General features: G+C 41.6%; 2 protein-coding genes and 2 long non-coding RNA genes across 4 annotated transcripts; 3 read left to right on the forward strand and 1 right to left on the reverse strand.

Annotated features, from left to right (window-relative positions):
* Window positions 1-799: 799 nt before the first annotated feature.
* On the forward strand, window positions 800-28,711 carry DDX21 (DExD-box helicase 21). Its single transcript, XM_045437632.1, has 15 exons — window positions 800-968; window positions 2,877-3,314; window positions 5,562-5,637; window positions 6,536-6,714; window positions 8,167-8,284; window positions 11,602-11,787; window positions 12,889-13,034; window positions 13,845-13,994; window positions 14,383-14,544; window positions 15,981-16,100; window positions 17,164-17,237; window positions 20,561-20,720; window positions 21,739-21,873; window positions 25,085-25,129; window positions 25,942-28,711. The coding sequence occupies exons 1-15, from the start codon at window positions 882-884 to the stop codon at window positions 26,209-26,211; spliced, it is 2,346 nt and encodes a 781-aa protein (XP_045293588.1). The 5' UTR covers window positions 800-881; the 3' UTR covers window positions 26,212-28,711.
* Window positions 14,564-34,062, reverse strand: LOC123576606. Its single transcript, XR_006701501.1, has 2 exons — window positions 33,968-34,062; window positions 14,564-14,889 (listed from the first exon to the last, which is right to left on the reverse strand). It is a non-coding gene; the product is annotated as an uncharacterized LOC123576606 (long non-coding RNA).
* On the forward strand, window positions 34,056-69,824 carry LOC123576604 (kinesin family binding protein). Its single transcript, XM_045437638.1, has 7 exons — window positions 34,056-34,691; window positions 45,130-45,228; window positions 52,938-53,017; window positions 53,339-53,522; window positions 56,172-56,253; window positions 63,423-63,538; window positions 68,399-69,824. Exons 1-7 carry the CDS (start codon window positions 34,266-34,268, stop codon window positions 69,272-69,274), a joined length of 1,863 nt encoding a protein of 620 aa, XP_045293594.1. The 5' UTR covers window positions 34,056-34,265; the 3' UTR covers window positions 69,275-69,824.
* LOC123576607 lies at window positions 37,869-39,942 on the forward strand. The gene is made up of 2 exons (XR_006701502.1): window positions 37,869-37,986; window positions 38,459-39,942. It is a non-coding gene; the product is annotated as an uncharacterized LOC123576607 (long non-coding RNA).
* Window positions 69,825-124,406: the final 54,582 nt, after the last annotated feature.

A 124,406-nucleotide genomic window follows, 5' to 3' on the forward strand; every position in this document is an offset into this window, starting at 1 on the left:
AGAGAGAGTGCAAACAGGGGCAGAGAGAGAAGGAGGTAGAGGATCCAAAGCAGGCTCTGCACTGACAGCAGTGAGCCCGACCTGGGGCTCGAACTCACCACCCCCCAGATCACCACCTGAGCCTAGGTCCCACGCTCAACTGCCTGGGCCAAGCAGGTGCCCATAGAGCCCTGTATTTTCTTATAGAGGTCCGTGTGGTTTGGGTGCTCTTCCTACTGGTCCCAAGGACGGTTGGGGTGCCTCTCTGTGTCTTCAGAATAACTGATACTCCTCTATCTTCCAGCAGTCTATAAAATTTCTTTATGACAAGTATTGTATATTCTGTTAACTGAATCCTAGCCTTGTTTCTCCTGACACCTGACACTGAATGCTTGGGGGATGTTTACGTGCATGCAATTAGGAATGACATATCCGACTGAATTCTAATTCTTATCCAGGCTTGCGAGTCTGGGCATCTCCTTTCAGTGTCGACGTTTCCACAAGGTGATCAAGAAGACACATTTACCGCGTCTGTGCGTGAAAGGATCTTGCAAACTCCAGCAATCTAATATATACACTGAAGAGACACCACGGAAAAACAAGTTATTTATCAGGTCGGGGGTTGGGGGAATCTGACTAGTGCTTACTAACTTTTGTGGTTCCTCCCAGTTGGTTGGACTCCTCAGGCGTTGTAAGCGGTCAATTCACTACTCGCAACCAGCGGGAGCACCACAAGCTCCAGCGCTACCGCGTGGGCCGTGGCGTCTCTGGGACTTTCTGCTTCCGCAGGAAATGCTTTGCTTCCGGAAGTGACGAAAGTGGGTGGGCTAAATGGGTAGTACTGTCTCTTCCTCTCCACGCGGTGGAACTGACTGGTCGGCCTCAGTTGCTTGTGCTGAAAGATGCCGGGGAAACTCCTTAGTGACGTGGATTTGGACTCAGACACGGCCATGGAAAAACTGGAGACACCGCGAAAGCAGAATGCGAAGGTGCCACCGGGGGCTGAGGGTCCTAGGGTGCTGAGAGGAGTGGGGTACAGGATGGGCGGGGGTCCGGCTAAGGAGCCCGTGGCGCACACGCGGACCCGGCGCGTCCAGAGACCGGCCGTGGGGCGCCGGGGAGCTGTGCCGGCGACGGGCGCAGGCGGACCGGAGCTGGGGTGAGCACCGCTCCCATGTGGTTCTGGAGTCTGGGCGCCCCGCACCTGGTGCGCAGTAAGATGTTCACGGTTGGGCCCCACGTTGCTGGCTCAGGCTCAGACCTGACCGGGTTTGAGCGTGCGCGGAGGGAATTGTCAGTCCTGGTAGAGACTGAAGCTTTAGCCTAGACTAGCCACACCTCAAACCCACCTGCACACGTGGGCGGCGTGAGCAGTGACATTTTACTGTAGTAGTTCGGGAAATACAGTTTTTTTTTCGGTAAGCAACCTTTAGAAGATGAAGTAATTCAGTTCGGCTTAAGGTCTATTGACCAGATTTCCCGTGGAAATGTAACGTGTTGTGGTGCTAACGGCACACCGTATTTTTGATAGAGGCCAGCAGTGTGTAGTGGTCTTAAGTTACCTTGATACCTGTCTGCCTCTTTACTGTTACTTCCTTAGTGATTTCACTTGTGACTGGGTGTCTGTTCTGAAATAAGGTCAGTCAGTGAGAACAAACATTGTCCCTGAATTTGTATCCTACATGATTTAGAATTTCCTTTCCTTGGCTGTTTATGGGCCTTTTTGATGGGGAGCTTTTACAACAGCAATATTTTGGCGTTGTAGGAAGCCGAGGGAGCACAGACCTGTCCCCGCAGGTGGGGAGGAAGTGGTCCTGGTTTGCCTGCTCAGCGTCAGTGAAGGTATTCAGTTGTGGGATGGTCAAGTGAAGAGGGACACGGCCAAACTCCATTACATTCCAAGAGAGGCCACTGAGTTAGGAAATCCTCTTACTTAGTGGAGCGAAGGAATGAAAGAACTGAGATCTCGTGGGGGAGACCAGATTATTTTTCAGATGTCTGAAAGATGATCATGTGGGAAAGATCACCCTCATCTGTGATTTGAGAGTGGAGGCGGGGCCTGAAGTTTCAGGGAGGCTGATTTCAGCTAAATGTTCTAGTCTTCATATTTCTGTGATTGGCCTTTCAGAAAGGTTTTAACAGAGGCTAAGCACCTGTCTATTTGATTTCAGTAATATTAAGTAATTAACTTTCAGGAATAGGAAAAGTTGGAAAAGGTCACACATTTCAGGTAGGAGCCGTAGTCTGATTTGGCTTTGAGGTTTCACCCATTCCATTTCCTAGTAACTTATGCTTTTTTTTCCTCTTTAAATTAGATCATCTTTTTTTTCTTATCGCGTGATGATTGTGGGGTGATAGATTGTGGGATTTTATAGCTTTTTGGTTCATAAAGTGTCTCTGTAAATTCATTTGCACTTGTCACATAGCCAAGACAGATATTATGAATTCTAGCAGAGAAAGAAATCTGCTTAATATTGTCCATCTGTGGACATATGTGGCCTTATTGCTCTATTAGAATTAAATTAAACTGTACTTGATCACTTTCTGTAGTTGTACCTCTTGACGACTCCTGGAGCATCCCATAAGAAACCCCAAATCTCTTATGAAAACTTGATTTTACAACTTGTTCAACCAACATGAATTAAATAGTTGCGAAGAGGCATTCTCTTCTGAGCTCATGAAGTCATTGATATACAATGTACTTATTTCCATATAACTAAGAAATGGTACTAAAAAGCATAGTGTTTTGTCTTATTGAAAGGAGAAGGTACAGACGTTGAAAAATGCCCCCAAATTGTGTTCTTCATAATTACATGATCTTGAAATAATCGAGAATTGATGCATCATACAAATGTATACATGCTTTGCTCAGTAGTTTGTATTTTTTAATTTCTTAGAAGGGTAAAAAAGAGAAGCCAAAGTCTAATAAGACTGAAGAGGCAACAGAAGTAAAGGAAGAAACTATTTCCCCCAAAGCCAAAAAAATTAAAAAGAAAGCCGAGTCTTCTGAGATTGACATGAATTCTCCTAAATCCAAAAAGGCAAAAAAGAAAGAGGAGCCATCTCAGGATGACATTATTTCTCCTAAAACCAAAAGTGTGAAGAAACCAAAGGAGTCCTTTGAAAAGAAAGTTGTTTCTCCTAAAACCAAAAAAGTAATGAAAAGTGAGGAGCCTTCTGAAGAAGAAATAGGTGCTCCTAAGCCGAAGAAGATGAAAAAAGAAAAGGAAATGAATGGAGACATTGGAGAGAAAAGCCCCAAACTGAAGAATGGATTCCCTCATTCTGGACCTGTCTCTAACTGCAGTGAAGAAAGTAACAGTGAATTAGAGCAGGTAAAGTTGCATTTTCATATGTAGAGCGTATCTTTCATTGTGGTTTCAGATAAATAAGGAGGTAATTGCTACCTAGAGGCAACAGAAGCAGGAGAAAATTTGATGTGTTGACACTTTATGGGGGGTCCCTTGAGCTGCATGCTGCCTGCATTCAGGGTAAGACTTCATCTTAAAAATAGCTTAAAGTTAGAATGTTTCCTTTGCAAAGAAACAGGCCTATTTAAGTTTAGGGAATGTCTTCTCTCCACGTCTGCTTATTTGCAAGTCAGAAATTAAAAGGATAGATTATAGTTATGCAGATAGGCCCTAGCTTCCCTCTGAGGGGTTTCACCAAAAAATCTTAATTAGTAGATTTACTGAAAAGGATTTTGTTTGATTTTGCATAAGTTTTTGTTTGGCCATTAACTCAAGTTGAACCCGATGATTGGATGTCCACTTGGAAGTAGTTCTGTTACCTTTCAGAAACTCAGTCATCAAAGAAATCCTAATTCTAATAATTTTCTGTTTGCCATAGGTCATAATCAACATTTAAATTTTTTTTCCTTGGTTCATATCCAGGTGCCCCTCAAAATAAATAGGTAAATAAATAAATTTTTTTTTTCTGATTATAAATAAGTGATTTACAGAATTAGGAAAATACAGAAATTTGGGGCACCTGGATGGCATCTGACTTAGGCTCAGGTTCTGATCTTAATGGTTCATAGGTTTGAGCCCCAGGTCAGACTCTGTGCTGATGGTTCAGAGCCTGGAGCCTGTTTCTGATTCTGTGTCTCCCTCTCTTGCTGCCCCTTCCCCACTTGCTGTCTCTCTCTCAAAATAATAAAAAACATAAAAACATTTTGTTTGCTAAAAACAAAAAGTTCCCTAGAATTTCCGCATTCATTAATTCGGTAAATATTAAATACTCATTAGGTATAGAGGTAACCTGTTGTTGAATGCTGTTTCTTTACAGTACTTTATATATATATATATATGTGTGTGTGTGTGTATATATATATATATATATATATATATATGACTTTTTTATCAGATTAGGATTGTACTCTATGCAATCTTGTCTCCTGCCTTTCCACTTTTATTTAAACATTATATTCTATTTTTTTAATGTTTACTTTTTGAGAAAAAGAAAAAGACAGAGCATGAGCGGGGGAGGGGCAGAGAGAGAGGGAGACACAGAATCCGAAGCAGGCTCGAGGCTCTGAGCTATCAGCACACAGCCTGATGGGGGCTTGAACCCATGAACCACGAGATCATGACCTTAGCCGAAGTCGGCGCTTAACCGACTGAGCCACCCAGGCACCCCTAAATAATAAATATTTTCATTGGTTCCATAATCCATTATATAAATGTTTAGAAAATCACTTAATTCCTGTATTGAGCATTTAAATTTTTTACTATCAAATAATGCCACAGTGACCACTTTGTCGTAAATGTTTGTTTCTTATTTTCTGTGAATATATGTGAAAGATGTGGCTATGCAAAAGGGTTAATGACCTGTTCAGCAGTATAGTAGTCCCCCCTCATCTGATGTTTTTCTTTCTGGGGTTTCAATTGCCCCCTGTCAACCACGTTCAAGAGTAAATGATTCTCCTCCTGACACATTGTCAGAAGGACAGTAGTAGCCTGATGCTGCATCACAATGCCTACGTCATTCACCTCACTTCATGTCATCACATAGGCATTTTATCAATCCTGTATCATCACAAGAAGTATGAGTACAGTACAGGAAGATATTTAGAGAGAGACCACATTTGCATAATTTTTATCATGATCTATTGTTATAATTGTTCCAGTTTATTATTAGTTATTGTCATTAGTTTGTTACTGTGCCTAATTTATAAGTTAAACTTTATCTTGGGTATGTGTGCATAGTAGAAAACAGTATATTTAAGGTTCTGTACTATTCAGGTATCCACTAGGGGTCTCCCCTGTGGATAATGGAGGACTCCTATATATTGGTATGGGATGGCAACAGAATAGTTTTTAGTTGAGACCGAATCTGCCTTTACTAGCCACACGTAGTATATCTACAGTATATATTTGCATGTTCCTTTTGTTAGGGTTTTATAGATGATTATGATTTCCTTTTTGGATCTTAATTTACCTACCAAAGTTTCTCTGTCTTTGTGGTTGATTTAGAAGAGATGTTTTCGAATAGGTTCTTTTGTTTCTTTCTCAGAAGGCGTCTCTGTGACTACCTGTGGGATTAAAGTTACTGATTTCTTTCTGTGGCCCTTTACTTGATAGGAAATACCTGTGGAACAAAAAGAAGGAGCTTTCTCTAATTTTCCCATATCTGAAGAGACCATTAAACTTCTCAAAGGTAATATTTTGGAACTATTGTATAATGTTACTATATATTATTTGGAAGCACTCCACTATTTTTGTTGAGATGAAGGACAATATGTGGAACCACATAATAACTTAGATCTGTATATATAGTATAGGACCATACTGGTGATGGCTTTGCTGTCTCTTAAATAGGTGATTAAATTTTATTCAAACCAATGTGTATATTCAGAAGTGTGAGGACTGATTGTTCTGGTACAAATAAATGGTTCATGCCATTTATTTGTGTGGTTCGTATTTTCTTTGTTATTCTCTCCCGCTTCGTGAGGCATCTCTTCATAATACCACCTTGACTCAGAACTCAGCCTAGCGGTGTGCCTCTGAACAAACTAGGTAGTCACATGTGTGGGTAGGTGTTTTCTGAATCAGGTGTGGCATAGTCTGGACTGCAAATCCAGATTTGGGGCTTCTGTTGACCTGTGGATGAGATTACACGACAAGTAACTAAATTGTAAAAAAAAATGTTTGCTATAATTTGGTACTTTAATTTTTTTTTATTTTTTAGAGAGTGCAAGAGTAGGGGAGGGAGGCAGAGGGGGAGAGAGAGAGAGAGAGAGAGAGACAGTCTCAAGCAGGCTCCATGCTAAGCACGGAGCCTGATGTGGGGCTCAATCCCAGGACACTGGGATCGTGACCTGAGCCAAAATCAAGTTGGACGCTCAACCAGCTGAGCCGCCCAGGCACCCCTAATTTGGTGCTTTAAAGTTTGTTGATATTTTTCAGTCAAGCAGATTCTTCACTACCAGAATACATTGGAGCCTGACTTTGTAGATATTGACAAGAAAGTAGAATTCTTTAATTCTCTAGGACCAGAAACATGGCTGGGATTTTAAGAACTGCAATGTCAGGTAACATGGTAAATTTGTTCACAGGCCGCGGGGTGACCTTTCTGTTTCCGATACAAGCAAAGACATTTCACCATGTCTATAGTGGAAAGGACTTAATTGCACAGGCACGGACAGGAACCGGGAAGACCTTCTCCTTTGCCATCCCTTTGATTGAGAAACTTCAGGGAGAACTACAAGACCGGAAAAGAGGCCGTGCCCCTCGGGTAACTATCTTTAACACAGACCTCAGGGGCTCCAAATCTGTAGTACAGTTTTTTACTGGGTTCTCCTTAAAGTGTTTTTTCCTTTTCCTTTCCTTTCCTTTTTTTTTTTTTTTTTTTTTTGGTATCTTGAGATCTTTATTTGAAGCTAAAGCAGGATTATTCTCTTAAGATTGTTGGCCACAAACCTGTGTATTTAAATATTGTAATCTGCCCCATGGTTGTGACTGCCTGTATTATTAATGCTCTTTGTGTTCCCTTCAAACTATTAGATGCTCCTGCAGCTCACAGGTTTGATCAAGTGTCTGACCATTTTTGCCCAGATGGAAAAAGCAGTTTTAAGTAGAGATGCATGAGTAGAAGGAGGGGTACTCAAAGAGGTGAAGAGGCCAAGCTTCCTTGTCAGGCTGGTGCTCATCAGGTTCATTTCTGGAGAAATTGGCATTTGACAAACCTTAACCTCACTGAAATGCCTATGTGGTCATCATGGTTATGGGTTCTTGTGCTTGACTTTCTGGCCCTGCCTCATTTGTTTACTGGCCTTCCAGTGTCCATACTCACCCCTCATTAATTCATTGTTTATTGCTGTAAACAAATGCAGCATTAAACAAATGAATTTTTCCAGCACTTGGAGTTATTCCAGCCTACACATAGTGGATGTTCAGTAAATATCTGTTGGGTGAATGTATCTGATGAATTAATGAACATTGTTCTTAAGTCACACTTGTTTCATGCTGTTACCCTACTTAAGGATCTGTAGTAGTTTCACGTTTTATGTCTTGTTGGGTCAAACTCCGACTGCTCTGGGATTCAAAGCCCCTCACCATGTTGGTCCTGCCTTAACTTGTCTTTGTTCTACTTTAAGTTTACTGTAATGTAGAGGTTCAGTCGACAGGTTTTGGAGCCCAGCTGTTTGAATTTAAATCCAGGCTTTGCTTCTTAGCCTTTTGGTTCAAAATCTTGTGTGTGTTTATTATAGGTACAGTTGTCAGGTAGGTCAGTAACTTGTGAGAATTACAGAAGAATGTGTAGTAAGTGTGTAGTAGAGCCTGAGACAGTAAAAGCTCAAAGATTAGCTAATGTTGTTATCCTCAGTGGTGTTACTCCTTGCTCGAGTTGTTGCTTTTCCTGGAATGGTTTTTTTAAGTAGTAACAGCTCCACGAAACTCCCCACTTCCTCCAGCCTACTCCGGGCAGCCCTCCTGGAGCACCACATGTTTGGGCATCTACTTCTCTTCTGATTGGTAGGATCACAAACTTTTCTTCTGAGTAGATTTGTCAGGGACTGTATTACATTTGTGATCCTTCCCCACACGAAACTATGTTGCAAAGCACATAATAGATGTTTTGAAAATACTTGGTAGGATGAGTTGAACCTTCTGATGAATTTCAAATTTGTTAAGAAACAAGTACTTCACGATACTTTGAATTCAATGATTAGTTTTTCCTTTTCAGGTACTGGTTCTTGCACCCACAAGGGAGTTGGCCAATCAAGTAAGCAGAGACTTCAGTGACATCACAAGAAAGCTGGCAGTGGCTTGTTTTTATGGTGGAACTCCCTATGGAGGTCAAAGTAAGTAAATCGAAAAGTGAGGGAAGGAGAATGCCAACCATTGTTGGGTGCTCTGGTAGGCTTTCTCTGACCTTGACATCTGTCTTTACCTGGTTTAGTCATTTATAGTAGTTTTCTTTTGTCATCATTGTTTTTAAAAAAGTTTTTTTTAATGTTTGTTTGTTTTTGAGACAGAGAGAGACAGAGTGTGAGTAGGGGAAGGGCAGAGAGAGAGGCAGATACAGCACCAGGCTCCAGGCTCTGAGCTGTCAGCATAGAGCCCAATGCGGGACTCGAACTCACCAGCCATGAGATCATGACCTGAGCTGAAGTCAGACGCTCAACCAACACGACCCAGGCGCCCCTCTTTCATCATTACTGTTTAAAGATGGTCAAGAACATCGTCCTGCGTAATGATGCGTAAAATCCTGTATATAGTTCTTTGGAGTTTTGTGTTATTTGCCTATGTTTATCTAAAGGAGGCTACAAAGGTATCTTACTGAACCCAAGAGGATAGAGTCCAGGGGGCTCTTAGAACTAGAAGGTCATGATTCAGAGTTACTCTTTTTATCTGTCAAAGAGGATGGATCTGGCTGTTTTGGGGTCTTTGTTTCTTTCTTGCTGTAGGTGGGCCTTCCTCTGAGCCCAGGGGCCAAATGTTGCAGGCCCCTATTGTAGGATTCCGTTACTTACCAGTTCAAGACCTGGAAGCTTTATTAGGTAGAGCAGATAATATAATTCAGGAAGGGATTTAAGGCATTAAAAATGTTAGTATTGGCATGCAATGCTTGTGACTATTTCTTTCCAGCTTTGATTGAGTGAACTAGGCTTTGGCATCAGAAAAGTGTACGTTTGAATTTAGACTCTGCTCACAGTGTGATTTGAAGTTCAGGGTGCTTGATTTTTCTTTTTGTTTGCTTGTGTGAAAAAATAAGTTTACTGAATTCACCCTGCCAGGGGTGTTATGAGGATTGAATTGGAGAATGTAGAGTGCCTGGTGAGACCCCTAGACTGCAAGGGCAGTTGAGTAAAAAATTGCATTATTAACCACCTCACCTCATTATACTGAATTCCATTTTCTTGAACATCTCTGTGCCTTCTGGGAATACTTACCCTTCTACCCTGTCTCATTCTTTCTATACCTGATTACCCTACTGTGTATACAGTTCGTTCTTTCTTCCTTTTTTTTTTTTTTTTTTTAATTATTTTAAAATTTACATCCAAGTTAGCATATAGTGCAACAATGATTTCAGGAGTAGATTCCTTAATGCCCCTTACCCATTTAGTCCTTCCCCCCTCCCACAACCCCTCCAGCAACCCTCTGTTTGTCCTCTATGTTTAAGAATCTCTTATGTTTTGTTTTTATATTATTTTTGCTTCCCTTCCCTTAGTTCGTCTATTTTGTATCTTAAATTCCTCATATGAGTAAAGTCATATGATGTTTGTCTTTCTCTGACTAATTTTGCTTAACATAGTACCCTCTAGTTCCATTGACATAGTTGCAAATGGCAAGATTTCATTCTTTCTGATTGCTGAGTAATACTTCATTATATATATATACCGCATCTTTATCCATTCATCCGTCGATGGACATTTGGGCTCTTTCCATACTTTGGCTATTGTTGATAGTGCTGCTATAAACATCGGGGTGCATGTGCCCCTTCGAAACAGCATACCTGTATCCCTTGGATAAATACATACTAGTGCAATTGCTGGGTCCTAGGGTAGTTCTATTTTTAATTTTTTGAGGAAGCTCCATACTGTTCCAGAGTGGCTGCACCAGCTTGTATTCCCACCAGCAATGCAAAAGAGATCCTCTTTCTCCGCATCCTCGCCAACATCTGTTGTTGCCTGAGTTGTTTATGTTAGTCATTCTGACAGGAGTGAGGTGATAATCTCATTGTGGTTTTGATTTATATGTCCCTGATGATGATGTTGAACATTTTTTTCATGTATCTCTTGGCCATCTGGATGTCTTCTTTGGAGAAGTGTCTATTCATGTCTTTTGCCAATTTCTTCACTGGATTATTTGTATTTTGGGTGTTGAGTTTGCTAAGTTCTTTATAGATTTTGGATACTAACCCTTTATCTGATATATCATTTGCAAATATATCTTCTCCAGTTCCATCGGTTGTATTTTAGTTTTGTTGATTGTTTCCTTTGCTGTGCAGAAGTTTTTTATTTTGATGAGGTCCCAAGAGTTCATTTTTGCTTTTGTTTTCCTTGCCTCTGGAGACGTGTTGAGTAAGAAGTTGCTGCGGTCGAGGTCAAAGAGGTTTTTGCCTGCTTTCTCCTCAAGAATTTTGATGGCTTCCTGTCTTACATTTAAGTTTTTCATCCATTTTGAGTTTATTTTCGTGTATGGTGTAAGAAAGTGGTCCAGGTTCATTTTTCTGCATATCACTGTTCAGTTTTCCCAGCACCATTTGCTGAAGAGACTGTCTTTACTCCATTGGATATTCTTTCCTGCTTTGTCAAAGATTAGTTGGCCATAAGTTTGTGGGTCCATTTCTGGGTTCTCTGTTCTGTTCCATTGATCTGAGTGTCTGCTCTTGTGCCCATACCGTACTGTCTTGATGATTACAGCTTTGTAATGCAGCTTGAAGTCTGCGATGGTGATGCCTCCAGCTTCAGTTTTCTCTTTCAGGATTGCTTTGGCTATGCGGGTCTTTTCTGGTTCCATACAAATTTTAGGATTGTTTATTCTAGCTCTGTGAAGAATGCTGGGTTATTTTGATAGAGATTGCTCGTATTTCTTTAAGATTCTCATTCTAGGGGCACTGGGGTGGTTCAGTCACTTGGGTGACCAACTGTTGATTTCAGCTCAGGTCATGATCTCATGGTTTGTGGGATTGAGCCCCATGTTGGGCTCTGCTCTGAGAGTGTGGAGCCTGCTTGAGATTCTCTCTGCTCCTCCCCCACTCGTGCTCGCTTGCTCTTTCTTTCTTTCTCTCTCTCTCTCTCTCTCCCTCCCTCCCTCCCTCTCCCTCTCCCTCCCTCCCTCCCTTTCACCCTCCCTGTCTCCTTCAAAATAAATAAACTTAGACAAAAAAAAGATTCTCATTCTCAGTTTGTCTGTGAAACCTTGACACTTTGTGTTACCAAAGAAGTCCTTCTTTCCTGGTGCTTCCATCTCCCACTGGTGCATTTTTCTGGACTGTCACTTCTTATCTGTTCTTCCCACTAGATTCAGGAGTGCCTTGAGTATCTTTATCTTTGATACTTAGCATATTACCTTGTATTGTAGTTAACATTTTAGAATAAAAATATATTTAATTGATACCTGAGACTAATAAAAGGATTTAAAACCTAGTATATCTTATTGATGTTTTTTATAGTTGAACGCATGCGGAATGGGATTGATATCCTGGTTGGGACTCCAGGTCGTATCAAAGACCACCTGCAGAATGGCAAGCTAGATCTCACCAAACTTAAGCATGTTGTCCTGGATGAAGTTGACCAGATGTTAGATATGGGGTTTGCTGATCAAGTGGAAGAGATTTTAAGTGTGGCATACAAGAAAGGTAAGCTCCAAATTCAAGGAAGTGATAAAAGGATTACAGGAAGGGTGGTGATTAAGTGGTCTTCTAAGAGTTAAATGAAGCCTTAAACTGGGGGATGATTTATTTTATTTAGGAAACTTAAATTAAAAAAAAAAAACAAACCATGATTTATCACATAATAATGGGGAAAGTAAAAGATAAAAGAAGAAAATTTGATACTCTGCCAGCTTGGCGTGTTTTGCTTTTGGTCTATTTCTTCCTGACTTTGTACTATTGTTGCATATGTGTGTGTGTTAATTATAATCTTATGCATATAAAAATTTGGCATTACACTCCATGAAGAGGTTTTGCCATGATTTAATTCCATCTGTGTATTTTGATTTTTAGATAATACAAATAATTCTGTCTATAGACATTTGTATGCAAATAGCTTCCTTCACGCCTCAGTATTTGGAATTTATTTTTTAGGGTAGATGTCCAGAAATGAAGTTACCAAGTTGAAAGTTATAAATAGTTCATGTTTCTCGATGTACATTGTCAAGTTGCTCTCCAAAAGGGCTCTACTTATTTACCCCACCATTTGAAATACTGTATGAAAATGCAGTGTTATTCAAAGAGCAAACTAAAAAAGGGGGGCTGGGGTGGGGCTAGGGAAGTTTTTTAGTACCTGACCTCAAAGAATGAATAGACTGGAATTCTAAACTCAAAATACTCAGGAAATGCTAGAGAGTAGAGACGAATATAGAATCTAATCTGTGTTGGTGTTTATTGTAGGTTATTTACTTAGTGATCTAAACGAGGTGGTTACTGGTCTTGATGAACAGGTGTTTTCCAGGTGACAGGTCTCATAATGGACAGATTTCCTTCGTGGTTCATTAAGGCCAGGGTCAGAAAGCAAAATAATTTTAAAGTACTTTTGGTATTTCAGGTCTCCTTTACATAAATTACATAGGAAGTATTTCTTTGCCCATTAGGAATCTTTGTGTCTTTCATTTCTGTGTCATCAGTGCCTGGCTTGGCCTCAGGCAGTTGCTGTTGCATGTTGATTGGGGAAGAACTGGGTGAGGTGGAGTACTGTAGGCTTATTTGGGTTATTCATACTGACTTTTTTTCCCCCCAAAGATTCGGAAGACAATCCCCAAACATTGCTTTTTTCTGCAACCTGCCCTCATTGGGTATATAATGTTGCTAAGAAATACATGAGATCTACATATGAACAGGTGGACCTCATTGGTAAAAAGACTCAGAAAACGGCAATAACTGTGGAGGTAAATGATTTATTCAGTTAGAATTTTGTGTATCATTTTTTCCCTGTCTGATAATATTAAGACTGGAAAATACAAACTGTTTTTCCAGATAAATACTAAATCCATGTGAGGATCCAGTAAAGATCTATTTCTGTTTGTGTTGTGTGTGGTTATCTGTGTTCTCTAAGTTTCATTATCTGGTACTCTGATTTCAAAACCTTTCGGAATCTATCTGTGTGAATTTTGTAAATAGAAAGAAATTACACTAGAATTGATTGACTTTTTTTTTTTTTTTTTAAGATTATGTTTTTAAGTTGTCTCTACACAAAATGTGGGGCTTAAACGCACAATCCCAAGAGTTGCATGCTCTACCAATTGAGCCAGCCAGGTGCCCCAACACCTAGAATTTAAACACTCAAGGGCAGCAGAGATATCTAGTACTTTGTTTTGAAGCTGTTTTCATTTTAGGGCCCAGCACCTAGAATTCCTTTCACCCAAGGAATAGACATGCACGCTAACTGACTAATCGCAGTTTTAAGTGGATGAAAGGACAAAAAAAATACTGAAATTTTTCTCTTGTCAATTCCTTGGTTTCCTGTATGAATCAAGGGAATGGCATTTCTTCTTTTGTTTTCCTGGTTAGTTCAGAAAACAGAGGAACCAGATGCTCTTTGGAGAAAGGGGAATGGCTCTCTGTGTTAATGAGTTTGGGTTTTTTCTCTACACAGTGGTGGCGGCAGTCTGCTCTAGTCCATAGCCGCTAGTGTTGAGCAGGTGATTTCAGGTTCCAGGTGGGCTTTACTAAATAGATCTTTTTTCCACTCCTATAAGCACCTGGCTATCAAGTGCCACTGGACTCAGAGGGCAGCAGTTATTGGGGATGTGATCCGAGTATATAGTGGTTTTCACGGGCGCACTATCATCTTCTGCGAGACCAAGAAAGAAGCCCAGGAGTTGTCACAGAATGTGTCCATAAAGCAGGTTGGTTCTTCCCCCTTTTTCCTGTAGGGAGGAAGCATCTTTCAACTGATAGACCCCATTAACATTTTAGAGTTCACCTGATCTGACAGTCTCCTCTCACAGATGAGGAAACAGTGTCTCAAACCCAAGGTTACACTGACAAAGTAGGTTTGATCAGTTTGTCTAGTGTTTTTTTACCTAGTAAATATAGCTGGACACAGTTGATCTAACGACCAAGGAGTAGAAAAAATTTGAGGTTTGTCCGTGTAAGGCATATGTTTTTCCCTTTACGTTATTTTCAGCAGAACTATCACCAAAATCCGAATGTCCTTACAGCCCTGATGTGTTGTGTTAAAAGTAGCTGGATTGTTGGATCTGGTGTTCTTATGCCAGTTTATTTCTTTGGCAGGATGCCCAGTCATTACATGGAGATATTCCTCAGAAGCAGAGAGAAATCACTCTGAAAGGTTTTAGAAATGGTGATTTTGGAGTTTTGGTTGCAACCAATGTTGCTGCTCGTGGGTTAGACATCCCTGAGGTTGATCTGGTTGTACAGAGTTCTCCACCAAAGGTAAGTGTTCTGTACTACAGTTTTGTTTTGTTTTGTTTTGTTTTGGTTTTTGGGGGGAGAGGATACTAAAACAAATTGGAAGTTGTATGGTCTAGTTTCATGTGGTTAGTAATAGCTGTCTCTTTTGAGTGCTAGGAAGCTGTGGTGATTTTTAAAACAAACCTCTTCTGAGGTCCTTCTCTCAGAACTGATAGTTGAGTGGAAATGTGGTCAGTGGCCAGAGGCTGGAAAGATTGTTTCTTGTTGAAGGGAATTTTGGTTGGCTCATGCAGGTAGTGCAGTTGTGAACTGGGCTTTGAAGATGGGTAGGACTCCGGCAGGGTGAGGGTAGCATAAACCCATGAACTACAGGATAAAGAAGGGAAAAAAGACCTGTGATTAATAGCCTCTGTGGGTGATGAGAACCTCTTAGGGAGGGGGCCGAAGCATCAGGTTATGTGGTATGAACAGTGCTTCCTGTAAGTAAAAGTTGGTCTGAAGGAGCCTGCTCTGCTCCCATCACTTCAAACGTGAGGACCCCCACAAATTGGCAGATTCCTCAGGATTAAAGGATGTTTTACAATGATAGAAAAAATACCTGATTACTGTGAAGTCACCAGTTCTTACAAAGGAAGTCTGATTAGTGTGTGACATACATGTTGTTTAAGGGAGCCTGTTAGAACTGTGCTGTCTGATTTGATGGCCACAGCTATGTGTAGCTGTTCAGCACTGGAAACAGTCTGAATTGACATGTGTGTTCTAAATGTAATATACACATTGGGGTTTTGTTTATATTTTAAACTTTCTATTATGTACTCTGGATTTTGAAGACATACAAAAAAAGAATGTAAAATATCTCAGTGATCTGTTTTTTTATGTGGATAGTATATTGAAGTGATATAACTTAGATATATTGAGTTAAAGAAGATATATCATTAAGTTTTTTTTTTTTTTTTTTTCAACGTTTATTTATTTTTGGGACAGAGAGAGACAGAGCATGAATGGGGGAGGGGCAGAGAGAGAGGGAGACACAGAATCGGAAACAGGCTCCAGGCTCTGAGCCATCAGCCCAGAGCCTGACGCGGGGCTCGAACTCACGGACCGCGAGATCGTGACCTGGCTGAAGTCGGACGCTTAACCGACTGCGCCACCCAGGCGCCCCAAGTTTTTTTTTTTTTATAGCGTTTTAGTGGGTTACTACAAAGTTGAAGATTGAAATTACTTATGTGGTTCTGTAGTACAGTACTATTTAGATGATGCTTTTTTCAGATTTGCCCATAGGATAGGAAGTGCTATTCTAGAGGTTTTTTAAAAAATGGTCACAGTTCTTTAAATTGAAGTGCTAAAGAACCGCACACTCTGGGTGTAGATTAAAACCACCACACTTGCCTCTGCATAGACCACTCAGGTCTTTGTCTCTTTTTGTTCAGTGTCACTCATGTCTCTTACTTCAATAGGATGTGGAATCCTACATTCATCGTTCTGGAAGGACGGGCAGAGCTGGAAGGACGGGGATTTGCATCTGCTTTTATCAGCACAAGGAAGAATATCAGTTAGCACAAGTGGAGCAAAAAGCGGTAAAACTATGTTCTTAGCTTTTCATTCAGCAAATGTTGAATTCTAAAGTCAGTCTTTGTTTTTTGTTATTCGATTTTTATTAATTTTAAGTTTTTATTTCTAGCATGTTGCCATAACTGAAAGCTTGTTAGGTACATGTTGTTTTATACGTTGTACTATAACATAAAGCCCCTTTTGAATGAAATAAGTTTGCATTTGAAAGCAGTGGTTTTGTTTTTATATTTACAATTACATGGGTTATTTTTATGTTTGAAAGGCAGTTTTCAGACAATGATAACATGAACACACCCCAAATATTTAAGCATAGATTAGGGGGTTATAGGAATTACTTTAAAACCAAAAGGATAAATTTAAAATGGAGAGAGGAGACTGATTTTTCTGACAGATTAATCCCTCCCCATATCCAGACTTATGGAGGAGAGGAGCACTTTACAGTGCAGAAAGCAAGCACTCCCTGGCCAGGGTGATTGTCATTAACAGCAGTGATTAGCATATGCCTTGAGAATGATGTGATGAGATAGCATTCATCTCTGGTTTTCTTCCCCCAAATCCATAATCTCAGTCTTGAGCACGCAAAGAACCCGAGGCAGCCTCACAGTGAGGGACAGAATTCTATAAAATACTTTGTCAGCACTCCTTAAAACTATCAAGGTCATGAAAAATCAGGAAAGGCAGAAACTGCCAGAGATCAGAGGAGACTAAGAACATATGATCACTGAATGTAATGTGTCACTGGAACAGAATAAGGGTATTTGGAGAAAAACTAGTGACATTCGAATAAACTCTGGAATTCAGTTAATGGTAATGCTGCAGTGTTGGTTTCTTGCCTGTGGCAAATGTACCATAGTACTAATAATAGGGAAATTCAGTGCATAGTGTACAGGAACTCTGGGTACTATATTTGCAACTTTTCTGTAAGCCTAAAACCATTCTAAAATTAAAAGTTTATCTTTTAAATGTGCAATAAGTATGTTTGGTAATATAAAAAATTAGAGAATTTAATCTCAGTGAAAACAATTGATGGCCATATTGTATATTAAACTATGGTTCTTTTTCTTGTAGGGAATTAAATTTAAACGAATAGGTGTTCCTTCTGCAACGGAGATAATAAAAGCTTCCAGCAAAGATGCCATCAGGTATGTTTCCTACCCACTGCTACGTCTGTTGTAGTGCTTGTTCCATTTACTGCCTAGCTTTGTGCAGAAATGAGATTTGGCTATCGGATTTATGTATTGACAACTTACAACCTATTTGTTATAAAAATAGACTGTGCTTAAGTAAAATTTTACAAAACAAAAGTCCTAATTTGTATTTATCCCTACCCAATCCTCTTCACCAGAAGAAACCATTATTAATAGTTTGGTTTGTCTTGGGTGTTTTAAGGAACCGTATCTTAGATACAGTATGGGCACTTACCGTGTGGAGATTGATTAGATTGGGTCACAAGATTATACTTCACATCATCATCAATCTAGTTCCTCAACTGGTGGGAATGAATTGATTATTTCTTTAAGTTACTCCGAGATGGTGAGGATTAGATTAACTAACAGTGTTTGTCACTGGAGGTGCTACTGGCATTGGGGGCAAGAGAATTATTTCGTGGGATTGTGCTACAAATTGATGGATAGTTAGTTGTTTAGCATCTCTGGCTAGGCAGTGTATGCTGGGGGGCGAGTGGGGTTGACATTATGAAAACCAGAAGGTCCTGACTATTTTCCAAACGTTTCCAAATGGTGGCCTACATTCTCTGCTTAAGAGAACCACTGAATCGGGGGCGCCTGGGTGACTCGGTTGGGTGTCTGACTTCAGCTCAGGTCATTAGAGCCCTGTGTTGTGCTCTGTGCTGACAGCTCAGAGCCTGGAGCCTGCTTCAGATTCTGTGTGTGTCTCTCTCTCTCTCTCTCTCTCTCTCTCTCTCTCTCTCTCTCCCCACCTCCCCCACTCACACTCTCTCTCTTCTTCAAAAATAAATAAACTTAAAAAATAAAAAAAAAAAACCACTGAGTCTGAGGGGCACCTGGGTGTCTTAGTCAGTTGAGCATCTGACTTCGGCTCAGATCATGATCTCATGGTTCGTGGGTTCAAGCCCTACATCAGGTTCTATGCCAACAGTGCAGAGCCTGCTTGAGATTCTTGCTCTTTCCTCTCTCTCTCCTGCTCCTGCTTTCTTTCTCTCCTTTGACCTTCCCCTGCTCCTGTTTTTTTTTTTCTCTCTCAGAATACATAAAACTTAAAACAAATTTTTTTCAGAGTTTATTTAGAGCATGTGCACTCTTGTCTTTCAAATAAGTAAACATTTTTTATAAATAGAAGTCTGTGATCAAAGGAAATGCTTTGTGTTACCATATTAATTAATGGCTCAGGAAAGTTCTCCAAATGAAAATAATTTAACTCGGTAATTTTCAAATTTTTTTTTAGCATGGCATACTTTCAGTATTCTGTAGACTGGGTTCCCTATGACACTACTTAAGGAAATTTGGGATTAGATGGCCAGGAAGGAGAAAAGAGGACAAGCTGGTGGTGTATGTAAGATGTCCTGTAAAGGGGCAGTCTTGCTGAAAGAGGCTGCCTCGGGTGGCCTTGTTCATTTGTGTCCTTTTGAAGATGTGACATTTATTATCACCAAGATAATAGTGATTCTCTAACAAGTGTGTAGTCTCATAAAAAGTCCTTATCATTTTTAACCTGATTTAGAAGCCTTTTTTCCTTTTTATTGCAGAATGGAGGGGCCTCTGGGTGGCTCAATTGGTTGAGCATCTAACTCATGATTTCTGCTCAGGTCATGATCCCAGGGTCCTGGGATTGAGCCCCACATCGGGCTCCATGCTGAGTGTGGAGCTTGTTTAAGATTCTCTCTCTCCCTCTGTTCCTCTACCCTGCTTGGGTGCGTGCACGCTCTTTCTCCCTCTCTCTAAAACTAAAAAAAAAAGTTAAAAAGGGGGCACCTGGGTGGCTCAGTCGGTTGAGCGTCCGACTTTGGCTCAGGTCACGAACTCGTGGTTTGTGAGTTCGAGCCTCACGTCGGGCTCTGTGCTGATAGCTCAGAGCCTGGAGCCTGCTTCTGATTCTGTGTCTCCCTCTCTCTCTGCCCCTCCCCTGCTCATGCTCTGTCTCTCTGTCTCTCTGTCTCTGTCTCTGTCTCTCTCTGTCATAAATATTAAAAAAATAATAATTAAAAAAAAGTTAAAAAAAGAATGGAGATAGCTATAGTATTTTTTGATCGGTAAAGTAGCATATGCTTATTATTGTAAGAAATGTTCAGGGGCACCTGGGTGGCTCAGTCAGTTAAGCATTGGACTTTGGCTCAGGTCACGATCTCACAGTTCATGGGTTTGAGCCCCGTATTGGGCTCTGCACTGACAGTGAGGAGCCGGCTTGGAATTTTCTCTCCCCCTCTTTCTCTGCCCCTCCCCCACTCATGCTTTCTCTGCAAATAAATAAATAAATTTAAAAAAGAAATGTTCAACATCTTTAATATCACTTTCAGTAGCAGCATGGAGTTCCATTATATCTGTCTCATGGTTTATTTAACCAGTCCCATTTTCTTACATGTTTTTTACCCTTTAAAAAAATTTTTTTTTTAATGTTTAGTTTTGTGAAAGAGAGAGTCCACGTGCCCAAGCAGGGGAGGGGCATAGAGATAGAGGGAGACCCAGAATCCAAAGCAGTCTCCAGGCTCAGAGCTGTCAGCATAATGCCGGATGTGGGGCTGAACTCACACCATGAGATCAACACCTAGGCCAAAGTCTGTATACTCTTTCTATATCATAAGTAACACTGTGGTGAACATCTTGATATTTGTTCTGTTATTTCCTTGGGATAAAACTTTGTTTAATTAATTTTAGAGAGCATACGAGCAGGGGAGAGGGGCAGAGAGAGAGGGAGAGAGAATCTTAAGCAGGCTCCATGCTCAGCGCAGAGCCTGACACAGGGCTTGAAATCATGACCTAAGCAGAAATCAAGACTCGGATGCTTAACCAAGTGAGCCACCCAGGTGCCCCAGAATGAAACTTTTTTTAATTTGAAAGTAAAATCAAATTAGATGTAATCAAAGGGATGGCTTTCTTTCTTTTATCTTTTAATTAATTTATCTCTTTTGAGAGAGGGAGAGGGAATATAAGCAGGGGAGGGGCAAGGAGAGAGAGAATCCCAAGCAGGCTCCACAATGTCAGTGCAGAGCCCGACATGGGGCTTGATCTCACAAACTGAGATTATTATCTGACCCGAAATCAAGAGTTGGATGCTTAACTGACTGAGCCACCCAGGCACCCTAAGGAATGGATTTATTTTTACAGAAATGTGGTGATTATACATATACATTGCATCAAAGTGATGTGTGTTAGATATATAAAAGATTTGGTTTGGAAGTTACTGATTTATCTTGAGATGCTGTTGTCTTGAAAATGAAATATGTCCGCTCTTTCCTTTCTCTTAACAAATATACTCAATCACACCATAGGCTTTTGGATTCTGTGCCTCCCACTGCCATTGGTCACTTCAAGCAGTCAGCTGAGAAACTGATAGAGGAGAAGGGAGCCGTGGAAGCCTTAGCAGCAGCACTGGCCCATATTTCAGGTGCCACGTCAGTAGACCAGCGCTCTTTGATCAACTCAGATGCGGTAAGGCTTCCTGTCGAACTCTGACACTTGGGGTAATTTTGAGTTTGAGCAGGATTTAAAAGGGTTCAGTTAGACTTCCCAATTGTTTTAACTTTTGTATGAAGGTAGGTATATATATATATAAACAAATCCCATGGAGAAAGAAAGTAGATTACTCATTTCCACTGTCTCAGTTGGGGGCAATGACATTGACTGCTAATGGGCATGTGGTTTATTTTTTGCGTAATAAAACATTTTGGAATTTTAGTTAGTGGTGATGGTTGAAACCTTGTGAATATACTGAAAACCCGTGAATTGTATACTTTAAAATGGTGTACGATATGGTATGTGAATTGTATGTCAGTTTTTTTAATTTTTTCCAACGTTTATTTATTTTTGGGATAGAGAGAGACAGAGCATGAACGGGGGAGGGGCAGAGAGAGAGGGAGACACAGAATTGGAAACAGGCTCCAGGCTCTGAGCCATCAGCCCAGAGCCCGACGCGGGGCTCGAACTCACGGACCGCGAGATCATGACCTGGCTGAAGTCGGACGCTTAACCGACTGCGCCACCCAGGCGCCCCTGTATGTCAGTTTTTTTAATCCTCCAAAGAAAACCTCAGCCACTTAAAGACATAAAAGCATATGATACATTTGGTCAGTATACCTAGAAACTTAAGGTATATGCATTTTTTCCTTTTTTTTTTTTTTAATTGAAATTTTTGAGACAATTGTAGGTTTACATGTAGTTTTAAGAGGTAACACGGAGAGATTCCTTTGTACACTTTGTCCAGTTTCCCTCAGTGGTATCATTTTGCAAAACTATAATGTCACAACTGGGGTACTAACATTGGCACAAACCGTCAGTCTTGTTCAGAGTTCCCAGTCTTACTTGTACTAATTTATGTGATTGTGTTGGGAGAGTGGTGTATGCTTTTAGGAGGAACTTTTCCAGAAATAGTTTAGAGACATGAGGGCAATTTTTTTTATCAGTTAGGTTTGTTTTTGAGACTAATTTTGTTCCCCTTTTTTCTCTTAAGGGCTTTGTGACCATGATCTTACGATGCTCGATTGAAATGCCAAACATTAGTTATGCTTGGAAAGAACTTAAAGAGCAGCTGGGCGAAGAAATTGATTCCAAAGTGAAGGGAATGGTTTTTCTCAAAGGAAAGCAGGTAAGTAATGTTGTGACCCTGCTTTGGTTCAGTAGCTTAATGTGGACAATGAAACACCAAATGTAGGCTTCTCCCTGTTGTGTGGGGATGGTGCATCTTTTTGCTCTGTATATAGTCTTCGCTAGGCGATGTCATCCCTGACCCTCAGTTGCCATTTAGTGATGGACAACTACCTCATCTGGTATCTTTAGCCTGAACTATTTGCGTGCAGTGCTGGACATGAAGTCCCAGCTGCTTCCCTGACATTTCTACTCAGATGGGGTTATTAAACAACATAAAATTATTCAAAATTGAATTCAGAATCTTTAATTCAAACCCAAAATTTTAATTAAAAAAAATTTTTTTAATGTTTATTTATTTTTTTTTTTTAATTTTTTTTTCAACGTTTATTTATTTTTGGGACAGAGAGAAACAGAGCATGAACGGGGGAGGGGCAGAGAGAGAGGGAGACACAGAATCGGAAACAGGCTCCAGGCTCTGAGCCATCAGCCCAGAGCCTGATGCGGGGCTCGAACTCACGGACCGCGAGATCGTGACCTGGCTGAAGTCGGACGCTTAACCGACTGCGCCACCCAGGCGCCCCTTTAATGTTTATTTTTGAGAGATAGAGACACAGAGTGTGAGTGGGTGAGGGGCAGAGAGAGAGGGAGACACAGAATCTGAAGCAGGCTCCCGGCCCCAAGCTGTCAGCACAGAGCCCCACGCGGGGCTCGAACTCACAAACTGTGAGATCATGACCTGAGTGAAGTTGGACGCTTAACCAACTGAGCCACCCAGGCGCCCCGAAAACTAAAATTTTAAATCTTGCCTTCCAAACCTGGTGTTCTTTCTTCTGAGTCTTGCTGTCAGTTAATGGTAGACCAGCACAGCAGTTCTCAAACGGTTTGGTTTCATGACCCTTTTACATTCTTTTTTTTTTTTTTTTTTTTTTTTTTTAATTTTTTTTTTTTCAACATTTTTATTTATTTTTGGGACAGAGAGAGACAGAGCATGAACGGGGGAGGGGCAGAGAGAGAGGGAGACACAGAATCGGAAACAGGCTCCAGGCTCTGAGCCATCAGCCCAGAGCCTGACGCGGGGCTCGAACTCACGGACCGCGAGATCGTGACCTGGCTGAAGTCGGACGCTTAACCGACTGCGCCACCCAGGCGCCCCGACCCTTTTACATTCTTAATGAATGGTGAGAGTACCAAAAAGCTTTTGTTTGTGTGGGTTGTATCTATTAGTGTTTACTGTGTTAGAAATGAAAACTGGAATTCGAAAACCAAAGAATACCGTTCCATTTGCCATCAGAGCTGTGGTAGCATCACGGGTAAATGGTGTCCGGGAAACTCTGCTGTGTGCTTATGAGAGCGTGAGAGTGGAAAGGACACATATTTTAGTATTAGGAAAATTGTTTTGACTTTGTGGAACCTCCGCAAAAGATCTCAGGTTTCCCGGGGGGCGTAGACTGTACTTTGTAAACCACTTGCTTAGAGAACCAGATCTGGTTTATCATCACCTCGCTGCATGTCTGTGTTTACCTCCTTAAGGAACTTAAGTATGGGTTACAGTCTCAGCTTTCACATGGCGGATGAGTCTTCACGAGCAGGCTCCTGCTCCCCTTACTGCCTCCTCACTGCTAGTACCTCCACTCTAGCAGTGCCAAGTACACCTTGCTTTCTGTCATTCTAAGTGGCTCAACCCGGTGTTCATAGTATTTTTTTTTCTCCATGTTATTTATGGTGTGGCTTAACCTTGAGTCTCCCTGTGAAGCTTTCCCTGGCCATACAGTAGAGTCGGGGGCACCATATCCATACTTCAGGGTTTTTAGGGCATGCCTTTATTTAGGCAAATTTTATCTTGCTGGGCTTGCTTATTGACTGAGAGCCTTGAAGCCTATGATGTACTCAAGGGCAAAAACGATTTTTTAGTTATCTTTATACTTCAGTGAGTGGCTGGTGTTAAATACGTAATAATTTTGTGAATGATGATCCCCACAAGTGGCAAAATCCATCAGTACCTGATGCGACCTGTGGTTATGGTTGGGTGAGTTGTTGGGTGGAAGTGGGGTGTTCCTCATAAAATGTTGCAGTTAAAGATAGCTAGGGAAGAGGAGTGCCTGTGTCCATTGCAGGGGTGGTTCTAACTACATTTGTGGAAACCAAGAAATAGGATCTCCTTAACTGCAGGTGATGGCACTGCTATGGTCCTATAAAGTATTTATTTTTGTATTTTTAATATATATTTTTAAGTTTACTTATTTTTAGAGACAGAAGGAGAGAGCAGGGGAGGGCCAGAGAGAGAGGGAGAGAGAAAATCCCAAGCAGACTCCTTGCTGTCAGCCCAGAGTCCAATGCGGGGGTCGATCCCATGAACTGTGAGGTCGTGACCTGAGCTGGAATCAAAAGGTGGACGCTCAACCAACTGAGGCACCCAGGAGCCTGTATTTTTTTGTTTAAAAAGAAATGTTTATTTTGTGAGAGAGAGCATGCGTGCGTGCAGGGCTGGGGGGGAAGGGAGGGAGAGGGGGAGAGAGGGAGAGAGAGAGAGAGAATGAATGAATGAATCCTAAGCAAGCATCATGCTGTCATCACAGAGGCCGGAACTCAGAAACCTGTGACATTGTGACCTCAGCTGAAATCCAGAGTCAGGCACTTAACCAACTGAGCCACCCAGGTGCCCCAAAAATGCTATAAAAACCTTTTTATTAGAGCAAGGTGAATTGTGAAAACCTAGAAAATTAACAATGGAAAATCATTTAGTTTTCTACTTTTAGTTAGGTCATCCTGAATAGTAGACACTTTTTCTTACAGAAAGCAGTGTATTTTAATGTAGACCATTGGTTTGGGGGCCATACTGAACAGATGTTTAAAACCTGCTCTATTGCCCAGCTGGGGGCCTTTGACTTAGCCTCTCCAAACCTCTGTTTCTTCAGCTCTAAAATGTAGCTAATAGCTACTTGAGGAATTAGCAGTATGATAGCCAAGAATGATCTCTAACCAGTTCTAAATCATTTTGACTCCCTTTTTAAAGTATCCTTGGGTTTTTGCTGTTGTGCTTTTGGGAGGTATGATATGTGTTGGCATTAGTTGAAAGTCCCATCTAAAATTCATACCTGGAGGGTTTTTTTGGTTTTGTTTTTGAATATAATTTTGAATATTGTCTTTTGGAGCACACTGACAATTGTGGTGAAAGGCTGAATTAACTTGGCATTTGTTTTGATTTCCAGGGGGTTTGCTTTGATGTCCCTACTGCAGCAGTAACAGAGATACAGGTATTCTTTCTCTTGGATTTTGAAGTTAACATTTAAGTTATAAAATGTTCATTATTGAAAACACAGAATAATGGAAAAGGAATCAACAGCTCTAGTCCCTTTACTAAAAGACAATTAAGAGTTAATGAAGTTTAGTATTTTTTTTCTCCTAGCCTTTTTATTCATATATTTTTCTTATTCAGCCTGTTTTCCTTCTTTCCTTTATCTATAGAGTTATGAACAGTATCTAGCTTTTTCCTCCTGTGTATGTTGTATGGGGTTTACATAGACATCTTCAATTGCTCTATCTTCATTTAGTACTGCTGTGAGATACGGGTTTGTGGTATATTTGCATGTTTTACTACCTGACAGCTGGGGATACAGACACTTAACTGACTCAGCCACCCAGGCGCCCTGAAGGTTGTATTATTTTTAACCAGTGACCTTTTATTTATTCTTATTTTTATTTTATTAAAGAAAGCTTTTTTTTGATGCTTATTTATTTTTGAGAGCGAGAAAGAGAGCAGGGAAGGGGCAGAGAGGGAGGGAGACCGAGAATTCCAAGCAGGCTTCGCGCTTGTCAGCTCACAGCCTGATACGGGACTCGAATTCCCAAACCGCAAGAGCATGACCTGAGCCAAAATCAAGAATTGGATGCTTAACTGATTGAGCTACCCAGGTGCCCCTAACCAGTGACCTTTTAAATTTTAAACACTTAGGTTATCAATCTGGTTTTTCTTTAGAGAAAGGGCAAAAATACTGTCTTTCTCATGCTTTTTAAAATCAAGTTCAATAAGAATCAGAGCAGGTAAAATAATACCATCTCTCCACAGGAGAAATGGCATGATTCACGTCGCTGGCAGCTATCTGTGGCCACGGAGCAACCAGAGCTAGAAGGACCACGGGAAGGATATCGAGGCTTCAGGAGACAGCGGGAAGGCAGTCGAGGCTTCAGGGGACAGCGAGAAGGAAACAGAAGCTTCAGGGGACAACGGGAAGGAAATCGAAGCTTCAGGGGACAGCGATCAGGAGGTGGCAACAAAAGTAACAGATTCCAAAACAAAGGCCAGAAGCGGAGTTTCAGTAAAGCATTTGGGCAGTAATTTCAAATAGAGGATTCATACGGCAACATGGAACTGAACACTGATTTTCCTATGAAGTTAAAAGCACATGTGTTTCCTTCTTGACCACTTGCCTTGTCCCCATCTCTTCCAGAGAGACAAGCTTCATGGAAATTATTTCCATCTGATGATTATCACTTGTAACTATTGCTGTTTCTGTATTAGGTTTCTCTTTTGAAAAGATGTATGAATTTGTAATATTTTTATTCTGATGCATTGTCTGTAGGTTATAAGACCAAGTCAAGCATGTATTTGCCCATACTTTTTAAGTTGAGGTGTCTCTGTATTTAAATAGTGTCCTTCCCTGAATACCTATGGGGAATGCAGCAGTCTCTGGAGAGGCACTCTGAGCAGTCGAGGCTTACCTGTAATTGGCATTCTTCAGCCACCTATCTAACAGTGACTCACGTGGTCCTGTAACATGTCCTCTGAGAAATAGTACTGAGCAATGTTTTGAAGCAATATTTCAAAATTGCTGGGATGCAATACATTTTATGCCAGCATGTGCTCTAGATTTGAAGAACAGTGATAAATTTGATGGGAGACATTATGTAGATTAGCCATCATTATGTACATTTTGATACATTTTTAACTCTTCAATGTAAGCTGAATTCATGCTTCAGGAATTCTTCACAGATTTTATCTATTTATGTATATATAAAGAAGTATTTTAATAAAAACAAATGTCTTTAAGGAATTCCAAATGTATAAGGTGGCCCTGTAACTTTCTTTGTAAGTAAGGAGGCTGAATAATAGGTGCTTGATGATAATGTACTCCACTTCCTGTTGGAAGATTAACGTTATTTACCAAGAAGGAATTAAGGGAGTGGGGGCAGAGATTTGCATTGATGACAAGAGTCAGGAAATCCACTGAAAATATTTTTTACATGTGAGAAAGAAACATTCATCTCAAGAGCAAAGAAAGGAGCAAGTGAAAATACATGAAAAGCATTCTTTTCATGGTAAACAACAGGTCATTAATGTTTCTAGAAATTGACTTCTAATGGGTAAACTGGAGTTTTAGGTAGAATGATCTAATGGTTTCTCAGAGGCCTAGTTCCTATAGTCACAGTATAGGATCTATTTCTGTTAGACTGCTATTCCATTGAAAGGTTTTAGCTGCTTAGAGACTTCCTTTTAAGATAATCTGTGTATGGTTATTTTTGGTTGTAGCTTTGAGGGAACTGACAAATTTTATATAGCCCCTGGTCAGGTAACTCTGTGAGTTCTCAAATATTACTTCTCTGGGAAACTTTCTGCATGGTGCAGGAGCTTAAGAGTGGCATTGTTTTCTTGCCTTAATTCCTAGAAATTCTGGACTGGGACTCTCAGGGAATAAACTCTGATAGGAGAAGTTAAAATACATGGCCTGTCTTGTTTTCATTTGATTATTTTTGAACAATTGAAGTCTTTCTAAGCCCTGGTTTCTTTTGCTCCATCAGCTCTCTTTATCTAACTGCATTTTACTCTATCATCTTGCAGTAAGGGGTTCAGATAGCCAGCTCAACTCTTTAAATGAAGTTAAAAAAAAAAAGTTTTAACATTTATTTATTTTTGAGAGACAGCATGAGCAGGGAGGGGGCAGAGAGGGAGACACAGAATAGCAGGCTCCAGGCTCTGAGCTGTCAGCACAGAGCCTGGCACAGGGCTCGAACTCAGGGACCACAAGATCATGACCTGAGTCAAAGTCGGATGTTTAACCGACTGAGCCACCCAGGTACCCCGCCAGCTCAACTCTTTGATGCTTGAGGCAATGTGTCCTTTCTCTGTTTGGACTTCAGTTCTGTCCTTCAGTCCTAACTGGAAGTCTCTGTGTTCTCAGCAATTATCTTGGCTTTTATTTCTTGATACTTGTCCATTTTACCATTTTCCTCCCATTCCTCATGGCTTCCATCAAGCCACAGGAGAAGGTGTTTGATAACAGACGACTCATGTGTCTTGTAGATTATAATTTATTAGATTTCAATTTTGCTCAAAATACTGAGCATATTTTAATAACAACCAAAGTATTTAATCAAGCAGATTCAAAGGACACAGTACCTGTCCTTTAGGGAAGAGCAGTTAAAACCTTGATGTGGATTAGCCCACAGAAAAATAATCAGGCATAAATCAAGAGTAAGGGGGAAGTTTAGTGGGAATTGTACTTGACACAACTTAATTTTATGGAAAACATGGCTGTTTTCAACAAATGAAGCTAAAGTTTCTCCTGGATCTCAGAATTCAAACCGTATTTGTAAATATATAATTCAGCTGTTTGATTTAAATGGGCTTGTTAGGCTGGGAAATGTTACAGTTTTTACTATTTTCTACAGAGAAAATATTTTCCAATGTATCAGACTCAATGAACTTTTAAAATACAACCCATTTTTACATTGGAGTTATCTGTGCAGCAGTTTCTTTACAATTGTACATAAAATGCTGTAAGTTAATGTATAAAATACTGCTTTATGCCAGAATAAAAATACTAGTATTTACTATTTAAGTTTTTGGTGGCTTTTTTCCTAAAAATGAGAATAGCATGAAATTTTTATTTTAAAAGTAATAAATTATGGGTGAAAAAATCCAAACATAGAAAAAATAATAGTCACTCCATAACCTTTTTGTGAGCATCTCTTGCAACAATTTATTTACGAGATTTGAATAATTCAGCTTTGTGAATTGCTTTTTTCCCTCAACGTGTGCATGCTTCTCTGTAAGTACAGATTTTACAATATTGTTTTTAACGTTTATTTATTTTGAAAGAGAGCGCACCCGTGCATGCAAGCATAATAGGAACAAGAGAGGGAGAGAGAGAGAATCCCAAACAGGCTCTGAACTACCAGTGCAGAGCCCAATGTGGGATTTGATCTCACAAACTATGAGATTGTGACCTGAGCTGAAATTAAGAGTCAGTCGCTTAACAGACTGAGCCATCCAATCTTTCTTTTTTTTAATGTTTATTTTTGATGGAGCACGAGGAGAGGAGGGGCAGAGAGAGAGAGGGAGAGACACAGAATCTGAAGCAGGCTCCAGGCTCCGAGCTGTCCGCACAGAGCCTGATGTGGGGCTTGAACTCAAGATCATGACCTGATGAGCCAAAGTCAGACACTTAACCAACTGAGCCACCCAGGTACCTCTCAGTCTTGCATTTTTGATGACTACATGGCATGTAGTATAGAATGGATATGTCAATATATATTTATTTAACCAGGACTCTAGATGGCCATGTTATTTATAATTTTTCAATATTCTAAATTTTTTTTTAACGTTTTATTTATTTTTGAGACAGAGCATGAACAGGGGAGGGTCAGCGAGAGGGAGACAGAGAATCTGAAACAGGCTCCAGGCTCTGAGCTGTCAGCACAGAGCCCGACGCAGGGCTCGAACTCACGGACCTTGAGATCATGACCTGAGCCGAAGTCGGCCGCTTAACCGACTGAGCCACCCAGGCGCCCCAATTTTTCAATATTCTAAATAAAATTAATGTCCTTGTATAAATCTTTGCCTATTTGTCTATTACCTGGAAATGCAGAAGATCTCTCGGAACAAAGCTTAGGAAGCAATCCTAAGGAATATTAACATTTAAAGGACAGATTGGGGGCGCCTGGGTGGCTCAGTCCGTTAAGTGTCTGACTTTGGCTCAGGTCATGATCTCATGGTTTGTGAGATCAAGCCCTGCATTGGGCTCTGTGCTGATGGCTCAGAGCCTGGAGCCTGCTTTGGATTCTGTGCCTTCCTCTCTTTCTGCCCCTCCACTGCTCGCACTCTGTGTCTTTCTGTCTCTCTGAAAAATAAACATTAAAAAAAATTATTAAAAAAAATAAAGGACAGATTATTTCATTTATCCCTTAAAATAATTGTTTCCCCCAATGTTAACATTTTACATAACCATAGTACAAAGATCAAAACCAGGGTATCAATAGGAAGGGTATTCTATAGATACTTTTTGGCACTTTGCTTTTTTTTTCTTAATGGCATATCCTGGAAATCACTACATCAGTTCATAGAAATCAACTTTTTTGTTTCATAACTGCATTGTACTCCATTGTGTGGAGTATCATAGTTTATTCGACCATTTTCTTACTCTTAATGTATGGGCACATAGATTATTTGCAGTATTTTGTAGTTAACAATGCTGCAGTGAGGAACCTGGTGTATAGTATTTTCATACTGTTGGAGTTCTGTCTTCAGGGTATATTCCCGGAAATGGGATGGCTGGGCCAAAAGGTAAGTACATATATAGTTTTGAAATTGTATTTTGTATGTAGTTTTATTATACATTGGCAAATTCCTGCCCTGCAACTTATTTTTTGAAGAAACCAGGCCATTTGTTCTGTAGATTCCGCCACACTGAATTTTGCTGACGCATCTGTCATTTAACAAGTTCCTTTCCCCCCTGTATTTAATGTAAGTTGATAATTAGATATAAAAAGAAGGCCAAGAAAGGAAATATGCTCCCCAAATGGCAGCCAGAATTCTTCTATTGCAAGTTTCCTAGTCTCACGTTTGTGTTTTTTACTGCAGCTGTGTAAGGATTTTCCAAAAATCTCCATTTTAGTTTTCATCTGGGTGTTGTTCCAGTTAGATGTTTTAGAGGTCAGCACCATGTGTTGGAGGGTTATTTACTGAGCTCCTACTAGGGCAGTATAGCATACTAATTGAAGAATGTGGGCTCTGGAGGGGTGCCTGGGTAGGTCAGTTGGTCAAGTGTCCCATGCTTCACCTCAGTTCTTGATCTCAGAGTTAGAATTAGGAGTTCTAGCCCCTGTTGGGCTCTGCGCTAGGTGTGGTACCTACTTAAAGAAATATTGGAGGGAGCATGGCCTTCCCAACCCCTTGATTTTAAGGGGCACCTGGGTGGCTTGGTGGGTTAAGCATCCGACTTTTGATTTCAGCTCAGGTCATGACCTCAGGGTTGTGAGGTCAAGCCCCACCCTGGGTGTGGAACCTGTTTACAATTCTATGTACCCACCCCTCTCCCACTGGTTCCTGTGTGCTTGCTATCTCTCTCTCTTAAAAAAAAAAAAAAAAAGTGTGGGCTCTGGAGCAAAACTGCCTACTTATATATATGGTAAGTTATTGCCTATCTATATATATATTTGGTAAATTATTAATCTCTTGGACCTCGATTCTTACTTTGCAGGATGGGAATAATAATAGTATCTCACAGAGTTGTTCTGAGGATTAGATGATTTGTTTTCCAGTTTTTATTTAAATTCCAGCTAGTTAACATACAGTGCAATATTAGTTTTGAGGATTAGATGATTTTAATATATAGAATGCTATTTGGCTCATAGGGAGTGATTAGCTACTATTATTAACCATGCCAATTGCTTTCCTTTTTTTTGTTTTAATGTTGATTTTTGAGAGAGGAAGTGTGCGAGTGCAAGTGGGGAAGGGACAGAAAGGGAAGGAGACAGAGGATCCAAGCATGCTCCAAGCTGTCAGCGCAGAGCCTGATGTGGGGCTCGAACTCATGATCCGTGAGGTCATGACCTGAGCTGAAGTCCAATGCTTAACTGATTGAACTACCCAGGTGCCCCCCCCAATCACTTTCCTATTCATGAACAGATAGGTACTGAGCACCTACTATGATTATTACAGTAGTTTCTTCACCAGTCTCCCTGCTTTTTCTCTGTTCCCCCTTCAGTTGTCTTGAGAATAATCCTCTAGGGTGCTGGGTGGCTCAGTTGTTGAGCATTGGACTCTTAATTTTGGCTCAGGTCATGATCTCACAGTTTGTGAAATCAAGCTCTAAGGTGGGCTCAACGCTGACAGTTTGGAGCCTTAGGATTCTCTCTCTCTCTGTCCCTCTCCCACTCATGCTCGCACTCTCTCTCAAAATAAATAAACATTTAAAAAGAATAATCCCATAAATCAGATTTTGTCTGTCACTCCTTCAAAAGCATCCAATGGCTCCCGCCTCACTCAAAATATCCAAAGTCCCTATAAATGGCCTTATGAACCCTAAATAATAGGGCCCACATTACTTCTCTGATTTCCTCTCCTACTGCCCTCTCCATTCTCTCTGTTCCAGGCAAGAGGTCTCCTTGTTCCTTGAACACACTAGGCACACTCCTGTGTCAAAGCTTTCATATTTGCTATTCCTCTGTCTGGGATATACTTCCCCTAATGTCTTCATGGCTCACTCTCTTACCTTCAGATCTTTACTCAAATATTTGACAGTCCTCAAAAAGGGCATTTCCTGTTTAAAAATAGCAACCTTGCTTCACCCGCTAACACTCCTTATCTCCTCTTTTGTTTTATTTCCATCCCATACTTCCTCTGACATTACTGTATAGTTTTTTTTGACATATTTAATGTCTTTCCCTATACTAGGGCAGAGATTTTTGTCTGTTTTTAACTGCTGAATTCTCAGGGCCTAGAACAGTGCCAATTAACTGGCAAATTAACAGACAACTTTAAATATTTATTGAATGAGTGAATGAGTCATTTGAAGTGTTGTGGAAAATGCACTGGTAGGAAACCAGACTGGCAGCAAGGTTACCTATTAAAAGTAATTCAGATGGTGGTTGGTCTAAACTACTGGAGATGAGAAGTAAACAGATGTAAGCTATTTAGGAGGTGGATTGGCCAGTACTTGGTTTTGCATTTAAGGATGAGAGAAGAGAGTGAATGCAAGGAATCAGCAGCTCCTATAGTGGTGTCATTCACTGAGATGTAGAACATAACAGCTAATGTGTTGTGGGAGGGAGGGGGCATGTGAAGAGGAAAAGAATGGTTTCCAATTTCAACATACAGTGGAACAGTCACTATTTTTTAAAATATTTATTGAGTTTTAAGAGAGACCTTGAGCAGGGCAGGGGCAGAGAGAGAGACAGAAAGAGGGAGACAGAATCTGAAGCAGACTTGGAGCTATCCGGGCAGAGCAAAATGAGGGGCTCCAACTCCGGAACCATCAGATCATGACCTGAGCTGAAAGTCCAATGCTTAACAGAATGAGCCACCCAGGCGTCCCTAGTGGAACATTTAGGTGTGGTGGTTCCAGTTGGGAGATGGATATTACAGTCTGGAGCTCCAGAGAGTCATCTGGCCTGGAGACCAAGTTTTGGAAGTAAACAGGACATGTGATAGAAACGGTGGAAATGCATAAGGTCTCCCTGGGACAACGTTTAGGAAGGAGTCCCGGGGGAACACTAACATTCTTCCTTAGGATAATTCTGTAGAGCTAAGTAATATTATTATCACTTATGTTTTACTGTGAGAAACCTGAAGCTTAGAAAAGTTAACTTATCAATTAGAAGATCTGAGAATCAAATTATGTCTATGAGCTTCTAAAATCGGTCCTCCTTTATATATCTCAAAGCGCACATAGCTATCAAGCGCCTAATAGTTAAAACCTGTGCCCCGCCCTTTCCACCCACCCTTCGCATTTGACTTCATAATTTACGAAGGTGTGTAATGGAAAAAGCCACGCCTCAGGTGGTTTGTCACAGCTCTGGGACTTCTGTGTTACTTTGGGAAGTTGCACACATACCTCCAGCCTGTACTTCAGGGCTGAAGGGAAAATATTGGTCGATCATTGAGTTCTTTTTACATAGTGAAAGCTATCTTTCACTCAAGAAACTATACGTTAATAATAAACGAATCCTTGTTACATTTTCGTCCAGTCATGGGTTGGGTTATACACTAATATCAAAAGGTTTCTGTCATTCAGTGTATATCAACTAACGAGAGTAGTTAGCTATGTTTCTAAACACTATTTCCATGTGTCATGTTAAAGTCAGCCGATACTTACATGTAGGTAGAATTTCACGGGGTCACGCGAGAGAATCCACCACCGCAGAGGGTAGGGCTGGAGGTGTGGCTGCCCTCATTGACAGCTTCGTTTCTACGACAACGGTTGCTGTGGTGCCTACTACGCCTTTCCGTTGGTCACTGCAGAGCATATTGCGGTTCCTCTGGAGGACCTCATTGGTTACGGTTCTGCTGTGTCGGATCTGCTGGGGGCCGTAAGTGAAGTGTCGCAAAGCAGAAAGAAGGCGGGAGTCCGATTGCAAACATCCATCGAGGACGCCCGGGCCGTAGAGGCCGCTATGGCGAGTGCTCCGTGGGCCGAGATTCGTGAGAAATTCCAGGCCGCGCTGGCTTTGTCGCGGGTGGAATTGCATAAAAACCCCGAGAAGGAACCGTACAAGTCCAAATACGGCGCCCGAGCACTGCTGGAAGAAGTCAAGGCGCTGTTGGGCCCCGCGCCTGAGGACGAGGATGAGCGGCCTCAGACCGATGACGGCGTGGGCGCAGGGGACCACGCCCTGGGGCTGCCGGCTGAAGCGGTGGAGGCCGAGGGCCCCATAGCCCAGGGGGCAGTGAGGCTGGCGGTGATTGAGTTCCATCTCGGGGTGAACCACATCGACACCGAGGAGCTGTCGGCGGGGGAGGAGCATCTGGTGAAATGCCTGAGGCTGCTGCGCAAGTACCGGCTGTCGCACGACTGCGTCTCCCTCTACATACAGGCTCAGGTGAGAGCGAGCCGGGCCCGCTGTTGTCGGCCAGAGGCGAGGGATGGAGAGGGCCCCACTCTCGCCAAGGCCAAAGGCAACTGTTATGAGGCACGGTTTGGCCCCGTGTTTTGAAGCTTTGGAATAAACAGCTTGCAAACTCCGACATCACTTGCTGCTTCGCTTAGTCGTGGTCAACGCATTGGTTTCCTGAGACCCTACTACATCATAAATGCCCTTTCCAACTCTTCTCCACCAGTCCAAATCTTGTTCATTCTATTAAGAAGAAATGCAGAGTAATTTAAAATCTTAATTTAAGGTCTCAAGGAAATGACAACGAATGACCCGAGTGCATGCTTAATTTAAAACAAATTGTTTAAAAATCTTAGCAAAAAAATATATATTGCAAATATATATACTTGCAATATATATAGCAAAAATATATATTACAAATATATATTTGCAATGTATATATTGCAAATATACATATATTGCAAATATGTATTTGCAAATATACATATTGAAAATACATATATTTGCAATAATATATTTGCAATGTATATGTATATTGCAAAAATAGAAACTGAAGATTTTTAAACAATTTGTTTTAAATTAAGCATGCACTTGGGTCATTCTTTGTCGTTTCCTTGAGACCTTAAATTAAGATTTTAAATTACTTTGGTCTCTCTCTCTCTCTCTCTCTATATATATATACATTCCTTTGCTTCCCAGGGAATTCCTGCCCATTCTTCCAAACCCATCTCAAAACAAATCTCATACTTTAGTAACTTTCTTTGAGCATTTTGTTCGAACTTGTATCTTTGAGTTCTTATAATACTCACTGTTTCCCATTTATATGGCACTCAGTTTATTAAGAAATAAATCTGACATTCTCTTCAGGAACATAACACCACAAAATACAAATATGTATGAACTCTTTGTATGTGCCAGGAACTTGGGGTAAGCTCACAAACCAGTTCTTAATACATGTGATCCAGGAACATTTACCAAAAATGATGATGTGACAAGTGGGCCACAAAGAAAAACCTCAGAATTAAAAAGGAAATTGTATATGTCATTTTCTTTTATCATGGCCCAATAAATTTAAAAGCTACATAATCACAGGAACTATATATCTTTTTGCACACTATTTAGAACTTAGTACCTCCCTCCTAGTAGGCCATTCTAAATATTTGTCCATTGGATTAATGATCTAATGAAATTCATAAGAGATTAAACTCAAACAAAACCTCAATTATTTGAAATTTTCTTTAACCAGATGGCTGCCTGAGATCTTCATAAATATTAAACAATTTCAACATAGCAAGAAGAGAATTAGAAACCTTCCTAAATGTAATATAGAGTGCCCAGTATTTACTGTATTTTTATTCTTTTTTTTTTAAGTGTTTATTTATTTTGAGAGAGAGAGAGAGTACGAGCAGGGGAGAGGCAGAGAGAGAGAATCCCAAGCAGGCTCTGTGCTACAAGCACAGAGCCAAAAATGGAGCTTAATCTCATGAACCATGAGATCATGACCTGAGCTGAAATCAAGAGTCTGTTGCTTAACTAATTGAGCCACCCAGGTGTTCCAGCTGTATTTTGACTTTAATATGCACACTGCTTCATATCTTAGTATGTCTAAAATCAGGATGCATCTTATAGCTGTGTCATAATTTACCTGGCAGTGTTTTCTTGTTGATAGATAAAATAATTGTGTCTTATAGATGTGACATCTTACATTCAATAAAATACAGTATTTCAAACAGCCAACCTTTTCTGAAGAGTGAATTATTTTAGGAATTCTTACTAAAATCAGGAACAAAACTTTGGTTAGAACTTCTGGCCGTTGCAGTAATATAGAAAGCCATAAGAGTTATTAATTTTGGAAACAGTAATTTATCAAAGTAACCATTTGCATATAGGATCCTTGTATACCTAAAAACTAAAGTCATCAACTGAAAAACTATTAGAATGATCAGTTAAATAAAGTGGGGGGATATAAAGTAAATATATAATATCAATAGTGTTCCTGTATATAAGAAACAGTGGTTAAAAGATATTTTTAGAAATTGCTATTATCGGGTAGTAGAACTGATAATTCTAAAAGGAGAGATATACCAAGTCATTGGCTTGGTATGAACATAATGGCTAAACACAATAGTCATTCTGATACTCATTTGTAGGTTTGTTAGTTTCTGCCAAAATCACAATAATTTTTGTCTTAGAGCTTGACAAAATGAATATGTTTATCTGAAAGAACAAAGAAGAGTGAACATAAAAATATAAGAAGAAAAATAATGCACTAAAACTACCCTACCTGGTACTAAAACTATACAGCAGTAGTAATTTACTTAGATTCTGTTTGTGCTAATATGTTTCTGAACTCTACTGTTCAGTTGATCTGTTTATTCCAATAGCATTACCACACTTGAATTTTATTACATCTAGTATTTGCTACACATGATGAGAGATTTGATGTCACTAATAATAAAGCAAACTAAAAGAATGAAATAGAGAAAATTGTATCAGATTGCAGAGTTTATTAAAGATACAAACTAAAAGAATGAAATAGAAAAATTGTATCAGATTGCAGAGTCTATTAAAGATACCGCTTATACTTGTCATTGGAGAGACTATGAGGAAACAGATACTATCCATTAGCATTATTATTAGTGGAAATACAAATTCACAGAACTTTTCTGGAGATCAGTAGGTATTGAAATTCTGGAGTCAAGACTTTAACTTAAAAATTGCATATCAGTATCCTAAAATAATATTGGATCAGGCATGCAAACGTGTGTCAAAGTGGATGTTCATCACAGCCTTGTCAATTAAAAAAAACAACAGCATTGTCAATTTTTAAAAAATGAATGAAATAAATATCAATCAATAGATACATGGTTAAATAAATATGGATACATTCATCCAGAAGAACAGTGTACAGCCATTAAAAATAATGATTTATAGGGGCGCCTGGGTGGCTCAGTTGGTTAAGTGTCAGATCTTGATCTCAGCTCAGGTCATGGTCTTATGGTTCGTGGGATCAAGCCCCACTTGGGATTCTCTCTTTCCCTCTTCTCCCCCTCACCCCCCCACCACTTGCGCATGAGCTCTTTATCTTTCTCAGAATAAATAAACCTTAAAAAAAAATAATGATTTATCTTTGTTAACCAAAAATATCAATATTAAGAGGGAGAGGGAAGAGCATAGGCATGTTTGGAATTAGGTAGAATGATTCCATTTTGTAAAAGACTACATGTGTGTGTAGGAAAAATTTTGAAAGTAACACTTCATGGGAATTTATGATATTCTGACTGTTTTGTCTTTTTTTTTTTTTTTAATTTTTTTTTTCAACGTTTTTTATTTATTTTTGGGACAGAGAGAGACAGAGCATGAACGGGGGAGGGGCAGAGAGAGAGGGAGACACAGAATCGGAAACAGGCTCCAGGCTCTGAGCCATCAGCCCAGAGCCCGACGCGGGGCTCGAACTCACGGACCGCGAGATCGTGACCTGGCTGAAGTCGGACGCTTAACCGACTGCGCCACCCAGGCGCCCCTTATTTTTATTTATTTTTATTTTTTATTTTTCAACGTTTATTTATTTTTGGGACAGAGAGACAGAGCATGAACGGGGGAGGGGCAGAGAGAGAGGGAGACACAGAATCGGAAACAGGCTCCAGGCTCTGAGCCATCAGCCCAGAGCCCGACGCGGGGCTCGAACTCACGGACCACGAGATCGTGATCGTGACCTGGCTGAAGTCGGACGCTTAACCGACTGCGCCACCCAGGCGCCCCTGACTGTTTTGTCTTAACCTGATATTTACTTCCTGGAAAACTACAAAAGTACAAAACCTGGATCCACATTAGATTATTAAAAGAGACTATCCCTTTCTATCTTTGCTGAGTTCTGATGCCTTTAAGAATGATTTTTCTCCAGGTTTTCTTCTAGTTTAAAAAAAAATTAAGTTTATTTAATTTGGGAGAGAGAGAGCATGAACAGGGGAGGGGCAGAGAGGGAGAGACAGAATCCCAAGCAGGCTCTGTGCTCAAATCCACAAACCATGAGACCTGTGCCAAAACCAAGAGTCCGACACTCAAGTGACTGAGCCACCCAGGCGTCCCTGCAATTCTTGCTATCAGCAATATATACTTGCATTATCATGTTTTTTTTTTTTTTTTAAATTAAAAAAAATTTTTTTAAGTAGCCTCCACACCCAACGTGGGGCTTGAATTCATGACCCTTAGATGGAGAGTTGCGTACTCTTCCCACTGAGCCAGCCAGGTACTCCTCATCTTGAGTGAAATTTAACTACTTCACTTTGGTAAATTCCCTAACAAATTGGTAGATTATTCTCCCCCACTCCCAGGATATATATGTATAAAGAACATGCTGTGTGTGTGTGTGTGTGTGTGTGTAGCTTTATTGAGGTATAACTGACCTGCAATAAACTGTACATATCTAAAGTGTACAATTCGATGAATTTTGACATAGGTATATACCGATGAAACACTTGGTGCAATCAGTGTATTGACCACATCCACTATCACTACAGGTTTCCTGTGCTCCTGTGTGATCCCTCCCTCCCTCCTTTATTCTCTCTTTCCCTTCTCGTTGGCCCCTTCCCTACATTTTCTAGAATTTCATAATGGAATCATGGAGTGTATACTCTTCTTTTGGTCTGATTTCTTTCACTCTGCAGCATTATTTCATCCCTGTGTCTGAGACATTCATTTTTTTTTTTCTTTCTTTTTTAGTCTGTTAATATGGTGAATAACCTTGATTGATTTTCTGGTGTTAAAACCAACCTTTCCTTCCTGTGATAAACTCCACTTGGAGTTTGTACCAAGTAAAACTTGGGTGAAGTATTACCCTTTTTATGTATTGTTGGACTCAATTTGCTAAAATTTCAATAATTTTTTGTATCAGTGTTCATGAAGGATATCAGGCTATGGTTTTCTTGTTATGTCTTTGGCTTAATATGAGATGGAAAGCGTTCTTTCCTCTAGTCTTCTGGAAGAAGTTGTGTAGAGTTAGTATTATTTCTTCCTTACATGCTTGGTAGAATTTACCGGTAATACCTCTTTAGCTGTTTTTATTTTATATCTAACTTTTTTCCTACCTAGTCTGGTATCCTGAGGCAAGAACATGATGATGCTCTAAATGATATAATAGTTTCTTGTGTATTTTAGGATTTATATTATATTTAAACATAATTTATGTAGAATGTCAATAGTAATTATCTTTGTGGAATAAACATTAAAAAAAAACCCACTAACATGTGTCAGTTATATCTCAATAAAAAGAATTGCAAAACACTAACACTATTAATTTTGAAAAATCAGATCAATTCCAGATCTGTTGCATGGTCCTTCAAGTGATCTCAAGCAGGTTATAGTTGAAAAGAAAAACCTTAAAAAAGAAAAAAAAGAAAAGAAAAACCTTAGTCATTTCTAGACACACTCTAGGGTTCTCTTTATCACACACCAGAGTCACTGCTTTCTGTGGCACAGCCTACTATGCATCTAGCAGGTTAAATGCATGACCATTCATCAAAATAGATGTGGCCAACTAGTTCTTGGTACTAGTAAATCTCTAGGCGAGATTTGATGTCTAGGCGAGATATAGTATGCTGGGGTTAGGCTTAGTGGTGTCATGGCTAAATGGAGTTTCTCGATGACTGTTGTCAGGAAAAATAAGTTGAACTAGAGAATTAGACAAGGTGACTTGTGGATCCATTTCTAAGATGAGAGAATGAACATTAAGGGAGATTATATTCTCTGAGCCTGGGTGAGCAGAATAATCAGTAAAGGAAATAATCAGTGTGCCAGAGCCCTTCAGATTTCTCCAGTGTCCTGCAAAGGACTTTATAAGTAATAAAGAAGAGAGTACTGTCTAATCTCAGTACGTTATCCCTGTGACCTACAGTGTCAGATACTGAGGACTGATCACTTCACCTAAAAAAAATTATAGAATACATACATTATATGAAGCCAGAAGACCAGAGGTCTGCTGTATTCCAGAGTAACGATCAAGTCACCTTTAAGCTGTAGGGTTTTTAAACACTTTTTTGTGCCATGTGCCCCTTTTGCAGTCTAGTGAAATCTGTGTTTCATAAAACAGAATAATGATTTTTTTTTTTAAATTTTTTAACGTTTATTTATTTTTGAGACAGAGAGAGACAGAGCATGAATGGGGGAGGGGCAGAGAGAGAGGGAGACACAGAATCGGAAGCAGGCTCCAGGCTCTGAGCGGTCAGCCCAGAGCCCGACGCGGGGCTCGAACTCACGGACCGCGAGATCGTGACCTGAGCTGAAGTCGGACGTTTAACCGACTGAGCCACCCAGGCGCCCCCAGAATAATGATTTTAAATGCATAGCATAAACTGTAAAGAGTATAAAAGAAACTGATAATATAGGAGTTTATTGAAATATTTTTTAAGAATGCATTATATATGTTTCTTTATTCCCACATTAAATATCTAATGAGTTATTTGATAACTCCCATAATTTTAATGTAGTAGAGAAGGTAGATGGTGTGTTTGAACTATCTGCACATGAAAAATTTTCAATTCTGTAGGTCACAAAATCTCAGGTATTATAATACTGTTGCATTTTGTTTCCTGCATTTATAATGAAAAGAAATGCCAAATTTTAGAACATAGTGAAATACATTTGTTGTGTTTTGCCATCCATGTTCATAGACTCTGAATTTTTCTTTCTTTTCTTTTTCTTTTTTTCACAGAAGGAGTTATTCTAGATTCTGAACTTTTCTTCATGGATGGGCCCATGGGCCCCAGGTTAAGAATCTGCATTAAAATTTTATTAAAAAAAAACAAAAAAAACCACCCCTGCTTCTTTATACTTTTCTTATACATACTTTCCTATATATCCCTTTCCTAGGGTAGTAGCCAAAGGTGGTAGAAGTATCAGAAGTATTCCTTGTGTCTGAAGCCCCAAGGGATGAGAGACAGTATAACTCTTGTCTAAAGGGAAGCTAGGCATCCAGTCTTGAGTTCTGACTAAACAGGCCTAATTGCCCTGTAGAAAGCCTGATAGTATAGTCATGTAGCAGGGGACACACTGGCTTTGTTTTCACAGTGTTATTTAACATATAACCTGTGTCAGGGCGTCTGGGTGGCTCAGTCGGTTAAGCATACAACTCTAGATCTAAGCTTAAGGGCTTGATCTTAGGGTTGTGAGTTCAAGCCCCACATTGGGCTCTGTATTGGGTGTGAAGCCTACTTAAAAAAAAAAAAAAATATATATATAACCTTGTATCTAATCAGTTTCTCCTTAGCACCTTCATGATTCCAGAAAGAAGTTGGTGCTATGGAAATCAAAAGGAAGTGATCAACTCAAAAGGAAGTGATCAGTACAAGAAAAGACCCTATAAATGAGGCATCTTTGATTGAGTGGATATAATTATAAAGCTATATAATTAAAAAAATTTTTTTCTTTCCTTTTTATTTATTTTTATTTTTTAATTTACATTCCAGTTAGCATATGGTGCTCAGGAGTAGATTCCTTAATGCCCCTTACCCATTTAGCCCTTCCCTCCCTCCCACAACCCCTCCAGTAACCCTCTGTTTGTTCTCTATCTTTAAGAGTCTCTTATGTTTTGTCCCCTTCCCTGTGTTTATATTATTTTTGCTTCCCTTCCCTTATGTTCATCTGTTTTGTGTCTTAAATTCCTCATATGCATGAAGTCATATGATATTTGTCTTTCTCCGACTAATTTTGCTTAGCATAATACCCTCTAGTTCTATCCATGTAGTTGCAAAGGGCAAGATTTCATTCTTTTTGATTGCCAGGTAATACTCCATTGTATATATATACCACATCTTCTTTGTCCATTCATCCATCAGTAGGCATTTGGGCTCTTTCCATACTTAGGGTATTGTTGATAGTGCTGCTATAAACACTGGGGTGCCTCTTCAAAACAGCACACCTGTATCCCTTGGATAAATACCTAGTAGTGCAATTGCTCAGTCTTAGGGTAGTTCTATTTTTAATTTTTTGAGGTACCTCCATACTCTTTTCCAAAGTGGCTGCACCAGTTTGCATTCCCACCAGCAGTGCAAAAGAGATCCTCTTTCTCCGCATCCTTGCCAACATCTGTTGTTGCCTGAGTTGTTAATGTTAGCCATTTCCATTCTGACAGGTGTGAGGTGGTATCTCATTGTGGTTTTGATTTGTATTTTCCCCTGATGATGAGTGATGTTGAGCATTTTTTCATGTGTCGCTTGGCCATCTGGATGTCTTCTTTGGAGAAGTGTCTATTAAAAAAATTAAAGCAAGTGTCTTTTGCCCATTTCTTCACTGGATTATTTGTATTTTGGGTGTTGAGTTTGCGAAGTTCTTTATAGATTTTGGATACTAACCCTTTATCTGACATGTCATTTGCAAATATCTTCTCCAATTCCATTGGTTGCCTTTTAGTTTTGCTGATTGTCTCCTTCACTGTGCAGAAGCTTTTTATTTTGATAAGGTCCCAAGAGTTCATTTTTGCTTTTGTTTCCCTTGCCTCCAGAGACGTGTTGAGTAAGAAGTTGCTGCGGCCAAGATCAAAGATGTTTTTGCCTGCTTTCCCCTCTAGGATTTTGATGGCTTCCTGTTTTACGTTTAGGTCTTTCATCCATTTTGAGTTTATTTTTGTGTATGGTGTAAGAAAGTGGTCCAGGTTCATTTTTCTGCATGTCGCTGTCCAGTTTTCCCATTTGCTGAAGAGACTGTCTTTATTCCATTGGATATTCTTTCCTGCTTTGTCAAAGATTAGTTGGCTGTATGTTTGTGGGTCCATTCTGGGTTCTCTATTCTGTTCCATTAATCTGAGTATCTGTTTTTGTGCCAGTACCATACTGTCTTGATGATTACAGCTTTGTAATACAGTTTGAAGTCTGGAATTGTGATGCCTCCTGCTTTGTTTCTCTTTTTCAACACTGCTTTGGCTATTTGGGGTCTTTTCTGGTTCCATACAAATTTTAGGATTGTTTGTTCTAGCTCTGTGAAGAATGCTGGTGTTATTTTGATAGGGATTGCTTTAATTTTTTAAATGTTTATTTATTTTTGAGAGAGAGAGAGAGAGAGTGAGTGAGCACAAGCAGAGGAGGGGCAGAGAGAGAATGGGAGACACAGAATCTGAAGCAGGCTCCAGGCTCTGAGCTGTCAGCCCAGAGTCCAATGCGGGGCTCGAACCCACAAACTGCGAGGTCATGACCTGAGCTGAAGTCGGACGCTTAACTGATTGAGCCACTCAGGTGCCCCTATAAAGCTATGTAATTTTAAGAACTTTGGAAAATATAAACAAACATTTTGTTGTTTGAAATGGTAAACATTAGGAATGTTGACTTAACTGATAATGAAAGGTATAATAGCATCTTCAGATTTTCATACCATATAATTTTAATTGTTGGAATTTAAGAGCTCATCACTCTTGCTTCAGGCTTCGACCAACCAGTAATTGTTGGGATACTCCTTTTTAGAGAGGTCCGTGGAAGAGATTGTAGATATTTTGAAAGCATTTTATGTGTCTGACTCATCTTTGTCTCTATGTATATTATTACCTAGGTAACATTTTACCCCCAAATTTAGCAGCTTGAAACAACAAACTTATACCAGGAATCTAGGCATGGCTTTGCTGGTTTCCTCTGTGTAAGGTCTCTCATCAGACTATTTGCCTGCTGAAGCTGCACTTGAAGGCTCAGCTTGGGGAGATCCACTTGTAAGCTCATTCACATGGTTGTTGGTGTGATTCAGTTTCAGTTCCTTACAGATTGTTGGTCCGAAGACCTCAGTTCCTTGCTGGCTGTTGACCTCCCTCAGTTCTTGCCACGTGCATCTGTCCATAGGGTGGCTCACAACATGTGGTCGGCTTCCCTCAGAGAGAACAAGCAAGAGGGATAGAAGATAGAACTGTGATGCTTTGTAACCTAATCTTGGAATGGACTTCCATTTACTTTTGTCAGAAAAAAGCCACTAAATTCAGCCCATACCTAAGAGAAAGAGATTATACGAGGGCATGAATGTTAGGAGAATCATTGGGGATTCATCTTAGTGGCTGTCTACCACACTACATAGGACAGTATTATTATGAGTAATTAATTCATTGTTAATCTGACTCTAGTATTATTTGATAGGTAAATACTGACTTTGAAACTATGAAAGTTTGGGGCGCCTGGGTGGCTCAGTCGGTTAAGCATCTGACTTCAGCTCACGTCACGATCTCGTGGTCCGTGAGTTCGAGCCCCGCGTCGGGCTCTGGGCTGATGGCTCAGAGCCTGGAGCCTGTTTCCGATTCTGTGTCTCCCTCTCTCTCTGCCCCTCCCCCGTTCATGCTCTGTCTCTGTCTCAAAAGTAAATAAATGTTAAAAAAAAAAAAAATTAAAAAAAAAAAAACTATGAAAGTTACTCTAATTGGAAGATTTATGTTGTCATTATTTCTCTTTTCTTTATTTTCCAGAATAACCTAGGTATCTTGTGGTCTGAAAGAGAAGAAATCGAAACTGCACAGGCTTACCTAGAATCATCAGAAGCACTGTATAACCAGTATATGAAAGAGGTATGTTGTATATCATAATTTTAAAAAATGTTTATTTTTATATATTTTTTAATGACATGTCTTCTTTTTAATGTTTATTTATTTTAAGAGAGAGAGAGAGATAGTGAGCAGGGGAGAGGCAAAGAGAGGGAGAGAGAGGGGCGCCTGGGTGGCGCAGTCGGTTAAGCGTCCGACTTCAGCCAGGTCACGATCTCGCGGCCCGTGAGTTCGAGCCCCGCGTCGGGCTCTGGGCTGATGGCTCAGAGCCTGGAGCCTGTTTCCGATTCTGTGTCTCCCTCTCTCTCTGCCCCTCCCCCATTCATGCTCTGTCTCTCTCTGTCCCAAAAATAAATAAACGTTGAAAAAAAAAAAAAATTAAAAAAAAAAAAAAAAAAAAAAAAGAGGGAGAGAGAGAATCCTAAGCTGGCAGCACAGAGCCTGATGCAGGGCTCAAACCCATGAACCGTGAGATCATGACCTGAGCCAAAACCGAGAGTGGGATGCTTAATTGACTGAGCCACCCAGATGCCCCTGTCACGTACATTTTAGATTTTTACAGGAACTAGTCAAGAATTGAAGGCTTTTATTCCTCACTTACATTATTAGTACATGATTGCAGTATACTCGAGGACCTCTGTATAGAGCTGTCTAGGTGGTCACCTAATAGCTGAAGTTATTTTATATTAAAGACTTCAGGGTTCTTAAAAATAATCTTTAGTTAGGATCTAATGGCAGTCTTTTTTAAAAAAATTTTTTTTTTTTTTAATGTTTATTTATTTTTGAGACAGAGAGAGACAGAGCATGAATGGGGGAGGGGCAGAGAGAGGGAGACACAGAATCGGAAGCAGGCTCCAGGCTCTGAGCCATCAGCCCAGAGCCTGATGCGGGGCTCGAACTCACAAACCGTGAGATCGTGACCTGAGCTGAAGTCGGACGCTCAACCGACTGAGCCACCCAGGCGCCCCCTAATGGCAGTCTTAATCCAAATATAATTGTACAGGAAATATTCTGATTTATCCTAAAATACTGATGTTGGCATATTTTTATTTATAATCTAAAAATTCTATTTTGATTTCCACTGAGAATAGGAGTGTTTAAAGGAAAGCAAACAACTGCTTAAGTAAAGTATCTGAAATCTTTGTGGCACTGGTTTTCAGATTTCAGCATGCATCAGTGTGGAGGGCTCTGGAGGGCTGTTAAAAACAGAATACTCACTTCCAGACTTTTCAGTAGGTCTTGGTTGGGGCCTGAGAATTTGCATTTTTAACAAGGCCAGGTGATGTTGATGCCGCTGGTCAGGTACTGCACTTTGAGAACCACTGCTTCAGAGAAAGGTTTTCAGTGATTTTTTTCCCTACCTGTGAAACCCTTTTGAAATGCAATTTGTAAAAAAACTCTTCAGCTACTGTGGTAAGCAGGTCAGCAGTACCGTCAGCTCAGTCCATTACAGATACCTCCCTATCTCCCTACTGCAGTAGTACAAAAGAACTTCTAGGGCTCCAGGGAGCAGAGACGGAAAACTTTTACTGTAGAGGGTCACAGCCCTCAAGAGGGGGCAAATCATTGTGTTACCTTCCATTCCTTACCAAATTTTATCTACTAAAAATTGGCATGTGTGCAGGCAAGGGAGTATATGGGGAATCTGTATCATCAGCTTAATTTTTCTGTGAACCTAAAACTGCTCTAAAAAATAAAGCCTAAGTTTTTAAAATGTTGGCAGTCTTCCTTTTTAGAGAGAGAGAAAGAGCACGCGAGCGTGAGCTTAGGGGCAGAGGGAAAGAGAGAGAGTCGTAAGCAAGCTCCATGCTCAGTGTGGAGCCCATCTCAGGGCTCCATCCACAACCCTGGGATCATCACCTGAGCTGATCCCAAGAGTTGGACACTCAACTGACTGAGCCACCCAGGCACCCCTGAATGTTGGCAGTCTTCTAAAATTAAAATGGATTTTAGTTAATTTTGTTTTGAGAGTATGTGTAGCAGTGCTTTAAATAACCAGATATTTTGAGGTTTCTCACATTCAGAGTTAAGAGTTAATGTCTTTTTGGGGCATCTGGCTCAGTCAGTAGAGCATGTGACTCTTGATCTTTGGGCTGTGTGTTCGAGCCCAACATTAGGTGTAGAGATTACTTAAAAATAAAATCTTAACACTCGTGTGTGAGGTGAGCAGAGCCAGTGTCGAGACCAGAGGCCAAACTTGCAATCTGACAAGATGGTCGGGCTGCCCCACAGGATTATCAAGGAAACCCAGCGTTTGCTGGCGGAAACAGTCCCTGGCATTAGAGCAGAACGAGATGACAGCAGTGCCCGTTATTTTCATGTGGTCATTGCTGGCCCCCAGGGTTTTCCTTTTGAGGGAGGGACTTTTAAACTTGAACTATTCAGGGGCGCCTGGGTGGCACAGTCGGTTAAGCGTCCGACTTCAGCCAGGTCACGATCTCGCGGTCCGTGAGTTTGAGCCCCGCGTCAGGCTCTGGACTGATGGCTCAGAGCCTGGAGCCTGTTTCCGATTCTGTGTCTCCCTCTCTCTCTGCCCCTCCCCCATTCATGCTCTGTCTCTCTCTGTCCCAAAAATAAATAAACGTTGAAAAAAAAAGAAAAACGTTAAACTTGAACTATTCCTTCCAGAAGAATACCCATTGGCAGCCCCTAAAGTGTGTTTCGTGACCAAAATTTATCATCCTAATGTAGACAAATTGGAAGAATATGTTTAGATATTTTGAAAGATAAGTGGTCCCCTGTACTGCAGATCTGCACGGTTCTGCTGTTGATCTCGGCCTTGTTAAGTGCTCCCAATCCAAATGATGCATTAGCAAGGATGTAGCAGAGCAGTGGAAGACCAATGAAGCCCAAGCCATAGAAACAGCTAGAGCATGGACTAGGCTGTGTGCCATGAATAATATTTAAAATTGATCTGATCATCAAGTGTGCATCACTTCTCCTCTTCTGTCAAGACTTCTTCCTTTTTTGTTTGCATTTAATGTACACAGTCTTAGGAACATTACAGAATAAAAGCCCAGACATCTTTAGTCCTTTGGTGATTAAATGCACTTTAGTAAATCTGTGTTTTGTCCTGATTCACTGTTGTAAAACATGAACACAAGCTAGAAGTATGATCTCAATTATTGTGAAACAATAACATTGGCCCCTTTCTGCTTTTGTTCATTTCCCCTGTCGTGGTTTAAGTATAAAGCAGTATGACTGAAGGTAGTTGTCTTGGTTAGCTGCAGGGGTGTGGGTGTTTTTATTATTATTATTTCATTATTTTTTTTTGAGGGGAAGAAGTAGTTTTACTTCAATTTTATGGGCTCCTTTCCCCCTTTTATAGTGATCTACTTGCATTGGTTAAAAGCAGCTAACCAGTTCTTTAGAATATGCTCTCTAGCCAAGTAGATGGACAAACTTGATGGTTTGAAACAAAATGGGGACATTAAACAAACATCACAGCTCTCACTAATAACACTGACTTTGCTGTCAAGTGTAGAATCCTTCCTTCAAGAAAAAGCTTGTGACCATTTTGTATGGCTTATCTGGAAACTTCTGTAAATCTTACGTTTTAGTAAAATATTTTTTGTTATTCTACTTTGCCTTTGTATAGTTTATTTTACTGTGTTTATTTCATTTTCCCAATGTGACAGTCATACTTAAAAATTACAACTGTTGGGGGCACCTGGGTGGTTCAGTCCGTTAGACATCCAACTCTTAGTTTCGGCTCAGGCCATGGTTTGTGGGTTTGAGGCCTGTGTCAGGCTCTGCCTTGCTGGTGCAGAGCCTGCTTGGGGTTCTCTCTCTCCCTCTCTCTCTGTCCCTGCCCTGCTCATGCTCTCTCTCTCTCAAAATAAATAAATAAACTTTAAAAAATCATTAAAAAAATAAAAATTACCATGTGACAAGTTGAATGGCAAGAAGTGGATTTTGCCAGTTTCTTTTCACAAATGCACATTTGTGCTAAGATTTCATTGAGTGGAGTATTTATAAGCTGGCCCTGAGCATGCATAAAGCATTGGTATCTGCTATTTTTTCAAAATTTCCTAGAAATTTGAAATGTGTTTGTGTTGTCTGAAAAAAAGAAAAAAGAAAAGAAAAAAAAAAAAAGAATCAAAGTCTTACCAAGTTCACCAGTGCTTTATATGTTTCTAAAATTAGTGGTAAATTTTTAGTCCTCATCTTATTTCACCTATCAGTAGCATTTGATGTAGTTGATCAGTCTAGCATTTGGCACAGTTAATTAGTCTCTCTTCCTTGAAACACTTTTTTTACCTACCTTTCACCTCTTTTTCTTCTCAGTCTTTGAGGCTTCCCCTCTATTTCCCCAGCCTCTACACTGGAGTACCCAGAGTGTAGTCTTTGAACATCTCCTCTTTCCATCTTCATCCATTTCCCCCCTCCTTTTTTTTTTTTTTTTTTTAGTTTATTTATTTAATTAGAAAGAGTGAGAGCGCATAGCGACGAGTACAGAGAGAGAGGGAGAGAGAGAATCCCAAGCAGGATCCGTGCTGTCAGCACACAGCCCGATGCAGGGCTCGATCTCACAAACTGTGAGATAGTGACCTGAGCCAAAATCCAGAGTCGGATGCTTAACCAACTAAGCCACCCAGGTGCCCTTGCATTCATTCCTCTGTTCTAAATATCATCTCTTCTCTGATGACTCCCAATAATATTCTAGTCTGTACCTCTTTAATTCCAGACTTGTCTGTCCCACTGCTGATTTGACATTTCCACTTTTTAAGGAGCAGTTGTCTCTAAAACTACTAACATAGAGCTTCTGATAACCTTCCTCTTTCCTCCTCCCTTGCTGTAAATACCAACTTCTTTCTTCCAATTACTGAGGCCTAAACCTTGGAGATCCCTCTTCTCACACACTGTGTAATCTACAGCAAGTCCTGTTGGCTTCACTTTTTTTTTTAAGTTTATTTATTTATTTTTGAGAGAGGGGGAGAGAGAGAGAATCCAAGTAGGCTCCTCACTGTCAGTACAGAGCCCGTACTGTGAGATCATAACCTGAGCCGAAACCAAGAGTGGGACGCTTAACCAACTGAGCCACCCAGGAGTCCCAGCGTCACTTTTAAATTATATCTAGAATCAGATCCCCTGCTATTACCTGATCCAAACAACCACCCTCTCTTGCTAAGATTATTGCTGTAGTATCATAACTGGCCTCCTTCAGTCTGCAACCTGTTCAAAGGGAGATTACATCACATCATATCACATCACTGCTTCCCTCAGAGTCTGCTAATGGCTTTCCCATCTTATTCAGAGTAGACCCCAAAGACCTTATGAAGACTTCAAGTACATTATCTGATTTGGCTACCATTACTTCTCTAATTTTATCTTTTTCTGTTGTCTCCTGTCTTGTTGTGCTCTAGCTACACTGGCCTTCTGGCTGTTCCTGAAACACACTAGACAAGCTTCTGGTTCAGGGTCTTTGCACTGAACTGTTTCCTCTGCTGAGACTGCTCTTCCCTCTGGGATCTACCTGGCTCACTCGCTTATTCCCTTCAGCTCGTGACTCATGTCTTCCATCCAGTGAGGACTCATTGGCCACTCCGTTAATGCTACAGACCACCCCTCCAACACTTCCTGTCCTCCTTTTCTACTTTATTTTCTGCTTCACACTTAACATTATCTAACATAAGGGTCATTTTAGTGATTTATCTTGTTTATCACCCATCTTCAGTACTAGAATGTAAGCTCCCTGGGGTGCCTGAGTGGCTCAGTTGGTTAAGTGTCCAACTTGATTTCGGCTCAGGTCACGATCTCACGGTTTGTGAGATTGAGCCCCATGTCAGGCTCTATGCTGACAGGTTGGAGCCTGCTTGGGATTCTCTCTCTCTCCCTCCCCTCTTCAAAATAAAAACAGACATTAAAATAAATAACTAAATAGAATGTGAAGATACCAAACACCTATAATATTTCATTAAAAATTAGTATTAGTATGGAACATAAAACATATATCAAACTCTTTGTACTCAATTATACCTGTGTTTTAATTCAGAGAAGAGAGTGCTTTGACTTAGGGTTATATATGACATGTGGTAGTCCTAACAGTGAAATAGGTACAGAAAACAATACATTCATTCCTTTCATCAAAAAAGAGTAAGCATATTAAACAGTCCTCAAAGTTATTGAGGAGATCTTAGAAGAATTACTTATCTATTGTGTGTGCCTTGGGCCTTACTTCCTGTTTTAGCCATTTTTACTTTCTGTGAATTCTAGGAACCCTAGTTGTGATACTTTTAGCATTTACATTCAGAATGTAAAATCACATTTTTAAAAATGGAAGACATTTTTGCTATTTGGAGTTTAGTGAATTCACTTTAAAGCAAGGCTGGTCTTGCGGATGGCACTATCCTCATAGAAGAAGAATGAGGCAGAGGTTAAGTAGGTCTGCTTTTTGGAAGGCTTAAGATGGCATCATAAGTGATTTACACATAATAACTCATTGAATCCTCATAACGAAATTATGAGGTAATTTTATAAATGAGGAAACAGAAGCACAAGAGATTGGGTGACTTGGCCAAGGCAGTAAACAATAGAATCACTGGTTTTAATGTCTCTGTATTGAAAGTGGGTAATCGGTATATGTTTCTTATTCTCTCAAAAAAATTAATGGAGCAAATATTTAAAACTTTGATTTGATTTTCATCATTGAGCAGTTTATTGTATTCATTAAAACAATTTTTTTTTAACGTTTATTTTTGAGAGAGTCAGAGAGAGCGAGCGAGCATGAGTTGGGGAGGGGCAGAGAGAGAGGGAGACACAGAATCAGAAGAAGGCTGAAGGCCCTGAGCTGTCAGCACAGCTACTTATGGAGTTGTTTTTTTTTTTTTAAGATTTTATTTATTTATTTATTTATTTATTTATTTATTTATTTTTAATGTTTATTTATTTTGTAAAGAGAGACAGAGTGTGAGTGGGGGAGGAGCAGAGAGAGAGGGAGACACAGAATCTGAAGCAGGCTCCAGGCTCCACGCTATCAGCACAGAGCCCGACAGGGGGCTCAAACTCATGAACTGCGAGATCATGACCTGAGCTGAAGTCGGATGCTTACCGACTGAGCCACCCAGGCGCCCCTTAAGATTTTATTTTTAAGCAATCTCTATACCCAACATGGGGCTTGGACTCACAACCCCAAGATCAAGAGTTGGGTGCTCTACTGACTGAGCCAGCTAGACATCCCACTTACGTAGGTTTTTATTTGTTGGGTTTTTAAAAAAGTTTTATTTACTTATTTTTGAGAGAGAGAGAGAGAAAGAGAGAATCCCAAGTGACAACATGGAGCCTGATTTGGGGCTCAAACTCACAGACTGTGAGATCATAGCCTGAGCCGAAATCGAGAGTTGGATGCTTAACTGACTGAGCCACCGATGCACCCTTGTAGGTTTTTAAGAGATCTTTTTTTTACCAAACAAAATTAAGACTTAAAATAGTTAAAGAATTATGAATCTCTAAAGGCAAATTGGTAGAATTTTTTTTTTAGTGTATTTGAGGTTTACCTCCAACAGCAGTTAAAATTTTGTCAAGTGTGAGCTTGTAGAAATCTCCTTTTATTTGTTTGACTCTCTAAAATTTTATGGTTAAGAAAATTACTTCTTGGGTAAGGTGAAAATGAACTAGTAAAAAAAAATGAAGTATACTGGTTTTTAAAATTTTGATTTCTCCAGTTTCCCCAGAAGAGGGCGCTTGGTGTTCACAGTTTAAAATTTCAGAGTTTTGTTTTTCTTTAATTGTAGATTGGGAGTCCTCCTCTTGATCCTACTGAGCATTTTCTTCCTGAAGAAGAGAAACTTGCTGAACAAGAGAGATCAAAAAGGTGAGTAGATACAGAAATTAGCCCTCACAGGTAATTCTACATAGTATAGATAAGGTGATTATTTCAAAAAGCACAGTATTTTCTTTTGAGACCCTCTGAAGGTAATAGAATGTGGTTTCTGAGATGGATTTAAAAACCTCCATTTACTACTTACTAGATATGTGATCCTGTTCAAATCAGAGGCTCTGTTTTCCTTATCTGTCAAATAGATACAATAGCCATACCCAACTCAAAGGGTTGGTAAGAAGATCAAGGTAAATATATATGAAAGTTCCTTATAAAATGTAAACCATTACGCAAATATTCACTTTTTCTTCATAGATTTGAGAAGGTTTATACTCATAACCTCTATTACTTGGCTCAAGTCTACCAGCATATGGAAATGTTTGAGAAGGCTGCTCATTATTGTCACAGTACCCTAAAACGCCAACTTGAACACAATGCCTACCATCCTATAGAGTGGGCTATTAATGCTGCTACCTTGTCACAATTTTACATCAATAAGGTAAGCTTCTCAAATAGTTATCTAACAAAGTTATTGATAGTGTGTATAAAAATACTACGAGAGAGAGAGAGAGAGAGTAGTACCTTGAAAATGTCATCTTTTAAAAACAGGTAGCTTTTATTTTATGGTATAAACTGGACAGAAAAAGGCAACCCAGTTTGCCAGTATAGTAAACTTTTGTAGCTTTCTATTGCATTAATCCTTTTGAATTGTAAAATACTGAGTTTTATCATTGTCTTACATGCTGCTAGCCCTAAAAATTACATGTTACCTAAGACCAATTCTTTTTTGATATAGCACACTATCAGCTCATTCTAGTGAGATGTTACCTTAAATTGCAGATTTTATCTGATAGATAAAACTTTATTTTTATGCAGCGGTAATCTGGTAACCATGAGGATTTGTCTGAGGAAGTTGACTGTTAAATGTGGGCTTCGATAAAAGCATGTGATGCATTTCAGTTATTCTTTAGAATTAACTCCTCTGTAGTAATTTTTCCATGTTGGAAATATCTCTACTCAGTTCCAGAGTTGTAGCTCTTTATGATACATTTCTTCTGGAGTATCCCACAGGAACAAACTTGAGCTTCATGGTTGTTTACCAGAATTATTCAGAATCATGTTGGTATACTTTTAATTGGTCTGTTTATTCCTTTAGTCCCTAAGAGTTTTAATGCTAAAACACTTTTAAGCCACCTTTCCCAGCCGGATTTTCTGTTAATCCTCAATAATATATTCAGCAATAGAAATTACTTTTATTTGTATTTCTAATTCACTCTGAACTTTTGGTAAATCTTTGCTTATCAGAGTTCCTTCTTAAATCTCTCTGGTTACCTGCTGCCGTATCCTTACTGGGCCTTTATCCTTTCTAAGCTTTTTGTTAGTGCTGGTTCTGTAAATGCGCCCTATGTTTAAAGTATTGTCCCACAGAATTTCATTCAGAAAAGCTATTAGCAGGCGAGAAAGGGCTATGGTGACTGCAGCATCGCTTCTAGGACTTTGGTCTAAGATCAAGCGTGTAAGTAACGCTATTGCATATATTGGAGCATTCGGTTAAATCTAACTCTCATGAATCCATTTCATTGTGGTCATCATCAAAAGTGTTACCCGGTGCCTCTGCTTGTGGCACCTTTTTTAATAGCTTCCAGAGGCCCCTTCTTTGTTTTGTTTAGCAACTTTAAAGCTACATACTCACTGTGATTTTAATTAAGAAAACTCCATCAATATTAATAGTCCTAAGATATCTAGATATTAATTTAAAGCGTAATAAAAAATTTAAAGTTGTTAAGCATTGCTTATGTGGAGCATGCAGTAATTTTCATGAGTACCTCCCCCACCCTGTGCTTTTTTTTTTAAGCCAAAATGTTTTATAAGTTTTTGTTACAACTAGCTGATTTATATTGCAGAGATTTGAACCATTTTTACCAAAAAAAATGCAGTTGTCATTTATATCATTCTCATCTTCATCTGGTTCCAGTGATGAGGTTTTGCTACTTGATGTGTCCATACCTGGCAGGTGCTAAAGTCCCACATTTACCAGCCACCTAGAGGGCACAAAGCACTCACTGTTCTAGCAGTGGTTGCTTGCAGGAAGGCAATCTGGACAAAGCTGAAGTGATGGGTAAAGGATTGCAGAGGGACAGTTAAAGCTTCTTTATGTAAACTGTAACTTTCTTTGGGTTTTCAAGGTTTAACACCTTCATTTTGGTCTATAGATGTTGCTGGGCTAATACTGTACGTGGTACCCAGCTATTCGCAAGGTGGCTTCTGATTTGCTATAATAGAGAGATGCCTTTTGTGCTGAGATTTTAAAGTCCTAGCCAACCATTAAAAATCTTCTTAGCAAAATCAGGTATTATTAATATGAACTAGACATTTAATTAATGAGGGTGGCTTCCAACTAAAGGTTGGACTTTAACTTGGTATTTCTGCTGGGTTGGTCCTGTGACTTACATGATAAATGCAAAGTGTTTATATTAACAAGGAGATCTTCTGTAAGTGTTTGAGAACTTTACCATGCCCAGATTTGAATTAGGAAGCCTTCAAGTGTGTTGGTAAAGCAGTTCTATAAAGTTCATCTGTGGAAATCTGTTAACTTCAAAACTTGGTGGGAACCCTCATTCATCACATGTAAATTCCAAAAATTCTAGAAGACAGGAATCTCTTCCTATCAAAACTTACCCGTTTTGCCTTTGAATGGCGGGATGTATGAAGATATCTCTAAGGAAATTAAATCTTCAAGTCCTCTGACAGGGTGTGAATGGTCTCCAGTTTATCATGCATGGCATTTTGGCTATGTGGACTGAACCTGAAGGACTGTCTGGAACATTCTAAGTCTAGGATTGTAGCCGCTCCTGTGTTGTACCTACTGGTAACCTGAAAGAGCTAACTTTCCATCAGGAGTTGTTTTGCAGCCAGTTTGGATTATTATTAAGAGCTTGGGGGCATTGTTACTTAAATCTTTTAGGTAGCTTTTTAACCAGAGAAAACATGTCATCTACTGTCTTAATGTTCAGCAACCACACAGGGTCTCCTTAGTGGTTTTTACCTGTTTTTATAGCTTTTCCCATACTAGACGACTTTATATAAGTATTAATTGCAGATACGGCTGGGTGATAATTGCATTTACTCTTGTTTATTTCCTCAACAGCTATGTTTTATGGAAGCCAGGCACTGTTTGTCTGCTGCTAATGTTATTTTTGGTCAAACTGGAAAGATCTCAACAGAAGACAGTAAGTTCATAATGTGCATGTTTTATTATACAACTTTTAAAGAACAGTTTGAAATCATTTTAAATTTTAGAAAATTTAAGAACAGAATAAAGAACTGCCATATACCCTTCTAAATTCACCAATTTTTAGGGGCGCCTGGGTGGCTCAGTCGATTAAGTGTCCGACTTCGGCTCAGGTTGTGATCTCGCGGTCTATGAGTTTGAGCCCCGCGTCGGGCTCTGTGCTGACAGCTCAGAACCTGGATCCCATTTCGGATTCTGTGTCTCCCTCTCTCTCTGCCCCTCACCCACTCGTGGTCTGTCTCTCTTGCTCTCAAAAATAAATAGAACATACGGGGCGCCTGGGTGGCGCAGTCGGTTAAGCGTCCGACTTCAGCCAGGTCACGATCTTGCGGTTCGTGAGTTCGAGCCCCGCATCAGGCTCTGGGCTGATGGCTCAGAGCCTGGAGCCTGTTTCCGATTCTGTGTCTCCCTCTCTCTCTGCCCCTCCCCCGTTCATGCTCTGTCTCTTTCTGTCCCAAAAATAAATAAACGTTGAAAAAAAAAAAAATTAAAAAAAAAAAAAAATAGAACATAAAAAAATTTTTAATTCGCCAGTTTTTAATAGTTGCCTCATTTGCAATCACATTTTATTTTTCATTCAGAACCATTTGAGAGAAGATTGCAAATATTAGGCTCCTTTACTCCTTTAATATTTTAGTGTATATTTCCTAGGAATATTTTCCTACATAATCATAGAACAGGAAATGTAACATTGATACAGTTCTTTTCTCTATAATGCATATTTCTATTTTATTAATTATCCCTGTCATGACTTTCACAGTAATTTTTCTAGTACTAGAGTATCCAGTTCATGATTTCATATTGCATTTAATTGTCACATCTCTTTATTGTCCTTTAAAAAAATTTTTTTTTTAATTTTATTTATTTTGAGGGGCACCTGGGTGGCTCAGTTGGTTAAGCGTCCGACTTCAGGTCAGGTCATGATCTCGCAGCTTGTGAGTTCGAGCCCTGCATTGGGCTCTGTGCTGACAGCTCACAGCCTTCAGCCTGCTTCAGATTCTGTGTCTCCCTCTCTGCTCCTCCCCTGCTTGCACTCTATCTCTCTCTCTCAAAAATAAGTAATAAACATTAAAAAAATTTAATAATAAATTTTATTTATTTTGATAGAGTGTGCATACATGCACATGCATGTGGGGGAGGAACAGAGAGAGAGGAGAGAGAAAATCCCTAGCAGTCTTCGTGCTATCAGTGCAGAGCCCGACACTGGGCTCAGTCTCACAAACCGTGACATCATGACCTGAGCTGAAATCAAGAGTTAGCCACTTAATCCACTGAGCTCCCAGGCGCCCCTCTTTACTGTCCTTTAATCTGGAACAGTTCCTCAGCCTTTCTTTCTCTTTCATCACACAGATATTTTTGAAAAATATAAGCCAGTTATTACACTGAATTTCCATCAGTTGGTGTTTGATGTTTCCTTAGGCTAAGAATCAGAGTACAGGGTCACCTGAATGGCACAATTGGTTAAGTGTCCGACCTCGGCTCAGGTCATGATCTCTCAGTTCATGAGTTCGAACCCCACATCAGGCTCTCTGCTGTCAGCACCAAGTCTGCATCGGATCCTCTGTCTTCCTCTCTCTCTGCTCCTCTCCCACTCGTGCGTGTGTGCGTGTGTGCGTGTGTGCGTGTGTGCTCTCTCTCTTGAAAATGAACATTAAAAAAAAGAATCAGATTATACATTTTTGGTTGGAATACTACATAAGTGATATATCCAAATGTCTAGTTTTTTAAGTATAGTGTTTTATTTAGTCTTAAAAATCACAGTTAACATGTGTATTTGAGCACATCAAAACCACAGTGTGATACTATCTCATAATTGGGAGAATGGCTTTTATGAAAAAGACAAGAAATAACAGGTGTTGGCAAGGATATGGATAAAAGGGAACCCTGTGCACTGTTGATGGGAATGTAAATTGGTGTAGCCACTGTGGAAAATAGTATGGAGGTTCCTCAAAAAATTAAAAATAGAAATAACATATAGTTCAGTAATTCCACTTCTGGGTATTTACCCAAAGAAAAAGAAAACACTAATTTGAAAAGATATATGCACCTCCATGTTTATTACAGTATTATTTACAATCACCAAGACATGAAAACAACTTAAGTGTCCATCGATGGATGAGTGGATAAAGAAAATGTGGTGTAGCAATCCCTATCAAAATAACACCAGCATTCTTCACAGAGCTATAACAAACAATCCTAAAATTTATGTGGAACCAGAAAAGACCCAAATAACCAAAGCGATCCTGAAAAAGAAAACCAAAGCTGAAGGCATCATAGTTCTGGACTTCAAGCTGTAGCACAGAGCTGTAATCATCAAGACACTATGGTAGGCACAGAAACAGACACTCAGATCAATGGAACAGTATAGAGAACCCAGGGGCACCTGGGTGACTCAGTTGGTTAAGCGTCCAACTTTGGCTCAGGTTGTGATCTCATGGTTTGTGGGTTCGAGCCCTGCGTTGGGCTCTGTGCTAACAGCTCGGAGCCTGGAGCCTGCTTCAGATTCTGTGTCTCCCTTTCTCTCTGCCCCTTCCCCGCTCACACTCTGTCTCTCTCTCTCTCTCTCAAAAATAAATAAACATTAAAAAAAATTTTTTTTAAGAATAGAGAACCCAGAAATGGACCCACAAACATATTTGACAAAGCTGGAAAGAATATCCACTGGAAAAAAGACAGTCTCTTCAGCAAATGGTGTTGGGAAAACTGGACAGAGACATGCAGAAGAATGAACCTGGACGACTTTCTTACACCATACCCAAAAATAAACTCAAAATGGACGAAGACCTGAACGTAAGACAAGAAGCTGTCAACATCCTAGAGGAGAAAACAGGCAAAAACCTCTTTGACCTTGGCTGCAGCAACTTCTTAGTTGACATGTCTCCAGAAGCAAGGGAAACAAAAGCAAAAATGAACTGTTGGGACCTCAGCAAGATAAAAAGCTTCTGCACAGTGAAGGAAACAATCAGCAAAACTAAAAGGCAGCCGACGGAATGGGAGATCGTTGCAAATGACATATCAGATAAAGGGTTAGTATCTAAAATCTATAAAGAACTTACCAAATGCAACACCCAAAAAACAAATAATCCAGTGAAGAAATGGGCAGGAGCTCCTGGGTACCTCAGTCAGTTAAGCATTTCATTTCAGCTCAGGCCATGACTTCATAGTTTGTGAGTTCAAGCCCCACATCGGGCTCTGTGCTGACAGCCTAGAGCATGGAGCCTTCTTCAGATTCTGTGTCTCCCTCCTTCTGCCCCTCCCCTGCTCACTTTCTGTCTGTCTCAAAAATAAATAAACATTAAAAAAAAAAAAGAGGGGTGCCTGGGTGGCTCAGTCAGTTGAGCATCCAACTTCGGCTCAGGTCATGATCTCGATGTGAGTTCGAGCCCCACGTTGGGCTCTGTGCTGACAGCTCAGAGCCTGGAGCCTGCTTCGGATTCTGTCTCCCTCTCTCTCTGCCCCTCCCCCGCTCATGCTCTGTCTCTCTCTTTCTCTCTCTCTCTCTGTCAAAAATAAATAAACATTAAAAAAAAATTAAAAAAGAAATGGGCAAAAGACATGAATAGACATTTTTCCAAAGAAGACATCCAGATGGCTAACAGACACATGAAAGAATGCTCAACATAGCTCATCATCAGAGAAATACAAATCAAAACCACAATGAGATACCACCTCACACCCGTCAGAATGCCTAAAATTAACAACTCAGGCAACAACAGGTGTTGGTGAGGATGTGGAAAAAAGGGAACCCTTTTGCACTGCTGGTGGGAATGCAAACTGGTGCAGCCACTCTGGAAAACAGTGTGGAGGTTCCTCAAAAAATTAAAAATAGAACTACTCTACAACACAGCAGTTGAATTACTAGGTATTTATCCGGAGGATACAAAAATGCTGATTCAAAGGGGCACATGCACTCCAATGTTTATAGCAGTACTATCGACAATAGCCAAAATATGGAAAGAGCCCAAATGTCAATTGACTGATGAATGGATAAAGAAGATGTGGTATATATGTTCAGTGGAATATTACGTGGCAATCAAAAAGAATGAAATCTTGCCATTTACAACAGCATGGACAGTGTATTATGCTAAGCTAAGTAAGTCAGGGAAAGACAAATATCATATGATTTCACTCATGTGGAGTTTAAGAAACAAAACAGATAAACATAGGGGAAGAGAAGCAAAAATAATACAAAAACAGAGGGAGACAAACCATAAGAGACTCTTAAATACAGAGAATAAACCGAGGATTGCTGGCAGGGTGATGGGTGGGGGAAGGGCTAAAGGGGGGTGAGGGGCATTAAGGAAAACATTGGTTGGGATGAGCACTGGGTGTTACATGTACATGATGAATCACTAAATTCTGTCCCTGGAGATAATTGAATGAATGAATGAAGTGTGATATATATATACAGTAGATTATTATTCAGGAAAAGAAGGAGAAAAAAAGTCCTGTTTAGTGGAAGGTATAAACTTCCGATTATGATTAAGTCATGGGATGGTAATGTACAGCATGGTGACTATAGCTAATATTGTATTGAGTACTGGAAAGTTGCTAAGAGGGTATATCTTTTTTTTTTTTTTAAGTTTATTTATTTATTTTGAGAGAGAGCAGGAGCAGGGGAGGGGCAGAGAGAGAGGGAGAATCCAAAGCAGACCCCACGTTGTCAGCAGGGAGCCTAATGCGGAGCTCAAACCCACGATGTGTGGCCCAAACTCACAAACCATGAGATCGTGACCTGAGCCAAAATCAAGAGTTGGATGCTTAATGGGCTGAGCCACCAAGGCACCCCTTATAATATAAGACTTTAAAGATATACCTCTTGGTGTGCCAAGAGTTCAAGCCCTATGTCAGGCTCGGAGCTGACAGTGCAGGGCCTGCTTGGGATTCTCTCTCTCCCTCTCTCTTTCTGCCTGCCCCTCCTCCGCTTGCGCTCTCTCTCTCTTTCAAAATAAATAAATAAATAAACATAAAAAAAAATGTCTCATTACAAGAAAAACTGAACTGTGTATGGTGATAAGTATTAACCAGACTTACTGTAATGATCATTTCACAGTACATACAAACATCAAATCTTTGTGTGTATAACACTATAGTTGATCCTTGAATAATGTGGACTGTCAGGGTGCCTATCTCCTGTGTAGTTAAAAATCCATGTATAACTTTTGACTCCCCAGAACTTAAATCACTAAGAGCTTACTGTTGACCAGATGCCTTACCATAACAATTAACACATATTTTGTATATGTATTATATACTCTAATCTTACAATGAAATAAGCCAGAGTAAAGAAACTGTTAAGAAAACCATAAGAAAGAGAAAATACATTTACAGTACTGTACTAAAAACATTCATGTATAAATAGGACTGTGCAGTTCAAACCTGTGTTGTTCAAGGCTCAACTAAAATGTCATATGTCAGTTGTACCTCAATTAAAAAAAATTTGTACTTTTTATTATTATAAAATCAGTAACATACTTACACAGGGCCCCTGAGCACATTTTACTAAATTTTCAACCGGGTAATTTTTGCTTCCAAACCTTAACGAAGTCAAGTACCCAGATCTACAAGCTATTTCTGAAAAAGAAAGAAAAAGGACTTCATATCTAAGTACACGTTCCAAAGTATAGTCAGTCCTCATTATTTATTGATTCCAAACTCGCAAATTCACCTGTTGCTACAATTAACTTGTAACCCCAAACACAGTACTTGGGGCACTTCTGTGGTCATTTGCAGACATTTGAGTCACCTGAGATGCACATTCCCAGCTGATGTTGAACAAGGCAACACTCTGCCTTCTTGTTTCAATTCTCATACAGTAAAGAAATGTCCTTTTTGTGGTTTATTTAGTACCCCATTTTTCACATTTTTGTGTTGTTTTTTTTTGTTGGCGATTTCACTGTTTAAAATGGCCTCCAAATGGAGTGCTAAAGTTGCTGTCCAGTGTCCGTAAGCACATGAAGGCTGTGATGGACCTTATGGAGAAATGACAGTGTTCTGGAGAAATGACAGTGTTAGCACAAGTTGTAGTGCTGTTGGTTATGAGTTCAATGTTAATGAGTCAACAATATATATTAAATAAGGAATCTTTAAACAGAAACATAGTCAAAATAATCAGTTAATAAAAATGTGACCAGAAGCTCAAAGGAATCTAACCGTGTATTTTCCTGAGGAGCAATGTTTTAGCATTTGCTAATTCAGTGTTCACGGTGACTTCTTGGAACACGACTACCACAGATAATGAGAATCGACTGTACGTTGTTTCCTTAGTTTTACTGTTGGAGACAAAAACTACTTTTTCTGCTGAAACAAATGTTCATCTGAAGGAGATAATCAAACCCATCAGTGACTTGTTTCAGTGCCATGTTTCTGTGTTGCATGGGATGTAGTGACTTGATTCTCTCCTTGGAGAGCTGGATACTGGGTTCGCTGTACTTGGTGTTGGTGGCACACCGTGTTGATGGGAAAAGGTGGACTACAGAGGAAAGTACACAGATTCATAGTAATATTGCATTAAATCTAATATGGTGGTGGAAAATGTTGCTTGACGTTACAAAGGATGTTACAAGCTCTGACCCAGTAAATTCTCCTTCTAGGAATCTGTCCTAAGGAAATAATCCAAAATTCAGACAGATTTATGCACAGAGATCTTTCTGTTTAGACTTGCTTGTTATAGACGAATTGGAAACAGTGCATGCCCAGAAGTAAAAGAATGGTTATATAAAGTAGGGAGCATCTCTTTAATTTTATATAATGCTGTACTTGAAAATGTTAGAGTTGATAAGATATGGGTAAAATGTTAGTGGTATAATATATAAGGAAACAGCTGTATTCAAAATGGAATATACAGTGTGACCTTAGTTTTTGCCTACAGGTAACACGTAAGAAAAAATTGGAAAGAAATGTACAAAAATAATAGCAGAGATTATTCCTACTTCCTCTGGTAGTAGGAATTTTGGGTGGGTTCCCCCCCTCCCCTCCCTCCCTGTTGCTTCAGTGAGAATCTGTTCCTCTTAAATTCGGGAAGAAGTGGTATAAAAAGAATGTCATACACAATGCAAATTACGATTGTAACCATTAACTTAGATAAATCATGTTATGTGATTTTAGCTACTGAAGCTGAAGGAGATGTGCCAGAGCTTTATCATCAAAGAAAAGGAGAAATAGCAAGATGCTGGATCAAATATTGTTTGACTCTCCTGCAGAATGCCCAGCTTTCCATGCAGGTAATGCCTTTTCTTTCTTAAATAAGCAGGATGTAAGTAAAAGCCTAAACTGGGAATTATGCCCATTGGGCTCATTGCATGTTTATTATGCAAAGCGTGCAGAATGCTCTCAAATATTTCTAGCTCTCCCATCTCTGCCTTTTAGAATCTTAGTGTTCAAGGTCCATCTCGAATACCACTTCTTCCTTAGAGACTCTTCTTTGGATAGAATATAAATTTCTTGAGAGGTGGGGACTGCATCATATTCATATTATTATCTCCAGGCATTATAGGTTCTCAATAAATTAATTATTCAGTGAGTAATTCTTCATATTGTACAGATATCATTTCTCTCCTTTTTAAAAAAAATTTTTTTTTCAACGTTTATTTATTTTTGGGACAGAGAGAGACAGAGCATGAACGGGGGAGGGGCAGAGAGAGAGGGAGACACAGAATCGGAAACAGGCTCCAGGCTCTGAGCCATCCGCCCAGAGCCCGACGCGGGGCTCGAACTCCCGGACCGCGAGATCGTGACCTGGCTGAAGTCGGACGCTTAACCGACTGCGCCACCCAGGCGCCCCCATTTCTCTCCTTTAAACTCCATAGAACTTTCATTGCCTTTCATAAATCACTTAGGTTTTGCTTTGTATTAGCTCTGTTCATATTCGTATCTTATTCCTTCACCTCTTTTTAGACTATAAGCAATTTGAGGGTAGGAAACAATTCTTACTAACCTTTATACACTTTATACAGTATATAAGTATATCTATATTATTTTTATAAAAATATATATCTGGAAACAGCCCTGCCAGTTTATAGCTGTATGTGTGTGGCAATTTGCTTAAACTCTCTTTGTCTCAATATTATCACAAAGAAGATGGAAATAATAATAGTACTTACTTAGGGCGCCTGGGTGGCTCAGTCGGTTAAGCATCCAACTTTGGCTCAGGTCTTTATCTCATGGTTTGTGAGTTCGAGCCCCGTATCGGGCTCTGTGCTGACAGATCAGAGCCTGGAGCCTGCTTCCGATTCTGTGTCTCCCTCTCTCCCTGCCCCTCCCCTGCTTGTGCTCTGTCTCTCTCAAAAATAAATAAACATTAAAAAAAATTTTTAAATAATAGTACTTAATATTGTTATCAAAGTTAAATTAATATATATGCAAAGGGCTCAGAAAAGTGCCCTAGACATACTAAGTCCTCAATAAATGTTAATGGTTATCATCATCATTACTAATCCGTACTGAATCCTCGTTTCTAACCACTAAGGAGAAAAATAAATCATTTGGTTGCAATATACTAAGTGTAGATACATAGAAGACTTTCCTGGAGGAGTAACACTTTCTTTTTTTTTTGCATGCATGCATGCATTAAAGTACAATAAGTTTTACTAGCACTAATATACAGCCTATTAAACCAGTAGATGAAATGAAACTAAACAAATCACAAAACCCCAGAAGGATATGTCGTGCAAAGATTAGAGCATTTTAGAGGTAGAGGGTAAAGATGAGGCATATTTGGGAAAGAAAAGAAGTGGGGAGAACTGGGAGTCTTTCGTCTAGAGAAGTTGGAGCCAGGAAGAGCTGTCGGCTTTCTTCTGCTCAGAAAGTGGTCTAAAAAACATGTAAATAAACAAGCAGCCCGAAAGCAAGTGAGTAAATACAATTTTGGAGACTTAGGGCTTGGGTTTGAAATAATTGTGTGAGGTAAAATACACTGTAATTTAACTCATACCCTTCATTTAGTTGATATTTTCCAGACTGGACACTAGAACTTATCACCTGCTTACTTTAAACTCAAATAATTGCCAGCTATTGAATTACTCAGATTTTCCTTAATCTGACTGTTAGTTTGATTTCATCCTGCGATCATCTTTTTACCTGAAAAGTGTTCTTCAATCCAAGCTTAAGACCTACACAAATTTATTTATGCCAGCTCTATGCTAGTCATTGTCCTGTGATGAAGAAGAATAGACCTGGCTTTTTACTTCACATAAAAGTGCAACTTTGATAAGTCCACAGAGGAGAGACCCATGATGCAAGACATAATAGGAGGAAGTAACATTTGAAGGAAGCTCTGGGAATGAGTAGAAATTAGTTAGACTGGAGAAAAGAAGGCACAGCATTCCAACCAGCCGAAACAGCATGTTCTGTGGCACAGGGAGTGTGAATTAGACGGGATGGAACAAAGGCCTGTGAGTCTGGAGTGGAGTGAGAGAGCAGGTGATATAAGACAGAGGCAGAAAGGAGCTGGAATGAGCAGGGCCTTCAAGGAATGAAGACATAAAGGGTTTTGGGACAATCATTTAGGTAGCAGAATGGAGAATAAATTGGGAAGCAACAGTGGAGGAGGGTGATTAGTTAGAAGACCACTGGAACAGTCTAGGTGAGATGTGAAGGGAGCTTGATCTAGGGTGGTGGCAGAAGAGATAGAAGAAAGAATGGATTCCAGAGGTATTTAGGAAGCAAAATGTAAAGGACTTGGTGATAGATTGAATGTGAAGGATAAAGGGGAGAGCAGAGGGACATCTCAAGGAGGATTCCTAGGTTGTTGGCTGTCCGTGTTCATGGAGGCTTCTTCACTAAAACAACACTAGGACAGGAAACTGCTGAAGAAGAATAGAGTTCCATTGTGGACATCCTGTGGACGCAGAACCTCTGAGTGTTCTTAGAGGAGAGGTCATACAGGGAGCTGTAGTTACGGGTCTGGAGCTTGAGAAGAGGTGTGGGCTGTAGCTATACATTTATAGCTATACATCCTCCCATGGATGGCAGTTGCAGCCATGGGTGTGAACAGAGTCACCTGTAGAGCAGCGCTGTCCAATAGGAATAGAATACCAGCCATGTATGTAATTTTCAAAAAAATTTTTGGTTTATTTATTTATTTTGAGAGAGTAGGGGAGGGGCAGAGAGAGAGGGAGAGAGAGAATCCTGAACAAGTTCTGTGCCCTCAGCACAGAGCATGATGCAAAGCTCAAACTCACAAACTGTGAGTTTAAGTCCTGAGCTGAAACCAGGAGTTGGACACTTAACCAACTGAGCCACCCAGGCACCCCTGTAATTTTCAATTTTCTAATAGCCACGTTATAAAAGAAAAAAAGGTGAATTAATTTTATATTCTTTAAGCCCAGAATATAAAAAAATTGTTATTTCTATAAGTCATCAGTATTAAATTAAAGAGATTTAAAATTATTTTTGTATTAAGTCTTAGAAATTGGGTGATTGGGTGTATATTTTATACATACAGCCCACATCTCAGTTTGAACTTCCCACATTTCCAATGCCCAGTAGTCATCCAAATGTGGCCAATGGCTACTGTTCTGAACAGTGCAGATCTAGGGACAATGTTGAGTGGAAGGAAAAAGGGCTTGGGGGTTGAGCACAGAGGGATCTGATGTTCATGTTCAGTTTTATTGAGGAGGATGAGCTTAGTCTATTTTTTAAACCATTTTACTTTTATTTTTTCCCTGAGAAGTAGGGGAGATAACTTTAACTATGATGGTAGATTAAACTGTATCTTCACTTTAGTGTCTTTGAGACCTAGAACGTTTCTCTGCATTTCACTAAATACCTTCTAGCATAAATATCATATCATTAATCTTAATGGTGTCTCTGTGAAATATTAAAAAAAAATTTTTAATGTTTATTTTTGAGAGAGAGAGTGTGTGTGAGCAAAGGAGGGCAGGGAGAGAGGGAGACACAGAATCTGAAGCAGGCTCCAGGCTCTGAGCTGTCAGCACAGAGCCCAACACGGGGCTCGAACTCATGAACTGGGAGATCATGACCCGAACTGAAGTGAGAGGCTTAACCGACTGAGCCACCCAGGCACACCTCTGTGAAACATTTTAGGATGTAGATTATAGTCTTACATATGTATAATGTTTCAGAGTCTCTAAAGTTCTTTCATATGCATTTGTCTTACCTGAAGAAGAAACTATAAATGAGTTTTAGTTCTCCAAAGAGGAAAGTCATATATAAGCAGCTTAATTTATTTAAATAATTTTTCCTATTTCTTACATTTTTTAAAATGTTTGTTTTGAGAGACAGTGCGAGCAGGGGTGGAGCAGGGAGAGAGGGGAGACACAGAATTCAAAGCAGTTTCCAGGCTCTGAGCTGTCAGCACAGGGCCTGATGTGGGGCTCGAACTCATGAACTGCAAGATCATGACCTGAGCCAAAGTCGGACGCTCAACGGACTGACTGAGTCACCTAGGCGCCCCCTCTTACATTTTTTTAAATTTACCACTTTAACCATTTTTTAAAGTTTATTAATTTATCTTGAGAGAGACAGAATGAGTGGGGGAGGGGTAGAGAGAGAGAATCCCAAGCAGGCTCCACGCTGCCAGCGCAGAGCCTGATGAGGTGCTCAAACTCAGGAAACTGTGAGATCATGACTTGAGCCAAAACCAAGGGTTGGACTCTCAACCTACTGAGCAACCCCAGTGCCCCTGTTTCTTACATTTTAAATACAATTGAAATATAATTAGAAGAAAGTTTTAAAAGGTATTTAAGATTATAGTACTTCCTGGGGTGCGTGGGTGGGTCAGTTGGTTAAGGATCCAACTCTTGATTTCAGCCTAGGTTTTTGATCTCACGGTTTGTGAGTTCAAGCCCTGACTCAGGCTCTGTGCTGACAGGGCAGAACCTGCTTGGAGGAGTTCTCTCTCTCCTATCTCTCTGTCCTGCCCCCTGCTTGCATGCTAGCATGCATGTGTGCGCGCTCTCTCTCTCAAAATAAATAAACGTTAAAAAAAAAAAAAAAGATTATAGTATCTCTTTAACTCCAGCTGGAAGAGGGCTTTCTTTTCTTTACTCTTAAGTTTGCCATATTATTTGAGAGCAGGAGATCAGTGTCCTACCTAACCATAATTTATGTTTTTGTTTCAGGACAACATAGGAGAGCTTGATCTTGATAAACAGTCTGAACTTAGAGCTTTGAGGAAAAAGGAACTAGATGAGGAAGAAAGCGTGAGGAAAAAAGCCGTGCAGTTTGGAACTGGTGAGCTGTGTGATGCCATCTCTGCGGTGGAAGAGAAAGTGAGCTATTTGAGACCTTTAGATTTTGAAGAAGCCAGAGAACTTTTCTTATTGGGTCAACACTATGTCTTTGAGGCAAAAGAGTTCTTTCAGATTGATGGTTATGTCACTGACCATATTGAAGTTGTCCAAGACCACAGTGCTCTGTTTAAGGTGCTTGCATTCTTTGAGACCGATATGGAGAGACGGTGCAAGATGCATAAACGTAGAATAGCCATGTTAGAGCCCCTCATTGTAGACCTGAATCCACAGTATTACCTGTTGGTCAACAGACAGATTCAGTTTGAGATTGCACATGCTTACTATGATATGATGGATTTGAAGGTTGCCATTGCTGACAAGCTGAGGGATCCTGATTCACACATTGTGAAAAAAATAAATAATCTTAATAAGTCAGCACTGAAGTACTACCAGCTCTTTTTAGACTCCCTGAGAGACCCAAACAAAGTATTTCCTGAGCATATAGGGGAGGATGTTCTTCGCCCTGCCATGTTAGCTAAGTTTCGAGTTGCCCGTCTCTATGGCAAAATCATCACTGCAGATCCCAAGAAAGAGCTAGAAAATTTGGCAACATCATTGGAACATTACAAATTTATTGTCGATTATTGTGAAAAGCACCCTGAGGCTGCCCAGGAGATAGAAGTTGAGCTAGAACTTAGTAAAGAGATGGTGAGTCTTCTTCCAACAAAAATGGAGAGATTCAGAACCAAGATGGCCCTGACTTAATAATCCTTGTTTTTAATGAAAGAAAATGTGCAATATTAAAGAGAGTTTCTCCCTTAGTCAAACAGGCTCAATTCCATTGTGAAGTTTACCTTTATAGCCAGGTGAGTGTAGTTTGAACTTGAGATAACAGACCAATTGAGTTTTTGCTAGGACCTTAATCAACATAAAGATAATAATTTATACCTAATTATGTAAATTGCCTTGTTAAGGTGATGTGTGATTGGTATGTTAGATTGCTTATTTCCTATTTAAGTAGAAACCTTTCTGACTCAGTTTTCTAAAGGTAGGTTCTTTGTTGGCTAGTACTTGATAGCTTTATTAAGAAGAAAAATTATGTAGTTATATACCGGTAGACAAGCCTGTTAATTGAAAAGTAACTTCCTGTAGTTATTCTTCCCAAAATATTTACTTTCCTAATTTCCAGAGAAATCTTTTGTTTTCTGAAAACATCAAAAAACTAAGTTATGTTGTAAAGTACTGTAAAGTAGTCGTCTCATTTATAGAGGGAAAAGGCCTTGCTGGAAAATAATAAATTGACTTGTTTCACTAATAAAAGCTTCCATTTACTCTTTTGTTTTCTTACAAGAATTAGTTTTATTTTTGATACTTCAAAGGTATTCCTTTATTTGAAGCCAGAGAATAATATTTCTTTGGCATCATTGCACAGTTAGAAAACACTAAAATCTCATCCATTGAAGAATATTTGAGATCCTGTCTGTGCCAGAAAAATCTTATTGGTTGAGTTTCTTATCAGAGAATTTTGGTAAGTTTATAAACTTTTAAGCACTATTAAAAAAAGGATATGTACTGCAAAATAACATTGATAATATATGTTAGTCATTTCAAGAAATGCAGAATTGAAATGGAGTCCCTATCCAGCATAAAAATCAAGATCAGTTGTAAGATTTGATACAGAGGATAGCTCTGAATTTGCCTCAGAAAGCCTAGGATTCAGTCAACTCTAAGATTCTATAACGTTTATGTATGTGTGATAAACACCTTGCTTTTCCTCTGAGATCAATTTGTCAGGAAAAAAAATCTGAGTATAAAAGCAATGTGTAACTCACTCAATATTTAATATTCATTATTAAATGTTTACTGTGGATCAGGTACTGTTCTCACTTTCCTCAGCATAAAGGATACAGTGATGAACAAGATAAAGAAGGTCCTGCTCTCATGGAGCAAGCAAACAAATAAGTAAAATGATTTCAGGTCATGAGTGCTGTTAAGGAAGGAACCAGAGTGATGTGGTAAACATTTAATGAGAAGGGGTGCCTACTTTAGCTATAGAGATCTGGAAAGGCCTCTGAAAATGTAGAAGGTGACATTGAGAACTAAATGGGGAAAAAAGGCAGTAAAGATTCTTTGGTAGAGTATTCCAGAGAGTGCTAGGCCCTCAGGCTGGAACAAATTTAGGAAAGGATTTGGGAAAGGCCACTGTGGCTAGAACAGATGGGGGTTGTGGAGTGAGGTGGAGGGGGCAGGAGGAGAGAGTCCAAATAGAGACGGTTTTATAGGGGAGAAGTTTGAATTTTATTCTAGGTACAGTAGAAAACCTTTGTAGAATTTTTAAAGGAGCGTGGCATGATCTGATTGGCATATGTAAGAAACCACTCCAGGCTGCTGGGGAGGGAATAGATTGGAGGAGTAGGGGAAGACACCAGAGAGGTAAGAGGGAGACAAGCTACATTCTGTTAAGATTAATCTGAGTGGTTTGGACTAGGGTGATAAAGTAGGAATGGAGAGAAGTGGATAAATTCGTTATGTACTTTGGAAATAGAATCACATGACATGCTAAAGGATTAAATGTAGGTCATGAGGGGAAAAGAAGAATCAAGAACCATATTAAGTTGAAGTGTGCAGGAGAAGCATGTTTTTAGGAGGGAATGGGGAATTAGAATTAAAGAGTTCTGCTTAGGTCATGTGGAGTTTAGGATGTGAAGATGCTTGAAATAAAATGATTTCTGATAATATTCCTTAATTAGACTTGAAAGTGAAGAGGATCCAGATGGGAGGGAGGGTTCCTGGGGGTAGTGACAATGAGTCTGCATCTCAACTACTCTGAGTTCTTCAACTCTCTTGTGAGAACTGGTTCTAGAACAGATCCCTCTGTTATAAGCCTCTCTTGATCTAGCCATTTTGCTACCAACCTTATTCAACTTTGTAACTTCATTTATCTGGTCATTCATTATTTGTTTAACAAATGCTGAGGTCTTTCTGTGCACTAGTCATTGTTTTAAGCTCTGAAAATGTGGTCTGTAAAGACACAGCCCCTTCAACCTTGATCATTCTTCTTCTTCGCAACTGTGTTTTTCAGCTTGAGTTCAAAAGATAAAACTCAGGGCGCCTGGGTGGCTCAGGTCATGATCTTGCAGTTCATGGGTTGGAGCCCTGCACTGAGCTCTGTGCTGACAGCTCAGAGCCTGGAGCCTGCTTCAGATTCTGTCTCTCTCTCTCAAAAATAAACATTAAAAAAATTTTTTTTTTAAATAAAATTCAGTTTTAACAGGCACTGGTTAAAACCAGTCTTTATCCTGCTAGCCATCAACATACTCTACTATTTGTCATTTGCTGTCTGCAATGGCTGTTCATATTTTAAAACTGCGTCCTTAGTTATCAGCAGAAAAGCTAACTGGCCGTTTTGTGATCCTGCATTCTGTACACATGGCCTCCTCTACAAACTGCTTTTCCTGAGCCTGGCTTCCCAAAGACAGCTGTTCATTATTCTAGGCTAATTTTACAAAATCTTACATGAAATACTTATAACCCAGAATCCTTAGCAGTGTTGGCAGCATGATAGAATTTGGGCTAGAGGCAGTGACCTATCAAAGCCATAGATTTATTTCAAATAACCTTTTATTCCTCTTTTTCTCATCCCTAAAACCAATTACTGGGGGCAAAGACTACATGCTGAATAAAAAAATTGTAGGGTTTGGGTGCCTGGGTGGCTGTCAGGTGGGCTTCCAACTTTGGCTCAGGTCATGATCTCATGGGTCGTCAGTTCGAGCCCCATGTCCCTCTCTGTGCTGACAGCTCAGAGCCTGGAGCCTGCTTCAGATTCTGTGTCTCCCTCTCTCTCTGCCCCTGCCCCCCTCATGCTCTGTCTCTCTGTCTCTCTCTCTCTCTCTCTCTCTCAAAAATAAACATTAAAAAAAATTGCGGCTTGGGCTCTTGGGTGGCTCAGTCGGTTAAGCATCCCATTTCAGGTCAGGTCATGATCTCTTGGTTTGTGAGTTTGAGCCCTGCATTGGGCTCTACACTGTCAGTGCTTGGAATTCTCTCTCTCTCTGCCCCTCTGTCTGCCCCACTCCCGTGGTCTCTCTCTCTCTCTCTCGTTCTCTCTCAAAATAAACTTAAAAAAATAAAACTTTAAAAAAATTGCATTTTTTTGGGACATAGAAGTCCTTTGCAATTGCCTTTTCAACCTTGCTAGATTTAGACAACTAGTAAGATAAAGGCATTGTTCATTCATTCACTTAGTCAACAATTGTGTATTGAATGCCTGCTATCAGAAGACTGCATGGTACCTGTCAGTCCTGAACAGTCATCTGAGAAGAGCACTGAAATCTATATGATTTTAGGGTCTTCCAGACAGTATAGGTTATGTTTTGGGGGAAATCCTAGTTATTAAGCACAGGTATTTTCTTTTATTCCAGTTTAGTTAACATACAGTGTTATATTAGTTTTAGGTGTACAATATAGTGATTCAACAATTCCATACATCGCTCAGTGCTCATCATGAAAAATGCACTGCTTAATCCCATTATCCATTTCACCTATCCCCCCCCTACTTCTCCTCTCCTAACCATCAGTTCTCTGTTGTTAAGAGTCTGTTTCTTGGTTTGTCTCTTTTTCAATTTGTTTGCTTGTTTTGTTTCTTAAATTCCACATATGAGTGTGAGTGAAATCATACTTGTCCTTCTCTGACCAACCTTTTCAATTCAGCATTATACACTCCAGGTCCATTGATGCTATTGCAAATGATAAGACTTCCCCCTTTAAAAAACAAAAAAAGATTTTAACAATTATTATTTTTTTTAAAAATTTTTTTTTTCAACGTTTTTATTTATTTTTGGGACAGAGAGAGACAGAGCATGAACGGGGGAGGGGCAGAGAGAGAGGGAGACACAGAATCGGAAACAGGCTCCAGGCTCTGAGCCATCAGCCCAGGGCCTGACGCGGGGCTCGAACTCACGGACCGCGAGATCGTGACCTGGCTGAAGTCGGACGCTTAACCAACTGCGCCACCCAGGCGCCTCTTAACAATTATTTTTAAGTAATCTCTGTACCCAGTGTGGGGCTCGATCTCAAAATCCCAAGATCAAGAGTCACATGGTCCACCAAATAAGCCAACCAGGCTCTAAGACTTTAACCTTTTTAATGGCCAAGTAGTATTCCATTAGATAGATAGATAGATAGATAGATAGATAGATAGATAGATAGATAGATAGGTAGATAGATAGATAGATAGATAGATAGATAGACAGATAGATAGAGATATATCTCACATCTTCTTTTTTTTTTTCTTTTCTAAAGTTTTTTTTTCTTTTCTAAAGTTTTTTTTTTTTTATATATGAAATTTATTGTCAAATTGGTTTCCATACAACACCCAGTGCTCATCCCAAAAGGTGCCCTCCTCAATACCCATCACCCACCCTCCCCTCCCTCCCACCCCCATCAACCCTCAGTTTGTTCTCAGTTTTTAAATTTTTTTTTTTTTCAACGTTTATTTATTTTTGGGACAGAGAGAGACAGAGCATGAACGGGGGAGGGGCAGAGAGAGAGGGAGACACAGAATCGGAAACAGGCTCCAGGCTCTGAGCCATCAGCCCCGAGCCTGATGCGGGGCTCGAACTCACGGACCGCGAGATCGTGACCTGGCTGAAGTCGGACGCTTAACCGACTGCGCCACCCAGGCGCCCCATGTTCTCAGTTTTTAACAGTCTCTTATGCTTTGGCTCTCTCCCACTCTAACCTCTTTTTTTTTTTTTTTTTTCCTTCCCCTCCCCCATGGGTTTCTGTTAAGTTTCTCAGGATCCACATAAGTGTGAAACCATATGGTATCTGTCTTTCTCTGTATGGCTTATTTCACTTAGCATCACACTCTCCAGTTCCATCCACGTTGTTACAAAAGGCCATATTTCATTTTTTCTCATTGCCACGTAGTATTCCATTGTGTATATAAACCACAATTTCTTTATCCATTCATCAGTTGATGGACATTCAGGCTCTTTCCATCATTTGGCTATTGTTGAGAGTGCTGCTATAAACATTGGGGTACAAGTGCCCCTATGCATCAGTACTCCTGTATCCCTTGGATAAATTCCTAGCAGTGCTATTGCTGGGTCATAGGGTAGGTCTATTTTTAATTTTCTGAGGAAGCTCCACACTGCTTTCCAGAGCGGCTGCACCAATTTGCATTCCCACCAACAGTGCAAGAGGGTTCCTGTTTCTCCACATCCTCGCCAGCATCTATAGTCTCCTGATTTGTTCATTTTGGCCACTCTGACTGGCGTGAGGTGATACCTGAGTGTGGTTTTGATTTGTATTTCCCTGATAAGGAGCGACGCTGAACATCTTTTCATGTGCCTGTTGGCCATCCGGATGTCTTCTTTAGAGAAGTGTCTATTCATGTTTTCTGCCCATTTCTTCACTGGGTTATTTGTTTTTCGGGTGTGGAGTTTGGTGAGCTCTTTATAGATTCTGGATACTAGCCCTTTGTCTGATATGTCATTTGCAAATATCTTTTCCCATTCCGTTGGTTGCCTTTTAGTTTTGTTGGTTGTTTCCTTTGCTGTGCAGAAGCTTTTTATCTTCATAAGGTCCCAGTAATTCACTTTTGCTTTTAATTCCCTTGCCTTTGGGGATGTGTCGAGTAAGAGATTGCTACGGCTGAGGTCAGAGAGGTCTTTTCCTGCTTTCTCCTCTAAGGTTTTGATGGTTTCCTGTCTCACATTCAGGTCCTTTATCCATTTTGAGTTTATTTTTGTGAATGGTGTGAGAAAGTGGTCTAGTTTCAACCTTCTGCATGTTGCTGTCCAGTTCTCCCAGCACCATTTGTTAAAGAGACTGTCTTTTTTCCATTGGATGTTCTTTCCTGCTTTGTCAAAGATGAGTTGGCCATACGTTTGTGGGTCTAGTTCTGGGGTTTCTATTCTATTCCATTGGTCTATGTGTCTGTTTTTGTGCCATCTCACATCTTCTTTATCCATTCATCAATCAGTGGGCACTTAGGCTGCTTCCATAACATGGCTCTTGTAAATAATGCTGCAATAAACATAGGGGTGTGTATATCCTTTCAAATTATTATTTCTAAATGTTTATATATTTATTTTCAGAGAGAGAGCAAGCACACCTGTTCAGGTGGGAGGGTCAGAGAGAGGGGGAAAGAGAGAATCACAAGCAGGCTCTGCACTGTCAGCACAGAGCCCAACGTGGGGCTTGATCTCACGAACTGTGAGATTATGACCTGAGCTGATACCAAGAGTCGGATGCTTAATTGACTGAGCCACCTAGGTGCCCTGCCCTCTTTTTGAATTCTTTGAGTAAATAACCAGTAGTGGAATAAGTGGCTCATATGGTAATTCTATTTTTAATATTTTGAGTAACCTCCAAACTCTTTTCCACAGGCTCTGCACCAGTTTGCATTCCCACCAACAGTGCCCGAGGACTCCTTTTTCTCTACATTCTCGCCAACACTTGTTGTTTCTTGAGTTTTTTATTTTAAATTTTTTTTTTTCAATGTTTATTTATTTTTGGGACAGAGAGAGACAGAGCATGAACGGGGGAGGGGCAGAGAGAGAGGGAGACACAGAATCGGAAACAGGCTCCAGGCTCTGAGCCATCAGCCCAGAGCCCGACGCGGGGCTCGAACTCACGGACCGCGAGATCGTGACCTGGCTGAAGTCGGACGCTTAACCGACTGCGCCACCCAGGCGCCCCTGAGTTTTTTATTTTAGCCATTCTGACAGGTGTGAAGGTGATCCCTCACTGTGGTCTTGATTTGTATTTCCCTGATGATGAGTGATGTTGAGCATGGGAACAGGTTTGTTTAAATGCTATTCTCATACCTTTGCTGTTATTCTCAGGGAGACTTCCTTTTCCCTTGCTGCTCCTTGGAGAAAGTTTTGTTTTTGTTTTGCTTTGTTTGTTTATTTGTTTTGTTTTGTTTTTTTAGAGACAGTATGAGTTTGGGGAAGAGGGGAGGAAGGAGAGAGACAGAGAATCTTAAGCTTCACCCTCAGCATGGAAACTGACTTGGGGCTTGATCCCATGACCCCGGGATCATGACCTGAGCTGAAATCAAGAGTCGGACACTCAATCGACTGAGCTACCCAGGCATCCCTCGGAGAAAGTTTTTGCAATTGTCTATAACTTAGTGGAGTTGTCTGGGTTATCTATATTTGTTCATCTCTGCTCCTCAGATCACAATTAAAGGCAATGCTCAGTTTCTCCCAGAATCATGTGAGAGGAAAGGCTTGATATGTATTTTTCTTTTTCACTAGAAAATAGACCTGTCCACATTTCAAATGCTATTTTGTCCAACTAAATTTCTTCTTATACTCAGGGGTTGGCAAACTTTCTGTAAAGGGCCAGATGGTAAATATTTTAGACTTTTTCTGTCGTATAGTCCATTGCAACTATTCAATTCTGCTATAAAAACAGCTGTAGACACTACATAAATGAATAGATGTAGCTGTGCTCTAATAAAACTTTACTCCTAAAAACAGTGGCAGCTGGATGGGCATGGTTTGCCAACTCTTGCTTTTACTGGTTTATTTTTGGAGTTTCTTCATACCTTATATATAACATACCTATAAAAGCTAGTGTTACCGAGCAGTATCTAATAATCTATTTCAGGGGTCCTCTAGTAACACTTTATACACATAATTTAATAGAATTGCCTCAAGAGCTTTATGACATGGATACTATAACCCTCCTTTTAGAGAATGTGAAACTGAGGCTTAGAGCTTTAATGACTTACCCAGGGTCACATAGCTCTTAAGTGGCAGAGCTATTATTTAAACTAAGGTCAATATTCGTATCTTTTACAAAGTTCACAAACTGCTATCAGTTTTAGTTTGAATGAACAACTACATTTCAAGTAAAACTGCTGATAACCTATTAAATTAGTCAGATTAACCAAAAATCAGATATGTAGTTACATCTATATAGATTTTTTAAAAATTATCTATTTTGGGGGTGCCTGGGTGGCTCAGTCGGTTAAACATCCGACTCATGATTTAGGCTCAGGTCATGATCTCACAGTTTGTGAGTTCAAGCCCCACATCAGGCTCTGTGTTGACAGTGCAGAGCCTACTTGGGATTCTGTCACCCTCTCCCTTTCTACCCCTCCCCCACTTGTGCCATCTCTCTAAATAAATAAATAGACTTTTAAAAAGGTATAAAAAAATTGTCTATTGTAGCAGTATAGCTGTTGCGGTATTTCCAAACTTTTCAGAGCTGCCCACGTTGTCTCTCTGTTTTCGATTATCACAATCAGTTACTAATGATGAGATATGAAGAGAGAAAACTCAAGTATGTTAGGGCAACAATATTTTTGAAATGTCCTAGTTGACATAGGTGTACTCGTATTGTAGGTGGCAGTATATAAATAGGCCTTTAGTCCTTTTCCATTCCAGAGACGTGTAATCTTCTTAGGGAGAAAAATCAATTGAGGGCCATAGTATCTGTTCAAATTGTTTTTATTATGACTTATTATTATTATTGGTCTTTGAAAATACCTGGAATGGGAAGACATTAAAGAAGGCATCCAGGAACTGTGTGTCAAGGAGGAATCCTAGAAAAAGTACAGCTCTCATAAACCCTCACCTAGGTAACCCATACAGCTCATGTAATCCAACCAGACTGTAAGCCAGTAACTTCTTTCTCAAGAAAGGTCATGACCTAATATGAATTTTTCATCTACAGGAAGTGACAAGAACATGTTCTGTATGAAAATAGGGTTCAAAATTATAGTTCAGAAAATCAAAAAACCAGGGTGCCTAGCTGGCTCAGTTATTGACGTACATGACTCTCGATCACATGACTCTTGTAGGTTTGAGCCCCACATTGGATGTAGAAATTACTTAAAAATGAAATCTTAAAAAAAGGGAAGAAAGAAAACCAAAGAACCTACTGGATGATAATGAGTTTCTGAGTCAGACATGACTCATGGCAGCACCAGCTATCAGCACCGAGCTCTTTCCCCCCAACTTCCTTCTGAATTATCTCACTCACTTTTCTCCACTGGTTATCTTAATCACTTTGCCTGTCCTGTTAACATCCTCAGTCAGGTTTGGTTATCAAAAGACTCATCACCCTTGAAAGTCATCTATAATCTCATTTAGATGAGTTTTTATGCTTTTAATTTTCATCCAAAACCTATTGCTTGGGCACTAAGAAGATGGTACAGTCGTGTAAGGAATTGTAAAAATGAGAAGAGAATAATCTCAATCTGTTCTACTGATTATGCAAAACTGTGGGAAGGCTTTATGTAAAGAACTTATTGTCCTTTTAGACTCAAGAGTTTTAAACTCTGCTTCTGAATATTTAATCCTTCACAGGTTTTTCTGTGCATGGAGACCATAAAATCTCATTATGTTTATCTTAAAAACAAGGAGAAATGACTCCCAAGTGCCTCTGGAAGAATAGCTTAAGTTTCAAAGTTTCACTTGAGGACGTGCCAGAGTGTTCTCTCTTTTTTTTTTTTTTTAAAGTTTATTTATTTTGAGAGAGCATGCGAGCAGGGGGAGGGGCAGAGAGAGACAAGAGAGAATCTCAAGCTGTTAGCTCAGAGCCCAATGTGGGACTTGATCTCATGAACCTTGAGATAATGACCTGAGCCAATATCGAGAGTTGGATGCTTAACCAACTGAGCCACCAAGGCATCCCTGTGCCAGAGTGTTCTAAGTTGTAATTAATTCTATGGGCCTGCTTTTACCTTCTTACTTTGAAAATAATATGCATATCTTATCACATGAAGTCAGTAGAGCATGTATACCAAATATAGAAGGTATGTTTGGAATGATCTGACCTGATATATGATCATGCATTATAAATCATTATAAATAAAAGTCCCTTTGGGATTCCTTGGGGTGCTTAGAGAACTAGGCAGACACCCTCCAGGGCAGCTGATAAGGTAGGAGAGGCCTGGGTGACTATTGTTCAGCAGAAATGGTACTAAGCAGCCAGAGACAAAATAAATAGGTTTCACATATGAGCTCCATATTCAAGTACTGATGGCTAATTAAGCAGCTTCTCACATGGGCAGCTGTATTGTTCTGGGGTCAGAAGCAGGAATTTATTATTTAATGATAGTTGATGAGTGTTGAATAATTGGAATCATTATACTTAAGATCGTATTTTAAAAAAAATTTTTTTAACGTGTATTTATTTTTGAGACAGAGAGAGACAGAGCATGAACAGGGGAGGGTCAGAGAGAGAGGGAGACACGGAATCTGAAACAGGCTCCAGGCTCTGAGCTGTCAGCACAGAGCCTGACACAGGGCTCGAACTCAAGGACCATGAGATCATGACCTGAGCCAAAGTCGGACGCTTAACCGACTGAGCCACCCAGGTGCCCCAAGATCGTATTTTTAATAACAGGTTGTATTAGCATAAGCTGTAGGGCAGTGTTTCCTAAAGTCCCAGGACCACCTACATCAGAATTATTTATAGGTACTTAGTAAAATGCAGATTCCAAGGCTCTAGCCCAGAGCTAATCTGAAACTCTGGGGGTGGGATCCAGGATTTTACATTTTAAGAACTCCATATGACTCTTATGTGTAGTATATGCAGGAACCCGTGCTCTTAGAATTAAGAGAAGGAAGCTAGAGTGTACTGGAGCAACTTTTCAGGGAAAAGCATCCAGAACCAGAAAGTTATTCTGTGCCTTTGGTTCCCAAGGAGAACCCAGCCTAGGGACAGAGGGACAAAATGAGCATTCCCAGCAGTTTTAGGTGACCAAGAAGTTGCAATTCTCTCTTCCCACTTCCTGAGCACATCCCTGCAGTAGGAGAATTCTGCTGGGTGCATGCCAGTGACGCATCAAAACTGGTAACCACAGCTGTAGTTCTCTCAGGGCCCAACGGGAAGCCTTCTAGTTGAGAGTTAGGGACTTTCTGATGACCCTTGAAGAATACTCTCGAATGCTGCTAGGGAGGTGAAGAAAGGAAAGGTTATTTGGCAAGCAGCAATTCTTGGAGGATTTGAATGGAAATACCCAAATGGTTTTTCCAGTGGTGTGATATTAGCTATTCTGCATATAGAGCCAGGACCCTGTCTCAGGAAACTGACAAGTTTAGGGTGAAACAGATACACAGATTACTTCAGTCTCATATCCTAAGAAAGATTGTGTTCTGGTGACTTCTGGTTAAAAAGAAAATTGAGTGCCTGCTTATGAGGATGCAATCCTTTCTCCAATAGTAGACAGTGTGGCTTTTCCCTTGGGAAACCCCCAACTTGCAGAATGGAGACACAGGTTTGTAACTTGGACCTGCCATTAATACTGTCGGTGTTTTTTTTTTGTTTGTTTGTTTGTTTTGTTTTTTTTTTTTGGAGGGAAGGAGATTCACATGCCAGGTGAATGAGAGCTTAGTACACTGTGAATGAAAAAAATACAATCATCCCCTCATATTTCTGTAGCCAGGTAGTCCAAGACGCCAATATACACACGTACAATCACGTACAGTGCATATAATTCAATATACCAATATATGTGTATGTCGTATATGGTGGACTTAGCCATTGACCAGAAATCTAGGGACCTCCATTCTGCTGAGCCCAATGGAAACTTTTCAGTCTTCATCACTCCTGACTTCTTGTTAGTATAGCATTTGACAGACTGACGTTCCCTCCTTGAAACACTTCTGTCCCCATCCTTCCACAACACTGCACTACTTGTACCCTGCCAGCCATTTCTTGTGTTTTCTTTAACAGCTTTTTATATTTCTGCCTTCAATATGATGATGCTTAGGGTTTGACCTAGGTTCTCAGTCTCTCCAGGCTCCCTGGGGCAATATCATCCATTCTTAAGATATTGCTATCATCAATGTGTAGTTCTTAGTCTTTTTAGTTCACTGATTGCCGAGTGTTACTTACACTCATACACAATTGCATTCATTTCCTTTAAAAAAAAAGTTATTGTTATTCTTTTACAAGTTTTTATTTAAATTACAGCTAACATACAGTGCAATATTAATTTCAGGTGCAGAATTCGGTGATTCATCACTTAAATACAACACCCAGTGTTTGTCACAAGTGCCCTCCTTCATACTCATCACCCATTTAACCCATCCCCCCCACCCACCTCCCCTCTGGTAATCATCAATTTGTTCTCTATAGTTAAGAGTCTGTTTCTTGGTTTGCCTCTCACCTTTAACCCTCATTATGTTCATTTTTTTTTTTAATTTCACATGAGTAAAATCATGTGGTATTTGTCTTTCTCTGACTTATTTCGCTTAGTATAATACTCTCTAGTTCCATCCACATCATTGCAAATGGAAAGATTTCATTTGTGTGTGTGTGTGTGTGTGTGTGTGTGTGTGTGTGTGTGTGGCTGAGTAATATTCCATTGTATATATACCACATCTTTATCCATTGATCAGTTGATGCACATTTGGGCTCTTTCCGTAATTTGGCTATTGTTGATAATGCTGCTATAAACATCTGGGTGCATGTATCCCTTCAAATTAGGATTTTAAAAGTTATTTTAAATACTACCTTAAAAAATCAATTTAAGAAATATGCTTGGGCACCTGGGTGGCTCAGTTGGTTGAGCATCTGACTCTTGATTTCAGCTCAGGTCATGATCTCAAGCCCCCATGTTGGGCTCCATGCTGACAGGTTGGAGCCTGCTTGGAATTCTCTCTCTCCCTCTCTCTCTTTCTGCCCCTTCCCTGCTTGCACTCACACATACACTCTCTCTCTCAAAATAAATAAATAAACTTTAAAAAAGAAAAGAAATATGCTTAGTTTAAAAAATAGTTTCAAGGAGTTTAAAATGAAAAGTAGCAGTCCCTGGTACTGTCCTTGCCCACACAACACCCTTAACCACTCCCAAGAGGGAACCTGTTTAACTGTCTTTTGGTGGCTACTCAGATATGTGGTAATAAAACCTTCATATCACCATTTCTTGATTTATCAATTTACAGCATTATCTATTCGCTTATTCCAATGACAGTGAAGAATTTAGCTCACTTACAGCACCTTCTTCCCTTCCTCACCTCCTTAATATCTCTCAATATTACACTGTTTTTGGTTAAACTGTATATGTATTACAGGTGTACCTTAGAGATATTGTGGGTTTGGTTCTAGACCATCACAATAAAGTGAGTCAAATGAATTTTTTGGTTTCCTAGTACAGTATAAAAGTTATGTTTATATTATTATGTAGTCTACTAAGTGTGCAGTAGCATTATATCTAACAACAAAACAAAACCCCAAAACCCCAATGTCCACACCTTATTTAAAAAATACTTTATTCCTGGGGCGCCTGGATGGCTCAGTCAGCTGAGCATCCGACTTCAGCTCAGGTCATGATCTTCTGGTTCGTGAGTTTAAGCCCCGCAACGGGCTGCCTGCTGTCAGTGCAGTGCCCGCTTCCGATCGATCCTCTGTCCCCATCCCTCCCCCTCCCCTGCTTGTGCTCTCTCTCTCCCCAAAATAAATAAACATTAATAAAATACTTTATTGCTAAAAAAAATTCTGACCATCATCTGAACTTTCATCGAATTGTAACCTTTTTTTGCTGGTGGAGAGTCTTGCCTCAATGTCAGTGGCTGCTGACTGATCAGGGTGGTTGTCGCTGAGGTGGTGGTTGCCACATTGATTGACTTCCTTTAATGGATGATTTCTCTGTAGTATGTGATGCAATTGGATAGCATTTTATCCACAATAGAACTTCTTTCAAAATTGGAGTCACTTCTCTCAAACCCTGCCCCTGCTTTATCAACTAAGTTTATGTAATGTTCTAAATCCTTTGCTGTCATTTCAGCCATCTTCACGGCATCTTCACCAGGAATAGATTCTGTCTCCAGAAGCCGCTTTTCTTTGCTCATCCCTAGAGAGCAACTCCTCATCTTCACGTTTTGTCATGAGATTGCTGTGATTCAGTTCCATCTTTGGGCTCCACTTACTGTTCTCTTGCTGTTTCTACCACATCTGCAATTACTCCACTGAAGTCTTTTTTTTTTTTTTTCAATATATGAAGTTTATTGTCAAATTGGTTTCCATACAACACCCAGTGCTCATCCAAAAATGTGCCCTCCTCAACACCCATCACCCACCCTCCCTTCCCTCCCATGCCCCATCAACCCTCAGTTTGTTCTCAGGTTTTAAGAGTCTCTTATGCTTTGGCTCTCTCCCACTCTAACCTCCTTTTTTTTTTTTTTTTTTCCTTCCCCTCCCCCATGGGTTTCTGTTAAGTTTCTCAGGATCCACCTAAGAGTGAAAACATACGGTATCTGTCTTTCTCTGCATGGCTTATTTCACTTAGCATAACACTCTCCAGTTCCATCCATGTTGCTACAAAGGGCCATATTTCATTCTTTCTCTTTGCCACGTAGTACTCCAATGTGTATATAAACCACAATTTCTTTATCCATTCATCAGTTGATGGACATTCAGGCTCTTTCCATCATTTGGCTATTGTTGAGAGTGCTGCTATAAACATTGGGGTACAAGTGCCCTTATGCATCAGTACGCCTGTATCCCTTGGGTAAATTCCTAGCAGTGCTATTGCTGGGTCATAGGGTAGGTCTATTTTTAATTTTTTGAGGAACCTCCACACTGTTTTCCAGAGTGGCTGCACCAATTTGCATCCCCACCAACAGTGCAAGAGGGCTCCCGTTTCTCCACATCCTCTCCAGCATCTATAGTCTCCTGATTTGTTCATTTTGGCCACTGACTGGCGTGAGGTGATATCTGAGTGTGGTTTTCATTTGTATTTCCCTGATAAAGAGCGACGTTGAACATCTTTTCATGTGCCTGTTGGCCATCCGGATGTCTTCTTTAGAGAAGTGTCTATTCATGTTTTCTGCCCATTTCTTCACTGGGTTATTTGTTTTTCGGGTGTGGAGTTTGGTGAGCTCTTTGTAGATTTTGGATACTAGCCCTTTGTCCGATATGCCATTTGCAAATATCTTTTCCCATTCCGTTGGTTGCCTTTTAGTTTTGTTGGTTGTTTCCTTTGCTGTGCAGAAGCTTTTTATCTTCATAAGGTCCCTGTAGTTCATTTTTGCTTTAATTCCCTTGCCTTTGGGGATGTGTCAAGTAAGAAATTGCTATGGCTGAGGTCAGAGACGTCTTTTCCTGCTTTCTCCTCTAGGGTTTTGATGGTTTCCTGTCTCACATTCAGGTCCTTTATCCATTTTGAGTTTATTTTTGTGAATGGTGTGAGAAAGTGGTCTAGTTTCAACCTTCTGCATGTTGCTGTCCAGTTCTCCCAGCACCATTTGTTAAAGAGACTGTCTTTTTTCCATTGGATGTTCTTTCCTGCTTTGTCAAAGATGAGTTGGCCATACGTTTGTGGGTCTAGTTCTGGGGTTTCTATTCTATTCCATTGGTCTCTGTGTCTGTTTTTGTGCCATCCACTGAAGTCTTGAACCCACAAAGTCATCCATGAGGGTCAGAATAAATTTCTTCCATACTCCTGTTCATGCTGTTCATGTTCATACTTTCACTGCTTTCCATGAATCACGAATGTTTTTTTTTTTTTTTTTAGATTTTTAAAGATTTTTTTATTTTTAAGTAACCTCTACACCCTATGTGAGTCTCAAACTTACAGCCCGAGATCAAGAATCACATGCCTTACTGACTGAGCCAGCCAGGCGCCCCTAGCATGAATGTTCTAAATGGCGTCTAGAATGGTGAATCCTTTCCAGGAGTTTTCAATTTACGTTGCCCAGATCTATCAGAGGAATTGCTATCAATGGCAGCTATAGCCTTTAAGAAATGTATTTCTTAAATAATAAGACCTGAAAGTTGAAATGATTCCTTGACCAAGGGCTGCAGAATGGATGTTGTGTTAGCAGGCATGAAAATAACATTAATCTCCTTTTACATCTCCATCAGAGCTCTTGGGTGACCAAGTGCTTGTCAGTGATTACCAGCAGTATTTTGAAAGAAATCTTTTGCTGAGCTGTAGATCTCAACGATGGGTTTAAAATATTCTGTAAATCATGTTGTCATCTAGGCTTTGTTGTTCTATTTATAGAGCACAGGCAGAGTAGATACAGTATAATTCTTAAAGGCCCTAGGATTCTCAGAACAATAAAGGAGCATTGGCTTCAACTTAAAGTCACCAGCTGCATTAGCCCCTAACAAGAGAGTCAGCCTGTCCTTTGAAGATTTGAAGCCAGGCATTGATTTCTCTATGAAAGTCCTAGATGGCATCTTTTTCCAGTAGAAAGCTCTCTTGTCTATATTGAAACTCTTGTTTAGTGTAGCTACCTTCATTAATTATCTTAGCTGGATCTTCTGGGTAACTTGCTGCAGCTTCTACATCAGCACTTACCTTGTACTTTTATGTTATGGAAATGGTTTCTTTCCTTAAACCTCATGTACCAACCTCTGCTAGCTTCAGACTTTTCTTCTGCAGTGCCCCTGTCATAATCAAGCTCTTATATCTTTGTAAGATTCTAAAAGTTAATTAATAAACTACATTAGGGGCCCCTGCATGGTTCAGTTGGTTGAGCACCCATCCGACTCTTGATTTCGGCTCAGGTCATGATCTCCCGGTTTATGGGTTTGAGCCCTGCGTTGGGCTCTGCGCTGACAGCACAGAGCCTGCTTGGGATTCTCTTGCACACGCTCTCTCTGCCCCTGCCCTGTGTGTGCTCTCTTTCTCTCTCAAAATAAATAAATAAACTTTGAAAAAAAATAAACTACATTACAATGAATATGTAACATCACCCACTGCAGAATTAAGTAAAATATACTGTGATTATATTCTTTTTTGAGGAGGTACAGATTTATGTTCTTTTGGAGTTTCTAACTGCCTTCCCTGCCCCCCATCAGTATCTGCCCTTATATTCTGGTTGTCAGACTCACCATCATAATCATCTATTCATTCTTTTTCCCCTCAAAGACCTCCCTCCAGGATCCCTTCTTCCTGCTTCAGTCTGCAGGGATTATTATTCAGATTCCATGCTCAGCTGTCATCCCTGGACGTTCTTCGGTGCTTTTTCAGGGTGGAGCCGCTCTTTCCTAGGTCCCATATCTGCCTTTTTCTTGGTTTATTAAATTTTTTAAATTAAAATAATAGACGCTGGTTATAACCAGTCAAGTATGGAGACAAATGAAAACCTCCCTTCGTTTTTCTCCAGCCTTGAACTCCTGAGGGAATCTAAGTTAACAGTGTGGTGGGTGCCCTTCTACCCCTATCTATGCTGAAGTGCATGTATTCAAACATATGAACACGGATGCAAGTTCCTTCTTTTTGTTCTTCTACAAAAATGGAATCATACCTTTTACTCTGCAACTTGCTCCTCCCCCCAACTCAATGATTTATCATAAACCTTTCTCCAGCTCAAGACAGATTGATACAACTTTTTTTTATAAGCTGCATCTGATTTCATAGCATGAATATAACTTGTCTATTCACCTGTTTTCCTTGGTGAACAGTCAGGTTGTTTTCAGTTTTTATGTAAACCAATCAACATGCTTGTGAACGAATCCTTACGTATTGACACATATTGATGCTTTTATTTTTATAGGATAGATTTCTAAAACTAGAATAACTGGATCAAAGGAATTGTATATATTATTTTAGCTATCTATTGAAGTATAACGTATGTACCCAAAAATGCATCATAAGAAATGTGTGATTTAATGAATTCTCACAAATAGAACACGAAAGTGTGATCAGAACTCAGATCAAGAAGCAGAACAGGGGCACCTGGGTGGTTTAGTCAGTTAAGCGTCCGACTTTGGCTTAGGTCATGAGCTCATGGTTTGTGAGTTCGAGCCCGTGTCAGGCTCTGTGCTGACAGCTCAGAGCCTGGAGCCTGCTTCAGATTCTGTGTCTCCCTCTCTCTCTGCCCCTCCCCTGCTCACACTCTGTCTCTCTCTCAAAAATAAATAAACATTAAAAAAAAAAAGAAGCAGAACATTGGGGTGCCTGGGTGGCTTTGTTGGTTATGTGTCCAGCTCTTAATTTCGACTCAGGTCACTATCTCATGATTCATGGGTTTGAGCTCCACACTGGGCTCCGCCCTGTGAGTGCTGAGCCTGCTTGGGATTCTGTGTCTCCCTCTCTCTCTGCCCCTCCTGCACGCTCTCTCTCTCTCTCTCTCTCTCTCTCTCAAAATAAATAAAAATAAAATAAAGGATAAAAATAAAAAAGAAGCAGAACATTGATTCAAAGCAATCCCTATCAAAATACCAATAGTATTTTTCACAGAACTAGAACAAATAATCATAAATTTTGTGTGGAACCACAAAAGACCCCACCAGCCAAAGCAATCTTGGGAAAGAACAAAATGGGATGTATCACAACCCCAGATTTCAAGATATACTACAAAGCTATAATAAAACAGTATGGCACTGGCACAAAAATGGAGACATAGATTGATACAATGTAATAGAGTCCAGAAATAAACCCATGCTTATATGGTCAATTAATCTATGACCGAGGTGGCAAGAATATGCAGTGGGGAAAAGACAGTGTCTTTAATTAATAGTGTTGGAACAACTGGACAGCTACATGCAAAAGGATGAAACTGGACCACCTTCTTCAATCACACACAAAAATAAACTCAACATGGATTAAAACCTAAATGTGAGACCTAAACCCATAAAACTTCTAGAAGAAAACTGAGGCAGTAATCTTTTTGACATCAGCCTTAGCAACATTTTTCCAGATAGGTCTCCCCGGGCAAGGAAAATAAAAGCAAAATAAACTATGGGACTATACCACAATAAAAAGCATTTACACAGTGAAAGAAACCATCAGCAAAAAGGAGAAGGCAACCTTCGACTGTGTGGGAGAAGTTCTAAGCAGATGATATATCTGATAAAGAGCATCTGAAATATAGAAAGAACTTATATAACACTAAAAAAGCAAATAATCTGATTAAAAACAGAGGACCTGAACATTTTCCAAGGAAGACATACAGATGGCCAATAGATACATAAAAAGATGCTCTACATCACTAATCAGCAGGGAATTGCATATCAAAACCACAGTGAGATATCACCTCACACCTGTGAGAATGGCTAGTATCAAAAAGACAAAGAAATAACAAGTGTTGGCAAAGATGGAGAAAAAGGAACGCTTGTGCACTGTTGTGGGAATGCAAATTGCTGCAGCCACTGTGGAAAACAGTGTGGAGTTTCCTCAAAAAGTTAAAAATAGAAATACCATACAATCCATTAATTCCACTACTAGGTATTTATCCAAAGAAAGAAAACAAAAACATTAATTTGAAAGGATAAATGCACTCCTATGTTCATTGCAGCATTTACAATAGCCAAGATATGGAAAAACCTAAGTGTCCATTGATAGAAAAATGAAGAAAGAATATGTGATATGTGTGTATACACACACACACACAATAGAATATTATTCAACCATAAAAAGAATGTAATCGTGCCATTTGTAACATGGGTGAAACTAGAGGTATTATGCTAGGCCAGAGAAAGACAAATACCATATAATTTCACTTATATGTAGGATCTAAAAACCCAAACAAATGAACAATAATAATAATAACAACAAAGCAGAAACAGACTCATAAATACAGAGAACAAACTGATGGAGGGAGTGGTTAAGGGGATGGTCAAAATGGGGGGAGGGGAGTGAGAGGTAGAGGCTTCCAGATAAGGAATGAATAAGTCAGGGATGAAAGGTACAGCAGGGGAATATAGTCAGTGGTATTATAACATCATTGTATGGTGACAGATGGTAGCTACACTTGTGGGGGACACAGCATGATGTATAAATGTGTCAAATCACTGTTATATACCTGAAACTAATGTAACATCATGTGTCAACTGTACTTCAAAAATAAGATAAAACAAACCCCCAGAACATTGCCAGCACCTGAGGGGCCTGCCTTGTCCCCCTGTGGGTCAATAGTCCCCTAACAGTGCACATATTTTTCATTTTAAGATATTGCCACATTATTCTCCCCAAGAGTTGTAGCAATTCACATTTTCACAAGTAACACACAAATATATCAATTTCCCCGCATCTTCTCTGTTAGATGTCACTTTTTGCAGCCTTTTGCTTATCTGATGGATGAAAATGGGATCTCAGTGTTATTTTAGTTTGAATTTTTCCGACCAAGCTGTGAGATGGAACACACAGCACAAGCTCCTGACCTTACAGATGGGAAAAACCAAGGTCCAGAGAAGAGCACTGATTCTCCCAAGTCACTTTAACTTAGGCTTCATTTCTGTGGTTAGTGGTGTCGTGGGACTCAGGGAGAATCACAGATCACTCCCTGGTTTGCAAAGCATCCATCATTCAAGCTCTAGAGGGTACAGGGGAAAGAGGACACACACACACCTCATTTTACTCTGCTGGGCCTGGGAGACAAAACTCCGTTCTGGTCAAACCTCCTGTGATTTTGTAGACTTGGCTCAAGGGGCCGTTTAGAGCACAGAGAAGCTTGGTCTCCACAGAGATCACTAGGCTGGTCTGAGCCTCACGTGGAGCTGCTCAGGCTGTTGTGTCACCATGTGGGGAGACTTCCTTCCTGAAAGCAGAGGTGACATGAGGAAAGCAGAGCCCACAGATGCAGTCAGATTCCTAATGGTGATGGTGACACCCAGCTGAACCTAGCTGTGCCTGAAGCCCCGATTCACCCAACAAATTGCCTCTCATGCTTAGATTGAGTATCCATCATCTTTTAAATTTAGAAGAGTGCAGACCAATAATAATAATAATAAGGACTCCTTATGCCATGCCCGTGGAGGAGGAAGATATCAACTCTCAGTCACCAACCTCTTTGAGCTACCCATGTGTTCTCTAAGCTTCTCAGTTCCGGTGTCCAGCTTGAATGAGATGATCCTGCTGTGCACATGAAGTTCATGTGAAGCAAACTGTGTATGGCAATTTGATTTAATAGAAAATTTAAATTGGAAGTTATTTCCTTAAAACAGTGGTTCTCAGAGTATGGTCTCTGGATCAGCAGCAGTAGCAGCACCTGGAAACTTGTTGGAAATGCAGACTCCTAGGCCCCACCCGGATCTACTCAATCAGAAGCTCTGGGGTGGGGCCCAGCAATCTAAATTTTCATCAGGAGACTCCCCCAAGAGGCAGCTGAGAGGCGGCAGGGGCAGGGGGGCAGGGTTGTTGGAGGCAGGGGCAGAGAGGTGCAGAGGAGCGTGGGGCCACAGCCACAGGCCCTTGGAGGGGAGGGGCCAACATGGCAGAGCAACATGGAAGTTTTCTGCTTCTCTTGTCCCTGAAATGCAGCTACATCAACACCAAACCATCTTGCACACCTAGAAAATTTATCTGAGGATTAACACAATAATCTACACAACTTGAGCCACAGAACTTGGCAGGTACATGGCACAGAGAACTGGTGGAGAGAGAAGCCATGGAGGGTAGGGAACTGTTTTTGCTTGTGGAGAGAGGATGGAGACAGGGGTGAGAGTACAGGAAAAGCACTTCCCCTGAAAGTACCTGGAGAGAAAAAGTGGAAACACCCATAAGAATTGAACAAGAAAGGGAGAAAGGAGACAGTTTAAATACCATTAAGACTCTATAAACAGGGGAAGTGCAGAGTCTGAAACTCTGCAGCCTGAAACCTGGTGGAGCTCTGCTGGGAAGGGTGAATCCCCAGGAACAGACAGCGAGGTCTGAGGGGTCCTCGGGCCACATGGGGAAAGGTGGTCCCTTGCTGAGAGGACATATGACAGAGGCTGTGTGGCCTCCCTACAGGCAAAGGTCCCAGCGGACCCTGGAGAACAGCCACGTTTGCTAGTGTTGCAATAAGAACATTAGCGGGTGGTGAAGACTGGCACTAGATGTGTGTCATGATTTACCATAATCCCTGAAACGCTGCTACTACATGATCGTGTGAACTTTTTCTGGGGCAGACTGGCATCCAACCCACAGTCTCTGGGCATCTGCAGCAGCAATGTCAGCAATGTCAGTTCCTGTGGGCGGCTGGCACCTGGCAATTGCTCCACGAGACTCTCCCCTAGAGGGTCAGAGGCCCCTCAGAAGTGAGGGGTTTGGAAGCACATTGCCATCTGAGATAAAACCTCAGGAGGGAGGTGCCATCTGGCAGGCTGACAGCTTGGTGGTGGACAACATAGAAGCAGGGAGTGGACGGAAGCCAGGGACAAAGGAGGGGTGCTTGATTGCCAGTGAGCGAGAGCATGGAGTTCTGATGGTAGAGACTGAGTAGTTGGGTGATGCCATTTTCACCTCTCTGGAGCATGGACATACATGCATACATGTGCCACAACTACCCACCCCAGTAAGCAAAGAAGCACCATCTAGTGGAGAATGGAACCATTACACCAAGCCCTATCCAATTGTGCCAACTGTGCTCTAGAGGAAAACCACAAGTCTCTGCCTGGATAGTTTATGGACTATAAACTGCTTCATAGTTTGACTTCTAGGGAAAACTGGATGTAATTTCAATTGTATTTCATTCTGTTTGCTGGTCCATCTATTCATTTTTTTTCCTTTTTCTTTTCTTACTTTTGAATACAGAAAGAAAAAAAATATTTTCATTTTCCTTTTTTATAAAAAAGATTTTTATTTAATTTTTTATACTATTTTTTGTAAATTTTTAATTCTAATTTACTTTAATCATTTCATTTTATTCTATTTTATTGTATTCATTTTTAAATTTTCAAAGTTTTCCTACTATTTTTCCCTTTTTTCCCCTGTTCTTTTCTTTCTCTTTTTTTCTCTATTCTACCAAGCTTCTTTCAACAAGCAGACAAAAACACACCTAGGATCTAGCATCCTTTATTTAATTTTTGTGTGTGTGTGTTGTTTTTAATTTTTTAATTTTAATTTTTTATTTTATTAATTATTTTCCTTCCTCCAAAATGATGAAATGAAGGAATTCACCACAAAAGAAAGAACAGGAAGAAAATGACAGCCAGGGACTTAACACAGAAACAAGCAAGATGTCTTAACCGGAATTTAGAATCACGATAATAAGAATACTAGCTGGGGTTGAAAAAAGCATAGAATCCCTTTCTGGGGAGATAAAAGAAGTAAAGTCTGGTAGGGACGAAATTAAAAATGTTGTAACCGAGATACGATCTCGAATGGGTGCCACAGTGGCAATGACAGATGAAGCAGAGCAGTGAATCAGCGATATAGAGGACAAACTTATGGAGAATAATGAAGCAGAAAAAAGATGGAAACTAAGGCAAAAGAGCATGAATAAGAATTAGAGAACTCAGTGACTCATTAAAAAGGAAAAACATCCAAATCATAGGGATCCCAGAAAATGAAGAGAGAGAAAAAGGGGTAGAAGGTTTATGTGAGCAAATCATAGCAGAAAACTTTTCTAACCTGGGAAAAGACACAGCTATCAAAATCCAGGAAGCACAGAGAAGTCCCATTAGATTAAACAAAAACCAACCGTCAACAAGGCATATCATAGTCAAATTCACAAAATACACAGACACAGAAAGAATCATGAAAACAGCAAGGGAAAAAATGTCCTTAAACTACAAGGGAAGACAGATCACGTTCACAGCAGACCTATCCACAGAAATTTGGCAGGCCAGAAAGGAGTGGCAGGAAATATTCAATGTGCTGAATTGGAAAAATATACAACCAAAAGTTCTTTATGCAGCAAGGCTGTCATTCAAAATAGAAGGAAAGGTAAAGAGTTTCCCAGACAAACAAAAACTAAAGGAGTTTGTGACCATTAAACCAGCCCTGCAAGAAATTTTAAGTGGGACTCTCTGAGGGGACAAAAGATGAAACAAAACAAAACAAAAGACCAAAGCAACAAAGACTAGGACGGACCAGAGAACACCACCAGAAACTCCAACTCTACAGGAAACACAATGGCAATAAGTTCATATCTTTCAGTACTCACTCTAAATGTCAATGGACTAAATGCTCCAATCAAAAGACACAGGGCAACAGAACGGATAAGAAAACAAGATCCAGGGGCGCCTGGGTGGCGCGGTCGGTTAAGCGTCCGACTTCAGCCAGGTCACGATCTCGCGGTCCATGAGTTCAAGCCCCGCGTCGGGCTCTGGGCTGATGGCTCAGAGCCTGGAGCCTGTTTCCGATTCTGTGTCTCCCTCTCTCTCTGCCCCTCCCCCGTTCATGCTCTGTCTCTCTCTGTCCCAAAAAATAAATAAACGTTGAAAAAAAAAAAAAAAATTAAAAAAAAAAAAAAAAAAAGAAAACAAGATCCATCGGTATGCTGTTGACCAGAGACTCATTTTAGACCTAAAGACACATTCATATTGACAGTAAGGGAATGGAGAGCCATCTATCATGCTAATTGTTGCCAAAACAAAGCCAGAGTAGCCATACTTATATTAGACAATTTAGATTTTGAAAATAAAGACTGTAACAAGAGATGAAGGGCATTATATCATAATTAAGGTGTCTATCCACCAAGAAGTCCTAACAGTTGTAAACACTTATGCCCCCAACATGAGAGCACCCAAATATGTAAATCAACGAATCACAAACATAAAGAAACTCATTGACAATAATGCCATAATAGTAGGGGGCTTCAATACCCAATTACAACAATGGACAGACCATCTAAACAGAAAATCAACAAGGAAACAATGACTTTGAATAACACACTTGACCGGATGGACTTAACAGATATATCTGGAACATTTCATCCTAAAGCAGAATACACATTCTTCTTGAATGCACATGGAACATTCTCCAGAATAGGTCACACACTGGGACACAAATCAGCCCTCAACATGTACAAAAAGATCAAGATCATAGCGTGCATATTTTCAGACCACAATGCTATGAAACTCTGAGTCAACCACAAGAAAAAATTTGGAAAGACAGCAAATATTTGGAGACTAAAGAACATCCTGCTAAAGAATAAATGGGCTAACCAAGAAGTTAAAGAGGAAATTAAAAAGTACATGGAAGCCAATGAAAATGATAACACCACAGTCCAAAACTTCTGGGACACAGCAAAGGTGGTCATAAGAGGGAAGTATATAGCAATCCAGGCCTTCCAAAAGAAGAAAGAAAGGTCTCAGAAATACGACCTAACCTTACACCTTAAAGAGCTGGAAAAAGAGCAGCAAATAAAACACAAAACCAACAGAAGACAGTAAATAATAAAGATTAGAGCAGATATCAATGCTATTGAAACAACAACAACAACAACAACAGTAGAACAGATCAATGAAACCAGGAGCTGGCTCTTTGAAAGAATTAACAAAATTGATAAACACCTAGCCAGTTTGATCAAAAAGAAAAAGGAAAGGACCCAATAAATGAAATCAAGAATGAAGGAGTAGAGATGACAACCAACACTTCAGAAATACAAACAATAATAAAAGAATATTATGAGCAATTATATGCCAATAAATTGGGCAATCTGGAAGAAATGGACAAATTCCTAGAGACATAAACTATCAAAACTGAAACAGGAAGAAATAGAAAATTTGAACAGATCCATAACCAGTAAAGGAATCGAATTAGTAATCAAAAATCTCCCAAAAGACAAGAGTCCAGGACTGAAATGGTTTTCTGAGGGAATGCTACCAAACATTTAAAGAAGAATTGATACCTATTCTTTTGAAGCTGTTCCAAAAAATAGAAATGGAAGGAAAACTTCCAAACTCATTCTATGAAGCCAACATTACCTTGATTCCAAAACCAAAGACCCCACTAAAAACGAGAACTATAGACCAATTTGCCTGATGAAGATGGATGCAAAAATCCTCAACAAGACACTAGCCAACAATACATTAAAAGAATTATTCACTATGACCAAGTGGGATTTATACCTGGGATATACAGGGCTGGTTCAATATCTGTGAATGAATCAATGTGATACATCATGTAAATAAAAGAAAGGACAAGAACCACATGATCCTTTCAATAGATGCAGAGAAAGCATTTGGCAAAATACAGCATCCTTTCTTGATAAAAACCCTCCAGAAAGTAGCAATAGAAGGAACACACCTCAAGAGTATAAAAGCCATATATGAAAGACCCACCACTAATATCATCCTCAATGGGGAAAAACTTAAAGCTTTCCCCCTAAGGTCAGGAACACAACAGGGATTTCCATTCTTGCCAATGTTATTCAATGCAGTATTGGAAGTCCTAGCCTCAGCAATCAGACAACACAAAGGTATAAAAGGCATCCAAATCAGCAAGGAGGAAGTCAAATTTTCTTTTCACAGATGACATGATACTCTGTATGGAGAACCCAAAAGATTCCACCAAAAAAACTGCTAAAACTGATCCATGAATTCAGCAGTTACAGAATATAAAATCAATGTACAGAAATTGGTTGCATTCCTATACACCAATAATGAAGCAACAGAAAGAGAAATCAAAGAATCAATCCCATTTACAATTGCACCAAAAACCATAAAATAACTCGGAATAAATCTAACCAAAGAGATGAAAAATCTATACACTGAAAACTATAGAAAGCTTATGAAAGAAATTGAAGAAGACACAAAAAGATGGAAAAATATTCCATGCTCATGGATTGGAAGAACAAATATTGTTAAAATGTCAATACTACCCAAAGCAATCTACATATTCAATGCAATCCCTATCAAAATAACACCTGCATTCTTCACAGAGCTAGAACAAACAATCCTAAAATTTGTATGGAACCAGAAAAGACCCCAGATAGCCAAAGCAAGCCTGAAAAAGAAAACCAAAGGTGGAGGCATCACAATCACGGACTTCAAGATGTATTACAAAGCTGTAATCATCAAGACAGTATGGTGTAGTAGACTCTGGGTCTGGAGTTCTCTCTTGTCCAGCAAGAAAGCGGGACACAGGATTAAAAATGAGAGAGGCTAATGTCCAGGAGAAGACAACAGCCCTGAGTAAGGGTCCTTGCTCTGTTTTTATTAGGATCAGAAGGCTTACAAACGTGGTCACGGGCGTGTGCAAAGAGACAATGAAATCGTGAACATTAACTCATGAGCATGAGGGAAAGGGAGTTTTGGAGATATGCGGTGTTAGTGGTTTGGGTTAATACAAAACAAAATCCTTGCACCAGGCAGAAGGTTGGTTACAGCAGACATGAAGCACCACCTCTGTTTACCTAAACTGGTTTAGGGGAGAAGAAAGAGCATGCTACCTCAGGGTCAACAAGGCACCTTTCTTTTGCTAATTAGCTCCACTCTGGGCAACTTCCACCCCACAGAGGTCTATAGTCCTATTTACCTGTTTACTTAATTTGGTCCTTCCTTCCTGTGAAAGCAGCTTTCTGCTATTGTACTAAATTGGGGAGGTGTTTCTGCCCTGAATACCTAATCTTGTTTACCTCATCTTGGATGTTTTCATCCTGAGATTTCCTATTCCTATACCTTTGTCCTGTACTGGGACCTTTGCCCCAATTTATCTATACTGGGGGTCTTTGCCCCACTTACCTATACTGGAGGTTTACCTAATCTTATTTACCTAATCTTGTTTACCCAAACTTGGGTGTGTTCATCCTATGGCTTTCTAATTCTTTATGCCTTGTTAACCCATCGGTGCAAGCTTAGGGAATTCCTAAACTTATTCCCCACAGTATGGTACTGGCACAAGAACAGACACTCAGATCAATGGAACAGAATAGAGAACCCAGAAATGGACCCACAAACGTATGGCCAACTAATCTTTGACAAAGCAGGAAGAATATCCAATGGAAAAAAAGACAGTCTCTTCAGCAAATGGTGCTGGGAAAACTGGACAGCAATATGCATAAAAATGAACCTGGACCACTTTCTTACACCATACACAAAAATAAACTCAAAATGGATGAAAGACCTAAACGTAAGACAGGAAGCCATAAAAATCCTAGAGGAGAAAGCAAGCAAAAACCTCTTTGACCTTAGCTGTAGCAACTTCTTATTCAACACGTCTCTAGAGCAGGAGAAACAAAAGCAAAAATGAACTATTGGGACCTCATCAAAATAAAAAGCTTATGCACAGTGAAGGAAACAATCAGCAAAACTAAAAGGCAGCCAACGGAGTGGGAGAAGATATTTGCAAATGACATGTCAGATAAAGGGTTAATATCCAAAATCTATAAAGAACTTATCAAACTCAACACTCAAAAAACAAGTAATCCAGTGAATAAATGGGCAAAAGACATGAATAGACACTTCTCCAAAGAAGACATCCAGATGGCCAAGCGACACATGAAAAGATGCTCAACATCAGTCATCATCAGGGAAATACAAATCAAAACCACAGTGAGATACCACCTCACACCTGTCAGAATGGCTAACATTAACAACTCAGGCAACAACAGATGTTGGCGAGGATGCGGAGAAAGAGGCTCTCTTTTGCACTGCTGGTGGGAATGCAAACTGGTGCAGCCACTCTGGAAAACAGTGTGGAGTTTCCCCAAAAAGTCAAAAATAGAACTACCCTACGAGCCAGCAATTGCACTACTAGGTATTTATCCAAGGGATACAGAAGTGCTGTTTCAAAGGGGCACATGCACCCCAATGTTTATAGCAGCGTTATCAACAATAGCCAAAGTGTGGAAAGATCCCAAATATCCATTGACGGGCGAATGGATAAAGAAGATGTGGTACACACACACACACACACTGGAGTATTAGTCAGCGATCAAAAAGAATGACATCTTGCCATTTGCAACAATGTGGATGGAACTGGAAGGTGTTATGCTAAGCGAAATTAGTCAGAGAAAGACAAATATCATATGATTTCACTCATATGTGGAATTTAAGATGCAAAACAGATGAACATAAGGGAAGGGAAGCAAAAATAATATAAAAACTGGGAGGGGGACAAAACATAAGAGACTCAAATATAGAGAACAAACTGAGGGTCTCTGGAGGGGTTCTGGGTGGGGGGATGAGATAAATGGGCAAGGGGTATTAAGGAAGACACTTGTTGGGATGAGCACTGGGTGTTATACATAGGGATGAATCACTGGGATCTATTCCTGAAATCATTATTGTACAATATACTAACTTCGATGTAAATTACAAAATAAAATTAAATAAAAATAAAAATAAAACAAATTTTCACCACCCCTTCAGGTGACTCTGATGCAAGTTCCAGTTTGAGAACTACTGTCTTAAAGAGTTCTTTGTTGTATAGTTCTCCTGAGTACTTTAAATATGATTCACTTTGAACAAATGTATTGAACTATAGATTTTCAGGGGATATAAATTATTGCATAAAGTGCCATATGATATACACATGGGAACACTATGTGCCATATTAAATTATTTGCCTTAACATTTTTAAAATAAAAATAATATGTAACCATAATTAAAAAAAAAAAAAAGCACAAGGTACGTTGGGTAGAAGACAGCAAGAGAAATCCACAAATAGCAGCTGCTGGACAAGATGGATCAAGGGCAGCCTGGAGGCCAGAAATCATCTGGAGGTTCTAAACAGACTTAGATGTGAGATGTTGAGGGATAAGAAGGAAAGGCAGTAAGAGAAACTTTAAATTTTTTTAATATTTATTTTTGAGAGAGAGAGAGAGAGAGAGACAGCATGAGAGCAGGGGAGGGGCAAAGAGAGAGTGAGACAGGGAATCTGAAGCAGGCTCCAGACTCTGTCAGCACAGAGCCCAATGTGGGGTTCGAACCCATGAACAAGGACATCATGACCTGAGCTGAAGTCAGATGCTTGACCAACTGAGCCACCCAGGCACCCTGAAACTTGAATTCTTAGGGAGAGAAATTTCTTTTGTGCTTTTGCTATAAGCTGTGTATTTTTAGACTTAGCTTTCTCGTACAAGGTGAATTCTGGTGAGAGCCTCTTAATGATGGCTCATCCTTCCTGTAGGGTGACAAAGGGCACAGAGACAGGTCACTGGAGTTGGCTCTCCTCAGAATGGAATATGGTCTCCCCTCAGCTAGTGCATTAGCATCGCTGCCCTCAGGGAGGACTCAAAAGTGACCTTATGGTCAGGCCATGTAGAGAGAGACGACTCTTACCTGTGGCTTCTGTGTTGCCAAAAGGAGTAAGTCATGAGGATGTGTCCCTGCTACTGAGCCCCGCAGGAGGCGTGTACCTGGTTGTAAAGGTGGCTCAGCTGCTCCTGACACATTCATGAGAATCCAGAGGCCTGGCCTCCCTTCCTAACTCCACTGCTGGGGCCCCACTCGGACCCGACCCCTCCACCATGTGCTGGGTGCAGCACTCGTGTATGGGCCCCTGCCTGACCCTGCCAACAACTTTACGAAGCAGGTATTGTCACTGAGGCCCAAATCGCAAAGCTAGTAAGTGTTCAAGAAAGTTAATTTTATGTGTCAGCTTGGCTGGGTGTTTATTTGGTCAAACACCAGTGTAGATATTGTTGGGAAGCTATTTTTGAGTTGATGCCTTAGTCCATTGGGGCTGCTATAAAAAAGTACCATAGACTGGGTGGCTTATAAGCAATAGAAATTGATTTCTCAAAGTCCTGGAGGCTGGAAGTCTGAGATTAGGGGGTCAGCATGGTTGAGCTCTGGTGTGAACCCTCTTCTGGGTTGCAGGCGGCCCTTTTCTGGCTACAGGCTCAGAATGAGACAGCTCTCTGGTCTGTTCTTATAAGGGCATTAGCCCTATTCATGAAGGCTCTACCCTCATGATTCAATTACCTCCCAAAGTCCCCAGCTCCTAATACTCCGATACCATATCACTGGAATTAGGGTTCCAACATATGAATTTTGGGGGGTGCACAATCGGTTTATGGCAGATGAGATTAATATTTAAATCGGTAGACTTTGAGTAAAGCAGATTACCTTTCATAATGTGGATAGGCCTCAACCAATCAGTTGAGATCTTGAAAGAAAAGACTGAGGTCCACTAGGAGGAAGGAATTTAATTTCCAGACTGCCTTGAACATAGCCCCCCCCCCCCCCTTTCTGTATATATATATGCACATTCTGTTTCTCTGGAGAACATTCACTAGTACAGTGTCTGAAAGGGGAATGGAGCGCAGTTTGGACTCCAATGCCCTGGAGTTTACTCACTATGCTATTCTGCCTTCCAATTGTTAATAGTGCTTATTGACTAAAAGCGTAATCAGGGGCTCAATGGAGCAAAAATGCTGGGAGTGAAAAGTCCAGAGACTCCCATGGCCTTTCCTGGTGACAGGCTCCCCAGGAGCTGATCCCCTGTGTCTTATTGAGTCCATGTCAGCCTGGGCTCTCCTGACTGGCAGAAACCAATGTCCCAACCATCTAAATATGAACTGCCTACTTAGGCCCCTGGAATCTTCTACTTTACCATAGATATAAAATAGCTTGCTATTTTTTCCCTTTTCACTAAAATTTGAAAAACTGTGTAGCACTTATGTGAGCAATGTTATAATGGAAAAGGCAGGGCCTTTGTAGGAACCTGTGAGGACTGAACGTGTCTGTGTTATGTATGTGATCAGAATACATTTATGCGGGTTTGGGTATAGCTCTCTTCATGCGCACAGTGCCAAAAATGATTGTGAAGTGTCTGTGAACTTGTTCACACATTTATTTATTTTTTAATTTTTTCTAATGTTTATTCATCCTTGCGAGATAGAGAGAGAGACAGAACATGAATGGGAAAGGGGCAGAGAGAGGGAGACAAAGAATCTGAAGCAGGCTCCAGGCTCCGAGCTGTTAGCACAGAGCCTGATGTGGGGCTCGAACTCACAAACTACGAGATCATGACCTGAGCCGAAGTCAGACGCTCAACCAACGGAGCCACCCAGGCACCTCTCACACATTTATTAATTTAACACTTATTATAACAGCCCACTTCGGGCCAGGTGCCGTGCTAGAACAAGACACAGTCCTTGTCCTCGGGGTGTGCAATCCCAGTGTCACTTCCAAGGTGTCGGTTTGGGAGCAATGGGTGGCATTAGAGTTGGGGAACCCACAGGCTCTTTTGATCTTAGCTATTTGTCATTGCAACTCAGGTACCGAGAACCTAGTGATATTCTCTGTGACATTCAAAGATATTGGCAGACTTTAGTCTTTTTAGACTTTTAGTCTTCTTTCTAGACTTACCAGAACTCTCTAACCCTTAATTCCACAGACTCTCTGTGAACTTCAAAAGGCTCCTTCACTCACATGTGATTTTGTAGATTTGGTGCCTTTGGTGTCACCAAGACCTGGGCTTGGGTCCCAGCCACACCATTCACCAGCTGTGTGATGCTGACCTCTCTCAGTTGCCCTTTCCTTATCCATAATACTAATTTGGGGGAAAATAATAGTTCTGTACTTACCTGGGGGCCTGTTGGGGACTTTAGTGAGATGATATATATCATAGTACCTTGAATACATGCTACACATAAATGTTAACTTCTGTAATATTTTCATTATTGTTACTTATGACTTTATATATCTATTCTCGATTCCTCAAGGATAAGGACCATTTTTTTCCCTTCCTCCTCTTACCCTCCTCCCTATTCTAAATAGGACTTAAGGATGGTGTGCCTCGGTGGCTTGGTTGGTTAATTTTCAGACTTTGGCTTAGGTCATGATCTCACAGTTCATGAGTTCAAGCCCTGCAGCAGGCTCTGTGCTGGCAGCTCGGAGCCTGGAACCTGCTTCAGAGTCTGTCTCCAACTCTCTCTGCCCCTCCCCCACTTATGCATGGTCTCTTTCTCTCTCTTTCTCAAATATAAACATTAAAAAAAATTTTTTTAAATAGGACTTCAGGCAAATTTCAGCAAGGTGATGAGCAAAACGGAGGAAAAAGTGAATATGGGAATATAAAATGGAGGCAGTCAACAGTCTAATACAGAAGTGGACAGTCTCACTTTGTGGGTCACAGGATTGACTCCGAGCTTCCCAGCAGCCAATGAAAAAAGGGAAACTAAATCAATACACAGTTCAACACTGTGTCCATAAAGTAAAACAAGCTGATGACTCAGGAAAAACACACCCTGGACAGGGTTTTTCCCTTCTTAATATAGTTCCTCCTTGATTTTGTGATTCATTTTACTGAAGGGAAATCCCTTTATAGAAATGTGTTTCTGAATGCGACAAGGATCCAGACCCTTAGTAGAGGCCCACTCCTCACTGTCTCCAGCTGATCCAATAAAGATGAACTAGTTCCTGGCCCAGAGAACTAATCTTGCAATACGTCTATGTTTCTGAAACCAAAAGCGTCACATACAGATAACAAACAAGATGTGTGCGCACTGTGGTTAGGCTGTTTTGTAGTAACCCTTGTTTCCTCTCTTTTGCAATTTCAAATTCAGTGCGACTGGACCTAAACATGAGTCATACAGGCCCAGTTCTTAGGCTGATATAATTTATGTCTAGGATCTAAGTTATTTGAATGTTCACTGCTCTTCCCTGAAGCAGCATTATCAAACCCAGTGATCAGTAAAACCGTACTGAGGACTTCTTTTGTGCAGGGTCTCCACCCTGGCCCTGCCTGGGAACCCAGGCTTCCAGCTTCCAGCACAGAGGCCAGGAGAAAGTGCAGGTAGTCCAGGCTTGGGGAAATCAGAGGAGGGAGCCTGCAAACTCAGGAGCTGGAGTAGCCTGGAAACTTCTTGAAGGAGGTGGGACTTGAAGGCTGAGAAGGGGCAGAGAGGAAAAGGGGGACAGTGATGATGAGGACTTGGGCTAGGGCAGTCTAGCAGTGCTTAGGCGCCAGGAGGAGCCTGGCCTGCCTGGAGTGGAGGTCCACAACCAGGGGGAGGGGAGGAGAGTGGGGATGTCAGGACTTCCCAGGACATCAAGCCGGCTAGAGCTTCTCCCCGTTCCCCCATTATCTACCCAGCAAGAGGGGAATCCAGGCTTATTTCTCATGTCAACCCCCTCAGGGGATCTTTCTGAAACAATCTATTACTTGGGAATTTATTGACCTTTACAAATAAATCATCCCTACGTGAATGTGGCTGATGGTCAAGGTTAACATTTTTGTTGATGGAAATCATAGGATCCCAAACACTGGCTTTGTGGGAAACCTGCAGTGTTGGCTTGGGATCACATCAAGGCTATGAAATTGGTTGCACAAATATGCTTTTTCCATCCTTTGGGGGAAAATAAACATGGTTATCTTTATTTTGGCATCTTTGGAGGAACTCAAGGAAGTGTCTTGACCGTAAGTGAGCTGGTGTCTGAAACATTTGGTTCTTCTTCAAGCCACTGAGCTTGAAAGGAACTTCCCAGTTAGATAGGGGAGAGTGGGAAGTCAGGGGGGGTGGGACAGAGGTGGAGGGGTGTGTGTGGGGAGAGCTGGGCCCAGAAAGCTGGCATCCAGGAGGACTGACAGCAGGGGTCTTACAGCTGTGGATGATTTAATGTCACAGTTTATCTTCATTCTGCATGCAAGGAAATGGAGAGGCAGAGAGGTTAAAAAAAACTTGCCCAAAGTCACAGAGCTAGACTATGGCAGGAGTCCAGCTTCAAAATTCAGGTGACTGCAAAGTCCAGTTCTCGCTCATGCCATGCCACTTTCCATAGGAAAAAGAAGCAAGTCCAAAGTCCCCCCCCCCCCCCCCCGAAAAACTCAGTATCAGTAGAGGGCCCCTGGGTCCTTTCCCCAGAGACTCAGGTTTAATAGATCTGGGGCCCAGGCACCTGTATTTTCAACACCCCGACTCCAGGTGATTCTGATTTGGGGACCCTCTCTGTAAAGAACCTTCCTCGTAGGCCCGCCTGGGGTGGGGGTGAAGGGTTGCTACAAGAAGCCTCACTCTGAGAGGCCAGCGGAAACAGGACAGACTCTTGAGGAGGAAGGTGAGGCCAGAGCAAACAAAGAGGAAGCCGTTCTTTCCGTGGAAACTTGTGTGACAACTAAGACGAGCTCAGAGATGTGTCACACGTGTCGCAAGAAGCCGGGGAAACTGCTGCTTGCTAACTTCGGCTCACGCCCGCGCGCGCGCGCGCGCGCGCCCCCGCCGCTGACATCACCCGGCGCGGGGGCGGGGCAGCGGGGGGAGCGCGCCCAGTGAGGCGCGCGGCTTCCAGTCCCCAAACGCAGGTGCTCCCGGAGTGCCGCGCCGCTCTCTGCCTGCGCGCTCCCTGCTGCAAAATGAAGGAGCTGGCCTCAGGCTTGGGCCTTTAAGTCTGTACGTGCTATGGGGGTTCCTAACCTGCTTGGGGCCCAGGCACCTTGGAAAGACTAATAAAGCTATCAGCCCTCTCCTTAGGAAAAAAGCATATACATCCCGATTTTGGCTAACAGTTTCAGGGAAATTAATGGACTTCCCAAAGTTCTTTCGTGAAGCCTTAGGGGTCCGTGGGCCCCAAGTTAAATACTGCGCGTCTTGTCTGGAAGCCTCTGACTGTGTTAGCCGCCGTGGCATCTTCTAGCGCCGTGTGGTCACCGAGCGCCTGAAATATGTCTGGTCTGATTTAAGATGGGCTCGAAGAGCAAAGCGCACCCTGGATTTTGAAGACTTAATATGGGAGAATGAAAATATCTCATTAGTAATTTTTATTTTTATTATTTTTTTCCTTCCCAGTTTTTATTTAAATTTAAGTTAGTTAACATATAGTGTAGTACTGGTTTCAGGAGTAGAACTTAGTGATTCATCACTTACCTATGACACCCAGCGTTCCTGCCAAGTGCCCTTCTTAATGCCCATCACCCATTTGCCCCCCCCCCCCACCAGGCAACCCTCTTTTCTCTAGTTAAGAGTCCCTTATGGTTTGCCTCCCTCTCTGTTTTTATCTTTTTCCTTCCCTTTCCCTGTGTTCATCTGTTTCGTTTCTTAAATTCCACATAGGAGTGAAATCATATATATTTGTCTTTCTCCAAAGGACTCATTTTGCTTAGTATATCATTAGTAATTTTTATGTTGATTACATATTAAAAGATATATTTGACATTTGGGGCTAAGTAGAATATTTTATTTGTTTATTTATTTATTTATTTATTTAACGTTTATTTTTGAGACAGAGAGAGACAGAGCATGAACAGGGGAGGGGCAGAGAGAGAGAGGGAGACACAGAATCTGAAACACGCTCCAGGCTCTGAGCTGTCAGCACAGCTGTGATGCGGGGCTCGAACTCACGGACCGTGAGATCATGACCTGAGCCGAAGTCGGACGCTTAACCGACTGAGCCACCCAGGCGCCCCAATAGAATATTTTATTAAAATTGTTTTTACCTGTTTCTTTCTGCTTTTTAAAAATGTGACTACAACATTTGAAATGACATATGTGGCCAGCACAGTGTATCAATTGAACAGCGCTGCTCTGGGATGACATCCTGTTGGTGGGAACTCAGGCCCTTTCCCCTCAGGTATCACGTGCTCGTCACAACGAGTATGGCATGCTTCACATACAAGGAAGTGATGCAAGCTTCACATCCTCTTTCTGCAGGAAGCAGTTACAAGAATGGGCAGAGAAATCTTTGCAGGAACAAGCTGTAAGTCATGTCTTCTCCAAACTAGACTGAAAGCTCCTTGAGGGCAGGGGCAGGTTTGATGTTTCTGGGTCTTTCCAAGGTTGGGCATCTAGCAAATGAAGTGGCACTTTTGGGATCAGAATTCCCGGTAACACTGGTATATTAGTATCCCAGGGCAGCCCTAACAAAGTTCCACGAATTGGCTGGCTTAAACAAATGTATTCTTTTACAGTTCTGGAGATGTGAAGTCAGAAATCAGGTGTCAGCAGAGCCGTGCTCCCTTTGAAGCCTCTAGGGAAGGATCCTCTGTCCTTTTCCCAGCTTCTGGTGGTGGCCAGCAATCCTTGGCTTGTAGATGCATCACTCCAGTCTTTGCCACCGTGAACACATGGCCTTCTCCCTCTGTCTCACATCTTCTTCCCTCTGTGTCCAAAATTTCCTCTTCTTATAAGTACAATTGGCATAGGGCCCATCCAAATCCAGTATGACTTCATTTTAACTTGATTACATCTGCAAAGACCCTATTTTCAAGCAAGGTCACTTTCTGAGGTTCCAGTAGATATGATTTGGGAGGGACCCTATTCAATCCAGTACAGTTGGTGAGTATCTTTTGTCAGGAAAATATTTCCAAAGAATCTGGTTAGTGCTTGGGTAGTTTCCCCATCATCCCCTAACCCCAGGAAAGGCAGAACTGAGTGCTTAGTGTATGTCAGGCACTGGTCTAGACTCTAGGGACACAATGATGAATATGGCACAGTCTTTACTTCCATGGAGCTAGCTCACTTTCTAGTGATGGAGACAATCAATACATCGGTATATAATACAATGCTGGGTTGAGGTAAGCAGCGTGTGTGGTGGGGCAGAGATGAACAGGTGGTAGAGGTGCTGGGTAGAGGGGATGGGCAGGAAAGACCATTCTGAGGCAACACTTGGGAAGAGCACAGTGAGTTACAGAAGTATTGGGTCAGAGATTCAGGGCCCAGATAAGAGCAAGCACGAAGTCTTTGGATTAGGACAGTGCTTAATTAGCTCAAGGAACACAGGGAGAGCACAGGTGATGGGTTACCCGCCAAAGGTGCCAGGGCTAAGATGAGCTGAGCTGCCAGAAGGCCTGGGCTGGGAGCAGGGCATCCAGCCTCTCTGTCCAGAGCTGCTGGCCTAGGGTCAGGGTGGCAGTGGGGAGGGGCCTTCCAAGGCTTCTAGCTCATAAGTTTCACTTCCTCCAGCCTTGTTTCCCCCATTGTTTGACTGGGGTGGAGGCTGGTTATCCCTATTACTGGACTGGTCCAATGCCATTGTCATATTGTCGTTCCCAGACAATAAGAACGGAATTGGCGTTTTTCTTTGCTACTTACTCTTGAAGCTCAAGGTCCTAGAACCCCTTCTTGCTTTTCTTCCTTGTTTCCCTCAGCCATAGGTCTGACACTTTCAGTCTCTCCCGAGTTTGAGGCTGGCTTCTGCTTTTCTCTGAAAAGGGGCAAGTGGCCCGCAGGCTTCTGCATGTGTGGGTTCTCCATCTGGCTCTCTCCTTCCCCTCCTTCAGGTCTTCACTCAGATGTCCCCTTCTCGGGTGAGCTCCCCTGACCACCTCATCTAAGAGTGCATCCCACTCCCATTTCTCCCACAACATTCTATAATTTCCTTAAGCCTCATGTATTTCTTCGTGCCTTCCCTACTGCCCACCTCCAGCCTAATAAATTATAAACTCCACAAGGGCAAAGATTTGTACCTTTCTTCACTGATATACCCCAAGCCCCTAGAATAGTGCCTGGCACCTACTAGGTACTCACATATTTATAAAACAAAATGAATAAACAAGTGAACAGGTTGTGGAGAAGAACCTTAAATGGTCAAACTGGGAGAGTCCAGAATGATTGATTACTCCCTGTGCCTTCTCGTACACAAGAACTGAGATGCAGAGAGCAGGAAGGAATTCTTCTTCTTCTTCTTTTAATGTTTATTTATTTATTTTGAGAGAAAAAGAAAGAGATAGCATGAGTGGGAGAGAAGGGCCAAGGAAGAGAGAGAGAGAGAATCCCAGGCAGGCTCCATGCTCAGCCTGGAGCCTGATGTGGGGCTGAATCCCACGACCCTGGGATCATGACTTGAGCCAAAATCAAGAGTCAGATGCTTAACTGACAGAGCCACCGAGGTGCCCCAGGAAGGAATTCTTTAGACCTCCTCTAGGGTGTGCCAGGTTTGGTGCCAGAAGCAGAGAGGCAGCAGGGAAGAGAGCCGGATGCAGAGCTGGACGGGCAGTTTCTGTCCTTGCACAACTCTAGGGGGCGCCATTTTCATAGAACACAAAGCAAGTGGTGCTCCTGGAGTTGTTAAAGGCAGTTGCCTAGGGGTGAGGGAGGTGAGGAGAGACTGTGGAAGGACCAGGGTGTGGAGCTTGAAAAGAGAGTGGGTGGTGGGGCGCCTGAGTGGCTCAGTTGGTTAAGTGTCCGACTTCGACTCAGGTCATGATCTCGCTATTCCCGAGTGCGAGCCCCGTGTCGGGCTCTGTGCCTACAGCTCAGAGCCTAGAGCCTGTTTGAGATTCTGTGTCTCCCTGTCGCTCTCTACCCCTCCCCCGCTCACTCTTTGTCTCTCTCTCTCTCAAAAATAATAAAATAAACATTTAAAAAAATTAAAAGAAAAAAAAAAAAAAGAAAAGAGAGTGGGCACTACCATGAAGGGTGTGACAGCTCAGAGGGAAGGCCCTACCCAAGAAAGAGCATCACCAGCCCGAGGCCAGAGGGAGTGTGGGTCTAAGATGGCCTCCATGGTGTTCTCTATGCCCAACACAACACCCAGACTGGGCCAGCACCCAGTCGGTAAAGACTTGATGGTGGGCAGCAATGCGCATGCTCCAGTCATGGGAGCAGAGAGTTCAGGCTTGCTCTTGTGCCCGGCCCTTTAACCCATTGGGGTTCACTCCCTTGATTCTGCTCTTCTAAAATTTTTTTAAATCTTTACTTATTTTTGAGAGAGAGAGAGCAGGGGAGGGGCAGAGAGAGAGGGAGACACAGAATCCAAAGCAGGCTCCAGGCTCCAAACTGTCAGCACAGAGCCCGACGCGGGGCTGGAACTCAGAAACCATGAGATCATGACCTGAGCTGAAGTTGGACACTTACCTGACTGAGCCACCCCGGCACCCCAGATTCTGCTCTTCTAGCTGGTGGCTCTCCACCCTGGCTGCATGGTAGAATCTAAAATCCCCTGGGGAATTAACAAAACAAAGCATAACATGATGCCAGGACCCACCCTCAGGGACTGCATTCAGGAGGTCAGGTGGGGGGGGGGGGTGCTTCTAGTGTGCAGTCAGATTTGAGAACCACTGCCTGTGGTTGAGAACCAGTGCTGTGGAAGGACCAGGGCTGAGGATACAAAAATTGATTTTGAAGGTGTCTGTGAACTTGCCTGGGAAAAATTACACCTCAATTTCTACCAACCTCTAACTGAAATTGAGCATTTTATTCCATTATGGATGTAGGTGTCAAACCACAGTAATGTCAACGGTGACTTTGTCACCCTTAGAAGCCACAGATATTTTCATATTACTTTATGGTTGTTGTGGGTATCTTGAAATATCATTTAAGTTCACTCTCACTCAAAATTAAGGGAAGTATCAGACTTGCTCCTAGATTTTGTTAGTTGATGCATGGATAAAGTTGCACATATATCACTATATCACAATTTAAAAATATTTTGATTACTGGTATTCAATATGAGTGTTTTAATTGAAATTTTAGGTATCTCTTATGTATTTTATTTTATTTTATTTTATTTTTTTATTTAAAAAAATTTTTAATGTTTTTATTTATTTTTGAAGGAAAGAAAGAGACAGAGCATGAGCAGGGGAGGAGCAGAGAGAGAGGGAGACACAGAATTCGAAGCAGACTCCAGGCTCTAAGCTGTCAGCACAGAGCCCGATGCGGGGCTCGAACCCACAAACTGTGAGATCAAACTGTGAGATGACCTGAGCGGAAGCCAGACGCTCAACCAACTGAGCCACCCAGGCGCCCCTCTCTTATGTATTTTAAAACAGGAATCTGAGGAGGGGTCCATAGTCTTCCCCAGATGGCCAAAGTGGTCCCTGACCAAAGTGAAGATGTACCTTCAGAGGAGGGTCCCTGCTGACCCCAAGAGGAGACATATGGCATTTAGTAGAAATAGTAACTCCGTCTCTTGTCCCATGTGGTCTGCAGACAAAGGTCACACATTTGTGGTTAGGGTTGTCTGACCCCCTAAACCTCTTTGTGGTGGGAGCCCCCCGAGGTTCACTCCGATTACCATCTCTTGGCAAAAGTGCCCCCTTCAGCCCTTGGCAGTCAGGGGGAAGCCCTCCTGTTTGTCACTGGGACTGGGGGAGAGGGATAGTGCCGAGCCCTGCCCAGCTGGCGCATGTAGACCGTTGGCTCCTCGCTGCCTTCTGGCCCCCCTGTCCGATCCTGCCCCCACTATCAGGGAAGGAAACGGGAGACCCACGGATTCCTGTGGCATTCCTTTAGAGCTCTTCTTCAATGCAGCAGGTGCATCCAACCTGACCCAGACTTGGTCTCTGCGCTGGGGGAGCTCCTGGTTTGGTGGTGGGGGAAGCGGAGCTAAGCACTCAGAGGAGGAAGAGACTAAAGAAAATCTTAGGAAGGTTTGGCGCTGGGGACGGTGTGGCGTGTAGAGCAAACCAACAACTGGGTTCATTTTAGATGATGCTTCCACATCCTTCCACCCGTTCCTGGGCTCTCAGTGGGTTGCTCAGTGGGCTGAATCTGTTTAGAGGAGACAAGAAATAGGGGCACAGGGAAGGGCTGGGAAGAGGAAGCCGGGCCCACTTCCAGGGCTGCTCAGCTCCTGCCGAGAAGCACCCCTTCCAGGCAGCCTGGATGAAAAAACCTTTGGCCTACTTTCCTTTCAGAAATTTCAATGGGGGCAAACGCTCTGGGTCACGGTGGTTTGGTTTTCTTTCTTTCTTTCTTTCTTCTTTCTTTCTTTCTTTCTTTCTTTCTTTCTTTCTTTCTTTCTTTTAACGTTTTATTTATTTTTGAGACAGGGAGAGACAGAGCATGAACAGGGGAGGGGCAGAGAAAGAGGGAGACACAGAATCTGAAACAGGCTCTAGGCTCTGAGCTGTCAGCACAGAGCCCGACGCGGGGCTTGAACTCACGGACCGTGAGATCATGACCTGAGCCGAAGTCGGCCGCCTAACCGACTGAGCCACCCAGGTGCCCCGGTTTTTTTTTTTTTTAATCCCGAACCTTCTCCCCACTTGAGGAGGAAAGTCTTGGGTGGAGCAAAGGCTGGGGTGTCTGCTGCCCAGCTCCCAACAGTGTCCTCGGGGCTCACCCCTCACACTGCGGAAGAACACGCTGTGGAAGGCACATACACTGGTGACCAGCTAGTGAGAGGTGGCAGTGTCACTCTGGGGGAACTTGACCTCTTGACTCAGCAGCCATAAACAAGGCTTTGTTAAACGAAAAGAATAGTAGTCGTGGGTGGCAGGAGTCCTGGAGGGGGATCAGAGGGCTCTGGGCAGATGTCTGAGTGGGAGGTCCCTGAGAAAAGAGACTATGTAAAACCCTGACAAATGGCAAGTCCAGGAAATGGCCCCTGTGGTGCCCAGCGTCAGAGAACAGGGCTCTCAGGCATGACCTTGTGTCCTCATGGGGTCAGGGGACTCTTTCAGCCACTGGTGAAAGCCACAGACCCTTCTCCATTTAAAGTTCTGCACAGCATTTCAGAGGTTCTCAACCAAAGGGCGGAAGCTCCATGTTTGGGGGAGAAAAAAAAAGGTAGATTGTGCACTGAATCCCCCACGACCCCCTGTACAGCTGGTGGCAGAACCGGGGCCCCAGGGTCAGTGCTGGTAAGCCAGCCTTTTGATGCCCTCTCCCCTCCCTGTCAGCAGCTCCTGGGGGAGGAGGAAGTGGGATGGAGGGCAGGCCACACTTCCGGTTCCACATCAAACCGGGGACACTAATGGGTAGAAATAAACACAGGATACCACAGGCAGCAGGGGCTCTCCTTCCTCTCACCCTCCCTCCCAATTCTCCATTCCACGGCAAAAGAACAGGTTTTCTCCCTGAGACATAACCTGGGGAAGTTGTAAAGTTTCCTAGACTCTCCTGGACCCAAGACCTTCCTCCTCAGTGAGAAGGTTCAGGCTTTTCACAAGAAAGAAACCACAGAGACCCAGACTGTTCACCCTTGCTGAAATCTGAAAAGAAAGTAGGCCAAAGGCTTTTGCCTCCAGGTTGCTTGGAAGTGGTGTCAGGAGCTGAGCAGTCAAGAACAGACCCTTCTCCCCAGATACCTCTTGGCAATGGTGGTAGGGCTGCTGTTGACAAAGCGAACCTCCTGGAAATAAGTAGAGGATGAACCACAACCTCCCAACCGTCTCTACCTACAAATAGGGAGGAGAGGCAGGGGAGTGTGCCTCTAGTGAGCTAACCCCTCTGAGTCAGGGAAGACCTGGATCCCCAAAGGGATCAAGAATGATTCAGGCTGCAAGCATCTGAGGTTGGGGTTTGACAGAGCTGTGCCCAGAGGCCCTGGGTTATCTGAGTCAGCGTGCATTTCAGATATGCCATTTCCCTTCCCTTGTGTGTCCTAGTTATAGATTCAGAAAGCTTGCTGTTACAAAGGGTCTGGGGGCAAAGCCCCAGGGTGCCCCAGGTATGGCGGGGCTCAAGAGTGTGTGGATTCCTGAATTCCGTCCCCAGCTTTCACTCTGGGGGTGATTGGTTTCCCTTTAATATCACTTCCATGTGGACCAGAGTACTCTTCTCTGTTTTCTCCCTTCTTTTCTTCTGTATTGCCCAATTTAAGCCATGACCAAAGGGAAGCCAATTCCCTTTTTCTGCCTCCAACCAATTTTTTATTTCATGGTTAGATTTGACCAATTTGAGGCAAAATATAGACAGATTAGTGAGGAGTCTGAAAGAATATTTGAAAAAGGGAATCTAGATAAGATTTTTTTAAATTTGTTTATTTTTGAGAGACAGAGAGAGACAGAGCGGGATCAGGCAAGGGGCAGAGAGAAAAGGAGACACAGAATCTGAAGCAGGCTCCAGGCTCTGAGCTGTCAGCACAGAGCCCAACGTGGAGCTCGAACTCACAAACCGCGAGATCGTGACCTGAGCCGAAGTCAGATGCTTCACCAACTGAGTCACCCATGCGTCCCGAGATAAGAATGCTTTATAATTAGAATGTGCCTTGACTAACCTGAGGTCTTGGAAGAGTTTGTTCTCCTAAATTTTCTTAAATCATTAGGGACGCCCCCAACCATCACCCACCTAACACACACACTTGACCTAGTTTACACAATTAATTCACTCTGTCTCGGGAGTTTGCTAAATAAAGGTGAATTTCAGGTCCATCCCTACCAAGATGAGAGATTTCTCTGAGTCTGGAATTATACTTGGGAGTTCCTTCTGTGCAAAATTCTCCTGGTTTATTATTGCCTCTGAATATAAAATGGACATGAAGCCAGGGCTGCTGGGACCTCTTTTGACACCCCAGGAAGCTCAGGTACCACGTTGAGACTTGCAGGGACAATAACCCTCCCCACATGGGTGCTGCCTCTTGGAATTGCCATGGAAAAAAGTGGGAAGCCACTTAAAAAATAATATAGGTATGTATTTTTTTAATTGTGTGTGCGTGTGTGTATGAGTGTAAGTTGTATATATATATATATATATATATATATATATATATACACACACACATATATATATACAAGTTACATTTTTAGTTCCTTGCTCATTGCAATAGACAAATTCTGTGACTGCTTTTTTAAAAGTGTTTTTATTTATTTATTTTGAGAGAGAGAGAGAGAGAGGGAGCAGGGGAGGGGCAGAGAGAGAGGGAGAGACAGAATCCCAAGCAGGCTCTGTGCTCAAACTCATGAACCGTGAATCATGAACTGAGCGGAAATCAAGAGTCAGATGCTTAACCAACTGAGCCACCCAGGCACCCCTGTGACTGCTTTTGATACAAATAAACAGTTCATCCGTAATGAAGCCCACTTGAAGAAAAGACACATTTTAAAGGCAACATGTTATTATTCCTCACAAATTTCTGAATATTAAATATAGGACATGCACTGCTGATGTGTGGTCACCTTTATAGGACACCGTTGACTGGGAAGAATTTATTTTTATTTTTTAGTGGGAGGAATTTTTTAAATATCTTCTGTCATAACTCTTGAGTAATGCATTAAAGCCAACCCAGGAAATGTCTTAGGAACAGTATAGTTCAGGAGTTACAGTATTTCTCTGCTAGCGGGCTGATGATGAGGCACGGCAGTTTGGGGATTGCACAATCCGTTGCTCATGTGCATTTCTTAATAATTTACTGGATAGCATGAAATGAATACGTTCTGTTACCATTTGCATTTAATGAAAATAACGAAAGAAGCATCTATGAGGTTAGGAGGAGACAAAACCCCCAACAGCGCATTTTGGTCCATTCTACCCAATGTACGTGACCGTGCAGAGGACATCTCTCAGAGCTGGTTTTCCTTTTGACCTTGCATGCCTCCCGCACTTAGCTGCCTCTGTCTGGCGTGCTGCCCCTCTGCAGCGTTGCCGTAAGGAGACTAGAGAGTATCTACTCTGCCTGAGCCAGGCGCTTCTGCCGCTCATTGCTGATCCCCACCCACCGTGGCTCTGAGAGGCAGCTGCCCTAGCCACATTTTGCAGATGAGAAAAGGAACATTTCACAGACGAGAAAAGGAGGCTCCGAGGGTCTCAGCGACCTGCCCCGGGTCGGGAGGCTGTAGGGGGCAGAGCAGGACTTAGGTCTGTCTGGCTCCAGAGCCTGTGCTCCGGAGCCCCTGCCACCTACTCAGACTTTGTCTCTATTTGTTTTTCCCGCCAACATGTTTTAGCACTGGAGGAATGAGAGAGACTGGTTTCAAGGAGCTTGTAATCGAGGTAAGGAGAAAAGATGAACAGATAAAAAGCATTTCCTTTTCTGTACGATAAGGAACTTGGCAGCATGAAACCAGCTGACCTGCTGACCCTGGAACAGAGCGCTGTGGGAATCCTGGTTGATTCTGGCCGGGGCCGTGCGTGTGGGGTGATGCAAGGGAACAGTTGAAACGGTGCAAGTTGGAGGGACCAGGATTCACCTCCCTGAACGATGGTAAGGTGTAGACAGTCTAACAGCAACCTCAACCGCTGGTACTTCTTTGGGGGTTACCAGTACCAGGTTTTAAGTGATTTACAGGTTTTGAGGCACTGAGTCCACCATCCACACCCCTGAGAATAGATACTATTACTCTGTCTGCTTTCCACATGAGAAATGGAGGCCTGGGGGCTAGGGAATTTGCCTGGTCCCCCAGGTAGCATGCGGGGAGCGGGGATTTAAACCTGGGCGGGCTGGCTGGCTCCAAGCCCAGGCTCTTATGACGCAAAGGGGCAGAAGGTGCCTTGCTCTGGCACAGTTGTGAATACCCTCTCCCAGACGTCACCGCCTCACCGTCGAAACTGTAATCATTTGCTCACTGTCTGTTTTCCCCACCAGACTATGGTTTCTAAGAGGGCAGGGATTATGTCTGTCTTGCTCTCAGATATCCCCAGTATCTCCAGCACCTACACTAGTGGCGGGCACATAAAAGACGCTCAAAAGTGTTGAATTTTGAGATCACTGTTGCACTATATGCTAACTAACTTGGACGTGAATTAAAAAGTAAATAAACGAATGAATTAAAAAAAAAAGTATTGAAGAATGGGTGAAATGCACTGCGGAGAAGCAAAGGACTCCTTCGTATGAGCAACCCTCATCTGTCCCCCCAGGTGCGCCCTCCAAAACCTGGCAAATATGAGCAAGTCGCCTCACTTCCTCCCCACCTCAGTTTCCTCATTGGCCAAATGAGGATAATAACAGAGGTGAGACTTTACAAAACAGTCTGTCAGTTCCTCAAAAAGTTCCACGGAGAGTTACCGTGTGACTCAGCAGCTCCCCTCCTGGGCTCATGCCCAAGAGAACTGAAATACAGCTGATGGCCACACAAGAACTTGTACAGGGAGCTCACAGCAGCATTACCGTCATAGCCAAAAAGCAGAAACAACTCAAACGTCCATCCTCAGGTGAGCGGATAAACAAAATGAGGTGCATCTATAATATGGTTCGGCCACAAATAAACGCTGCACCATGGGCAAACTTCAAAAACATTATGCTAGGTAAAAAAGCCAGCCACAAAAGGCCACTTATTGTACGATTTCATGTATATGAACATATCCAGAATAGACAAATCCTTAGAGGCAGAAAGTAGATTAGTGCTTGCCAGGGCCTGGGACAGGGGGGCAGGATGGGGAGTGACTGCTAACGGGTACCAGGTTTCTTTTTGGCGTGATGCAAACATTCTGGAATTAGATAGTGGTGACTAAACTAAAACCCACTGAATTTATTTTTATTTTTATTTTTAATTTGTTTTAATTTTTTTTTCAACGTTTATTTATTTTTGGGACAGAGAGAGACAGAGCATGAATGGGGGAGGGGCAGCGAGAGAGGGAGACACAGAATCGGAAACAGGCTCCAGGCTCCGAGCCATCAGCCCAGAGCCTGACGCGGGGCTCGAACTCACGGACCGCGAGATCGTGACCTGGTTGAAGTCGGACGCTCAACCGACTGCGCCACCCAGGCGCCCCTAAAACCCACTGAATTTAAAAGGGTGAATATCATGGTAGGGGAATTATATCTCAAAAAAAAATGGAGATGAAAACAATATACTAAGTTCTGTTGTAAATTTAGGTTAGCTACTTATTTATGTATTTATTTTAAGATTTTTTTAAATCTTTAAAATTTCTTGTTAAAATATTTATTTATTGGGGTGCCTGGGTGACTCAGTCAGTTAAGCATCTGACTTCAGCTCGGGTCATGATCTCGAGCCCTGTGTCAGGCTCTGTGCTGACAGCTTGGAGCCTGGAGCCTGCTTTGGATTCTGTGTCTCCCTCTCTCTCTGCCCTTCTCCTGCTTGCACTCTGTCTCTCTCTCAAAAATAAACATAAAATTTTTTTTTAAATGTTTATTTATTTTTGAGAGAGGGAGAGAGAGGGAGAGAAAGAATCCCAAGCAGGCTCCCTGACGTGGGGCTCGATCTCACAAACTGCAAGATCATGACCTGAGCCAAAATCAAGAATCGGACACTCAACTGACCGAGCCTCCCAGGTGCCCCTAAAGATTTTATTTTTAAATAACCTCTGATAAGGGAGCATGAGGTGGGCTGAGGACAAAATGCAAGCTGGCACCAACATGGGACACGTGTGATATTCCTCAGGCACTCCTGGCTGCCCAAGGACAAAGGAAAGGAAAGAAAACAAATGGTTACTGATAAAGATCACAGTCATGCAGGACATGAGTCTCCATCAGTTTACAAATATCTTAATAAATTATAAGAAAAAGGCATTCTTATCAATAGCCTAATCTCCAGAAACCTATAGACACAGTTTCCTGGAGCCCCAACATCACACCTCCATAGTGATGTGGGGAACAAAGGCAAGACGGAAATAGCAGGTAAAATTAAATTTCCTTGTAACCTGCAGCCCACTGACAGATACTTGAGGCAGGCAGAGTAAAAGGTTTCTCCAGGAACCCCCTACCTTCCTAATGTTAATGCCTTACTAGAGGGAAAAACAACCCTATCTTAACAATTAGCAAATCCTCAGGTATCTTAGGAGTCCCCTTTAGCATATCAAAGTTCTTCTGGAAGCCTCCTGTTTGTCTTTACCTCCCCAACTCCATAGTAAATAACCAGTCACTCTTCACAACCCCAGTGCAGCTCTTTCTGCCCACGGGTCCTGCCCCCATGCTTTAATAAAATCACGTTTTTGCACCAAAGATGTCTCAAGAATTCTTTCTTGGCCGTCAGCTCCGAACCCCACCACTCCAAAGCCCCATACAACCACCTCCTAACAGCTTCATTCATTCCAGAAATATTTATCAAGCACCTTCTAGTGTTGGGCACTGTTCAGGTACTGGGGATCAAGAGGGAAAAAAACACACAAAAGGGGCACCTGGGTGGCTCAGTCGGTTAAGCGTCCGACTTCAGCTCAGGTCATGATCTTGCACTCCGTGGGTTCGAGCCCCATGTCGGGCTCTATGTTAACAGCTCAGAGCCTGGAGCCGGCTTTGGATTCACTGTCTCCCTGTCTCTCTGCTTCCCTCTCCCACTTGCACTCACTCTCTCTCTCTCTTTCTCTCTCAAAAATAAATAAACCTTAAAAAAAAAACCTTAAAACACACACACACACACACACACACACACACACACACACACAAGTTCCCACCCTTAGGAGCTGACATTTCTGCAGAGAGACAGATGGCAAGCCAACGAAGACACAGATTATTCCATGTGTTAGAAAATGGTGAGTACTCTGGGGCGCCTGGGTGGCTCAGTTGGTTAAGCATCCGACAATGCAGGTCATGATCTCACGGGGGTTCATGGGATTGATCCCCGTGTCGGGCTCTGCACTGACAGCACGAAGCCTGCTTGGGATTCTCACTCTCCCTCTCTCTCTGCCCGTCCCCTGCTCATTCTCTCTCTCTCCCTCTCTCAAAATAAATAAATATGAATTAGAAGAAAGAAAACAGTGAGTGCTCTGAAGATGAGACAGAGAAGGAAGGTGGGGAGGGAGTGGTGGGTGGGGGAGGTACAAATTTAGGTTGGGAGGTGAAGAAGTCCTCACTGAGCAGATATCATCTGTCTAAAGACTGACACTGGTGAGGGAGTGAGCCATGTGCATTTTTGGGAGAAAACTGTTCCAGGAAGAGGTGGACAGCCACCTTGGGAAAACTCAAGGTAGGAGTGGCCTGGAGCGGTCCTGTTTGTAGAAAGGCAAGGAGGCCTGTGTGGCTAGGGGAGGAGAGGGAGGCAGGGAAGCAAGGAGGTCAGAGACCTAAGGGGAGGAGGACCCACTTAAAGGCATCCATTCTCTCCTCTCTGCAAAGACTTCCAGTGGCTTCCAGCTCTTGGCCTATAAGGCCCCACCAGCTCCTGGGCTAAAGGCCCCACTGCCTCTCAGCCTCCAGTGCCTCCTACTCTCCTCATCACTGCTTTGCCAGGCTCATTCCCACCTCACGACCTTTTCCTTTGCTGCTCCCTCTGCCTGGAAAGTCCCTCCCCCACCTTCTCCTGCCTGGCTTGTTCTTATCATTCTGGTCTAATCTCAAACATCACTTTTTTTTTTTAATTTTTTTTTAACGTTTATTTATTTTTGAGACAGGGAGAGACAGAGTATGAACAGGGGAGGGTCGGAGAGAGGGAGACACAGAATCTGAAACAGACTCCAGGCTCTGAGCTGTCAGCACAGAGCCTGACGCGGGGCTCGAACTCACGGACCGCGAGATCATGACCCAAGCTGAAGTCAGACGCTTAACCGACTGAGCCACCCAGGCGCCCCTCAAACATCACTTTTTAAGTGCACCCTATGTAAAGTAGCCCCCACTCCTGGATTATCCCATTACTCTCTATTCTCTACTCCTTTATGACTACTTAAAAGGATCTTGCTTATTTAACGTGTGAGTGGTCTGTCTACTCCTCCAGAAAGGAAACCCCACGCGTGGCATCAGGGGCCTCCTCTGGTGTGTTCACCTTGGTATTTCCGGAGCATTCCTCAATAATTATTTGTTTAGTGGATAAGGGATTTGGTGACCTCATCCTCCTAGGAATTCCTCTGATGAAAGGGGTGGCTTCTGAGTGTCATCATAGCATTGAAACTTTCCAGAGGGACTTAACTATTGCCCCATCCAGACCACCTTTGTCCTAGGGGAAGACTAATTGTACCTTGGGCTGGGACAGGAGCATTCTTTCCTTCTATCTCTCTTAAGGACAATGCTCTGTGACCTCCACTTTTCTAGTCAGTGTCAGGTACTTCCAAGGTCATACATGCTTTCCTCCTCCTAATCTCATTCAGTAGCCAACTCTCTAAGAACTGGGGGTGGGGAGAGGGCACTTCTGAAATCAGGGATCTCTGAGATCTGAGAGGTCCTCAGGGACCATTTGGCCAAGGGAGTCCAGAGAATTCATGTTATAGATGGGGAAACTGAGGCCCACAGTAGGGAAAGAATGTGTCCAGGAGCATTGGTGGCAGATCCCAGGAAGAAGTCACCAGTCTGAGAGGTATAACTTTGGGGGTTCACTGAGACCCCTAAAATTTTATGGTTAGTCATTTTTCTGAGATGAAGTTTCATCATTGTCTTAAGGAATTTCTGTAATGGCCTTAGAAGTTAAGAACAGTTTAAGGGGCATGGACTCCTTTGAGAAAACCATAACTGAATTCCTTGGGGGTATCTCATGACTGTCTTCCTAGTAAAAGCAGTGCCAGACTCATAGCAGTTGCCCAAAAACTATCTATTGAATGAGTGAATGAATTAAGGAATGAATGGATAAAGAACGGATAGATTAATGAACTGATCAATAAAACCATCTTGTCCATTTAATTCCAGTGTTCTTTTGACCAAGTCACAAATGCAAGAAGTTAACCTTAGCCCAACAACGACTGAGGACCTTGGGTCCATTGCCCGACTGCCCTGCCTCTCCAGGATGATCTCCCAGACTGGCTGCACGTCTGTGCTTTCTGGATTGGGCAGACCTTGAGAAGCAATCTCTGAACCCTCTGTTGGACCAGACTGTCAGCTGACCTAAAGATAGTGCTATTGTATGTAAAAGACTCAAGCTTTCCCTGTCTGACTTTGCCAGACCTCAAGAAGCCCAACCTTCTGCTCAGCTCTGGTGCTTGGCTATGCAGTTCGGGCAGGGGAACAGACAGAGAGAGGAGCCAGAGAGAGGTGAGTAGCTAGAAGTCTAAACTTTCCTGCCTTTTCTGGGCATGGACTAGTGATTGTCCTAGGGGTAATCTCTACACGCAAGGTGGGGTTCAAACCCACAACCCCAAGGTCAAGAGTCACATGCTCTCCAACTGAGCCAGCCAGGTGCCCCTAGGGTGTATTTCTTTTCTTTTTTTTTTTTTTTTTTTTACTTTTTTTTAACGTTTATTTATTTTTGAGACAGAGAGAGACAGAGCATGAACAGGGGAGGAGCAGAGAGAGAGGGAGACACAGAATCCGAAACAGGCTCCAGGCTCTGAGCTGTCAGCACAGAGCCCGATGCGGGGCTCGAACTCATGGACCGTGAGATCATGACCTGAGCCGAAGTTGGATGCCCAACCAAACAAGCCACCCAGGCGCCCCCCTAGGGTCTATTTCTTAAAAAAAAAAAGAAAAAAAATTCACCAACCATGTTGTATTTATTATTTATTTTATTTTCTTACGAAAAAAATTTTTTAACATTTATTTATTTTTGAGAGAGAGAGCACAAGCAGGGGAGGAGCAGAGAGAGAGGGAGACACAGAATCCAAAGCAGGCTCCAGGCTCTGAGCTGCCAGCACAGAGCCCCACGCGGGGCTCGAACTCATGGACCGCGAGATCATGAACTGAGCCGAAGTCAGCCACTCAACCAACTGAGCCACCCAGGCACCCCATTTATTATTATTACTTTTAAATGTTTATTTATTTTTGAGAAAGAGAGAGAGAGATCGTGCAAACTATCGGCACAGAGCCTGATGCAGGGCTTGAACTCACAAACCTGAGCAGAAGTTGGACGCTTAACCAGCTGAGCCACCCGGGCACCCAAGCATGTTGTGTTTTAGACCTCAGTCACATTGGCCCAGAAATACCCAGGCCAAGGGTCTGGGAACAACTGAGAAAGGAAGAGTTGGACCCGGGTCTGGGGAAACTGAGAGGTGGAGAGTGCATGGGGGGCCAGGGGCTGCTGACTTGTAGGAGTCACTGTCACCAACCCCTGTTCTGAGGACAGCTTGGTGGTTACTTTCATTCTGAGACCTTCATGCATTATCTGATAGCAGCTATTGGGGAAAAGCACTGGACTTGGAGTCGGGAAGCTTAGATCTGAGTCTTACCTTGGCTGCTTAGAAGCTGAAAGGTCCTGATCTTTGGAGACAGAGCTGGGTTCAAACTCTGGCTCTCACTTTACCTGGTGTATAACCCGGGGCAAGTGGCTTCATTTTATGTACTTCGGTTTTCTCATCTGGAAGAATGGGACCCTGATCCATTTTGATCCCCACCACCCTGTTAGCTCCTTCCCCTGGTATTTGGTGACATGCTCAGGAGCAGGGAATGTCCCATGTTCCACTGGATTGCCCTGAGGGCAGTGGATGCTTCTGGATCAGGCAGTATACTAGGCCCCATGGCTCAGGGTCTAGGAAACCTAAATGCTTGCTCTGTGTTACTTTTCCTCCCCTAGACTCTTGGGTCCTTCTGCCTTATTCTCTTCCCCACTTTCCTAGCTGCCCTTCACAGCACTATTTTGAGGACACTATTCTTTTTAAATAAGGAAGATGAGAAGGAGTGCCCTGCCAGTCATACCTTTTTTTTAATTTAATTTTTTTAATGTTCATTTATTTTTGAGAGAGAGAGAGAGAGAGAGAGAGAGAGAGAGAGAGAATGAATGGGGGAGGGGCAGAGAGAGAGGGAGACACCGAATCCAAAGCAGGCTCCAGGCTCTGAGCTGTCAGCACAGAGCCTGACGTGGGGTTCGAACTCATAAGCCAGGAGATCATGACCTGAGGCAAAGTTGGACCCTTAACCAACTGAGCCACCCAGGTGCCCCCAGTCACTCCTTTTTTTTTAAAAAAAAAATTTTTTTTTAACATTTATTTATTATTGAGAGACAGAAAGAGACAGAGCATGAGCATGGGAGGGGCCGAGAGACGGGAAGACACAGAATCCGAAGCAGGCTCCAGGCTCCGAGCTGTCAGCACAGAGCCCAATGCAGGGCTCGAACCCACGAACTGCGAGATCATGACCTGAGCCAAAGTTGGACGCTTAACCGACTGAGCCACCCAGGCGCCCCCAGTCACTCCTTTTAATGACTTCTCCAGGCTCCTTGGTGACCCCAGGGAACCAAGGTAATGATCCAGGGGTGAGCAGTAGCAGAGCAGGAAGGTAGCTCTACTTCTCATGCTTAGATCCCACAAATGCAGCTGGTTCATCAACTGGATGGAGCAAAATGAGCAATTATCAGACAGCCACAGAAATCCCTTCTCGCTCACCTGGCAGAGGCTGGCTGCAGGCCTGGAGAAAGAGGGGTTTATGGTAGAGATGGAAGGATACCAGAGGACATTTTCTGTACTCCACTGAAGGCTTTCTGGATCTTTTAAAGCTCCCAGGTGATCCCAATATACAGCAAAGCTTGTGAAACGGGAGGCTTGAGTAAGGGAGCTGGTTAAGTCTGGGCTCCCACAAGACCAGGTGATTGACATAAATAACAGGGAATAGGGCGCTGGGTGGCTCATTGGTTAAGCATCTGACTTCGGCTCAGGTCATAATCTCACAGTTCGTGAGTTGGAGCTCCACATGGGGTGAGCTCTGCTTCTCTCTCTTCCTCTCTCTCTCTCTCTCTCTCTCTCTCTCTCTCTCTCTCTCTCTCTGCCTCTGGCTCACTTGCGCCCCTCCCCCCCCATGTCTCTTTCTCTCTCTCAAAAAAAAAAATAATAATAACAGGCAATATACAGGAGGTGGCAAGTTGGGAGAGCGGTGGAGCTCACAGCCAAGAGACCTGGTCCTAATCTTACTCCTCCTCTGGGACCTTGCTGCTGTGGCCAAGGCACAGCCCTCCCAGGGGCTTAGCTCCTTGCTGGCATGAGGAGGGGCTTGAGCCCAAGCCTTGGTTAATATCAGAATCACTGGGGTGCTTATAAAAGAGTACAGACTCCTAAGGGCCTAATTCAGGAGGTCTGAGGCTTGTTCTGGAAACTTGTTTATTGTACCTCTCCCCCTTGCCCCCCATACACACCCCTCTTCCTCTTCCCCTGTAAAATTCCTCAGGTGATTCCAATGTGCAGCCAAGTTTGGGAACCACTAGCTTAACCTATCGTGCACCAGAATCACTGGAAGATGTTAAGTATCAACTGTTGGGTCCACCCCCAGAGTTTCAGATTCTGTTAGATCTGGGTTGTGGTCCCAGAATTCACATTTCTAACAAGTTCCCAGGTGATGCAAAATTTGCTGGCCCAGACCAGAACAAGGGGATTCAGCCTTGGCTGGACAGTGGAATCACCTTACAGCTCTGCAAATCTCAATGCCCCAGGCTGCACCAGTTAAATTCATCTTTGAGGTGGAACCGGGCATCAAGATTTTCTTTCCAACACCGCATTCATGAAAATATTCAAATATATAGCAAAATCGAGGTAGCCTTTGGAGCCAGTCCTGGAGGGGGAAAAAAATAAGTTCTGCTATGCAGAAGCTTCCAGAAGGGCAAACCTGACCGGTAACCATCCCTCCTCCCACACCACTGTGGATACAGTGGTTCCTGTGGAGCCTCAGAGTCTTGAGGAAAAGGGAGAACCCACAGGCACATAAACTTAGCCCAGTCTGCCTGAGGCCCAGAGTTTCCCACTGGGCTGCGTACCTTTAGTTTTTCCTCTACATCAGTTTCTGACAGCTAGTGTAGGGTGGGGACCAGAGAGTGGGACTTTATGGGAGAGGAAGGCTTGATGGGGTAGAATAAGTGAGAGCATGTACTTTTATTTCTAACGTAAGAGTAGGAAAGCCGGTCAGTGGGGAAACCAAGCCGTGCTTCTCCTTCCAGGGGCTCCTTTCCCTCCCCGTTTGGACTGAGAAGTGGAGCAGAGAAAGAAAGGTGCACAGAAAGTCATCCTGTGCTGGACTCGGGCCTGAACTCCCTCTCCTC

Source organism: Leopardus geoffroyi, chromosome D2 (genome assembly GCF_018350155.1).
Source record: "Leopardus geoffroyi isolate Oge1 chromosome D2, O.geoffroyi_Oge1_pat1.0, whole genome shotgun sequence".
In the NCBI taxonomy this organism is placed as follows: Eukaryota; Metazoa; Chordata; class Mammalia; order Carnivora; family Felidae; genus Leopardus; species Leopardus geoffroyi.

Excerpts from the sequence above, each read along its gene's own strand:
- DDX21 (XM_045437632.1), top strand. The coding sequence starts at position 882 with ATGCCGGGGAAACTCCTTAGTGACGTGGATTTGGACTCAGACACGGCC. Across the intron at positions 5,638-6,535 it reads GACCATTAAACTTCTCAAAG|GCCGCGGGGTGACCTTTCTG; the intron begins GTAATATTTTGG and ends ATTTGTTCACAG. Across the intron at positions 14,545-15,980 it reads TACAGAGTTCTCCACCAAAG|GATGTGGAATCCTACATTCA; the intron begins GTAAGTGTTCTG and ends TTACTTCAATAG.
- LOC123576604 (XM_045437638.1), top strand. The coding sequence starts at position 34,266 with ATGGCGAGTGCTCCGTGGGCCGAGATTCGTGAGAAATTCCAGGCCGCG. Across the intron at positions 53,523-56,171 it reads CACAATTTTACATCAATAAG|CTATGTTTTATGGAAGCCAG; the intron begins GTAAGCTTCTCA and ends TTTCCTCAACAG. Across the intron at positions 56,254-63,422 it reads AAAGATCTCAACAGAAGACA|CTACTGAAGCTGAAGGAGAT; the intron begins GTAAGTTCATAA and ends ATGTGATTTTAG.